The sequence below is a fragment of the Polyodon spathula genome, chromosome 5, assembly GCF_017654505.1.
Source record: "Polyodon spathula isolate WHYD16114869_AA chromosome 5, ASM1765450v1, whole genome shotgun sequence".
NCBI classification, from domain to species: Eukaryota; Metazoa; Chordata; class Actinopteri; order Acipenseriformes; family Polyodontidae; genus Polyodon; species Polyodon spathula.
Genome location: NC_054538.1, coordinates 37,622,409 through 37,766,587, shown reverse-complemented (window position 1 = coordinate 37,766,587; position 144,179 = coordinate 37,622,409). Strand labels below are relative to the sequence as shown.

The 144,179-nt window shown below is 37.4% G+C and overlaps 2 protein-coding genes and 1 long non-coding RNA gene across 3 annotated transcripts in view; all 3 read left to right on the top strand.

Moving 5' to 3' along the window:
* Window positions 1-18,761, top strand: part of LOC121315928 — a 32,763-nt gene extending 14,002 nt beyond the window's left edge. Inside the window, exons 2-3 of the long non-coding RNA XR_005950347.1 lie at window positions 4,167-4,233; window positions 17,749-18,761. This is a non-coding gene — a long non-coding RNA (uncharacterized LOC121315928). The remainder of the gene's footprint in view (window positions 1-4,166; window positions 4,234-17,748) is intronic.
* A 15,241-nt stretch (window positions 18,762-34,002) lies between these two features.
* On the top strand, window positions 34,003-118,364 carry LOC121315927 (1-phosphatidylinositol 4,5-bisphosphate phosphodiesterase beta-4-like). Its single transcript, XM_041250542.1, has 36 exons — window positions 34,003-34,093; window positions 42,181-42,261; window positions 42,576-42,635; window positions 42,805-42,948; window positions 45,845-45,924; window positions 46,022-46,075; window positions 46,694-46,775; window positions 50,788-50,888; window positions 51,546-51,603; window positions 52,601-52,709; window positions 53,066-53,276; window positions 54,199-54,292; window positions 54,803-54,882; window positions 55,013-55,097; window positions 58,645-58,735; window positions 59,780-59,875; window positions 61,826-61,926; window positions 63,464-63,605; window positions 65,956-66,040; window positions 67,066-67,190; window positions 67,664-67,715; window positions 69,034-69,136; window positions 70,006-70,170; window positions 73,856-74,060; window positions 89,512-89,600; window positions 90,603-90,753; window positions 92,754-92,806; window positions 94,244-94,309; window positions 98,074-98,189; window positions 98,313-98,388; window positions 102,810-102,985; window positions 107,144-107,245; window positions 108,534-108,591; window positions 109,334-109,420; window positions 111,677-111,713; window positions 113,932-118,364. Exons 1-36 carry the CDS (start codon window positions 34,010-34,012, stop codon window positions 114,021-114,023), a joined length of 3,591 nt encoding a protein of 1,196 aa, XP_041106476.1. The 5' UTR covers window positions 34,003-34,009; the 3' UTR covers window positions 114,024-118,364.
* Window positions 118,365-143,053: 24,689 nt separating this feature from the next.
* The window catches only part of LOC121315287 (lysosome-associated membrane glycoprotein 5-like), a 10,201-nt gene continuing 9,075 nt past the window's right edge, over window positions 143,054-144,179 (top strand). Inside the window, exons 1-2 of the mRNA XM_041249327.1 lie at window positions 143,054-143,582; window positions 143,906-144,078. Coding sequence (XP_041105261.1) covers window positions 143,525-143,582; window positions 143,906-144,078 — 231 coding nt within the window. The 5' untranslated portion in view covers window positions 143,054-143,524. The remainder of the gene's footprint in view (window positions 143,583-143,905; window positions 144,079-144,179) is intronic.

The window sequence follows — 144,179 nt, the reverse complement described above, 5'->3', positions numbered from 1 at the left end:
GGGCACGACTGAGGACCACTGGCCTAAACCAGTGCACCCTTACTGTGCAGTCTGGCATTAAGTCCCGTGATTTTTCCTTTCTAAGTTTATAATCAAGAAGTTATATTGCGTAAATACACACATATCCCGCCCACGGGTATGGTACATCAGCAATAAAATACATGTTTACATAATTGAGAATAAAATTTCAATTATACAGTCATTGAATTTCAGTTACATTTACTTCAAATGTCTGCAGTACATCGGTCACAATAAAAAAACAAAACAGGCCACATTTGGCTTCAACTTGGTTCCCTCAAGTTCAATGTACAAATAATGATCCTGGTACTTCAAGATTTAGGACTACACCACTGGCCATAACCCACTATTTACTTTAATGATGTTTTAACTTGTGTCACCTGATCTGAGACTGAGAGCTATATGGAACAAATTACCGTGATGAGTGACCTGAATGATCTCCTTGTGAAATAAAACCCACGTTGATTTAAATGCACTGTGTGTGTAACGCATATGAAATAGGCTGTGAAATAGTTACAAAAATATTTTAATAAAACAGCGGTTCCCAAATGATTCAACTTGTATTGGCACATTACAATAACATAAAATTTAATTTACTTAAGCTTGTTAAATATTGTTCAACAGCGTCTTGCACATGACTTGACAGTTGTAAAGTTATAAAAAGATGTATTTCTGTGCACCGATTTTTTTCTTTTTTTTAAAATCTCAGTATAATCTTTAAAATGCGTTTGAACAGACAAAGCAACAAAGCACAAAATTCTGCAACAGTCTGCTGTTACTATATATTACAGGTTTACTGCATAACTTTACGCCCTGAAAAATGATGTGTGCTGTTTACGGAGGTATGTTTGTATTCAGCAGCTGTGTGACCACCAAGAGTTGCGACAGAGTTCATAAAACATGTTCCTGTTATTAAATACTGTACAACAGTTACACTCAATACCGGATTTGTGTCTTTTATTTAAATAAGAACTGCACACTTTGGATGGATGTATTAAAATGTGTGGATGTAGGATTTGAATCTGAATCCTGGATTCTGTGCATCCCTAGTTATTATTATTATTATTATTATTATTATTATTATTATTATTATTATTATTATTATTATTATAATGCCAGTAAAACGCTAAACTTAATTTGTGGAGTAAAAATAGTGGGAATATTTACTACATTTACTTATTTTAACTAGCAACATTATATTTATGTTCACGTGTTATTTAATTATTAATACATTGATAAAAGGTAGAAACAAATGGAATTGGCCATTTTTTTAAAAACGGAATTGAGATTCCCAAGAATGGAACAATTAGTAGCCATAAAGATGGTTACAATTGAAGACAGCGCAGATGCCAGTGTTTTATGCAGTAGTACTGTATAAAGCAATTTTATGCAGGCCACCAGTTAAGCATGCAGTCTATACCTATGGTAACAACTGACAAGGCTGCATAGGATCAGAGGATGATTCAAAATCAGAGGCAGAGCCATAATAAATGTCTTGTTTAAATTTAAAGTAAGTAATTGTTGAGATACTTGTGTTGGAATATTGTTTCAAAGTTGTATAGTATAACAAAAATATATTAAAAGGGTTAATGCGTGGCAGAAGGTTTCTCACTGATAATGTACCCTCTCAGTCAAAACGGCAAGTTTCTCAGTATCTAAAAAGCTTAGAGGGTACGCTAATGTGGAACAATGACAAAAGTGAAATATTACTCCCTCTGCAATATCACTTTAAATATTTGTATTTTTTTTGTCTTTTTAATACTCATCTTTTCATTTTGTAGCTGGTCCATGTGTGGAATTTGAGATTTTAATAATTGGAATTGATTATGAATAGTGGTTCTGATTTTCAGTTTTAACAAATAAAAAACTATAAAATACCTGTTACAAAAACAGTGCAAAATCAGTCCACTAAACACCGGAAAAAACACTGAAAATGGTTCCTCAATTCATTGACTTGACCCCTTTCCCAATGAAAAATAAAAATAAAATACAGCAACCTACAAAAAAAAGTTGGCAATGTCCCGCCTTCCTGACTTTTCGCATTGATTCGTTCTGCATACTTTAAACCCACCCCAACTGCTGAGTGGCAGCAAATTCCTACATTTCAATTGGAGGATTGTAACACACGTGCAAGATTTAAAACGAGATTACAATTACTGGAGTGGAGGATTGTTCATGCTTGCTATTTAAAGCTATATTATAGTGCCACAGGGAGTGTTTACATGCTCGTGGAATTTACAGAAGCATTGCAATTTCTGGTGAAATGTTAAAAATTGCCTAAATACACAGAAATCCCAGAAGAATATGGCTGTGACATAAGGATTTTATTATGGATGAGCAAAGTAAAGAAGGTACATGAAGTGTGCAAATACTTTCGAGTTAATACATATTGTGACAAAAAAAATGGCCAAGATTTTTGGAAAGTAACTGAAAATAATAATTTCATACAGTATTTCTCGGGATGCAGCAATGCCCCTGAGGTAGTGTTTAAAGACATGAAGTTAGTAACATATAAAAAATGTATAGAAAGGGGATCTGCCTCTTCAAGACCCAGCATATAGAAGAGTGGTTCTGTCGTTGAGGAGACCTGACAAACAGGAAAGGGGTTGTCTTGAATGAGGTTCAGGTCACTGCAGCGGATACCTAGAGTAGGAAAGCCTGAAATAGAAGGAACTATATATTTCCATAGTTAAATCATCAAATGGAGAAAAGCAGCATTGGCGGAGAATAGTAATGAAGTTGCCAAGAATATCTAGTGATAGGCAGATGTGCAGGAGATTGATAGTATATTTGAAGAAGCGATGGACATCAAGCGAAATTGATATTTTAATTCCTGACAAATAGGATTTGATAGTAGCTGGTGCTAGATGTAGAGAGACCTTTGAAGAGAGCTATGAAAGCCATGATCCAATTTTGGTTAAAAGGAGTAGGATTAATCCTGCTTTGGGAACAGAAAGTTACATAACATGCCCAACCTGTAGAGGATGAGGCTCTGGTAGAAGGGGCAATTGCTGAAGCCATGTAATCTTGAGCTGAATTAAGTAGCTTGTTGATAGTTGGATTCAGTTGAAAATCAGCTGATTGAACTGTGGAGTTGGTGCTGGAAATGACAGAGTGGTAGGAACCAGACTGACATTTGTAACTCTGTAAATGAAAAAAGAGCATCGGCTGCATTATTATAAATGCCCGGTAGACAACAGGCTTCTATTAGGAAATTGTTGGAAACTGAAATCCATACTAGTCGCTGCAGTAATTGCATGATAAGATCCTTTATTTATAATGTGCACTGTAGCTATAGTAAAACAGTAGAATAATAATGATTTTTTTAGACCAGAGATGACCCCATAGTTGGACAGCTGCAACTACTGGGTATGTTTTGAGAAGAGCTGTGGATTTTAGATGTGGAGATAGATTTTTATAGCTTGCGGCCATATACTGGAAAACCATAGATTGTTTAAGAGACCTCCAAATCCCAAAGATGAGGCATGTGTAAACAAAGCCAGGTCGTGTGGTGCTGAAATGAAATCATCATAGAACATAGACAGGCCATTCCAGTGCTGAATAAGAGCAGATCACATTTTGATGTCTATCCTAGCTTCTGAGGCAATATTAATGTAAGACTCCAAGTTTTTTGCTGTTGATGTGAGCGCCAGTAGTCGAGATATAAACATCCTCCCTTGGGGAATAATGCAAACTGCAAAGTTGAAATGACATGTTTCCTAATTGTTTTACTGATCAGAAAGTTCAGAATAAGAAAATGAATATGCTTGAGTTTCTACTCGGTGACGCTGGCTTCAAACTTTTGTGTCTAGAATGATTCCAAGAAATTCCAGAGAATGCAAGAGGCCAATTGTTTTTTGTACTGAAAGCAGAACGCCGACTTCTGGAAATAAATGTTTAAGATTAGAAATTGCTTCTGCTGGCAGATCTGAAGGAGGAAAAATCAATAAAAAATCTGTGTAGTTAATGACTGTATTAGCTTTAACGCAGCCGTTGTGTTTAAATTTAAATTTTACCCTGCGTTCTATAATTGTAAATATACATTGTTGTAATAATTATTGGAACTGGTCTTTGAAAGAGACCAATATTCCCCAGATATTGCATTTTAAGGTGTGAGACTTTTATTGACTGTTGTTCTCCTCACACAGAAGGAAGAGGTCCATGCGGCAACTGTCTAATTAGGCCACATTCATTTGGATAGCCAAGATCTGTTAGGTAAGTCCTTTGTCTGTGGACAAAGATTAACATTAAAAAATAAATAAATATAGAAACGACAAATGATATATTCTGTGCTGCATACAATTATGTCCTGCGTATTACATTTTGTCTGCTGAATTCTGCATGCACAGAATCTTTAGAACTAAACAGGGGTGTACAATTAATATTGCCCGACACCCGGGACAACAAGATTTGCCCTTCGGACAAGTACTTTTATTTCTTAGTTTTTTCTGTGTTCGTTCTGTTGCTAAAGAGCTACACAAGTTTCTGAAAACTGAATTGTGGAAGTCCAGCACCTACTGTAGACACAAACATTTTGAAAAGTGTTACTTCCCACCCCTATCATTTGTGATTTGCAAGCTGTGGAACAAGCTGAGCTTCTGTTTCTTATAAAGAAACCCAAAACTGGCTGCCAAGCGAGCGTGGTAATGCACCGACTAATCTTTTAAACTTAAGGTATTATGTTTTTTTTTTAAATGAGGAAATAAGTGATAACTGCTTTTAATACATGACCCTGACATTTAAATGCAGCAAGCTAGTAAAATTACAAAAAAAAAAAAAAAAAAAACCCAAAAAACATCACAGTCGCTGAGGTATTAGCGGATTAGAAAAAAATGTTGGGTAATTTTATACAATTACAGTACACCCTTGCTATAATGCCCTACATTATAATGAACCATCGGCTATAACGAACATAGCTCTGGCCTCGAGACAAAAAACAATAAATATATATATATAATATTGTAACATATGTGAGGTCTGTGAAGTGCAGGAATGTTTGGAGTAGGAGGGGCTGGGTTTCACATCGGTCGAACAGCCTATGGGTCGACATGCATGAACCAAAGGAGCTGCTGGTGATTGGCCGTGGAGTAGGACAAGGCGGGACTCACTGCGCTAAAGACCACTGACAGGGGGAGTGTTTGTTGTTGTGAAGCAGAGAGAAGCGAATAAACAGAGACAGAATAGTTCCACCCTGAGATTCCTTTTGAAAATTAGTTAGTTTTAGCTGCGTAGGTCGTGGCCCATAGTGACGTGTTAATTGTTAGTTAACAATTGAGATTGTCTTTGGTCATTTGTTAATATAATAAATATCGAGTTTGGCCCTGAATCAAATGAAGGCTTATTCTTCAATTAGGGCGTCTGATTTTAGGACACTGTGTAACTGCCTCTGAAACGAAAACACTATGTAACACAATTTTTGTTCCTGGGTAGTAAGTGTTATTTCCTAATTGCTTATGCCTCAAAAGTATAGAAAATGGTTTTATTCCCCACAAACTTTGCTTTTGTGACCAGGACAGTGATATTTTTAAATTGACTATTTCCAATGAGAAAACGGGTGAATTTGTGTCTTTTCGTTTACAAAGTCAGAAAAAAACAACATATGAATCCAAATTAACATGTATTTATACTAAAGTAATACAAAAATGACTACAAAAGATTTAGAAGCGAGTAGTTTTTCGAGATTTACGATTATACTGTAAATCACTTTCACGAATCAGCCCCCAAATGTAGTCTCCCATCATGTTCTCGTTATACTGTCCTTGGTAATGGCGTTCAAAGTCCAGTATATCCTGGTGGAAGCGCTCGCCTTGCTCCTCCGAGTTCGCTCCCATGTTCTCCTTGAATTTATCAAGATGAGCATCAAGGATATGGACTTTGAGGGACATCCTACAGCCCATTGTGAAGAACTACGGCACCAGAGTCTCAATCAGCTCCACATAGTGTTCGGCCTTGTGATTGCCCTGGAAGCCCCAAACCACTGCGACAAAGCTGTTCCAAGCCGCTTTCTCCTTACTAGTGAGCTTCTTGGGGAATTCCTTGCACTCCAGGATCTTCTTTATCTGTGGTCCGACGAAGACACCGGCTTTGACCTTTGCCTCAGACAGCTTAGGGAAGAAGTCTTGAAGGTACTTGAAGGCTGCCGACTCCTTATCTAGAGCTCTGACAAATTGTTTCATAAGGCCCAATTTGATGTGCAGTGGTGGCATCAGCACCTTCCGGGGTCCACCAGTGGCTCCCACTTGTCATTGTTCCTCCCCACAGAGAACTCGGTCCGCTGTGGCCAGTCCCGCCTGTGGTAGTGCGCCTTGGTGTCCCTGTTGTCCCAAAGGCAAAGATAGCAGGGAAAAACTTGGTAAAACCGCCTTGGAGACCCATCAGGAATGCCACCATTTCTCCTATGGCGGATATGTGGCTCCTAAGTCTCCTATGACCTCCCAGCCGTACTCATCATACTTCAAGGCGTCCAGCAAGGTCTTGATGCTGTTGTAATCCTCTTTGAGGTGCATCGAGTGAGCCAGGAGAAGAGACAGGTACTTGTTACCATTATGGAGCATTACGGCTTTGAGGCTCCTGGAAGAGCTGTCAATGAAGAGGTGCCACTCATTCTGGTTACAGGCGATGCCTCGAACAGACTGGTCACATTGTGGCAGAAGCAGAGCCCATCTTGACGGGTGAAGAAGCTGGAAAAAGGTTGGTGACGCTTCCTCTGATCTGCGACTTGCACACTTTCATCCAACAAGTTCCACTGCTTGAGCCTAGACGTCAAAAGCTTGGCATTGGACTTGGTGAGACCAAGATCTCTAATCAAGTCGTTGAGGTCTTTTTGGTTGGGGTAGTATGGGTTTCTGTCCTCAGCTCCACCTCTGAAATTGTCATGTGGATCTACAACGTCTTCCTCGCTCTCTGACTTGCTGCTCTCTTCCAAAGACGGCTGCTCTCTCTCCGGAGGAGTGGGTACGGGGAGCTCATGGCAGTGTGGCACGGGGGCTATGGATGAAGGAAGGGCCGGATACGTGATAGCAGGTGCATTCTTGCCAGTCCGACGTTTGGAAGGGTCCACCATGCAGAAGTAGCAGTTGCTTGAGTGGTCAGTGGGTTCCCGCCAAATTTTTGGGATAGCGAACTTCATGGCTCTCTTTTCCCCTCTGTACCATCCTACAAAAATACATTTATTTCAACCATGACTAATGTGTAAGAGATTCTCGCAACATTTTTCAAATGATATATTTTTTCAATAACATTGAAAATTGTAAAACATTTTAAAATTAAAAACTTTTACAATTTTAAAAATTAACAAATTTTATAACATAAAATTCCGAGCAATAATTGTCCATCTAACCTTCCAGAGTTTTTTTGCAGTGCTCGCAGGTGAAATGAGGTGCCCTGGGTTTGTCTTGATCCCTGACAGGCATGCCGAAATATGCCTTGTAGGCCTCACACATCTTAGCAGGTGCTTCCACGGAGTACTTTTTCGCTCTTGTCTTGATAAATTGGCCGCAGACATAGCATAATGCGTCTGCCGGATGCTTGCAGCCTCTTGATGCCATCTCAGAAAAATGCAGATATGTATCCACTTAGGCAGCTGGAACTAAACTGAACTGGTGGGCTTAAGGCCCCTGTATTTATACTACTATTTATATTACTGGAAAGTTCTCGAAAGTTCTAGAAGTTACTCCAAGTTTACTCAGCACTGAATCTATCTGGAATGTTATGGAAAATAGGTAAATTTCAAAATTTCACTGTCCTGGTCACAAAAGCAAAGTTTGTGGGGAGTAATAGCCATTTTCTATACTTTTGAGGCATAAGCAATTAGGAAATAACACTTACTACCCAGGAACCAAAAAAAAAAAAAAAAATTGTTACACAGTGAAATCATTTTATGTTGCAACAATGCTGGAAACTATGTTGATCATTTGAATAAAGGAGTAATGCAGGCATATCTCTATCGTGAATATAGGTCGTCAAAAAGCACTGTTTTTTGGCTTTTTCAGCAACACGCGGCAAAGCAAAATTGATTAAAGAAAAAAGAAAAAAAACTTGAGGATCTAATTAACTCTTCTTTCATATCAAACTTTTTCATCTCAAACTTTTTTCATGTCGGGTTGATTTGGAAATAAAGCTTAGCTTGGGATTCTTGCATGTTAGATTAAGATTTGGTGCACTTTGACACGATTCGTGTCAGATTGATTTTGAATACAAGTTTAGCTTCAATTCTGGATTTTTGCTTTTCGTACTTTTAACAAATTGGATAAGGCAAAGACAAAATACTACATACATGAAAGTAGCAGGTATATTTAATTCTGCTTTTATTTACAATATCATCTCATTAACTTACTCCAACAGTTTATCATTCATTTTAATTGTCCTTTCGCTATAACAAACCTCTTGCTATAACAAACAAAAGGCTTGGACCCCAGCAGGTTCGTTATAATGAGGGTGTACTATATTTCTACTTTGTGGTCAAGCGTGTACTTGTTCGGATGTTTTAAAAAAAAAAAAAACTTAGTGTACTGTTTAAATGCATTTCAAGACAAACTTTCCCTGCAAAACAAAATGATTTTTTTTCTTTCCGTTTTAGTGTTGCTAACCTAGTTTGCCTTTTACCATATTTACATATTTTTTTTTTAGATTTAAAGATGATACTAGATTTGAACAGAAGCGATATTAATTTTTTATTGGATATGCACAATCCATCGATTTTGTGAAACTATTAAAACATGATGATTGACAAATATGTTTATAATGATAGAAAGGATATGCTTATATATGAAATTGTCTGTACAATGTTTTATTATTATTTAAAAATAAAGTACAGACTGTAAATCTCATGGCAAGTGTTAATTTATGTAGTGCATGGAAAGAATGCTGCTGCCCCCGACCCCCGCAAAAAAAAAAAAAAAAAAAAAAAAAGCCACCAGGGTATGAAACCAGGATCACCCTGCTGCAGCAGTGTTCCAGTTAGCCAGCATGGGATCATTTGTTAGATAAGGAAAAATAGCATAAAACATTGTTTTTATTTTTATTTTTTTAATGTCTGTAATAAAAATAAAGAAAAGAAACACTGTAAACTTTGCATGCAAAAGATGCAGAGAAAAAGGTTTTACACAAATCCTTTTATTAATTTCAGCAGTTACAAAACTGAAAAAGTGTCAAAGTCAGAACACCTGTATACCAGGAGTTGAATTCAGCTTATAGAGAAAGACTGGAAAAGAAAAAAAAAAACAGACAGAAGCTATTTTTATATTTGAATTACTCCATGTATTGCTTATTATATTTGAACTCTTATTATGTTACTTAAATTTACCAGAAAATGTGTTCCAAACTGCACTGAAAGGCACATTTCATTAAAGTACGGTATGTTATAAATTTGTTGAGGTGAGGTGGGTCACTGGGAACCTTTTTTTCATCTTGATGAATTTAGTCAACCAGTCAAGGTGCAAGGCTAGATCTGCCCCTGATAATCACTGATTGTTTGTGTTGTGATTGATTGTGTTCACTATTTGTTTGTGTTTTTTTTTTTTTTTTTTTGGGGGGGGGGGGGGTAGATATTTAAGAAGGACAAGTAGATTTTTTCTAGCATTTTGTCCCTTAGACAATAAGTTTTTCTCAAAACTTTCACACCCCTGTATAATATGTGCTAAAACCTACTTATTCTGTTTATAAACAGTACATTTGCATCAATACAGGTTTCACTTTAATTAAACCATGTCTGTTTTTTTTTTAAAGTTAGGAAAATAAATGACTGGTCTGTTAGTTTGTTTTTGTGAGACAGCTGAAAGTTAAGTGTCATGTTGCCAACTAACAGTTTACTCTCTCTTCATAGTCCCACTTCATGCACACATGCTCTGCACCTTTGGGGCTATTTTTTTCAAATGTTTATATAATTAATTCTTATTCTTTAATCAATTCTAGTAGGCTTGATTATTTTTAACAGGGAAGTGCATGTTTCTTTTTTAAAATACCTCATTATTTTTTTTTTTTCTCTTATACTTTTAAAGCTATTCAAGCTGCTTCTTGCTGTTGTACTTCCCCATCACCAATCTTTGGATTTCTGTCACATTAGTGTCATGCCATTCACTCTATATGACTTAATATTTTCATATTGGCAATTGGTTTCTCACTGTTGCAGTTATTGCCAGTATTGGCCAGGATGTTCAAGATATAGCCATGTCAAAGGTTGACAGAGAGATTTCAATTGATTTTGTGACTACTTGTACAACTGTGTAGGAATAGCATAGCAGAAAAAAAGTGTTGCACATTGAAACGGGTTTTTTTTTTTTTGTGAGTAGTTTGCTCTATGTATACAGCTGATATTGGTTAAGAAAGGCAATGCAATGAATATTCAGTATACCTTAAATAGTTGTAGCTTTTGTTATCCCCTTTCTCAAATTAGGAATAGTACTGGTTTGGATACCAGTACTAGTGGTTAGGTTCAAACTTGATTCCCATTGATTCAGGGAGATCATTTAATTGAATGTAGGTCATACCTGCCATCTTTCACAAGGCACAGTGCATATGGATATAATGTAAAGTAATGGCTGCAGATTCTAGATTACACAATTCTAGTGTTTGCAGTAGTATAAAACAAAACCAGTTAGACACAGTTTTTACAGCATTTTCTCAAAATAATAAAACATTCAAGAAACAGCTTGGCTGAGCAGTTAAATTATTGTTCTGAATAGTACATTTGCTTACATTTTATACTGTTTAAAGTATTTTAATCCTTTGCTTGTCTTTATTTTATTCTACATTACATGTGTTGCTATTTATAAAAATGCTGGCTGGCTATGAATTACTATCTACAATAATTTATGTACTCACATACACATGCGGTCTTCACTAAAGTCTCAATTTAAAGACAGTACGTTTCACTGTAGCCCTCAGGATGAAATTGTCAGCTAGGTGGCTATTTTTTATTTTTTTTTAATTAGCAATGGGAGAAAACTGCTTCAGCAAGTACAGTAGAATTTTCCAGAACTGACAGACGCTGTATCTACTAGGTTTAGATACTAATGAAAGCATAACAAATAGAAAAGAAGAACGAGGGAAGCACAGATATTCTCAAGAAAGCTGAGAGTCTTTGTATAAATGGATTTTATGTTTTTAAAATGCTGCAATAACAGTTCTGTTTGTAAAGCAGCCACAGTATAATTTGACAGAACAGGTGATTTATTTGAACTCTGCAGGACCTTATTTTCTCCCAATGGTGTTTAGCCTCGGAGCGCTCACAGAATCACCACCTGTGCACCTATTATCTGTGATTAAAGCCTGGTTTTCAAACAAACTGATTACCGCTCAGCAGTACTGTATTGGTATAAGAGAAGTGTGTTTTAAAGTAATTTCAGCTTTCAGTCACTTAAAATATGCTGACGATAATGTAAACAACACCAATCTACAGACACAGAGTCCCAATCTTTAAACATGTTACTGTTTATAGATAAGAACTCAACTTTATTATGAATGTGTTGAGTTATTATATTTTAAGCAACATGCTATGATAATGTTTGTTTATTAGTTTTCAAATGTTTAGTAAAACGTGACCTATTGTTTGACCTTGTTAGTACAACCGGCCCCCTTTGCTAATGACCTCTTCAGTTAGGGTCGTAACCAACTATAAATCTCCACATTTTTGTAAAATGACTTTACACTTCAAAAGATGCAAAGTGTTTAAGTAAATTCAAACGATAAACTTCTCAACCCAGTGCAGAGGGAGAACACAAACGTAAAACGTCTTTAAATGGGGTTGGCATTACAGGGGAAATGATGGGAGGTTTCAGTTCCAAGTGATTATTTGTGAATGCTTATTCACCACTGCTACACCCTGTTAGAAAATTGACCTCCCTGTGTTTTTTTTTTTTGAATGCAAGACTGAACGTGAGATTATATGTGTACATTTGTTTTAAGTACCCGCCCCAAACATTTTTTTCACATTTTGTTGTGTCAGTGCCTCAGGGTTTCATGCATTTAAATTAGATTTTTTTCCCCACTTATCTCACACCATACTCCACACTATTAAGGGGACACAGCTATCAGTGTACAGCTATCTTCTAGTCATGCCACAAAGTTTTGATTGCATTTAGGTCGGGGCTCTGACTAGGCCACTCAAGGACATTTACCTTTTTGTTCCTTAGCCACTCCAGTGTAGCTTTGGCTGTGTGCTTTGGGTCATTGACATGCTGTAAGGTGAACTTCTGTCCCAGTTTCAGGTTTCTTGCAGGGGGCAGCAGGTTTTCCTCAAGGACTTCGCTCCATTCATTTTCCCTTCTATCCTGACAAGTGCCCCAGTCCCTGCCGATGAGAAACATCCCCATAACATGATGCTGCCACCACCATGCTTCACAGTAGGGATGTGTTCTTTGGGTGATGCGTTGTTTTGGGTTTGCGCCAAACATAATGCTTTGCATTTAGGCCATAAAGTTCAATTTTGATTTCTTCAGACCACAAAACTTATCTAAGCAAGCTATTTCAGTTTTTATTAATTAATTTTCTACAAATTTCTAGAATTTGTGGGCTAAGATGCGTAGATAAATATAAAAAAAAAAAATAATGTATTAATGTATTTTAATTCCAGGCTATAAGGCAACAAAATGTGAACATTTTGAAAGGGGGTGTAGACTTTCTATAGGCACTGTACGTGGCTGCTTGTTTATTAACCAGTCCTTCTGCTTGTTTTTTTGTTTTTTTCATTATCAATTTAATTGCTAATGTTTGGGGAGAAAATACCCACAGGGCATGCTGCCTTCTAAATAAGCTGACAGCCTGGTCGACTAAGTGTACAGTACTGACTGCAGTAAAGTGCAGATAAAAAATGCACAATACAGGGTTTTCCTGCTCTTCTTTATCTGTAGGCAGCATGACTGCCTAGTAGAGACAAGCAGCCACGCTAAAAAATGTTGCTATGGAGATGCATGATGTCAGAGTGGAGCAACATCTGTGTCCTGTATGTAAAGAAAGGTCAGCCTGTTTTTCAATTAGGGGAAAACAAAAACAAAAAATATTATTTAACTGTCAAATAAAGAATAGAACCATGGCAGTTGTTTAATACAGGCATGATTCATACAGCTTTTTGTTTTGTTTTGTTTTTTAGTATTTGGGTTTTTGCTTTGTTGTTAATAATGTATCTGTTTTGCATTGCCTTTATCATATTCTGTAACTCTTACTAATTGATATTTACAGCATGGTTATATTCAGCATATTTTAATGCAAGGGAAAGCATCATATGCATTTCAAAAGGTTATAAACAAGAAATTGACTGAGTTAAATATAAAATTATGGGCGAGTGTGAGTATTCGAGGAGTCAGGTATTCTAAATACATTACTACTAGTTTTGAGTACTTAATTTCTAAAACAAATGGGGAAAAATGTGGCAACCAAATCAGAAAAAAAAAAAAAAACACTTGTCATGGCGGTATTTTTAAGAGGAGGAAGTTAAGTGATCAGCCACTGCAATTCTGATCACACTGATAATTGACAGGGAGGCAAATATGTCATTACCTAGCTCGGTACTGTATTAATATATGAAGAACTTTATTTCAGTATAATTCATTATACTTATCTGCTTATTAACTCTGGCAGTGTAAACGTTTAAAAGGCAAACCAGCATTAATTCAAGCTAGCATTAAATTTGTTTTCATAGCTTTCTTTCTGTTGTACACCATTGTTTTCTAAACCATTTTCTATCTCCCCTAACTTGGTTTCTAAAACCCATTCTTTATATGGTACTGTTTTATTTTTGCTTGACTGGAAAATATATTGACTTATGATTATAAATTAGCAGGCAAGGTTAAGGGATTGGATGTCATAATTTCCAAAATGCTCATTATAGGTACTTATTTGGGTAGTTGGAAGTTCTGTATTTTTTGTGGGATAATAATAAATCTGTAACTGAGTGATGTACTGCAGTAGAAGGACTATAATGAAAAAAGGCATTTTTTACTGTTATTATTAGAATAACATTTCTAGTTATAACTATTGGTAACAGTTTTTAAAGTGATGTGAAGAAACACCAGTCAAGATAAGACAGATGGGGTAATAAAGACTGAAAAGTGAATTTATTGGTTAACGTTTCGTAACTAACAGAGCTTAAACAATCGTCACAGCTTATTGCATTTTTTGACCATTTTCGGGCATGTCAACCATGCAGCATAATCTAGTAATCAGGTGTGAACTCTGGGTGCAATAAACCTTGCTTGTAATCTGAAACAAGTTAGACTTCTTGTATGTCTAAAAATAATTGAGCAACAGGATCTTTGACAGTTCTCAACAAGGAGCCAGAATGTACTGTGACAAGCTTTGTGCTTGGTTCTGCTGTTAGCAGTGAATCCGCAGAGAAGAGAGATAGGCTGACAGCTTTTTACACTAAAACTTTAAAGTCTATTTCAAAGCTCTTTTCAAAATGTCCACTCTAGTGCACTGTTAGCGTAAGGATTATTGACCACATTGTTAAACAGGTAACACAGCAATAACGATCCATGATGTGGTATGGAACTGAAAAGCCAGAACAATTTAGAGGACCGATCTCAAAGTGCAATAAGGCCACTTTGAAAAAAGCTTTGAAACAATAATAAACTGCAGCTCCCTGCATTCAATCACAATGTGCAGTACTTGGAGAGATGGTAGTTGGTGCTCGTTGCCTCCATGTCCTACATTTTAGAAATCTGTCATGTTTTGTCATAATGCCAATTGAGGTGTTGCGGTCATGGGACCCCAGCAGGCTATGCTGCAATACTGGCGGTCAAAACAACCATAGCTGCTAATGCAAAAACAGTATCTTCTGCACTAAAATATAATGTATTTGCAGCCACAGAGCACACTTCTCGCCTCTAGTCACAGGAATTAGAAAGATTTAATGATAAGTGCCAGATACTTGGAATTTCTGACCCCTACTGTGCACCCCTGGTGTTTTTTACTATCCTGAAAGACAGCGATAAACTAGTTTCTTTTTTTTTATTTTAAGAAAACCTTACTTACATGTTACCAATAAAGAAAATATAAATCTCTGACTCTGGGAGCGGCGGCTCCTCCCTCTCTGGCTCTGGGAGCGGTGGCTCCTCCTCCCTCTCTGGCTCTCGGAGCGGCGGCTCCTCCCTCTCTGGCTCTGGGAGCGGCGGCTCCTCCTCCCTCTCTGGCTCTGGGAGCGGCGGCTCCTCCTCCCTCTCTGGCTCTGGGAGCGGCGCGCTCCTCCTCCCTCTCTGGCTCTGGGAGCGGCGGCTCCTCCTCCCTCTCTGGCTCTGGGAGCGGCGGCTCTCCTCCCTCTCTGGCTCTGGGAGCGGCGGCTCCTCCTCTCTCTGGCTCTGGGAGCGGCGGCTCCTCCTCCCTCTCTGGCTCTGGGAAGGCGGCTCACCCCTCTCTGGCTCTCGGGAAGGCGGCTCACCCCTCTCTGGCTCTCGGGAAGGGGGCTCACCCCTCTCTGGCTCTCGGGAAGGTGGCTCACCCCTCTTTATTGGAGTGACCGGGGCATCTCCCATGTCTACCGCCAGGTAATTAACCACCATGAGGGCAACCTCTGGGAAGGACGCTGGGTGGTGGTGTTCCTCCCACTGTTCCCACCTCTCCCCATCTCAACGCCACAGCGTGTTGATAATTATGGGGAGATCGTGGACGAGGTCTGCTTCAGGGTGCATCAACCAGTCCTAGATCTCCGGGGATGGTGGTGAAGGTGGTGGTGCTGGAGGTAGTGGGGTGGCCCCTGATGCCCAAGGTGAACACTGCACCTCTTCCTGGGCCTGGTTGTAGGGGCATCCTGCCCAGTTGTGGCCATCCTCCTCACACCGGCCACACCAGTTTGCCGGTGGCACATCTGGGCAGGACCGCCAACGATGGTCCTCCTTCCCACACCAGGAACACCAGGGGAAGAGGCTGGCCGCGTCCTCCAGCGGTGGCTGCAGCAGTTTACATTTCTTTAGCTGCTGCTTGTCCTGCCTTTGCCGCTGTCTGCTCTTCTTTCCCATTTTTTTTTTTTTTTCAAAAAAAGAAATTATCCCGAAAATTCCCAAAAAATAAAAAAATACTGCTCTGAGCCTCTAGGTGGCACTATCCCACTTCTGACACCAAATGTGGCAGGCTGGCAAGAGGATAGAGGCCCAGAGACAGTCTGAAGTTCAAAAAAATAACTATTTTATTATAAATAACTCAAAATAAAAGTGCACAAGGGCAAAATAAAGGGATTTAAACACACACACAAAAAAAAACAGTATAAAAAACAAACTTACAAAAATAAAGGTTTCCAGGCTGGGCAATGCCTTCACTGGATGTAGAATTCACAAATCACAAAACCCACAAACACCAACCTGCTTTCTCAGCTCCCTCCCTCCAAATGAGAAGCAGAGGCCTCTTTTTATGTCAGGTGGCTGGGTGCTGATTGATCGTTAATTAAACTAATCAACTAATCAACCCCAGCCACCTGAACATAATAAACCCAGGCAGGTAGGGGAAATTAACCCCATCCCTGCCAATTTAAAAAGGGCAGAGCTTTGCTCTGCCACAAGGTTATACAATTAAGTGTGTTACACTAATAATAATAATAATAATAATAATAATAATAATAATAATAATAATAATAATAATGTAAGAACAGAACTAACTAGCAATATATTGCTGATACTAACCGTTATGAAGTGCTCACTACATAAACATGTGACTGAGATGGAGTCCTGTCTGTCTTCTTTGGCTTGGGTTACCGTAATCCATTTTTGCTGCCCTTCTAAGGCTGGAATCCACTTTTCCCTCCTGTCTGTCTCAGTTGTTGTCCTCTTCTGTTGGTGCACATAAGAGCATTGTGATTACCCGCCAATGCTTTTTGACCGCATTTTCCAAGCTACAGTTAAATCTGGATTCTATTGAACAATCACTACTGCTAAAAGGAACAGTAATAGCTTTTTCAAGGCAATATTGCCACATATGATTGGCCGGAAGAGTGGAATCATTCGCTTCCACAATGACTGCTTCTAAAATATAGTTACCTAAATGTTGTAAAAGTATGTGACCAAAAACATGGCCTCTGATTGCTGTTTTCTATGCAGCTCGTGGGCAAGAAAGGTGTCTTCATCTTAACTATGTTCCTGGAAGGTAAAGGGTAAAAATCATGATTCTGCCGTGCTATAAGTTAATGTAAAGCATATCTGGGGTTGAACTTTGGGGCTGATGTAAGGATAGGTGTAGTGCAACAACTGCGGCTGCAAAATCCAAATTGCCTAGCGGACAGGCAGTTATTTATACTACGTAAGCTTAAGAGCAATGCAAATTACTCAACACGCACAAATAATCAGCTGCATCAGGCTATTTAGCGGCCACGCTTCCAGACCAAAGGTGAGGTGAGTTAGGAGTACAGAGGGCAATAGGTGCTGCATGAGATTTGTGGAGCATGAAAATCAAACGAAACAGAAAAATTTGTCAGGTGAAGGGCAGCACGAAAATGAAAAGTTTTCTGAGGAGTAGCTGAAATCCTTATGGCTGAGGTCACTTAGCATGAAATTGAGCTATTTGAAAAAGCCTCAGCCATCATCAGTTATGCTACCAATGAGGCCATATGGTCCTCTGTAGTGGAGAAAGCTGTTGGTGTTACCAGGAAGACAGTCAACCAAGTGATGAAAAGGTGAAATTCAGCTATTAGGTCTAGAATGACCTTTAATGAGACAATAATGCCTTACCACCACATCCTCCGGCATCCCAAACAAAGTGACCCTGGGTTTGGGTATGCAGGGTCTTCTCTATCTTGCCCTTCTCTTCCAGAGCTTTTCTTGCCTGTCCTCAACAAGAGCCAAGCGTCTCCACATCAGGGAGTGTAACACAGCAGCCAACCTGAAGCCAATGACAGGTCTCTGAAGGTGTGTAATTTTATAAAGCTCTTAATTACTTGTTTCTACAATGGTTTACAAATAACATTAAAAACCTTTTGAATAACAGGTCTTCAGTTTTGTAGAATTTTATCCTGTTTTAACTTATTCAGTACAGTACAAGTACAGTTGCCACCGCTTAGATCGAGCACATTTGTGTTAACATGATACGCCCACAATACGCCATGGACGGTATAAGCATGGAGCACCTCATTCAAACTGTCCCCCGAGCACCAGTACAGTAAACAAAACAAACAAACAAGCGTGCATGCTGAGAGAATTCTTCCTCTGACATCCCATCTGGTGTTGTCAGAATATCAGTTTCTGTCATATTTTTGTCAGCACTGTCCTCCTCAATGACAGAAAACTCAGCTTTCTTGAAGCAACGGTGGATTGTTTGCTGACTGACAGAGTCCCAAGCTTGCTTCAGCAGGCGCACAGCAACTAACACAGACGTTTTTTTTACGCACTGCATTATATTCCAGTTCTTCAAGAACTCTGTCTCTCGACCATTCAAAATGTAAACCCAACATTGCATACAGGGAGTAAATAGCCAAGGTACAGTACACGGGTAATCGTTCAGTAACGAGGTGTGAACAGCTGATTGATCGATCTGTCAGAGCGTTTACTACAGTGTGAGCAGTGCATGTGTTATTTAAATCTGTGTGAACGGCATGTAACAAGATCCAAACAGATGAGTTTGCCCAAAATAGCCAGGGTGCTTAACACGGTATAAACAATGCCTTTGTTATTGAAATCAATGAGAAAGAAATGCTATTTGCCTGATATAAATGGTTGCTCATAATAACCCTGGACTGTGTAAGTGGTGGATACTGTATACTCTGTGTAATTGTTATCAATCTGGTCCACAGGCTCATTTTTGGTTCCTGTACCTTAAATTACTGTACCTTACTGCACCTTACATTTTGGTAGTAAACAACCAAATAAAGTGGAAGACAATCACATAGAATATGTATTCCTGAACATTAGAATGGAGTTGTGAAGCAAGTTGCAGTAGGCAAAGAATCAATGTCCTTTGATTTTTCTCTTCTGTCACTGCTTTCATTCTTTGTTCATTCCAAATCGCCAGTGTTTCACAGCTTTCAAACTGATAATGCATCTAAGTAACTGTCTTTAAAAAAAAATAAAAATAAAAATCGATATGCTGGTAATACTGTAACATTATTATTAATATTATTGAACTTTTCATGTGTAAAACTGAAGACAGACCTGTAAAAATATAGTCCAGTAGGTGGTAATAAGCTTCTGTCAATAAGCTTTGTACAGTCAACTTTTTTCTGTTTTTAATTAAGGGTTAAAAAAACAGCTAAACAATGAAACAAATTCTCCATTTAGTAATTGAAGTTACTGACATTTGGCAATAATTACCTTATTGTAACCCACTAACGACTGAATTACTGTTTTTGTTTCCCTTGTGTCTTACTATGTTCTACCTTAATTAAAGTTTTTAAAATCTCATTATAACGTACTGTAGTTCTTTTAAAAAGTACTGGTTTACACAGTCCCTTAGAGTCTGTAATAAATGAAATATACCTGTACTGTATCATTAAGGGCGCCAATGTACCGTCTAGCAGTTCTCTACTGAGGCACCCAATAGGTGAAGGGTGAAGGACCCAACATTCTAAAAATGTTCATTAGTTGGAATTACGCCTTGCTTAGTGCCCCTGCACTGTGCACCACATTTCTGGATATTAGTAGAACCTGTATTTTGCAATTTAAACCTTTTTTCATAGTCCGTATATTAGGGTGGTGTATTTTTTAAAAGGTCTTCATTAAAATATTCAATACAAATTGCTATGGTGATCCATCATTAAATAGCACTGAAACCTTTTCATCTGCCTTGGACTGAGCATGCTGTTACTCATAATAATTGGTTCATTGCTTCAGTAACTGTGATTAAATATGTGCTGTGTTTTATGAAAAGGAGTGCTATCCTTTTAAAATGTTACCGTAGTCAAACTATAAAATATAAGCATTGTGAAGCCCATGGAGGTATGGTGAAGCCCATTACAAAACATGGAAAACCACGGTAAACTATGTTAAATGCATAGTATAAGCACGGGAAAACCTTACCTGCAAAATTACTGGGGTAAACTTTTATAAGGGATAAGAGAGGTTTCCTTTCATGTACAAAATATAACCATCACCGAATAGGTATGTACCAAAACTGCTCTTTGAGCCTGTGATGCAGTCCTGACCCCACCTCTGAGGGATCAAAAGGACTGCGAGGACAATTTTACCTTTAAGACTATCCTGATCGGATTGCCTTGTTCAGATAAGTACTATTGTTGCTTATATCTGTATATATTAAGCATTTTATACATTTTGTATGTGATATTAAGCGAATTGCTGAAATAGAATTTCTATCTGTACAAAATAAACATTGATAAACTTTTTTTTAAATTTTGCGTCATTAAGAAAATGTTTTTATTTATATATAGCACTGTGTGTCTAAAGTCACTCAGACAACAGCAACATGTACTGTACTGAGGAAACATCAAGCATTTGAGGAAATACAGCCCTCTGAAATGTGGAAGTTCAAAAGACACAAAAGATTATAAATTGCCAAGTGGTGATGAACACTAATGTGGAAATGACAAGCAATCCCAATTGGTTTAAAACGTGTCTATGATTCTATAAATAGTCAGGGTATCTTAAATGTCATTATCTCCTGTGTGCGCTCCTAATTGGAATTAGATGAACATGTATAGAACAATTACATTTTTTTACATTTGGGGTTGTCACCTAACACATTTGACACACCCTGAAGGTCTTTTGAAGTAGAGATTAGGTTTTCAATAACAAAGGCAGGTTAGGGTTACAAAATATGATGGCACCGCTACTAGATTATGTAGTGGCAATCGATTAATCATATACTAAGTACGGTAAGCAGACAGGATAGACTGACAACGTTGTCTTATTTACAGTGGTGACCTGGTGAACAGAAAAGAATCAGGTTAGGAGGAATAGTCAGGCCAGAGTTCTATCTATCTGTAATGGGATTTAGCCAAGGCACAGATTAATTTGCCGAAACTCTTAGAAACAATTTAGTGAAAGCCCACAATGTAGATACGATCTTTGTTTTACATCTCATTCAAAGGACAGCACCCCCTATACTGTAGCGTAGGGTTCAGTATAGTTTTTGAGAATCTGTGCTGGGTTAGATATATTTACTACCACCTGAAAACTAGTATATCAAACCTTTTTGTGTTTTTCACTTAGTGATGCAAAAAGGTAGCACAATATATCAAAACTGCATAATAGAAGCCATATATTCAAAGTGATTACTACAGTCTGTAATTTACTCCTATGTTTTGAAAGAGAAAAACACCCGTTTACAAAATATAAAACCAATAAGTATAATTCTTAAGATTTTCTCATTTTGTAACATTAAATACTGTAGATGTATCAGCTTTCAAAAAATAGGAGTAACTTACTGTAATCAATAGAGTATGTTTATGAAAAAATGTCCCTAAAGAATGTTGAAATAATTCTGTGCAGATTGTTGTTTAAAACAAAACCAAAATAAACCAAAACAAAACTATGGAGGTAAACTGTGTACCCATGTAAACAGAACAAACATCAGGCCTCCTATATCTGACACTTCTGGCACCTCTCTGAAGACAGGTATGCATCTGACCATGTTTTGTGCCACCCGTCCTTCATGGGAAATAGGTTACAGTACACCACGTTCACAGGGCAACAGGGAACGTCAAATTGCCACTGCCTGTGCTCTTACTGTACTGCTCTGAGAGATCAGTCTCCAATGCTACTAACACACCACATAGTAAAAAAAATTAATAATATAAAGAACCTTCCATGTTACCTTAGTCTTGAGGCCTAATTTTGGAATTTGACATGCAGTGTTGATGCATGTTAATTTTGGTCCCATTTCAAAAGCAATTTGTCATAGAATGGCATGTTAATGTGTAGAGAAGCAGGGCATGTCTACACTTATCCAGTTCTCTCTCTTTGGAAATTAATCTTATTCTGGGCTTACAAAATGTAAGTGAATAGGTTATTTTAAAACTCGCTAGCAAATTCCATAGTCTGGCAATATGTTATTTAAATGACAATCGGTGATGTAGCCTTGTTCAATAAAAACAGTTTATGTTCAAGGCTTTGTATTCAAACGAGAACATTCCCTATTAAAGGAGTGATTGATTGCTTTTCTGATTTAAAGATATATAAATCTGTGCATCTGTGCAGCACACATGTACTTTTTAGATTGTTCATTAATCCTCACAGGCCCTTTACCATTTCTGTTCAAAAGCATTCGTTATTTTTCAGATTTGTGTGTGTGTGTGTGTGTGTGTGTGTGTGTGTGTGTGTGTGTGTGTGTGTGTGTGTGTGTGTATATATATATATATATATATATATATATATATATATATATATATATATATATATATAATAATGTGTGTGTGTAAGTTAAGTCAGGACTCATTCACTGTCTTTTTGTACTTAAAACATTAAATTTCCACCCAGGAATAGTTTAAACCAAGACAGTACCTGGGTATTTTAATATTTGCAGGGTTTTCACAAAATAAAAATGAACAAAAGACAAAACAAAACCTAGCTCATACTCAAGCCTAAACTAAACAACAGTTGTAGTTTCCTTAAATTAAATAATGGAGAGCTAGACTGCTTACCAGTGACAAAACATATAACACCCCACTTGCACTTTCAACTCAAACTTAATCAAAGTGTAAGCAATACCGTCTGATTCACAGAGTCTCAGTCCTTTCCACTATGAGGCCATAGCCTAACTAAGACCCTACCATCAAGGTTTCCCCTGCTTCATGGTACAGTGCATGCTGGTAAATGTAGTCCTGGTCTTTAAGTAGGTCCCCAGGACATTTTCCTCTGCCTCCAATTAACATGGAAAAATACCATCCCGGAATCTTGCACTAATGTATCTCCCCTCTACTACTTTACCACAATTATATATATATGTATTAGTAAGGAGCCATTGAAATGTTGGAAAGCCAAAACACCACATCGTATCTTAATAACACAGGTTATGTATAAAATCAGCATCACTGTATGGAGAGCTGATAACATTACAAGATAATGTGATACTGTATTTATTATGAAAATACTGAACATGCTCACTGTATTTTGAAATAGTAGAATTCTGAGTCTATGTGTAGTTACCAAAGATTAACATTTATTTTTTTCTGGCTATTGATGTAATTAAATTATACACTAACACAGTGAACATGTACAGTGCAATACATCTTATGGAAAAAAAAAAAATAGAAACTGAGGGTTTTTTAAATTATACTTTAATAAATGTATAAATAATTCAAAAAATGAAGTGTTACAGGGATGTCACCAGTGTTCAGTGAAGTAATGGAATATATGCAATGTTTTGTTTGGCATTGCTACAATGATACATTGCTGAAACAGGAGAAATTCCTGAAGCCTCTTGTATTGCCTGTTTTGTTACAAACATTTGTTGACCATATGTTATATTGATAATAAAATAAGCTGCAAAAAGCATTTATTTTTTGCATTGATTTTTCATGCTATAATTGAATGCATGTATGTATATGTGGTATATATGTTTGTCTAGAGGATGTTACATAGCCATCACAGAAATAATAATCAAATTATATGGTTGATGTTGTAAACTGATACAGCAGAGGACTTTTTTTCTCAGTATTAACAGCATTAAGACCAAGCATACATATAATGACCAGACCTAGCATAGATATACTGTATTCATTGATATACTGTTCTGTTTCTTTTTTTCTAATTAGGCTTCCAGGCCATAGGGCTGGGAAGCCTATTGTTATTGCTGGGATTCTTCTTCTTTCCACCAAAAGTTGCTCGGAAACTGACAAAGTTCAATAGGATGGTAGCTGCTTATGGGAAGTTGGTAGATGTTAATTTAATTATTGGTAGATGTTAATTGATATGTCATAGGTCACTTGTTTTGGCCGCCATATTGGATTGAAAAAAAAAAAGTTTGCCAAAATGTAAAAATTCATCTTTCAAAAACCATGTGTTGCAGAGTGCTGAAAGTTGGTAAACTTGTTGAGGGATATTCCAAGATTAACTGGTGTTCATAAGGTTGTGTTAGCTGCATGATGTCAAAATCGCACATATCAGGCGTAATCACAAATAATCACAAATTGCAAAGACCTTCATCTCCCAAATCGGTAGTCCGGTTGAACCAAAATTTGCCACACATGATCCTATTGTGGTTGTCTTTAAACGTTCTTCAAGGGAAGTTAATACAAAAAAAAAAAAAAATGGTGGACACATTGGATGATATCAGCTGCTTACAAAACTGGCTAATAACTCCAGATAGGGCCATGGTTACTATGGAACACTTATAGTAACCCATCTATGCTCTATAAAAATTGTCATTGCCTCTGACTTCTGACCTCTCCTAAAGGTCAAATGTAAAACTGACTTAAAACTCCTTACAGAGTGCACATAGGGCCATGGTTACTATGTAATAATGGCATTCTACACTATTTTCTAAAGTGTTTGGTACTGTTACTGGTATTGGTACTAGAAGCCGTAAAGTTTCTGGCAACTCCAGTTGGATGTTGGTGTTACACTAACATTATCTAAATATTTTGTTAACAGCTGTGTGATTTTTAAATACACCACTTTATAACGCTGTAGTAAGGAGTCATAGTGCTATTGGTGTTCCACCTTGTAACGAGAATACTAGTGTTAGTGTAATGGCATTATGGGGCAAACGGGAGCCATGACCACACTGTCTTATACCCTGTTCTGCAGTATAAAGGGACGCCTTATAAAGGGGGAGCACTGTATACGTATGCTGTAGGCCTACATCTTCTTCCATATGGGTACAAAAGTAATTCCAAGGCAAATTTATCTTAGGTTAGCCTACATGCAGTGTACTTTAAATTCTAAAAAGACTAATATTGTGTGAGATGACTGCAGTCCTGCCATACAGTACATAAAGAAATGGAATATCCAGGACCATATGTTCCAGCAGGACAATTAGTATAATTACTATTTGAGATTACTTAACACCTGCATATTTGGAGCCATATTATTTCTGTTTTGTTATTAGGTAGTTTTTTAAAATGTAGCCATAAGGGAAAAATGTGATCCTTGGGTTAGATACCTTCATTATAGCTAATCACCTATTTGATCAATGTTGCTCTATAACTGAGAAAAAGTACCTTACCATTTGTACAACTGGCATGTCATTGTAAAATCAGTATTGTTTTCATTAAATCAGACAAGAAAACTGCAGTGTTTGCAATTGACATTTAATTGTCCATTTTGAATTAAAAAGCCTGATGAACGGAGTATTTTAAAAGATTCATTCAGCTGCTGAATGTTGAATTTGTTTGTACAGTAATGATCAAAGCTGGATAGTCTTTGTTTGTTTTTTGTTTGTTTTTTGTTTTTTTTTCTCCAGCAGTAAGCTTCCTGTGTTCTTTGCATTCCATATAGAGCATTGAATGACCACATTAATTGATTTCCCATGTCTGTCAGGAAAGTAATGCCCTAGTGGTCTATAAATAACACCACATCAAACACTATTTTGACAAACTATTTTCAGCTCTGCTTTTGCCTGATTTACTAAGTTTACTGTATGAAGCAGTGCCAGATTTGCACTGGAGTACATACACACCATTTCCATTAACTGGTATTTACCCGTTAGAGGCGGTTTCAAAAGCTAATTGACGGGCAGAGACTGAAGCCAAATGTCAGTTTGACTGGCAGCAAAAGGTCTGTGACGGGCAGCTAGAAATATTGACTATCACTAACAAGTACGAAAGAGTGTGCCTCTAGACTTTAAAGGCTCAGGGAATTGAATGAGTGAGTGATTTGGCAGTTCCTGCTGTAGCTCATGCTTGATAACAAAGCAAGTCACCGACAGGCAGGTTCAATCGACACCATCTCCTTTCATTCCTCCTGGAGGAGGAGGATTTGTTTATTTCGTTTTCATCCATGATTTTGATTGACTCTGTCTTGTGTGTTTGTTGAAATTAAAGTATAAAGCAAGGGAAGTTTCTTTTTTATTTTTGTATTGTAAGTTATCACACCCTCTTATCTTTGATTCATGCTCGTATTAAGCCTATAGTTTTCAATTACGCTTAGAACTATTGTGTAAAATGTTTGAATTTTAAATTCTAAAGCAAAATATGAATGTTAAAAAATAATAAGAATGATGATGATGTTCTGGTAAAACATACAGGGTTGCAACAAACTAAAAGGAGTGTATTAACTGGGGATGATTCTGTGGTTAGTAAGGAGGGCGCTATTAAACTAAAGTTCATACCAATTGTAATGAACTTAAGCAGCTCAAGATAGTCCCCAGCTGCATATTAAAAATGTTCTCAATTGTAACGAACCCAAAGTAAATGCTGTTTCCCTCTAGGGCAGTGGTTCTCAAATTTTTTGGACCCCCTTCCTCTTGTCACAAAAACCACAAAAAAAAAAAACATGCCTGTTTTTTTTTTCTTTTGTATGAACCAGTCACCGATCCATCTTAACACTGCAAATTTATCAGATCAATTTATCAATTTATCAGACTAGCAAGCACTGGTAAAATCAGCTCAGTTTTAAATGGTGCAGAATTAATTAATTTTAACATGTTTTGTTTATGGACTTTGCGATACCTGCATGGTGGGAGTCTTCAGTAAGTTGCATCTACATCATATCGACAATAATAATCAACCATTCTGACACAGACAATTTTGGATGTTACTTAATTAAACCATTGTAAAAAAAAATAAAAATAACACAAAAATGCTTAACATAAAAAAGAGCAGTCCTACTAAAAGTAGCAGGCGCAGTTTACACTGTCTCTGGGTTTGTGATTGCATCATCAATACCATGTTTTTTTTAAATCCATTGATGGAAATGTCCGGTCTACTTTTAATGTGTTCAAGCAAATTGGCTTCATCACTGCCATTCTCATATCCACTTTGACATTTGACATAAAATAAATGTGTGCATTATACATAGTGTGTGTGTGTGTGTGTGTGTGTGTGTGTGTGTGTGTGTGTGTGTGTGTGTGTGTGTGTGTGTGTGTGTGTGTGTGTGTGTGTGTGTGTGTGTGTGTGTGTGTGTGTATTACTTCCATGTCTTTAACCTACCAAGGTGACCAGACACTTTTTATTCCCGGTTTACTGATCACTCTTATCAAACATGATAATGAGGATTTTGCCTGCTTCTACTGTAGCTACAGCTGTTGTAGGTTTACATGGGTTGTAATATGTTATAACTTACATGTTCTGTCGCAACTCATAAATGTTCACTAAGAGTATGTATCACTCTTCATGCAAAATAACTGAATCATAACTGTCTTGATCATTACATCTCTTTAGCCTTCATAACATCATAAAGTGTCATCTTCACTGTTAGATTTACTAGATTCAAGCCCATGTTAAGGGTGGATAATTAATTAATCCACACTTAGAAAACATACAAATAGTATCACTAATTAAAAAGGCAGTCAAAGATGCTGCACTCTGATTGGTCGTTAAACATTCTAAGTACATAATGTATACATTTAGAAACATTTTGTTCCTCATGTGTATACATAGCACCATTTAGTAATGCAGTATTTAGAACCGCTAAATTCATTGAATATTTTTTGCATATGTGATTGCAGTGTTTCTTTTTTCATAAACATACTTCCCGCCTTTTAGAGCATATTTGTATGTCACCAAAATTGCAGTTTGTGCCATTTTTTTCCTTCTCATGAAAAACGGGGGCCTCCAAATTAGAGACAGTCATGTGACCTTTAGGTGGGATCTGATTGACACCCCCAGTCATCTGCAAGAGGAAGCTGTCGTGACCAAACATCAGCAACCGACAACATTTTAGTACAAAATGCTTTGGTCTATTATGTTAGTTATAGAGACCACCTTTTAGTGTGCTGTATAAAATTCACCATGTGTAACAATAATTCAAAGATGGTAAGAGTGTGCTACAGTAAACCATAACAAGGTACAGTAGACTATAGTGCTGATGTAACGATACGTGCAAAGTGATTTGCGGCCGCAAAGGACCCATATTGTGGCTAATATTGTCGGTTTGCACGCAAAAAACGTGTTTAGCGGCCGTAAAGTGGAACTTCAGTGACAACTAAAAATGCGGTGTATGTAAAGAATGGTTTTCACCTGCTTTTCTGCACCTGCTATCAAATTAGCACTTTGCCATTGAAATGTATTCAAATGATGAAAAGACCATGGAATTGGGCGGGGATCTCGAATACTAAGTAGGCACAAACATTATAATGAGATGTAAAGATCCTGCCTTGTACTTAGGCAATTGCTGACCCTCCAAAAACTTTACACCTCCTCTTCAAGGTGCAAACCATTGTAGAAGCAAGTAATTAAGAGCTGTATAAAACCACACACCTTCCCTAGACCTGTCATTGGCCTCAGGGTGGCTGCTGTGGTACACTTCCTGATGCAGCGACAGTTGGCTCTTGTTGAGGAGAGGCAAGAAAACCTTTGGAGGAGAAGGGCAAGACAGAGAAGACCCCGCCTATTCAAACCCAGGGTCACTTTGTTTGGGATGCCAGAGGATGTGGTGGTAAGACATTATTGTCTCACTCTGCAGGTCATCCTCAATCTAATAGCTGAATTTCACCTTTTCATCACATGTTTGACTGTCCTCCTGGTAACACAGACTTCAATGACATAGAGGGCCATAACTAGTAGCATAACTGATGTTGGCTGAGGCATTTCTATGGCATTAAATAACTGTCAAAATAATTGTATAACTAAAATAAATTTGTGGAAAAAAAAAAAATTGTACCTGTAAAATACACTTGTAGACTCGTAAAAAAAGATTTGTACCTGTAAAATAAATGTGTACACTCATAAAATGTATACCTGTGAAAAGCATTCCGTGTAGTCGTAAAATAAATGTGTAAGTTTATAAAAAAAAAAAAAAAAAAAAGCTAACCAAATGCACGGGTACAACTCACAAATACAAGTACTCATTTTTGACAGTTATTTCACAATTACAAACTTGTATATGAACCTCAGACAGCCACAGCCGAATGTCGATTTGATCGACGAGTATTTAAACGCATGCGCAGGTTGCCACTTGCAGTGTAAGGAGAGCTGTATTTCAATTGCACTGTGCACATTTTCAGCTGGACATGTACTGTTCCACCGTTTGTCGTGCATATTTACGTTGTATATCTAGGATATATGTCACAATTGTGTCCTTGCCAATTACCAGAATTAAAGAAAATACCCATTATAGCTCATAATGTAATTATTAACCATAATAATTACAATACCTCAATAAGAACTAGCGATTCTGGCATATTTATTCCTAGATTCATGATGAAAAGAGATTAACAATTAATATTATGTATGTTTAAGTATTTCAAATCAATCACAAATGTGTATTTGTTAGAAGACAAAAAAAAAAAAATAACAATCCAAATTATTATTACATTTATTCATATTCTTAAAGGAAGAAGAATAAAGGTTAGGCTTCATAGTTAAAAACATGTATAAAGAAGAAACAAAACATTCAAGGAAAAGTAATGCATTGTTAAATGTTCATAATTGAATGCTTGATGTGCTCTTTGGTCATAGAGTTCTGCATTAGTGAAGCACTCTCTAGTAGTTCATCACACATTGTTCGGTTCAGTCACGCATTACGTATACATGCGCTAGCTTCCACGTGGCTAAGTACGCATGTACAATGTTCCAGCATCTAGTTGAATTGACGCACATTACATATTGTGACGATATCAATAGCATGGCCTCAGTTCATTTACTTGTAAACACACAATATAAGTTTGATACTTATTATGTTGGTGCAATGTTTAAAACAAAGTCTTCTTAACACGGTTGTCCTCTCTGTGGAAGTTAGTTGTGCAGCAGCACAACGCAACATCTCCGTGAAGGTTGTAGCCAAAGCTTTAGTCATTCCAGAGGGAGCCCATCTTCTCCGGGACAGCTTTGAAGATTACATCATTGCGTCAAAGTTGAAGAACTTCGGACTTTGAGTTGAGAGCAATGAGATGTTTTGAAGAAAGAGCGAATTCAGAGAGCGAATCCATAGAACTACGAAAATCCTTGTTTTGAGTTTAAATAACACGATGTGTAGACGTTCCCATGTACAGTAAGCAGGTCCTTGTCGATCCTTCCATTGATTCACAGTATTTGATAGACAGTTGCGTGTTACACAAAACGTGTGTTAGAAATGGAATGTATCCACCTATTTTGTTATCAAAGGATTTTACATTTATCATTTAAATATCCTATTCAATATAACTTTAGTTACATTAATTACAGAAGCATATAAATTTCAGTTTCATTCTGTATAAAAAAATGAGGATTACAAGCATATAAAACACACCATAATACAATCAAAGGATAATATTCAAAAATAGTTATTGGTTTATAATATTCATTTAAAACACAATATTCCCTTTAGTGTTATTGGGAAACTTACCTAAAATAACAATTAAACTTATTTCTACAAGTTATGTAATTTAAAATGATTCTTAAAGCATTAACTAAATTTTAACACAATAATGGTACAACTACATAGTCACTATAGCTTGATAAGTTTTATGATACCTTAGGAGACCAGACAATCACATAGCATTTTGGAAGGCGAGCTTCAAAGAGTTAACACCACGTTTGGCCTGTGCCTTGGTCTAATCAACAAGCTTTGAAGTAGATCTGGTTATAAATGTTCTGGAATCGGTGTTAACAACCCAATCATCACAGCAAGTCATGCAGACAATAGTCTGAATTAAATATCTGGGAAATGCTTATATTAAAATTAATTTAACTATGAATTTCCTTGACACATTTTAATAATGTATATTGTAATAAATGTTTATTTTTATATGCATGGTTTTCAACTGCCTCGTATGTGAAAACAAATAAGTAAAATAAAGCCAAATAGCTAAATTTCATGCTGAGTGACCTCAGCTGTAAGAAACTTGTATTTTCTTTTCCGTGTGTCAAAAGGACTTTTGACATTTTGTTTGGTTTGATTTTCATGCTCAACAAATCTCATACATCTCCTACTGCTGTCGGTATGCCTAATTCACTACACCTCTGGGCTGTAAGTGTGGCCGCTAAATAGCCTGATGCCCAGACGGTGTTCATTGTGACCCTCATTATCATGATTGCAGCATATTATTTGTGCTTGGTGAATAATTTGCATTGCTTTTAAGCTTACATAAGCCGCAGCACAAAATAATTGCCTGGTCACTAGGCAATTTGGACTTTGCAGTCGCAATTGTTGCACTACACCTATTCTTACATCAGCCCTTATGTTTTGTGTGGTGGTGCGGTATACAGGGTTTATTGATGAGTATCAAACCAAAAGCTGCAGGGATTAAAGGAATAGCAAGAAAAAATGTCAAATGAAAAAAATGTGGCCATAAATGAAACCAGTAATTAGCAGCTAAGGTGGTTTGATGGAAATAACTCTATTGGTCTGTAGTTGGCATGGTTTTGTCTTCATTCATTTTATGGTGTATGATTGAAATAATTGAATAACTTGTTAGATATTTATTTCACATTTTTTATCCCAGTTCTTGTATCAGACTATAAAATATCAGTCCATCATATCTTTTCATGTAGGCTTTCATAACAGTTCAAGAAGAAACATATTCAATAACAGAAGCAAACCACTATTGCAAATCATGTTAGCAAACTACTAAGAAACTGTGAGTGAATACTGAAAGGACTGTGGCCACGTGTCATAGGCATTTGCATCAATCAATCAGTCTTTATTTTATATAGCGCATTTCGTAGTGGAACACTTTCACAAAACGCTTTACAAGATGCAATAAATATAAGAACAGCCATAATACTTCAAATAGGATTAAAGTACATAATACATGATTGTAGCATAATACATAGTAACCCAAATATAGTGGAAAGTGCATAATACATTAAATAGTACAATAAATACAATGGAACGTGCGGAATACATGAAATAGTATAATAAATACAGTGGAAAGTGCAGAATATATGATAGTAACAATACGTGAAATAATAGCAGCAGCTAATAAGAGATATCAGGCTTAAGGAGCATGGAAAGCAAGAGAGAACAGGTGGGTTTTGAGAGTTGATTTAAAGTGAGCTACGGTCGGAGCATCATTTTTACTCTATGCATTGTTTTTACATAGAGTAAAAACAAACTGTCACCTCAGGCCACCATCATGAATGATTTCCCAGACCCTTCCTGTGGGGGTTCCCAGTGGTGTATCTGATAAAGGCACTACTGTGTAAGTTCAAGGTAATTCATGCGATCAGGTGCCTGCAGGTGCACATGCCTGTTGAACGATGTTGCAGCATTGGTCTATTAAAAAGAAGCTGTTATGCAAAATGAGTTTACCTCCAGGGTTCAGGAGCTTGGCAAAATTCAAATTTGGTGGAACAAAAAAGCTAAACAGGTACATTTAAAAAGAAGAAAGAAACAAACCAAACTACATAAATCTTTACATTGAGTCAACTTGGCAACCCAAGTGCAGCACATCCCCAGATCATCTATTGTTTGTAAAGTCCAATTCTACCAAGGTATTAATTCTATATTAGATGTATGCCCAATAATGTGTCTACAAAAGTTGCCAAGTTGGGAAACAAATAAGAGTACACTTATTATCAATTGAACTCTGTGTTACTCTAGAGTATTGTTTGTGTTTTCTTTCTTTTTTTGTTTAATGAGAACATAAGCTAAGAAGGTTCAAATTAGATTATTGAAGTTCAGCAGCTAAACACACAAAGAAACAGATACTTACAATAATTCTCATTCTTAACCATTTGCAAGGAACATAGCATTATTCCAAAGAACCCATGAAGCAAGGAGAAACCACAAGTTCAAGAGTATCAGTGAACACGTACCACGTGGTTGTGCAACTTAGTAGGTTTAATGGGGCATAATGAGAGTGATGATGTCAGGCTCAAGGTGACATAGCCCACACTCTTAGCGTATGTGGTGAAGAATTAAATGTTCAGTATGCCTAGTACTGAAATGTTAACAAATGTCAGTGGAGTGCCTCTATAGTGTATACTGACACCTAACCAGGTCTTTTTGTTTAAATACATTTAGTTTGAAATTAAAAAAAAAAAAAAAAAAAACTAAATCTTATTCTCTAATTTAGTTACTCTGAAAATAAATATTGATTTTAGTAAGAGTTTAAAGTTTACAAGTTAAAAAATACTACTCATTGCCAAAAATGAAAATTGTTTTTGGTTATTATGAACTATGTTCTGTTTTTTTCATTAGCAAATTCATGTTTTTTTTTTTTTTTTTTTTAAATGGTTATGATCATTTACAGTAATACTCCTTAAAAACATTACACATCGAATTTAATATGATCTTTAACCAAATGACCATTTTAAAAGGTATGCCGTCATTCAGTTTTACAGAACTAGATATGAGCTAACATAATGATCCCATGTATCAATATTGTCTTAGATCAGTAAGATTAATACATGAAAAGAATATACAGTTGTTAAATAGAGAATATTTATTGCTGGCTAACCACTGTGGTTTTCGGCTTGATATGAGAACCCTGTAAACTATTTACCAAAAAACGCATCAGATGCAGAAGCTGACAGACTAACAGCTGTGTCTTAGACCTTGCAATTAGCAAGTGTCTTCCTCAGGATGATTCAATTATCTCCACCCTAATCATGGGTGACTATATTGATTATATACAGCAGGTCTGTTCTAAAATCCATCTGGGAGTAAAACCAAATGGAAGGTTGGCCTTTCACCAAGTGCATTTTATTTTTTCCTGATAAAGTATGTTTAGGTCTGCTTGCATACATTCTAACCAAGGCTAAGCTCTTTAGCTCTTTAACAAGGTTATTGAATCCCAAGGTAAACACAAGGAAAACAGAAACACAAAGATTTGTTTGTGATTTCAGCCATAGCATTAAACACTATTAAGGCTGTTCTACCCCCCCTAGCTTGTTTAACATTATAATAAAGTAGGATTCCTGGGTAACTATTTGCTGTTTACCGGTAACTGGTTTTCCAGTTTGTTTAAATTCCTTAAAGTGTGTGTGTGCGTGTGTGTGTGTATATATATATATATATATATATATATATATATATATATATATATAAAATGTATTATTATTATTATTATTTTTTTTTTTTTCAGGTTTTTCTGAGTAACCATGGCAAAAGCTTACACATTTAATTGGCAGAAGCCTGTACCATCCTTTATGCAAGAAGGGGCTGTTTTCGACAGATATGAAGAGGTAAGAAGCACATTTTGTCACATTTATTGTATATTATGCAAATATTAGTTGCCGTAACATCTTTCAGGGGTCCCTGTGTGGTATGCAAAGTATTACATAGGAGAGCTCTGGTATGCGTCCTGGTTGAGAAAAGTTGACCATCTTTATTGATGATTCCACAGGGAGCGTTGCATTGGTTCTGGCACCAAGATACAGCAGTTCTTATTGGCCGGTGTAAAATGAAAGTTGTATGAACTGATTGGGGGTAAATGTCTAGATAAGTTTCACATTATGGCTATTACGATAACGATGTTGATGAAGGGCTTTTATGAACTCTGTATCTATATTGTACATGACTCATTGAAAAACACTTACAAATAAAATACAAATATGTTATGACAAGATCCTGAGATCATATATCTTGTTATCTTGACATTTTAATGTATTTATTTCCCCCGATATAGTAACGAGGTGGCAGGAGCTCATTCTTATTATGCAAAGAGATAAACCAACATGTACAATGTTAAATTATAACTTCTTTCTCTATATACTGCATGGGTGAAGGCTATATTTGCATTCTGAGCTATTCTAAAAATGTCTTCACAATATCCATGGAGAAAAACAAGGTATTGTTATATTGTTTTCCTATTCCATGCCATCGTCAGCCACCTCAAAACCAAAATATTTTCACGGAGCAGACTAGCCAATCCGGAAGTAATTAAATCTTCTCTGCATATAAGTGCACGACACATTTAAAAGTATAAAGCACGGTGTCATGCTGAATGTTGCATTATTATGAGATGTGTTTCGATGTTTTAAAAATACATCTCATTTATAATACAGAAAGTCACATTTTAAAAAGACATTAATAACAGTGTAAATAATCGCATGGAAATAAATGCAATGAGCCACGATGACGCATGCGCATATCTCACAGTAATCCCAATAGTGCTTAATGCAGCATGCAGTTAGGTACCTTGTGAGCACGTTCTGAACGGAAGAAGAAGAAAAAAAAAGATTATACAGTGTGTATGTGTATATATATATATATATATATATATATATATATATATATATATATATATATATATATATATATATATTTACGCCGATTTTCCTGCTTATTATGTTTTGTTTTTTTCCTGTTACGTTTGTTTTTAGGAGTGTATCCATTTAAAAAAGACGGTCCTGTTTCTTAATTAGTTGATGCGCGCACTTTTTGAAAACAGGATATAGTTTCCGGTAAGGGACTGGCTGATGAGAGTTAACATGTGAAGAAACACGAGTAGAGCATACGAGAGAGGGTACACAGGTTGTGGATTTGTTTTTCTTGATTTATAGCTATGAATGTTTGAGATACATTTGTTAATCGGGTTCTTAGAAAAAGAAAAACTCCAATCAGTGGAATAAAATGTAAATGATGCTTTGTGTGTGGTTTTTGCCTACATGACTAACAATGATTGGTATGTATAGGGTTTGTTGTAATAAATCTTAATATAAAATAAACTTGATTATACTACGTTTATATTTTTAGCAGTATTAGCAATAAAAAGTATGTCTCTGCCAGCCTACGTGATTTTTTTTATCCAACGACATCGTCATATGGAAATTACTCTCGATATCAAACGATATTGATATCATATTGAAATATCAATATTGGTGCCCACCCCTAATAATATATACAGCTCTGGGAAAAATTAAGAGACCACTGCAAAATTATCAGTTTCTCTGGTTTTACTATTTATAGGTATGTGTTTGGGTAAAATGAAAATTTTTGTTTTATTCTATAAACTATTGACAACATTTCTCCCAAATTCCAAATAAAAATATTGTCACTTAGACCATTTATTTGCAGAAAATGAAACTGGTCAAAATAACAAAAAAGATGCAGTGTTGTCAGACCTCGAATAATGCAAAGAAAAAAAGTTCATATTCATTTTTAAACAACACAATACTAATGTTTTAACTTAGGAAGAGTTCAGAAATCAATATTTGGTGGAATAACCCTGATTTTCAATCACCGCTTTCATGCGTCTTGGCATGCTCTCCACCATCTTTCACATTGATGTTCGGTGACTTTATGCCACTCCTGGCGCAAAAAGTCAAGCAGCTCGGCTTTGTTTGATGGCTTGTGACCATCCATCTTCCTCTTGATCACATTCCAGAGGTTTTCAATGGGGTTCAGGTCTGGAGATTGGGCTGGCCATGACAGGGTCTTGATCTGGTGGTCCTCCATCCACACCTTGATTGACCTGTCTGTGTGGCATGGAGCATTGTCCTGCTGGAAAAACCAATCCTCAGAGTTGGGGAACATTGTCAGAGCAGAAGGAAGCAAGTTTTCTTCCAGGACAACCTTGTACTTGGCTTGATTCATGCGTCCTTCACAAAGACAAATCTGCCCGATTCTAGCCTTGCTGAAGCACCCCCAGATCATCACCGATTCTCCACCACATTTCACAGTGGGTGCGAGACACTGTGGCTTGTAGGCCTCTCCAGGTCTCCATCTAACCATTAGACGACGAGGTGTTGGGCAAAGCTGAAAATTGGACTCATCAGAGAAGATGACCTTACTCCAGTCCTCTACGGTCCAATCCTTATGGTCTTTTGCAAACCTCAGCCTGGCTCTTCTTTGCTTCTCATTGATGAAGGGCTTTTTTCTAGCTTTGCACGACTTCAGCCCTGCCCCTAGGAGCCTGTTTCGAACCGTCCTCGCCTTGCACTTCACCCCAGCTGCCGTTTGCCATTCTTTTTGTAGGTCACTTAATGTCATCCTACGGTTGCTGAGTGACATTCGAATGAGTTGGTGGTCATCCCAGTCAGTGGAGAGTCATTTTCGCCCTCTGCCGGTCTGTAGCTTTGTTGTCTCCAATGTGTGCTGCTTTTCCTTGTTCTGATGAACCACCATCTTTTAAATTTTAAGGATGGAAGCAACCCGACGCTCACTGTATCCCTCTGCCAGTAAAGCCAGAATTGAACCCTTCTTTTCTTCACTCAAAACTTTCCTTTTCAACTCTTTGGGCACGGTCAATAGTTATTTTTTGATTCCAATTACTTTTGAGGTACTACTAGCACTGTTTTGCCATCCAGCTGGTCCTATTGCAAGAGGATAGTGATGACCACAGGATTGTTTTTTATACTTTTCCTCGTTAAATAAGATTTGGTTCAGGTGATCCCCTAATCAGTACCTCATTCAGTAGAATGAGGTGTGCCTGTGTTGGAATTCAACAGACACTGGAATGGAATGGCTGCCATACATGTAGAGATACTGATTTAAGAAATATTTGCAGTGGTCTCTTAATTTTTTCCAGAGCTGTATATATATATGGGCTTGAACCACGTTTCCATGGTTCAATTTCAGCATCATGGGACAGTTATGCATCTAATAATGTGGAGGTGGTAGAGTCCCATAGGGAACCTTTTCTTCAGCACTGGTATCATAAATATGTTAATAGTTGTATTTACTGTTCAAATTCTGAGATCTGTTGAGTCTTTTCTGGCTGTAGATTGTCATTTTAATTACATTTCATCTGCAGCATCTAAGCATAGCTCCTAGTCATACTCGTCCATTTCAGTGCACATTAAAATGATCCCTACATTAAAGCTAATGAAGAATAAAATGTTATTCCATGGGAATATATTTGCAGAGTTTGCAGACACTCACACACACACACACACACACACACACACACACACATAAACACACAGACACACACACATTCTTAGAACATTAAATCCGTATGGTGATTGTGGTATCGTGAATGTTCTCTAGCTCAGAAGTAGGGGTATAGCAGTACTTTAGAACAGGGGTCGGCAATTAAGCATGCTCAGTTGTTAGTAACATTATTAGCTGATTGCGTTACAAAATTTCTCTCTCTACCCTTAAACGTAAAGTTGATGTAGAAAACTGCAGCTTTAAGGATGATTGGAAGGACAAGTACTTGTGCATTTTAACATAATTTGCAAACGCTAAATCTGTGTGTCTGTTGTGCAACAAGAGTATCTAGATAATTAAGGACTATAACTTGAGGCGCCACTTTGAATCCAGGCACACAATGTTCAATGCATCATTTCCCCTACAGTCGGATGATCGGCCAAAGAAAATTGATGCTTTAGTCGCAAGCTACCATCATAGTTAGTTGTACTACCCAGCAGCAGAAAGCTACTGCTGCCTCACTTAAGGTTGCATGGATCTTGGCACGGAAAAACAAGCGATTCACTGATGCAGAAACCTTCAAAGAATGTATGGTGGCAGCCCTTGAAGAGGTGGTTTCAGACAACAAAGTAAAAGCTAGTATTCTGACCACGGTGAAGCAAATAACTTTGTCAGCAGGAACAACTACACATCGTGTTTGAGTTTTAGCAGAGGATGTCCAGCGCCTTGTCTTGGATGGGGTGAATTGTAGCCCAGCTATGTTTGTACATCAGGTACTTTGATGGCACAGATTTCCGAGAGGAGCTGTTAGTCTGATACCGCTGGAAAACTACACCACTGGTGACATCATTTTTGAAAGGTTGAACGCATTATTCAAACAGCGTGGACTATCACTCGAAAATGTGTGTCTTATTGTTACCGATCAAAGTGTGCTGTGTGCTAGTCTAAGCGGTGAACTTAAAGTAGTAATGGAGACAATGATGAAAATAATTAATTTCATCAGAGCAACATCAAGCTTGCAACACCGCCTCTTCCGAGAACTGGTCGCAGAATCTTCAGCGAGCTATGAGGATCTGCTCCTCCACAACGATATATGATGGTTGAGCAAGGGCAAATCACTTGAGCGGTTCTGTGGACTTCAGAACCAAGTGTGTGACGTTCTGCGAAGAAACAGTCTGAGTAGCTCGCCCTCCTTGGAAACCAACAGTTCATTGCGAAGGTTGCATTCTTAACAGACATCTTTTGCCACCTCAGTGCTCTCAATTTACAACTACAAGGACGAAACAAAACCATCGTCGACCTAGTCGAAAACCTGGATGCTTTTAGAAAGAAACTTGATATATTTCTGTCAGACTTAACATCACATAGGCTGCTGTATTTCAACTGGCTACTCAAACAACAAGAGGAAGCTGGTACTAACGATGTCGTTACTGACCTTATGACAGACCTGATTGTACAGATGAAAGACAACTTCAGTGCTCGCTTTGACAACTTCAGCATTGCCAGGGAGGTAATCTTGTTTGTCCGTGATCCGTTTTCAGTCAAACCCGATGGTGATTTCTCATCCTATGTGAAGCAGGTACTTCTCGCAATCGACGAAGCAGCTCTGCAATTAGAGCCAGTAGATTTCCAGGCATCGTCACTGTGAATTCAGCACAGCAAATCTGGAATCATTCTGGACCACCTACGTACATGCAGAGAACTACCCGACATTATTACATTTAAACCCACTAAGATAAGAAAGTCATTTTATAAAAGTCAATTTTTAGTCTTGACTTGAAAACTGTAACGGTCTCAGCTACATGACAAACGGAGGCAGAGCATTCCATAATTTAGGAGCTCTACAAGAAAAATCCCTACCTCCAGTGTTGCTTTTTTTGACCCTAGAAATAACCAGCAGCCCCGCATCCTGTGATCTCAAAGGGTGCAGTTTAGAAGATTCGGGATCCGTAACTCTTGCAAATAACTAGGTGCTAATTCATTCAGGGCCTTGTACATTAATATCAAAATCTTAAAATCAATTCTGTACAGCACAGAGAGCCAATGTAAAGAGGCCAAAACAGGGGTAATATGTTCACTTTTCCTGATTTTAGTCAGAATTCTAGCGCCAGTATTCTGAGCAAGCTGCAGACGGGATATCACATGTTTTGGGACACCAGAAAAAAGTGTATGCAATAATCATGAGTCTCTTGGTATCAGATACAGAAATAATTGGTCTAAGTTTGGCTATATAGATGCTATTCTAAATTGACTAATCTTTAGAAGGATTTGTTTTTTAAAGTTTAGTTTGTTAATTTACAATTTACTGTAACATTTGTAAGTGTATAGTGTATTTTAAAAGCAATTATATAAATGACGCTAATTATGTCATATAGAGTTTCCCAAAATGGGAGCATTGTTGTTGATTAATATATTAGCTGCGTAGCTTACCATGCAATATGTAAATAAGGTACAGTTTTAGACAGGTGCTGTTAGTTTTTATTGAAGCCCAGTGTGACAGATGCTGCTGCCAAGTGCCGACTGCTGTCTTTATTTGTTGTTTTTTCTTTGGCAGTTCACCACATGAGCTTTGTCAGACCAATTAACTAATTTGGCTTCTTCTATCATGATGTGTACATGAAGCTGAACCCTATCTTCATAAACTGGCTTTGAAAAGATAGCTAATAGATAGCTTTTTTTCTAGACTAGAAAAAAAGTTATATGTGCATGTAAGTCGAGCAATAATAATGTTGCTACACAATATACTCCACATGAAAAATATTTGTGCAGTGTTCCAGATAGTTTATTATAGATTTTCTTGCTCTGGAGGTTTTAAAGGTTTTTAAAGCTCTGTGTATACTTTTGCTTAAGTAGACTCTACACTGAGGGACCATACCAAGAACGTTAAATATGGATAATTTGGTTTAGATTGTAACAATTTGTGCCTAAAGGACGGTTGCTTAATTCAATGAATAGATCTAGCAGCTGTGATTGATTTCATAATTATCTCTGACCTATGGGAACTATTTTTTTTTTTTCTTTTACGATTTTCCTTATTAAGTCAATCTTTGGCTATAGTTTTCTAAACTAGCATAACAGGTTAAATTTACCAGAAGAAATGCAAACATATTTCTTAGTTCAATGTATTATCAGAAATGTTGAGATTCTTTTCACACATTTACTGAACCAGGTTCTTTTGTATTAGATGTTTAAGACTTGCTTTGTTTTTCAAGTAGGCTATATTAGATTGTGTGTATGTACAATCAAGAAAATAAGCAGCTGCTCTCAAACAGAAAGTTCAATGTCATGAGAGGATTTGAAGTCTTGGATTCTCTTTGCAACCTAGTTACAGACACTATCTATAGCAAGGAGAGTTTTGTGCTGCTTGGAAAGAGATTTTAAATTAGCCCATCACTCAGTAATTTTAGATTCCTTCTTTTAATGTACATGCCCAGGGAAAAGACTGCTATAGTTGCTTTGAGATACAAATTGTGTCTTTTATTTAATTTATGTTTTCATGGTCTTCTATAAACAGTGAATTATCAAAACTTGACTACTGACTTATTATCTACATCACTTAAAAAAACTGGTAGTGAAATTAGCTGCATTGTTCCTCTGTTACAGGACTATCTCTCTTACTAAACCTTTGAGTTATGTGTTCAAAAAGCAGAAGAAAAACATATCGGCCTCAGGCTGCAGATTATGTTTAAAATTAGCACATTAAAAAATGCACTTTGTTGAGCATTCAGGTCTATTCTAAATGGTTCCAAAAGATGTTTGCTTGTAAACATACCAGATGGTGAAACATATTTAATTACCTTAAAATAACATCAACGTGAGTACAAGTAACAACAGTTGCATTAAACGGACTGCATCAGAATTCCAGTAGTAAGCTTCTTGTGTTTCTAGCAAGTTCTCTGCTACTGCCTGGTTTACCTCCAGATGTGATCCACTGCTCCTCCATGTGACTTCAAGCTCAGTGAGGACAGATCTTTCAGATCAAATGGAAAAGCAAAAACACATCATCATTCACCAGTATCAAGGCAAAGTGATGCTAAGATGGTGTCTCTGTATCGTATAGCCCATCGACTGAGACTGTGGCGAACTGGTTATCTGACAGTCAACGCTTACAAAAAAGAAATGCCTGCACCATGCAATTAATCCAGGCAAAAAAGTCCAAGAAAATTACTCAGACCAAGACTGTCAGTTATAAGTGGTATATACCCCAAAATATTTCACCTGTTCAAAAAGAGCCATGTTAAATACAAGGAGGGAGGCAAGTTAAACAAGACATACCTTGCCTACGCAATCTGCCAAACACATGCGGTTGAGTAAATATTACATTATTTGGGCCTTATCTATAGTATTTAAAACACATTTTATAACTAGTAAAGTAGAAATAATAATAATAATAATAATAATAATAATAATAATAATAATAATAATAATAATAATAATATGCCCTTTTCTTTTGTAGGATCCCTTTGTCTTTGAACCTAACTGTCTCTTCAAAGTGGATGAGTTTGGTTTCTTTCTCACATGGAAAAGTGATGGAAAGGTAGTCTTAATATTTTAATTCCAAAATACTTAATCATGCTGACATATCCTACCCATTTTTATTTTAACTACTGACATCAGATGTGTTGTTAAATAATATTAGTTTAATTGAACTAATATAACAAATCAAGGACTTTTTTGTCCTGTCAAGATTTACTGTGCAGTTTACTGTGATACACCCACCTAAATATACAATGACAATTAACACTACTATGATATGGTGCAGAAACCTTCTACAATATACAAACAGTACAGGGTTTTTTTTTTTTTTTTTTTTTTAAGTATTTGAGTTTGCTTTTCTCTTTGTGATCTTAGGAAGGCCAGGTTTTAGAATGCTCTCTGATCAACAGTATCCGGAATGGAGCTGTCCCAAAGGTAAGCAGTTCAAAAGCATTCCAATCTTGAGGTACACATTGAGGTGAAAGCATAATTATTGTAAATTTTAATTTTTTTTAGAGTCAGTAGTTAATCCCTTAAAAAAAACAAAAAAAAAAACAGGGTTAAACAATGATAATGCTACATTATGTGTTTGTGTATACTATAGGACCCTAAAATAATTACTGCATTGGAATCAGTTGGGAAAACAGAGAATGACCTAGAGGGACGCATCGTTTGTGTCTGCTGTGGTACCGACTTGGTGAACCTGAACTTCATTTACATGGTTGCAAACAATGCAGAAACAGCAAAGGTATGTTGTATATGATAAGAGATGTACAGTAAGAACTTGTCGTTTTGGCAACAGGAAAAAAAAAAAGAAATATTGCACTTACTTGAACACTTCCATAGCCCACAGGCAATCGTCTGTCACTAAAGCCAAACGCTCTGTTTGTAGGGTTTCAGATATGCTTTTTTAATTGTTTTTTATATATGTTCAATTAATAACAAATATGTATGTGATAAATATATAGGACTGCATTAGTAAATTACATCCTGAATGGTTTGAATATCTGTATTATGTCTAGTGTGTGTGGGCATTGTAATACATTGAGTTGTAAGAAGTACCTAAAATATTATTATTAATAAGTGCTTTCAAATGTATACTGTATCTAGGATCTCACGGATATAGGCAATGTGAGTTCTAGCTTAATAAACCATCTGATCTGATACAAGACATTAAAGTAATGTGTAGTTTGCTGTCAGGGAGACAGGGAATTAACTGCTGCCCTCTAGTGCCTTTAAAATTACATTAACATTGAAAGTTGCACTTTTATGTTTTATAACAGCATTGACTGTAAATCACATTATGAGTCATTAAATTGTTGAATGACTTAAACGTAAACAGTGCTCATTGTAGGGTGGGAGTATATTGGGAGGACACACAGGAAGATCCCATGAATTATCACCATTCACACAGTTTTTTCATCAGCATCATTAAACATTTACAGATACTGCATGATGATCTTGAACTGTAATTACTCAATTAAAGTAGTGGTCAGCAACTTTTATATATTGGTAACATGAGATGCAGTGACCTTGGCCCTTCAAAATCTTTAACTTTGACCAAGACTGAAAAGATGATATTAGTTCAATGAACCTAATAGTATTAAATAATATTTTTATATATATATATATTAATATTATAAAACCACCACTACAAAGATCAGAGTAGTTTCACATTAATGTAATATTGTGAAATATTTTAAGTTTGGCACAATGTCACTCTGTCAATGTCTTCTTGTGATGTGCAAGTATTTCTTTTACATAAAGAATGTACATTGGTACGGTAATGCAGGGATTTGGCCTAACCTGTTGGTTTTAGGGCCAGTAGCTTTCAAAAATCAGTTTTTCCTCAGATGAAAATAGTTTTTTTGCTTCGCAATCAACAATTGAACTTCAATCCATCTAGGGCTGCAGCAGTCAAGTGACATTTAAATTGGGGAGAAAATGGGGGTAAACTAATTGGAGACGATAGAAGAAGAAGAAGAAGAAGAAGAAGAAGAAGAAGAAGAAGAAGAAGAAGAAGAAGAAGAAGAAGAAGAAGAAGAAGAAGAAGAAAGAAAAGCTGTGATTTATAGCAATTAGGCATCTGAAGTTAGTACGTATGTAGTCGACACACACACACATATGTAGTCTGTGCCATCCGATTTTTACCCACACACCAGATAATCATAAATCAGCATTTTATATGTGAAGTATTCGAAATAAATGTACATTCTGCATGACAAAATGCAATTTTAAATGAAGTTTACAAATTATACACAAAACATATTCCCATGATTTTCTTTTTTTTATTTCCATACTCTTAGTTTCCATAACAGTGAATTATGCTACCGTTCATTTTTCTTGATCTCGTTAACATGCATTTTGATTAACGAGTTCCTGTTATTTAGTTATTGAGTCAGGAAGTGATGTACGTGACCTGCAACATTTAAGAAATGTGTTCATTTAATTAACACATTTCATTTGAAAATCATTTGCTACTAAAGCTCTCATTACTATATGTTCGTTACAATAAAAAATTTTGAAAATCCTTTACGTAATGTCTACTATATATGAAAGCTGAATTTTAACATTAGCATAACTTTCAAATCCATGTAAGAAGTTCATTGCAACCAAGTTCATACAGTACATGAATTGGTTACATATTAAAAAATAAAAAATACATTTTAAAAGTGGTTAAAAATGACTGCAGTTTATAAATAACATCACTGCTGCTTTAGTAATGTTCAGATCTGTAAACAAATGTTATGTTCATCCAGAACAGTGAATTATATATTACTTCAGTATTTGTAAATTATCAATTTTGTTTTCTTAATGCTCCTTTACCTAATTGTTCACTGAATTTCTAATGTGAAAAAACAAGCTTGTTACATATAAACCATTCTATTACACCTGTCACAAAAAAGATGGAATTTTGGGAATGCATTTCGGATGTCTCATGACAAACAGGTGCCATTGAATAATTTACTACTGTAAGCTCTAACCTCATCACGAATGGGTCATTACAACCTTCCGTTGTCTCACCAAGGGTTTGGGCCCACCACAGTTAGACATCTTTCTTAGCTTCTCCAACTGTGTTAAACCTGTTTTAATATTTTACAAGACAAGCCTCTATCACCCTGTGACCTTTACATGCACCATGACTATAGTGTGTGTGTGTGTGTGTGTGTGTGTGTGTGTGTGCGTGTGTGCGCATGTTATACCAACATTTAGAATATACATTGTCATTGAGAATTTGTAGACAATTAAAAGAAAAACTTTCTACAGCACTACTTCTCAAACGCTTTGTCCAACAAACCTCATAATACATTATAATACCTGAATCAACACCACTAAAGGTTACAGGTGTGTTATTACTGCATTCCAGCTTAGTCTTTTGCTTCATTTCATTAGTGGTTTGGAGTCTGTTTACATAACAAAGTGACTTAAGATGACCCAGCAGATAAAAGAGAAGTCAAAGGGAGATTGATGCAAATAATTGCTCATATTTTGTAAATTCAGAATCACTTTGACTATTAAACATATTGAATGTTCCATTTAGGTTCTGAATGTTATACACATACAGTATACAGCACTGACTCATTTTATGCCTGTTCTTTTGCAATACAGTTGATGTCAATATAGTTTTGTCTATTTTTTCTTAGCAATGGATGGAAGGATTGAGATCAGTGATCCATAACTTCAGAGCTAATAATGTCTGTCCCATGACTTGCCTAAAAAAACAGTAAGTAAAGTACTGTCAGTAATGTAAATTTAACTGACTAGTGAACATGCTGGCTGATTTCAGCTGTAACTGTGATCTTGTTGTCTTTCATTTTCAGCTGGATGAGGCTATCATTTTTGACAAATACAAATGGAAAGATTCCAGTCAGAAGGTAAGGAGTATATACCAAAAAATTAAAGATGTATGAATATGAATATAAAAAAATCAGATAAGAATAACACCCTACTCCTTCTGAACTAGTGGATTCCCTTGGGTTACAACAGCTGGATCAGTAATGATGCACTTAGCTCATCACAGTCTTCATAATGTGTGTAACCTGTACCCTCAGGCACTGTTTGTGTTCTATCCAAGCAAACCCTATCTGAGGTTATTCAACTCTTCTTCACTGCTTTGTTTTTAAGGGCCTGATTTTCAAAACTTAGTAACTATGAATTAAAAAAAAAAAAAAACAGAAACCAACCATGCAAATTGCATATTTACTTCAACAACCTAATATGTACAAATATGATGTATTCTTTTGCAATTGATACAAGTGAGTACATTTACTTAAAATCTTAAAAGCTTTGAAAATCAGGCCACAAGAGAGAAGTACTTGGACCTGTGATGCTGCTTCAATACAGGTGACCATTTAAAGTATCTGCGTTAAAGCTAATTGTTAGTAACAAGAACATAGGAAACTTTTGCATATTTGCATAACACACTCTATTGTGGTAAATTCTAGAGTGATATTTTAAATCTTAACACAGTGTTTTGTATTTCAATCATTTAGCATAACCAGAACCTTTGCATCAGGGAAAACAGAAAAAGGGATCTTTCAAGCACTTAAGGAATTAGGTCTTCCCAGTGGAAAGGTATGCCTTTTTCATGTCTTTATACATTATTTAAATATATATTTGTGACCAGGATGCCTTACAGTGGTGACGTCAGACCAGAAATAGTCTCAGGAAGTATCGGGTGAAACTGAGGCACAGGGACGCTCAGTGTTTTATTAAATAATAATAAACAAAAGATTTAAACAAAAACAGCACACCAAAACAGGACACGGCACTTGAGGCCAAAATAAACAGACAAACAAAACGAATTAACACTAAATGAAACAGACACTAACACAGTGGATGAACAGACAAACACGGTGAGTGAAATCATGTATTTACTTTTAATTGTGTTTTTAATTCTCTCCTCTCCACACCCGTTATCCACTCACGGAACACACAACCCTGAGTGAGTGAAAACATGCTGCTTTTATGCAGCTGTACCGAGACTCAATTGCTAATCAGTCATTCAGTTGGAGTCTCGGTACAACTGCACATGAATTAATTAAAGTGCAATTCCTCATGCTCACATATTATTACATTTTACCTGCACGTGAAGTGCTGTGCAATCCTCGTGCCTAACTACAAATATTCATTTTTTAAACAGTTGTGTTACACAGACCCAATTATATCCCATGTACCAATGAATATACACCAAAATTAACACACTACTTGTAACATACAACACAAATAAATAGCCCAGGGGTGGGGCACTTTGCCACAATGTTGCAAAACATTTTTTTGGTTTGCAATAACTTGACCCCATACAGTACATACCTGTTGAGGGTCCTGGAAAAAGTCATTAAAGTATCAATCCAAAACACTTCACATGCACAAAACCAGCCGAGTTAGAATAAAGGATCAGCAATACTGTATGCATATGTGATATCTTCTGGTATACATTTCTACTCCCACTGCATAGCTTGGAATGGTTACAATTCCAGGAGTCTTGAATATTTGCCTATACTGTCTGAACAGAATAACCCCTCTGCCAAACCTGTATAATTATCATTCTTTAATGTCTCTGATACTAGTAACATTATTTGACTGCCAACATATCTCCAGTTTGACGTTATACCTGACTCCGGCATTCTTTACATTGGAAACTTAACAGGAGACACTTTGTTGGAGAAATGTATTTCTGCCGGCCTGCATTCCTAACATGCTGAGGAAGTACCTGATGGAAAGGGTTGGGAATGATTTCAAAGCAATCATTTCAGTTCTAGTGGCAGACAGAAACATGGCATTATTATATTCCAATGTGTCACTATCTTTTCCCTTTAGGTTCCTTCATCTTTTATAAGTTTTTGTTTTTTCCACTGCATATTTATTTTAAGTTTCCTTGGTAATACTGCTAGGCAGTAGAGTCTAGATAATACTGTTAGCATAGTACTACAATGCTTACAGTCAATAAAAAGATGAAATACATATCTAATAATTAGAAAATGTATAATAATGCCCTCTACGCTATTAAAATGATACAATTTGCCTTTTTAGACTAATTTCATTATGGTAAAAGAAAATTCAAATCTCTAATATATCCACTGGAAATGATTCAGTGAACCTTTAGAGAATTAGTTGGATGTGTTGTAAATGTTCACGGGTTATGCTGCAACAAAATATTATTTCTGTTTTAAAATGGATCATTTGCCTGCAAAACTTTTTCTTTTACTATAATATAAATATATAAAAAAGGTCTAGCATGCATGGGATTTGATTGAAACTATAATCTTCAGTTTGCAAGCGTGTTGTGTTATACTGTCAGTCCTACACGATTAGTTTAAAAAACAAGCAGTATTTTGAAAGATGAAGTCAGCCAGCTGAGAATTGTCAGGTCTGTTATTTTTTACAATTTGGATTTTTTTTTTTTTGAGTCATCTTATCATTCTGAGATTATGATCTTGAGCTCTGAAAAATGTTGGTTTCTTGTCAGTGTAACACTCATTGTGGTCCCTACTGTCGCAATGAAATACGGTTTCCTTTCGATACTGGTTGATGAGAGTAACGCTATTTGTTGTCCCCACTGGAGAAAATGATTAGCTATGCTGAAGGATAGCCAATATATTTGGTAAAAGTAAAACAGAAATAATTAAGTACATTACATAATATTGAAATAAATAAATACATAAATGAATACATAAACATGTATTTCTTTATCTGTCTTGTTATGTATGCATTTATTTTTCACTATCAGATATAAACACTGCCATTAATACTGTATGAAATGAAAATAAATACGCAACAGTTCTTGTTCAATTGTATATTAGTGAAGATTTTTGTACATAAAGGTTGTCATGCTTCATATATTTTTACTTTCAATTTAAAAAAAATATATCGTAATGACCCTTTGTTGCAGGACTTGTTGTCTGTCCGGTTTGTCTCGTCTGTCTTTTATGTTACATATATTGTAAAGGGAATGGGTCACGCCATTACTTAACTTGAATGAGTAAGTGTGGGTGCGACTGAGCGAGCGTGTGAGCTGTGACCGGAGACAATATGCAGTGAAAGTGCCAATATTAAAATGTAGGGTTATTATTTTGGTGCCGTGAATTCTGGCCCTTGACAGGAATTCTCTGTAGTTTCAAATAAAACAAACATTTTGAGAATTCAACACCGTCTCCCTGAGTACTACCCCTAAACATGAAGACAATATACCAAATGAATGTATCAAGCTTATTGTGATAGTTTGCAAAATCAGATTAAAGCTTTCAATATAATCAGGATAATACATTATTTACAGAATCTTGTGTGTCTCGTTACTTGTTAAACTGTAACTTTCTGCTATACTACTTGCAAATGTTGTAAAATGGAAGGGCAGACTCTGTGGGGTGAAAGCTAGGATGTCTGCATTGGAAGCATGTCTTGGCTTCGATTCCCACAAAGGGTTTATATTGCAAACCTAAAAACAAATTAAGTGTATTTTATTTATATGTAACGAACATGTCAGTTTGGATTGGAACCCTAACTAGTCATACATTCAGTCCATCTACATAACCACTATGCTAACCAGATTCACATCTTAACCCTTTCAACAGACTAGGCTACTGTTTACATTTACCCAATCCAAACGGCAGTACATTGCCTCAATATAGGTTGAACAATTTTGCTATTCCTGTCATGTGTGTGTTTGTTATAAGTGAAAAATAGTGCTATCTGAAACAAAAACACATGTGAAAAAACATCAAGTTATCAAAAGTGCCCATCCATTTAAAGTGGAGATATCAAAAACCCAAGCACAGTTTCAAGAAACCATTGGGGCAACCTTGACTCTCCCACCGCTTTTACAGTTGTGCCTATTTGCTTGGTGCTGTCCAAGGTTGCCCCAATGGTTTCTTGAAACTTGCTAAGTTAGAAGAAACAATTGAGGGAACCTTTGCCCCCACCAGTTTTACAGTTGTGCCTATTTGCTCTGTGCTGGGCAAGGTTGCCCTAATGGTTTCTTGAAACCTGGCTTGTGTTTTTGATATCTCCACTTTAAATGGATGGGCACTTTTGATAACTTGGCGTTTTTTCAAATTTCCAATGTGTTTTTGTTTCAGATCATGTTCACATTGTAGTGCTTTACAGAACCATATTTGGTAAACGGGGAATACCATGCTGTTTCCATGGTACTGTTGTGATTATGCAATGTGAGGCACTTTTTCATAGTTATAGTAAGGCCTTTATAACAAGTGTGACATTAACCAGCTGACAGCATTTTTTGTATTTAAATATCTTGTTGCATTGTAACTTTGCAATCATATGTATAATTATAGTGCAATTACTGTGTAGTTAGAGATATTCAAATATATAGATCTTACTGGCAACCCTGTATAGTAAATACATTAGCACCTGCATGGTATATCAGTGGCATATCAGTGTCATGCAAATTAAATATCTTCGTTTCAGTATTTAGATTTCAATTGGATTTTGTACAAATACACATCATTAATATAAATAAAGGACTTTACATTTAAGCACACATGCTAAGAGGCATACAAAATAGTAATATGTTAGCTGGAAATCTACATGTTTTTATTTATGTATCTCTTTTTTTTTTTTTTTTTAACAGAACGATGAAATTGAACATTCCGTCTTCACTTTTGATAAATTTTATGCACTTACTCAAAAAATCTGCCCCCGGACTGACATTGAGGAGCTGTTTAAAAAACTGTAAGTTTACAATGTTTTATTGGAACTATAATTTAATAAATTGTATGTATAAACAGCTTTGCCAAAAAAAAAAAAAAAAAACAGATTACAAAATATTTGTATACAAAATATTTAAAATCAGTGCAATCCTGCCAAAGTTCTGCAGATCCAGATTCTGAAGACACTGATGTAAAATATACAAAAAGGGGTATGGGTGGTATTTAAAATGTGATAACTACCCAACTTTAATCAAACACCTAAACCTAAAACACCTAAAAAGCTGTCAGTTATCACACTCACAGTTGCTAGTTTTGTTATTTGACCATTTATAAAAGTCATAAGGAAAGCAGCGACATAATTAAAAGTGCTTCTCTGTATTCTCTAAAGCATAGCCAAACAAGCACCTGGAAACAGTCTGCATCTGCTATACTAACTTCCTTTAAAAACCTAACCTGCTGATTTAGTTTTAGTATTAACCTGTTTGTTAAACTAACTAGGTATAGTTGTAATGATTGAATAGAGAGAGCTGAAAACATAATTTCAGAAAATATTCAAATGGCATACACACATCTTTTAGCAATAACCAAAAACAAAGAAAGACAAAAAAAGGATTTATAGTTTCATGATGTAACGTGGTGTAAAGTAACAGATACTTTTTTCTAATTAATTCTTTTTCAGCAATGGAGACAAAACTGATAATTTAACCGTAGACCAATTAGTCAGCTTTCTGAATGAAGTAAGCTTTTTTCATTCATTAACTTTCTGTACAGTAGCTTGCTTTTCCATATCTTCACAATGCACGCATCATGCTTTCATATTCTGTCCTCGTTGTTTGCTAATCTAGTCCATGTTGTAACCACGGCAACATCCAGGTGGCATAAACTCCCACTTCATATGCTATTGTGCTTTGTTTGTCCTTGGTGTAGTTTCCTTGCTGCTAAAATACACAAATTATGGGTGTCTTATCCAGCTTGTCCCCATTTTTTTCTGAAGAGAAAAGAAATGATAATGTACTTGTTTGTTTTCCTTCAGAAAATCTTTGAATATTGAACCAAATTATTACAGCTTTAATATATTCTCACTTCAATGTGCTTCAGACTTCAAATGTAATGGACAAGAGTTACAGGGATCAGAAGTTTTATTTTGGGGGTTTTAAAAAACATTTCTTACTCTGAATTAGCTTTAGCTCCCTTTTTGCTACCTGCAAACATTTAAACGTTCAAGGTGGTACACCATTAAAAAGCAGCCTTCCATATTTGTCCACAGGCATTAAACCCCCTAGTGCTTTCTGTGATGCACATAATGTTCCTTTGAAATATTATTTATGAATTTTGAAAAAAGCATTGCTATGTCTATCTCCTGCTCCACTGTTTCTGTAAAGGATGGCAGTGTTTGTTAAGTGTAGTTCTTATTCAAAAGGGATTCAATATTTTCTACAAAGAAAGCATAGGGGATCAACACGAAACAGAGCTCTGTTATTTAGGGAACTTTTCAAGGTGAATACAATGATTAGAAACTTCAGCAAAAATGGCAGTGATGCTAATAAAGGGTAAAATATTTTCATTAAAAAAATAAATGAAATCAGATCCCAATAATAGACTACAGGGTCACTGCAAGTTAGGTAAGTCTAATGACATTGAATACAGGTTTTTATTATTTACAAAGCCATTTGTAAAGCAATAAGCCCAAATAAAGGCAAGCCAAAAAAATATTTATCTAATTTTCTTTAACAGAATCAACGAGACCCCCGGTTGAATGAAATTCTGTTTCCATTCTACGATCAAAAAAGATCAATGCAGATAATTGAAACATATGAGCCAGATGAAGCACTAAAGAAACAAGGTAATCAAGAAAATGCCTAAGGAAAAGGCTTACATGTAAAGCATGAATAGTTAGTAATACCAGACTTACAATTTATTTTGCTGCGCTGCAAAGCTGTCAGAAACCAACAGTCTGTTTCCCTCTAGTGGTAATCAATAGAAATAGCATTAGGCTGAAATAAATAGTTTCCAATTTTTATAAAACAGATGTTATAAATAATTACTATAGTGCAGCAAATACAGAAGCAAAAGTAGGGCAGCATAAAGCAGCAGTAGTAGAGCAGCAGTATAAAAAGTCGAAACTTAAACACACTTGCAGTTACAGACACACCCACTGCACTGGATTGTAAGAATGTTCTTGCATTTGCTCGTTTGAAGGTCGGATATCCAGCGATGGGTTTTGTAGGTATCTGATGTCAGATGAAAATGCTCCAGTCTTCCTTGATCGTTTGGAGCTTTACCAAGAAATGGATCACCCTTTGGCGCACTACTTTATAAGTTCCTCCCATAACACATATCTTACTGGCAGACAGTTTGGAGGCAAGTCATCTGTTGAAATATATCGGCAGATCCTCCTGGCAGGATGCAGGTCAGTACTGGCAAGAGTTCTTAGAAGACAAAACAAAATGGCAAAATACGGAATGTAAAATTGAAAGGATACAACCAAAACCTAAAAATCTGTATGCAGTGAATGCAACCCTTCCTAGCTTATATAAAAGAGTTCTGTACTTTTACAAATACATGCAAGGCAATATTGAGACTGTTTAAACTTGTAAAAATGTCAATTTCTTTACCAACTGCAAACTCTTGGGTTTCTTATTAGTATTTTGTCATTTAAAGCTATATAACTACATATGGAATATGCCACATTTTATTGTATATTTCCAAAAGACATTGCAACACTACAGGGCCTTTTTGAAATTGTTGCATGCACAAATACTTCTATTGTTAAACTGTATTGTATTAATTCCTCTGTTACATTATGGGCCTCTTTATTATCATCTAACAGTAGAACATGGTAGAAAGAGGTTTGTGCTGCTCTCTAGGTCATTTAAATGCATGCCTATACAAAAAGCAAGAAACAACATGTGGGATCCCATTTTGATGGAGACTCCTGGGCCCTATGTGTGTAATTAACCTATTCTTATATGTTTTTATGATATGTAAAATAACAGTGAAAGAACATACAGGATGTTGGGAGAATTGTATCACTGAAGAAAAATATATTGATCAAATTAGGTGATTTTTGCTCCTATAGTCTGTGTTTCTTTCTAACTGAAAAAAAAAGTTGTGACAATTGGCAAAACTCAGTATCAAACATCTACAGTATATGAATATTAAATATCAGTTAATCATTATTTTAAGCAAATCATTAGTTAAGACTTTGTGAATAGGGCACTGCATTTTTATATAGTTTTTGTTTTCTGGTGAAGCCTAATACTGTATGTATTTTAAAAGAAGTGGAATAATAATAATAAAATGCTGGCTTTTCTATTGGTTATACTGTGTAGATGTGTAGAATTGGACATTTGGGATGGGAAAGGAGAAGACCAAGAACCAATAATAACCCATGGGAAAGCCATGTGCACAGATATTCTCTTCAAGGTAAATGAAAAGTCAAAGCCTTTTTCAAAAATGGAAATGTTACCTACCATGTTTTAGCATATTGCTGTGCACCATAGTTGTAGAAACTGTTTTAAAAATCATAAAACAAAAGTTCCACTGCCACACTTTCAACTCCTCGGAGAGCATTTGAGATACAGATTTCATATTTCTATATACAAAGTCTAAATTTGCTGTCATTTGCGGTCAAAATACTTTTGGGCTTTCTGGTGAAAAAGATATATCTCGTATATCTTTTTCTCGTATAAAAGATATAATATCGCGCAATGAAAATGAACAGTTAGAACAATAGTAAATTAACTTCAGAGGAAGTGTATCATACAGTAGGTGATACTATCATAGTCATGTGTCACAGTAAATAGACATTTAATGTATTGGAATGATTTGTGTAAAATGATGGTACTACCAGATAGTGCTTTTTCATTTACTGGTGTGTGTAATGTGACTGAGTCTTGAAATAAAAAATAAAAAAAGTGCTGTTTATTCTCTTAGGATGTAATTCAAGCCATTAAAGAAACCGCTTTTACCACATCTGAGTATCCAGTGATCCTTTCATTTGAAAACCACTGCAGGTGAGGTTATTTGTTGTTGTTAAAAATAAATTAAATAGAATGGTATACTATTATTTTTCAAACTACTTATATTTCCTTTAAGATGCATTCGTGAATGGGTTTACTCTACATGTATGTGTTGTTATTTTAGTAAACCACAGCAATTTAAGATGGCAAGGTACTGTGAAGAGATTTTTGGAGATCTGTTATTGAAGCAACCGCTTGACAGTCATTCGGTATGTACTTCTTAAATTGTGTGTGTGTGTGTGTGTGTGTGTGTGTGTGTGTGTGTGTGTGTGTGTGTGTGTGTGTGTGTGTGTGTGTGTATATATATATATATATATATATATATATATATATATATATATATATATATATATATATATATAGATATATATATATATATAGATATATATATATATATATATATATATATATATATATATATATATATACAGCTCTGGAAAAAATTAAGAGACCACTGCAAAATTATCAGTTTCTCTGGTTTTACTATTTATAGGTATGTGTTTGGGTAAAATGAACATTTTTGTTTTATTCTATAAACTACTGACAACATTTCTCCCAAATTCCAAATAAAAATATTGTCATTTAGAGCATTTATTTGCAGAAAATGACAACTGGTCAAAATAACAAAAAAGATGCAGTGTTGTCAGACCTCGGATAATGCAAAGAAAATAAGTTAATATTCATTTTTAAACAACACAATACTAATGTTTTAACTTAGGAAGAGTTCAGAAATCAATATTTGGTGGAATAACCCTGATTTTCAATCACAGCTTTCATGCCACTCCTGGCAAAAATTCAAGCAGCTCGGCTTTGTTTGTTGTGAACATCCATCTTCCTCTTGATCACATTCCAATTTTCCAAGGTTTTCAATGGGGTTCAGGTCTGAAGATTGGGCTGGCCATGACAGGGTCTTGATCTGATGGTCCTCCATCCACACCTTGATTGACCTGTCTGTGTGGCATGGAGCATTGTCCTGCTGGAAAAAACCAATCCTCAGAGTTGGGGAACATTTTCAGAGCAAAAGGAAGCAAGTTTTCTTCCAGGACAACCTTGCACTTGGCTTGATTCATGCGCCCTTCACAAAGACAAATCTGCCCGATTCCAGCCTTGCTGAAGCGCCCCCAGATGAGTCCAATTTTCAGCTTTGCCCAACAACTGGTCGTCTAATGGTTAGACAGAGACCTGGAGAGGCCTACAATCCACAATGTCTCGCACCCACTGTGAAATGTGGTGGAGGATCGGTGATCAGCAGATCAAGACCCTGTCATGGCCAGCCCAATCTCCAGACCTGAACCCCATTGAAAACCTCTGGAATGTGATCAAGAGGAAGATGGATGGTCACAAGCCATCAAACAAAGCCGAGCTGCTTGAATTTTTGCTCCAGGAGTGGCATAAAGTCACCCAACATCAATGTGAAAGACTGGTGGAGAGCATGCCAAGATGCATGAAAGCTGTGCTTGAAAATCAGGGTTATTCCACCAAATATTGATTTCTGAACTCTTCCTAAGTTAAAACATTAGTATTGTGTTGTTTAAAAATGAATATGAACTTATTTTCTTTGCATTATTCGAGGTCTGACAACACTGCATCTTTTTTTGTTATTTTGACCAGTTGTCATTTTCTGCAAATAAATGCTCTAAATGACAATATTTTTATTTGGAATTTGGGAGAAATTTTGTCAGTAGTTTATAGAATAAAACAAAAATGTGCATTTTACCCAAACACATACCTATAAAGAGTAAAACCAGAGAAAATGATAATTTTGCAGTGGTCTCTTAATTTTTTCCAGAGCTGTGTATATATATATATATATATATATATATATATATATATATATATATATATATATACACACACACACACACACACACACACACACACACACACACACACACACACACACACACACACACACAGTGCCTTGCAAAAGTATTCGGACCCCTGACCAATTCTCTCATATTACCGAATTACAAATGGTACATTGAGAGTTCGTTCTGTTCGATATTTTATTTTAAAACACTTAAACTTAAAATCAATTATTGTAAGGTGACATTTGTTTTATGTTGGGAAATATTTTTAAGAAAAATAAAAAAACTGAAATATCTTGCTTGCATAAGTATTCAACCCCCACACATTAATATTTGGTAGAGCCACCTTTCACTGCAATAACAGCTTTAAGCCTTTTGGGGTAAGTATGTACCAGCTTTGCACACAGTGTCTGAGTGATTTTGGCCCATTCTTCTTGGCAGATTTGCTCCAGGTTATTCAGGTTGGTTGGACAACGCTTGTGGACCATAATTTACAAATAGTGCCACATAGTCTCAATGGGATTGAGATCAGGACTTTGACTGGGCCACTGTAGCACATTCACCTTTTTGTTCTTGAGCCACTCCAATGTTGCTTTGGCCTTGTGCTTGGGATCATTGTCCTGCTGAAAGGTGAATTTCCTCCCAAGCTTCAGTTTTTTAGCGGACTGAAGCAGATTCTCTTGCAGTATTTTCCTGTATTTTGCTCCATCCATTCTTCCTTCAATTGTAACAAGATGCCCAGTCCCTGCTGATGAGAAGCATCCCCACAGCATGATGCTGCCACCACCATACTTCACTGTAGGGATGGTGTCTCTTGAGGCATGGGCAGCGTTAGGTTTGCGCCACACATAGCGCTTTGAATTTTGGCCAAAAAGCTCTATCTTGGTCTCATCTGACCACAAAACCTTTTCCCACATCGCAGCTGGGTCACTCTCATGCTTTCTGGCAAACTCCAGACGTGCTTTCAGATGGTACTTTTTGAGTAACAGCTTCTTTCTTGCCACCCTCCCATACAGTCCAGTTATGCAGAGCTCTTGATATGGTTGACTGGTGCACCATTACTCCACTGCCAGCCACTGAACTCTGTAGCTCCTTCAAAGTGATTGTTGGCCTCTCTGTGGCTTCTCTCACAAGTCTCCTTCTTGTTTGAGCGCTGAGTTTTGAGGGACGGCCTTTTCTTGGCAGTGCCTGGGTGGTGTGATGCAGCTTCCACTTCCTGATTATTGATCCAACTGTGCTCACTGGGATATCCAAACACTTGGATATTATTTTGTACCCTTTCCCTAATCTATGCATTTGTATTACTTTTATCTCTAACTTCTGTAGAATGCTCTTTGGTCTTCATTTTCCTTCAGATTCACAGCCTTACCAATGATCCTTCAACAGTGGGGTTTTTATCCAGAAAATGTGACAGCAACTTTAATGGTTCACAGGTGGAGGCCAATGGTAAGGTAATTGTGTCCTCGTTAGGGCAATTTCTTTCATCGGTGCAAACTGGGAGCTTCCACAGCACAGTGGTTGAATACTTATGCAAGCAAGATATTTCAGTTTTTTATTTTTCTTAAAAATATTTCCCAACATAAAACCAATGTCACCTTACAATAATTGATTCTGAGTTTCAGTGTTTAAAAATAAAATATCAAACAAAACAAAATTTCAATGTACCATTTGTAATTCGGTAATATGAGAGAATTGGTCAGGGGTCCGAATACTTTTGCAAGGCACTGTGTGTGTGTGTGTGTGTGTGTGTGTGTGTGTGTGTGTGTGTGTGTGTGTGTGTGTGTGTGTGTGTGTGTATATATGTGTGTGTGTGTGTGTGTGTGTGTGTGTGTGTGTGTGTGTGTGTGTGTGTGTGTGTGTGTGTGTGTGTGTGTTTTTCTTCTTATAATTAAAAAAAAGATATTAGAACAACATCAACTAAAAAATCTATTTGTTTGAAATTTTACAGCTTGAACCTGGACAACCTTTGCCTTCTCCCAATGACCTGAAAAGAAAAATACTCATTAAAAATAAAAGGCTTAAAGCTGAAGTTGAGAAGAGTAAGCCAACATTTACATAGCATACAGTTACAAATGCTGTTCATATACAAGGGGACCCCAACATTGATTTTAGAAACCTATGGACCCTCACTTTAGAATCCCTCCTTTCACTGATAGTTTTAAACATGTAGTGGGGAATAATGATACCAGGGGTTTATTCAAAATTCAAAACTATTATAAGTGAAAACCTTTGTACAGCATGTGTATTTAAAATTGCTTTAATGTAATATGAGATTGTGTGTCTGCTTATAACGGTAGTCAGTTTCTTAACCATACATGTTTTCTTTTTATTTTTTATGTCTGCCATTATGTTTTTTTTTTTATTTATTTGTTTGCAAAATTAGGTACATATAATCCTTGTGATCAAAATACAGACAAAATACAGACAACTTTGAAAATGTAGCCCAGTCCTTTTGGAGGGCATGTGTTTCAATTCAGAACATCAGAGTATGTGAGTAGTAAGCACATACACATACAGTACAGCTTTTTTGTGTGGCTGGAATGAGTAGTGGCTCTTCAAAGCAGTCCTATCCTTCTCTGGGTCAGGCATTGTTTGTGTACCTGTAGAGGAGGTCCAGCCAAACCCATGTTGTTGCAGGTGGTAATCAACAACTGCTGACAAATCTACCATGCTTACCGTTTGAATTTGCACTTCACAGCAGCCTACTGAACATATAATCGCTCACCTTTTAACAACAGTGATCTCGTGAGACCTGTGTGTACAGTAAATTGTATCAATGTGTGCGTCAGTTTTTACAGAAGATTTCATAAATAGACAACTAGCATCTCACTGAATCTTGTGTTTTACAGAATTCATGAGTTCAGAAGAAGGAAAGTAATCATTGTAGTCGCTAGATTATTAATATACATATAATCAGATATACACAGCGTGAAGGTTGTTTTACTTGTAGCAACATTTGCACAGTTTATACAGATAGAGAGTTACAATCTAGAAATGGTTTGAAATTACATATATTAGTAACTTTGTGTGCCTTTTTGATATTTTAGCTGACTCATTTGTTTATGTATTCATTTTGTCCTTAGAGCAACTTGAGGCATTTAAAAGGCTCATGGAAGCTGGAGAAACAACAGCTCCCGCTCACATTTTGGAAGATGAGAATGAAGAAGAAATAGAAAATGGTAAGTTATACTGTTGCAAATTTTATCAGCTTATATTGCCTGTCAGTTTCGACCAGGTCAGCTAGTGTACAGTATGCTGGCTTCTAAACAGTTTAAATATTTGAAATGCTGTGTTTCTGTTTGCTTGTATGTTAAATCACCCCAGATACTGAAATTCTAAAACACCTGCTGCCCTTCCTGTCATTTCAATATGTTCTCATTAAAGTTGTTCTGGATATACTCATCTTTACTTGTACCTGTACACAAGCGGACATACGTCAGATCATTTAGTCTTTGCATTGCTATAATCAGACTTATTGGTTTGTTCATTTTAATTTATTGGTCTAAATACAGCAGCTCATGTTTTACACCAAAGTGGGATGAAGGAACAGGGAGTTAAAATAAGTATCCCAATGTCCACTTTGTATATCAGTTTAGGTTTTCTGAATAGGGAATTCTATAATATTAGAAAATATGTCAGGTGTTTACCTACACCTATGGCAATAGTATAAAAAAACTGCAAGGTGGCAGTATATCCCAGTTAACTGTTTAAACAGAATGCACCACTAGCAATATATACCTTTTGAATTCTTAACTTTAGTTAGTAATATTAATAATATAAAAAGAAAAACATTTTACTTTCATTTAAGTTAATAAAATTATTTCAATGTATTAGTAAAACCAGGGAAAAAACAGATAATGTTGGCCTAAAGGAAAAATATATAAAAAAATTACTCTTGAAAACCTGGTGATTAAACAATTGTTTTATTGTCCTACATTTTAGCTTGCCCCAAACCAACAATTGGTAAGGATAACACTTGGTGACTGAAAGACCCTTCTCTATCTCTGATTTACTCTGCTCTTTCTAGTTTATCCCTGGGATTCTTTTATTTCATTGGTGATTATGTTGTTAGGGCATAATTCTTTCACTACACATTGAGATTAATAGGGCAGAAGTTCTTACAGGGTGGTTATAAAGTCTCTAAGCCTCATTCTTAAGCTTCTGTAGCAAAAAAAAAATAATAATTCACTTAATACCATCCATCTTTTTCATTTCTTATTTGTTTAATATCTTTATGTGCGTTTTGTTCGCTATTGATGCTTCTTCTTGGATCATTGTTTACCAGACTTACTGATGCATGTCTATGGCATCTGAAACTGTGATTTTGTATAGGGATCTTCCATTTGCCAACTCTTTACAGAAATTACAGGTGCTCAACTCTCGTGTTAATTTATTTTATAATTGTTTTTATTCCTATTTTTGAAAAAATAATAGACAGCCATCAGTGCCTGACACAACACAGACAAATGCTTCAGAAAATCTAAACTGGACATTAGTTAGTAATCCTAGTAAATAGCGATGTACTAATAAGACAAAGATCTCGTAATGAGGTAGCAAACACATTTATTTCTCCTCAGCAGAGTTACAGAGTTGTATACTGACTTATCTAATCGCCCTGTATATCTCTTAATCGCCACACAATAAGGGTCAAAATAGCATTTACTGTTGTTACAGTAGTTTCACAGATTTGATTTATTGTTTCCATAATGTTTAAAGGCTTTTAAATACTTTTGTATTTACAAAACAATGTACATTTCAAATTGTGGTATGTGGCAGGAACAGTTCTTTATGCACAGCACAGACAAAGTCAAATTGTTTGTGCAAAACATTAAATACACAAATTCAATTTTGCAGTTTAGAAAGGTTAATTATAATCTGAATGGTGGTGGTAATATTTTTTGAAGTGCTGTACTGTAGTGACATTTTAAATGTTACTGCTCTACTGGTGTTGGGTGAGTGCTGAACCACTTTGCAATTGAGCTTTAGACACAACAGCTTAGTTTGCATCCTTTCTCTAATTCTTACTTTCCCTTTTTATTTTGCCTGTTGGTTTACTTCACTTGCGTGGGTTCTGTGTTGTAGTATTGCTGTATATCGTTATTCAACAAATTTTACTTTTTTCTTAAAAGCCGATCCAGAAGAAGAAGCACATCCAGAATTAAAGTTTGACAGTGAAATATCCTCTGATGATTTGAGTCAGACAGAAGCACAGACAAATAACGTGAAGAAGGTGGGTTTTTCTTCGGATTGTGTACTGTGATTATAAAGTAACTTATGTAAAATGCTATCTTTACTCAAAAATGTAATTAGAATACTTTAAATTAGCATTAACATGTGATGGTGTTATTGGCTACAAAATAGAGCCTTGATTCCCTACCAAACTATATTCCCTCAAGGTCGAGAGTTCACCAGGTTTTATACTGTAGGTATCAATAAATAATTAACGGACTAAAACCTGAAAGAAGATACATTACTTTAGTTAACTAACTGAGGTTATACTGTAGGTGCAAGAGCAGTAGGTTTCCAGACCTTGAGGAATGAAATTGTGTGCCCATGATGTATTTCCTTTGAATTCCTGCACAGTTGTGTGCTTTGTGCAGACAGTCTATATACTATTAAAATGTATTAGAGTATACTATAGGTTGCAAGGGTGTTTATATATATATATATATATATATATATATATATATATATATATATATATATATATATATATATATATATATATATATATATATTACTGTAAACAATGGTCAAATTGTAACCAAATTGAATTCTTTGTAAAGGTGTTTAACATTGACTCCCTTATACAGCTCAGCTCATAACAAAAGCAAGATTTATGTACCCATTTATGACCAAAATAGAAATCCAATAACTTCTTCTCATTGACTTTATTGTTACATAGTCGTAAATTGTCTACATCGGACTTGACCTTTTTGATTTTTACATCCAGTTAATAATTCTATTTTTATCCATGACATCTTTCTATGTTGTACCTTAACAAAATAAATTGTTAAAGGGTTAAGACCTACACTTTAGTAAATTGTTTACATTTCACAGACTTTATCCTGTTTTAATGTTGCCATTTTGCCCTCTATTTCTGGGCTGTCTCATAATCTAATAATCCAAATGTTTTGCATCACCTAGAATTTTAGGATTGAGACATAGTTTTGTTTTTTTATTTTTTTTATTTATTTATTTATTTATTTGTTTATTTATTTATTTATTTATTTATTAACCAAAAAAAAAAAAAAAAAAAAAACTGTGTGTATATAATTTTGATGTTTTACGTAGCATCATGTAATTATAGAAACTACAAAATGATATTGCAAAAGTCTGCCGGAAGCCATAATAGTAGTACAGTATTTCATGTTAGATTTTGAAATGTCACAAAATGTGTTAGTTTTATAGGGTGATCCAAAGTTTTTGGGCATATCTGTATAAACAAAAGACCATAAGCAGCATTTTTTACAGTCAGACAAATTGATTGTTTCGAAACTGGAAATGAAAGAGTTATTTATCTGTTTTTTTTTTTTTTTTTAATATATACAGTATAATTAACTAAACTTGCAAAATTAAAGTCTGATGTTATACAGGGTAACTTTTAATCTGTTAGAGGTTTTTTAAAAAACATTTGTCATTTGGGATAAATGTTGTATAATTAAACAATTCATTTTAGTTGTAGAGCATTACTCTGTGTCACTCCAGCCAAACTGATAATATATGCAATCCACATGAGCCTCACAACCTTTGCGCTTTACTTGCAGGGTGGTATAACTGTAGAGGATGAACAGGCTTGGATCACCTCATATACGTATGTAGGTGCTACAACTAATATTCACCCTTACCTATCAGCGATGGTTAACTACGCTCAGCCTGTTAAGTTTCAAGGCTTTGATGTGGCAGAAGGCAAGTATAAAGCTAAATTAAATACTTTAAATATAATTGTTTATTTATGCCTTGATACTCCTTGATGTAAACCTTTATATTTATAAACCTTTATCAATTTAGAAACATTATTACTGCTAGGTGATAACATGTGGAATGATGCACAGGGAGGCAGTACAGGATAGGAGAGTATGTTATAACATCAGCACGGACACGCGGACACACACACACGCAATCTGAAGCTGGATTTTCTCTCTCACTCTATGGACACAAGTTTATATGTATTCTAATTCTGTAGCTACATTTTACTAGACTTTTGCACAAGTGCATGTTACAAAAGGTGTAAAAACAGCTTTGCACGTAGGAGCCCTGTCACAAAGATTGCCGGAGTGGGTGGTGTCAGACCAGAGCCAGGAAATAAGGAACAGAGAGGTGGAGTTTGGTGGAGTTAAGCGAATGCTTTCACTCAGCATTTAATAAATAAACAAACAGACAGAAAATACACGGTTGTAACAATACAAAAACAGGACACGGCACATTCGCCGAAATAAACAGACAAACAAAATGGACCAAACAAAACACGGTGAGCTTCTTTTACTTTACGTTATTATTAGTGTTATTCTCTTTACCTCCGTCTCCAATCCTGTTCTTCACTCACCGAACACACAACCCAGAGTGGGTGAAAACATGCTGCTTTTATGCAGCTGTACTGAGACTCGACTGCTACTCAATCATTCAATTGGAGTCGCGGTACAACTGCACAAGAATTAATAAAGTGCAATTCCCTGTGCTCACATATTACGTTTTACTTGCACGTGAAGTGCTGTGCAATCCTCGTGCCTAAATACAAATATACCTTTTAAACACTCATGTTACACAGACCCGTTTATATCCCGTGCACAAATGACTATACACCAACATGTAACACACCACACGCAACATATAACAGAAAATACACACAGGAGCGGGCACTTTGTCACAAGCCCTTATTAACATCTGACTTGCTTATTTTTTTTTTTTGTTTGTATTTTGAGGATTTGTATTTACAAAGTTGTTGACAGTGTAAAATATTATGAGATTGGCCCCTATTTGTGTAACTTGTGACAGCTAGCCAATTTCTATCAGTTCTGTAATGTATGGTTTGGTTTTTGACTTTAAAAAATATGTATTAAACCCGGGGTAAATATTGGTGTGGGGGGATGGATAAAATAAAGCCAAAAAATGTTTTAAATCGCAATAAGTATACAAACAAAACAGTAATTAATGTATTTATGTATATATAAAGCACCATTTAAAATGTAAGTAACTATTTAGCTAAGGGTTTAAAGAATAAGTACCAGGGTTCCGGAAAATATAGCGTTATACATCCCCACGTGTTGCTACAACTGTTTAAATAACGTACCTATAATTTTCTTAACATCCTGACAACTTTTTTACACTTATAACTTTAAAGTCTGTTTCAATGCTCTTTTCACTCAGTGCATTGGGGTTTGAGATCTCCTCTAAGTCACTGCAAGAAGAGCGATTAAAAAAAAAAAAAAGTGCTCTGGCTTTTCTGTTCTGTACCACATCATGGATCGTTATTGCTGTGTTAACTGTTTGACAATATGGTCAATAATCCTTACACTATCAGTGCACTAGAATGGACATTTTGAGAACAACTTTGAAACAGACTTTAAAGTTATGTGAAAAAGTTGTCAGGATGTTAACAATGAAAAGGAAAATGACCGATACATTATTTAAACAGTTGTAGCAACACGTGGGGACGTATAACGTTATATTTTTCGGAACCCCACTACTTACACTTTAAGGGTCCTGTTCACAAAGCTTTAAAAAAAGGTATTTCTTTCTATAAAAAAAATAGTTTGATATTTATGAAACTGTTCTGGACTGTTGTTGGCTTTTTTTTAACAAGCTAACAGTGACTTTCATCTCAGGTTACAGCTAAATAGTAATAATACAACCCTAGACTGCCAGCCTCATAAAAAAGTTAATCTCCGTGACCTAGGTCCACAGTATGCATTTATAGAAAATATAAGTCTGACATCCAGAACCCTTCATTATATACCCCTAGATTATAAACCTCTCAATAACTCGAGTTGAGGATTGTCCAAACCAAGTTTCATATCAATTAAGTGTTTCTCAAGATAAAAATGTCAATGTGACATACAGAGAACAGGCAGGGAGCCTCCATATACCCCAATTTTTAATAAACTGTAATAACTTGGGCTAAACAGTGACCTTAGCAGGTTTTATCAGAACTGGACAAGGGGTCCCCCAGAGCTTTGTGAACATGGCCATTAGCGACATGACAGTAAGGAACAACCCTAGTTCTCAAATTACTTTATGCTTTTTTTGTATGTTCTTTTAGAAAGGAACATCCATCACAATATGTCATCTTTCAACGAATCGGTTGGACTGGGATATTTGAAGACTAATGCCATAGAATTTGTAAAGTATCCTTTGATGCCAACTAAAGTTGTGCTGGCATAATGTAGATGTGTTTAAGTCAAGGCTTAAGCGGATCTGGTAAAAATAAATAAATAAAATCTGACCTACTGAGTGTTCAGCTTTCTCTGGTTTCACAACGTTGTATGAATATTGCAGTGTGCATTATATTCTGTGACATTACACTCTTAGTAAGATGTTAAAAAAGGGGTCCTTGGATAAAGGGCTTCAATGAAGCACTTGTCTGGGGGGGGGGGCAGGGGTGTTTAAATTGTTCACAATGCTGGAATTAATTGACCAACGTGTTTTTAACATAAGAAAGAATTGAGCATGAATTCAAGTAAACATCACATTATATTTAATTCTGGTGGGTTTGCTGATTCCAGCTGTAAAGATCAGATTACAATATAACTTTTCTAAATGGTTTACAATATTAAGAGTTAAAGCTGCAGGCACACAATCTTCCTATTTCTAAGCTCCAGGCTTCTTCTTCTTCCATCACTTGAAATGACACAACAATCCATACTTCATTCTGTTTCTGCCTGCAGCAGCAGAAGGAGGTGAGTGCCAGGTATAAGCTCTGTGTAATTTTTCAACATGGGCCTGAATGTAAAAAACCTGGTAGCGTGTTGTGCAGGGTGAGTCATACAGTCAGGGTAGTGCAGGTTTGCATCTGTGCTTTGCTTTTCCACTCCCGTGGGTTAGGGAGGCAAACTGACAAGGACTGTGTCACCTCATCATGCTACAGCAGCTCCTACTGGCCAGGTGCCTGGTGAGCTCAGGCAGATACCTTCAGGGCTGGCCTTTGTCCTACAGAGGCTGGTGGCTCACTGACAAAATAGTTTGTTGTTTTTTTGTTTATTTTGTTTCATGAATTATCTCATAACATTTGGAGGAACATATATTTTTTTGTTTTTTAGCTAAAATGGTATTGAATTACAAATAAATTATCTGAAATAATAAATATGTTGTAAATGAAAAAAAAAATGCTAGAAAAAAAGCTAATGCTTTTTTTCCTTAATGAGATGTACAGTTATAATAAACGACAAATGAGTCGAATCTACCCCAAAGGAGGCCGAGTGGATTCCAGTAATTACATGCCTCAGATCTTCTGGAACGCTGGCTGCCAGATGGTCTCACTGAACTACCAGACCTCAGGTAAAAGATGCTGTCCACTCAACCCAAATCCCAATGTAGGGACAGAGCAGTAACTCGCAAACAGATGCCACAATTTTGCTTATGGCATTTCTGGATACAGACATATGGCTTGATGTGAAATAATGTGTGGAGAATCACAAATGCATGAGAAATGAATAAGGTGAAAAAGTGAAAATGAAAGATTCCATTGTTTTCCCAATGTAACTTCCCATTTTTTTATGCACATGTGTTGTTTTTTGTGTGTGTGTGTGTGTGTGTTCAGTACAAAAGAGAAAACGAATCTGTAACAGCAACTTTTGTGTCGTTATATACATGAAACAAAAAAATAAACTTTCCTGACTAGAATTGTGTTTTTTGAAAATCCAATAAATCTTATATCCTTCTGGAGAATTACATGCAGTGCATACAAGCTTACTGTCAATTGGGGCTGTAATTTGCTAAGATCCTTTTCTGGATCCTTATATTTATTTCAGATTTGGCAATGCAGTTGAACCAGGGGAAATTTGAGTATAATGGATCATTCGGGTGAGTACTGTATTGTAATTTAAACCATTATCATCATGTGTAAGAACAAAACACCTCATAGTTAAGAAATAAATTTGACGCACTGTATTATGCATAACCAGAGGCAACATATAACTGCAAGTCGCATTAAAGGAAATGGAATAACAAAAGAGATTAATTTACATTTCAGTCCCGTATTCGAAGATGTCACTCACACTCACCACTCAATTAACTTAAGTGCAGCTGGAGGGGCTATTCACACGCATTGGGTTGAGTTATAATTATTTTATTATTATGTATTTCTTAGCAGACACCCTTACCCAATGCGTCTTACAGTTGTATACAAAAAAAAAAAAACATATCAATAATTACAGTACAATTAATACTATGGCTTCAGTCCTAATAAGAGCAATTGCAAAACACAGTACAATTTGATATTGGGGCAGTTCAAGAGCAGATAACAGTGTTGATAGTTACATCAGGGTTAGATACGAGTGCAAGTGAAATACAAAATACTACAGATTGGGTTCAGTGCAGAATTAAATACACTAAAATAGGGAGCAGATAAGTGCAAGTTAAAGTGCATTAAAGGCAGAATGCTATATTTTCCAGAAGGGAACAGTTGAGTTTGACAGGTGTTGTTTGAAGAGGTGTGGCGTGAGGAGCCGTCGGAAGATGGTCAGGGACTGGGCAGTCCTGACATCTGTAGGAAGGTCGTTCCACGACTGCGAGGCGAGATTGGTGAAGGAGCAGGCTCTGGAAGCAGGGGAGCATAGAGGGGTACAGCCAGTCTTCTAGTGTAGGCAGAGTGGAGAGGTAAAGTGGGGGTGTAGGGAAAGATGAGGGTCTGGAGGTAGCTGAGTGCAGTCTGGTCAAGGCATCGGTAGGCGAGTACAAGAGTCTTGAACTGGATGCGAGTGGTGATCGGGAGCCATTGGAGAGAGTGAAGCATTATTATTATTATTATTATTTTGCAAAGGGCTGCATTTTTTTTTTTTTTTTTTTACCTTGCAGTAACTTCAATATTTATTTTTATAAAACAACTCAGTTATATAGCAGTATTATTTTAGGAGTCATTTGCAAATGTCATTAATTTGAAACATTTAAAAAAAGGATACCCACCACTCACTTCAATCTAAGTGAGGTCTCTGAATGGAATTTAAGGTTAGCTCTTCACCATCTCCACTCAGGGAGTGCCATGTCCCCCTCAGTGAGTGACATTTCTGAATAGGACCATTGGCTTGGCCGTTATCTTGCACAAGTTATTGAAAGCATGTCATTTTGTACAGATGTGGCAGGGGATATGTGTCCCATACATACTTGTTCTTCTTCATTCCAGGTACTTGCTCAAGCCTGACTTCATGCGACGACCTGACCGAATGTTTGACCCTTTTTCAGAAACACCTGTAGATGGTGTTATTGCAGCTACTTGTTCTGTTCAGGTAAGTTTTTACATTTACATCTTTACATATTGGTAAGGACTGTCATTAACAGTTACCAGAGGAATATATAAATGGAGTATATATGTAGAAGCCTATCCATCCATTAATTAACTTTCATTAACATTGAATTTTGACCAAATCTCAATTTATAACACTGCGATATAGCTTAACTATAAATGCAAAATACCCTTGTTGAAAAGGTCTAAAAAATAAGGGTTGTTAATTGTTTATTTACTACTGTCTACTCTTTAGTTTTGTATGGATCTCAGAATTGATATCCCCTATGCTATATTTATGTGACCTCATGCATTAACCCGATATTCTACATTTCAAGTACATTTTTGTAAATGTATGTAAAAATACCAGTTTGGTTATAATCATGTTTTTCTTATATGTATTTTCATGTCATATAGCCATCCTATTTAAAATCCTATTTGATCTCTGGTCAGCCATTTTTGTGGAATTTTGTCTTTATATTTTGGGTCACTTACTCATGAAGTGTCAAGGATGATAATGCTATGTGATGATCATCCTGTGTGTTGTATCTGAAGTATATGTGTGAGTCAGATCTTACCCACTTGCTACATTCTATGGTAACCATTACTTTATTATACAACATCTAACTAGAGACATAGAAAGTTAGTCAGATCTATTTGTCAGAAAGTTAGTCAGCAGTACTTATTTATTCATTTTGACTAATATATTGTAACTATTCATTATAGCTATAAATCTGTAAATCAATAAATATTGGTTGAGTACCAAAGACAACAGAGCAAATCATTTTTCATTTGTACCGAGTTGGGCCTACTTTGGATAAAGTTCTGTGTTGGCTTCATATTGTTATTACATAATCAGTGTGTTTTGTATAGGTTTTTTCAGGTCAGTTTTTATCAGACAAGAAAATTGGCACATATGTAGAGGTGGACATGTATGGGTTACCCACAGACACCATACGCAAAGAGTTCCGGACCCGAATGATCATGAACAATGGTCTGAACCCTGTTTACAACGAGGAGCCTTTTGTTTTTAGAAAGGTACGTAACAGTAATTTTTCTGAATAGTTCTAATAGTAAATAGTGACCTAAGCAGAAAGAACAATATACAATGGCAAATAAGACACTCATTAAAACATAGAGTTGTAAGGAAATAATTTGAAAATTAAGATAATATTAATTGTCTTCATTTTCATATTACATTTCATTTATGTTTTGTATTATGTATGATACTGTACCACTTACTGTAACATATATATACATTATGGTATATATATATATATATATATATAATCATATATGATACTATATATAGATGATCTATATACTGGTCATCAACATTCAGGTCAACCTTCAACCTTCAACATCTTGTCTACAATTACACAAATAAAACAATTCTTATTTTTAATTGTTTACTTGTTGAATCGGTTTAATATTCTTTACCTAATGTGTTAGCATTATTATCAGAAATGTATAATTCATCACTCGTCTATCCAAACAACTAAACAAACTCATAATGACAAGGAACCTATTGTTTTTACAATTTCAAGTTTGTTCGTCTCTTGCCATGTTCGTATTTTACATCCTTGAAACGTATTTGGATTTGCCTTCCTCAGTGTAACTGAGATATATTACATTATACCTAAAAGCCCCAGGAGCAGTCACATTGACAGCCACACAGAAAATAATTGTTTTGTGATTATACAGAATGGTAGTCTACTTTATTATTTTTATTTACCAGTCTGCAATGTGTTTAGCTGTAATTAGGTTAGTCTATACTCTCTGCCTGAGTGGCTGACTGACTATTGTTTTTCTATCAGCCTTTTCAAAGGCTGGTGCCTGCTTGAACGCTGTGCTCTTTTGGTCAGTGAATTAGCATCGGGACTAGTGAAAATAAATACCAGAGACCATGGAGTTTTACAAAGCAAGAATGGAGTTGATGTTTTGGATCAGATGGCACAGAAGTATTCTGTGCAAACTGGCTCCCGACGGTGGCCTGTTCAGGTGTTTTATAATGTATTGGACCTAGCAGCCATCAACTCCTGGGTACTTAACAAAGAATGCATAGAGAATAATTTACCAAGGAGAGAATGTATTTTACAGTTAGCACAGGAAGTTTGCAAGAAGCATTTGGAACAGAGGGATATGGCCAGGCATGTACCCACAGCTTAAGCTGGCAACCGTGCTGAGAGCCACAAGAGATGCCAATGCTAGGTTGGCAAATGCAATAAAAATAAAACTTTGGGCAGCTGTACCCTGTGCAGAAAGGCAGCGTGGAGAAGCACATTATCTGTATTGATTGTGAACAGCCTTGCACTCAAAGTAAAGGAATACCATTTTGACAGATTTTTTTTTTTTTATATATAACTTCTTGTGCTGTGCGTTTCTGTAAAATGTTTTCTTCTAAGTTTCTTTATCTACGTTGTTCAGTTGCTTTTGCGCATCTGATAATAAACTGATTGTTGTTGCAATGTGCTTGCTATTGTTTCAGTTTTATAAATATGTATGTTGTAAACCGATGTCTGTTCAGATGGTTATTTATTTACATTTTCTTGCTTTGATTTGTAAATTGCATTTTCATATGCTTCAGTTGTTCATATGTTTATATAACGTACTCAATAAAAAAAAAAAATTACTTCGGACTGTTTCTGCTTTCATTATACTGTTCACTTGAGAACTCCCTTCATAGCCACACCTAAACAATGGACAGTTGGCTTTTTTCTGCATAAGGTGTAGTGTGAATAGTATTGTGTATCTGTTTACTGTTGTTTCCCAGATTCCACACAAGAAGGACAATCTGGTGAGGCAGAATGTATTGGTGCTTTTTTTTTTTTTTTTAAATATAACTCTCAGATGTCCTGTTTCCTAACATAGGGGTTTTAATGGCTTTTTTTTTCAATGATCACCATTCAGTTTGCAGTTATGTAAAACTGTTAGGTGTGTGTGTGTGTATATATATATATATATATATATATTATATATATCTTGTTGTTGTTTGACGTTAGAACATTTCGCGAATCACTACCACCCAGGTGATACTTTCCACGATATATGTTGTATAATGTCATATATATATATATTATATATATATATATATATACACACACACACACACACACACACTGAGTATACAAAACATTAGGAACACCTACTATTTCAATGAAATAGACTGACAAGGTGAATCCAGGTGAAAGCTATGATCCCTTATTGATGTAAACTGTTAAATACACTTCAATCTGTCTAGATGAAGGGGAAACAGGTTAAAGAAGGATTTTAAAGCCTTGACACAATTGAGACATGGATTTTGTTTGTGTACCATTCAGAGGTTAAATGAGCAAGACAAAATATTTAAGTGCTTTTGAACGGGGCATGATAGTAGGTGCCAGGCTCGCTGGTTTGAGTGTGTCAAGAACTGCAACGCTGCTCGGTTTTTCACGCTCAGCGGTTTCCCGTGTGTATCAAGGATGGTCCACCACCCGAAGGACATCCAGCCAGTGGCAGGCCAGTGGTCGAAAATGCTCGTTGATGAAAGAAGACAAAGGAGGCTGACACGAATTGTGCAGAGCAACAGACAGGCTACAGTTAGTCAACTGACAGTCCAGTACAACATTGGTGCCGAAAGACCCATAAAAGAATGCACAACTCCTCGTACCTTGACACGAGTGGGGTATGGTAGCTGACGACCTAACAGAGTTCCACTTCTTTCAGCAAAACACAAGAAACTGCAGTTGCAGTGGGCTAAGGAACGAAAACACTGGACACTGGAGGATTGGAAAAACATTGCCTGGTCTGATGAATCCCAGTTCCTGCTGTTTCAAGCTGTTGGGAGGACTAGGGTATGGAGAAAACCACATGAGCATCCATCATGCCGTGTGTCAGCATTGCAGGCTGGTGGTGGTGGTGGTGGTGTGATGGTGTGGGGTGTGTTTTCATGGCACACATTGGGCCCCTTGATAAAAGTGGTGCAATGTTTGAATGCCACAGGATATCTGAACATCATTGCCAATCAAGTGCATCCCTTCATGGCAGCAGTGTATCCATCTCTTAATGGAATTTTTCAGCAGGATAATGCCTCATGCCACAAGGCTAGGATTGTCCAGGAATGGTTCCACGAACATGACAGTGAATTCAGCTTACTGCAGTGGCCTGCCCAGTCACCAGATCTCAATCCAATTGAGCATCTGTGGGATGAGATGGAACGAGCTATTCGGAGTAGAGATCCACTACCAGCCAACTTGACACAACTGTGGGAAGCATTGGAGTCAACATGGGCCAGCATCCCTGTGGCATGCTTTTGACACCTTGTAGAGTCCATGCCCCGATGAATTGAGGCTGTTCTGTGGGCAAAAGGGGGTGCAACTCAATATTAGGAAGGTATTGTGATCGACCACAGTTCAGATGAATGTTTTGGTTCCTATTGTTTTGTACACTCAGTATATATATATATATATATATATATATATATATATATATATATATATATATATTATATATATATATAATGTGTGTGTGTGTGTGTGTTGTGTGTGTGTGTGTGTGTGTGTGTCAATCTTTATTCTGTTGTCATATTGCTTTGGTTTAACTAGATAATTAAAAACCCCAGTACAGTGAGGTCTGTTTAAATATTCTAAAGAGAGGCACCTCACCTGTAGCAGATAAAGGGTATTGTGATCGACCACAGTTCAGATGAATGTTTTGGTAAAACCAGTCTTTGCTTTATGTTTAGGTGATACTGCCTGACCTTGCTGTACTCAGAATTGCAGTTTATGATGACAGTAACAAGTTGATTGGTCAGAGAATTCTACCTCTGGATGGTCTTCAGGCTGGCTACAGACATATCTCCCTACGAAATGAATGCAACAAACCTTTATCACTGCCAACTATTTTCTGTAACATTGTTTTAAAAACATATGTTCCGGATGGATTTGGAGGTAAGGACAGTTCTGCATTCTTCTGCTTATGTCTCAGCTTTCTCAATAGGTCTGGGATGTTACCTTACTGTAGCTATATACTGTATGTTTCCAAAGTCTATGTGTGTGAAATGGGTGTGTATGTATGTATGTGCATTGCGGCTCATCTTGGTGACATATATGATGGTGATATATGTTTTTCTATATTGCTTTGGTTTAACTAGATAATTAAAAACCCCATTGTCAGATTGATAAGTCATATATTTCTAACCTTGTCGAACTGCATTATTAAACAATTGTTTCTTATGCTCACCCTTCCTCCAAGAAGCTGCTTGATGATTTTGGGATCAATAAGCTATAACAACCAAACGATAAGATGGGCCGAATATATATATATATCTATAATATATATATATATATATATATATATATATATATATAGTACTGTGCAAAAGTTTTAGGCAGGTGTGAAAAAATGCTGTAAAGTAAGAGTGCTTTCAAAAATAGACATGTTAATAGTTTATATTTATCAGTTAACAAAATGCAAAGTGAGTGAACAGAAAAAAAATCTAAATCAAATCCACATTTGGTGTGACCCCCCCTTGCCTTCAAAACAGCATCAATTCTTCTAGGTACACTTGCACACAGTTTTTGAAGGAACTTGGCAGGTAGGTTGGCCCAAACATCTTGGAGAACTAACCACAGTTCTTCTGTGGATTTAGGCAGCCTCAGTTGCTTCTCTCTCTTCATGTAATCCCAGACAGACTCGATGATGTTGAGATCAGGGCTCTGTGGGGGCCATGCCATCACTTCCAGGACTCCTTTTTCTTCTTTACGCTGAAGATAGTTCTTAATGACTTTCGCTGTATGTTTGGGGTCGTTGTCATGCTGCAGAATAAATTTGGGGCCAATCAGATGCCTCCCTGATGGTATTGCATGATGGAGAAGTATCTGCCTGTACTTCTCAGCATTGAGGAGACCATTAATTCTGACCAAATCCCCAACTCCATTTGCAGAAATGCAGCCCCAGACTTGTAAGGAACCTCCACCGTGCTTCACTGTTGCCTGCAGACACTCATTCGTGTACTGCTCTCTAGCCCTTCCGAGAACAAACTGTCTTCTGTATAGCCAAACATTTTAAATTTTGATTCATCAGTCCAGAGCACCTGCTGCCATTTTTCTGCCCCCCAGTTCCTGTGTTTTCATGCATAATTGAGTTGCTTGGCCTTGTTTCCACGTTGGAGGTAGGGCTTTTTGGCCGCAAGTCTTCCTTGAAGGCCCATTTTGACCATACTTCCCCGGACAGTAAATGGGTGTACCAGGGTCCCACTGTTTTCTGCCAATTCCGAGCTGATGGCACTGCTGGACATCTTCCGATTGCGAAGGGAAGTAAGCATGATGTGTCTTTCATCTGCTGCAGTAAGTTTCCTTGGCCGACCACTGCATCTACGGTCCTCAACGTTGCCCGTTTCTTTGTGCTTCTTCAAAAGAACTTGGACAGCACATCTGGAAATCCCTGTCTGCCTTGAAATTTCTGCCTGGGAGAGACCTTGCTGATGCAGTATAACTACCTTGTGTCTTGTTGCTGTGCTCAGTCTTGCCATGGTGTATGACTTTTGACAGTAAACTGTCTTCAGCAACCTCACCTTGTTAGCCGAGTTTGGCTGTTCCTCACCCAGTTTTATTCCTCCTACACAGCTGTTTCTGTTTCAGTTAATGATTGTGTTTCAACCTACATATTGAATTGATGATCATTAGCACCTGTTTGGTGTAATTGTTTAATCATACACCTGACTATATGCCTACAAAATCCCTGACTTTGTGTACCTAGAAGAATTGATGCTGTTTTGAAGGCAAAGGGTGGTTACACCAAATGTGGATTTGATTTAGATTTTTCTTCTGTTCACTCACTTTGCATTTTGTTAATTATAAATAAATATGTATTAATTATAGATAAATATAAACTATTAACATGTCTATTTTTGAAAGTATTCTTACTTTACAGCATTTTTTCACACCCGCCTAAAACTTTTGCACAGTACTGTATATATATATATATATATATATATATATATATATATAGAGAGAGAGAGAGAGAGAGAGAGAGAGAGAGAGAGAGAGAGATATGACATATTATTCCTCGAGGGCAAGCATGCCCTCAGTGACAGAGATATGATAAACTTGGTAAGGGCTGTTAAGAAAAATCTGATGATATATGGAGTTGCCTGCTAATTCTTCCATCTTTATATTTTGCCTCGTGTCTACTTTTACATGTACATACTGAGGAAGTATCTTTAAATAATAATTTCAGGTAACACTCACAAGTGAATTGATATGCAAGACTCTTGTCTATACTGTTGATGATGTAATGACTTAAATGAGATTGTTTCAATTACGAATGATATACAGAGATGAACATGTTTATTTGAATCAGTCAAAATATCACCAATGAGTGATTCAGGTTTGACCTGTTAAAGATATAAAAATAACAGGGAAGTCAGCCTTTGGCCCATTCCTCAGCTCATCATGTTTGGTATTCATTATTAGCATTTGTTTTACAATATTAGCACTTGAAAAGTGATTATCAGGTTAATTTAGCAACTGTCATTTTAATATTTGATCAATGATATTGCTATATATTCTATTTTTGTGTTTGTTTTTTTGTTTATGTATTGAATTAAACTACATAACATGCATTAAAAATATTCACAGTCGTAGAGTCAGGCTTTTTGCCCTTCCTTGGTAATAAACTTATGATTAATCTATGAGAATTTAGATCTGTATTTTTTATTTTTTTTATTTTATACTGTCAGCAAAAAAAAAAAAAAAAAAAAAAAAAAAAAAAAATCACTTTTAATTGTAGCCTCTGTGTGGTTAAAAGGGCAGAGCATGGGCTTTGTCCTCCTGAGGATACTACTGTCAGGACCCAGGAGGACCCTCGTACCAAACATCCATTATTGGATCTTAAAACAGTTGTGAATTACTTTACCCAGATATTTTTTTGGGGTAATGATAAAAATAAAAAAAAAACACATATATTAATGTTTTAAGTGCATGATACATATTTAAATACTATATATACTATAGTACACATACATTTATTCCCTTCAGATCTGTAGACTTATGTAGCCTTTTTCAGTACTGGAAACGTCGAAATAATAATAATAATAATAATAATAATAATAATAATAATAATAATAATAATAATAATAATAATCTGGAAACAAGTAGCCATCACACTGAAAAATCTGTGAAATTGGCAGGGTATGGGACTTGTAGTTTTTAATGAGCGATTAACGGTGGGCAGTTGACACCAATAAACTACATTCCCAGAGTACATTACGATTGAGCTATGAGAATTTAGATCTGTTTTTTTTTTTGTTGTTTTATTTTATATTGTCAGCAAAAAAAATACTTCACGTTTATTTTTTATAGTCAACCTGTAGGAATTTCTAGGGGCACAAGTTCGCCTAAATTAAAATGTATGTTCGCACAAGCAAATTAGATGCACTGTAGAGCCCTGTTGTTATGTTGTTTTGTTTCTGATTTAATTCTTCCTGAGAAGAATAGTCGCCGCAGTTATTATTATTGAGGTGTATTTGTTGCTCCTCGCTGTGTGTTATTGTTTTCTGTAAAATATTGATATCCTGTCAGTTAAGAAAAGGCTTAATGCAAAAGCTTGTTTTAATGTTGCCTTTAATATGCCGACCAGAGACCCTCATTTACAACTCTATTGTCATATTTTCTACATTTTCTTTAAATTCTCAAATTAATAAATTGAAAACCGGGTAGTAAAAAGAGACCCGAGTAGCATTGAGTAATTTTAAAACCCGGGTATTACCCGGGTTTTCAGGTACCCGTGCCGACCTCTAATAAATATATACACTACTGGTCAAAAGTTTTAGAGCACCCCCATTTTTCCAGCTTTTATTGAAATTTAAGCAGTTCAAGTCCAATGAATAACCTTTAATAGTACAAAGGTAAGCGGTAAACTGCCAGAGGTTTAGGTTGGTTAAAAAAAGTTTAGGTTACCAAAAACTGAAAAATAATGTACATTTCAGAGTTATACAAAAAGGCCTTTTTCAGGGAACAAGTAATGGGTTAACAACTTACAGCTGTTCTGCAGCAATGGAAGTAAATTAAGCCTTGAAAGTTGATGCTAACAATTCCTACAGGTGTCCCAACTTTTGTTGATTACTTACAAACCCTCTGTCTGTATAAAAGCAGTGTTGGAACAGACTGTGTTACTACACCCTCTTAAGCATTATTTGGACAGTATTGTACTGCATGAAGTAGTATATTGCTATCATAATGGCGAGAAAAAGGCAATTAACAAAGGAAGACAGACAGACCATTATAACCCTTAAAAGTGTAGGTCTTTCCTTTAGAGAAATTGCAAAGAAAGCAAAGGTGTCAGTGAGTACAGTTTCCTTCAGCATCAAAAGGCACTTGGAAAATGGAGGAAAGAGAGGAAGAGGTCTGGCAGACCCAAAGCCACAACAGAATCAGAAGACAAGTTTCTGAGAATCAACAGCTTGCATGATAGGCGGCTCACAGGACAACAGCTTCAAGCACAGCTTAACACTGGTCGAAGTAAGCAAGTCTCAGTTTCAACTGTGAAGAGAAGACTTCGAGCTGCAGGTTTGACAGGTCGAGTGGCAGTAAGAAAGCCATTGCTAAGATGACAAAATAAGAAAAAGAGGCTTGCCTGGGCCATGAAGCACCGCCAGTGGACTACTGAAGACTGGGAGTAGGTCTTGTGGACCGATGAATCAAAATTTGAAATCTTCGGTTCATCACGCAGGGTTTTTGTAAGCCATCGAGTTGGCAAAAGGATGGTTCCTCGGTGTGTGACACCAACTGTCAAACATGGAGGTGGAAGCGTGATGGTCTGGGGCTCTTTTGCTGGATCCAGAGTCGGCGACTTGCACAGAGTGAGTGGCACCCTGAACCAAAACGGCTACCACAGCATTTTGTAGCGCCATGCAATACTCTCTGGTATACGCCTAGTTGGTCAGGGGTTCATCCTACAGCAAGATAATGAACCAAAACATACTTCCAGGCTATGTCAGAACTACCTTAGAAGAAAAGAACAAGACGGTAGGCTTCAAATCATGCAATGGCCAGCACAGTCTCCAGACTTAAACCCCATCGAGCTGGTTTGGGATGAACTGGACAGAAGGGTGAAAGCAAAGCAACCTACAATTGGAACACGTTTGTGGGAACTTCTGCAACAGTGCTGGAAGGACTTTCCGAACAATATTTGATTTCCATAGTAGAAAGAATGCCATGAGTGTGTTCGGCAAAAGGTGGCTACTTTGAGTCAAAAATTTAGATTAAATTTTGTAAACAAAACGATTCCATGATTTCTTTTTTATCTCCAATTGTTTGTTTGTTCTATGCTTTAATTTCAGAGTACACTGAGACATTAAACTGCATAAATTTCAATAAAAACTGGAAAAATTGAGGTGTTCTAAAACTTTTGACTGGTAGCGTGTGTGTGTGTGTGTGTGTGTGTGTGTGTGTGTGTGTGTATATATATATATATATATATATATATAGTGCAGTAGCACCCCTGTAGTTAGGGTTTGACCATGGATTCAATGTTAAACTCACATTGTTACAGTCGCTTGTGCAATTTTTGAGATACAGATAGTGAATAAATGCCAACAATCGCTATTGTTTGCATTTTTTTTCCCTTGTAGCTAGGACAAGTTTAAACTAAATGTTTTATAGAACCTGCTAGGGTGACTGAGTATGACTGCATTTGTTTCGTGTAAAAATGTTATTCCGTCCATTTTCAATAAGTGTATTACACAATATAGATATATATAATATATTATATATGACTATTATATACAATATATATATTATATATATATATATATACAATTAAGATAATATAGTGCTGGGACAAATATCCGAATATTTAAACAGATATTTTTTTTACATTTATTTAGGTACAAATGACAAATATCTTGTAATTATTTACCGCCTCATCAGAATTTGCACGACAGGTTAAAAAAAATGGCAAATGAAAAAGAGCTCCATGTGATACGTGAGATTAATAAATATTTCACGAGACGGAAGCCAGGGCTGTGTAAGGGTTAGGTAGAGCCTTCACTTCGGGTGCATAGAGGTTGAGGATTGGCTTTGGGGATAAAAGTGCTTAGGAATATGTAGGGGAGAGATGCTGAAGGGGAGAGAAAAGGACAGGCCCTGAAACACCTGGGGGAGCCTTCTTGAAGGGTTTGAGGTCAGATGTTTTGGTCTACTGGGACCCTGAAATGACTCTGGAGAGCTGTTAATAGGCATTGCCCCACAGCTGGGTTCTCGAGAGAGCTGTTAATGAGCGTTGCCCTGTAGCTGGGTACTTGAGAGCTGTTAATAGGCGTTGCCTCGCAGCTTGTTCTCAAAAGCTGTTAATAGGTGTTGCCCCGCAGTTGGATTTCCCTCAGAGGATGGAATGGTTTCAGAACCTTGAAAGAAAAGAGAAAAGAGTCTAAAAACATAGAAGACTGTTAGTTGTGGGACTCGAGCACTAAGGTAAGAGGGCCATTTCCCAGGAGGATAGAGAAAGAGCCTTTTTGTCTTGAGGTAAGATATAGCACATGAGCTGTGAAAGGATAGTTTGACCGGTGGTCTCCTCTGTCCATTTGAAGAACATGCATTTTACCGACTCCCGACTGGGGAAGTGAGACTCACTATCCCCCGAGAAGAAGGACCACCGGATCCCCGCAGAACTCACACCTGTGAAGACAAAGACCATGTGCTAACGTGTAACTTAAAACAAGGAAGAAGGGACAAATAGAAATGGAAAGACTGGTTATGAGGAAAAGCTATGTGTAGGCCAGCCACTTGGCGGAGAGGAAAAAACCCTGTATTAGGGGGAAACCTCTGAGCATCTTAGTGATAGACTGTTGTGCTGCTGCAATGTCAGAAGGCAAAGAACGGATATATGAATTAACTGCTGAGTATCAGAAACCCATAGACTTTAATTATGTTTTGATTAAAGTTGTGATTTGATCCATTTGATTTTAATACATTTGATTTGTATGTGTGAGCTGCTGAGGAGGCTGCGCTGATTTAAGTGAATGATTGGTGTAAAATTGAGGAGGGAGACCTGCTTTGGAAATGAGATTTGAGAGATGGGAAAAAAACAATGCCTGCTGATGATATTTCTGGAGAAGAAACTGGATAGTGATGATAATGTGAGTTCTGCACATCTTAGCAAGCTGACAGGTACATAGCTTCCATGGCCAGGTCACCAAATGGATTGAAAAATCCTGCGCGCAAAATTGAAATCAATTGGGAAAGCAGGTCTGGATGGAGATGAAGGGGGAAGTTTCTTGAAAATTCCTTTCAGTGTGAGGTGCACTGTAGCATAGGAGGACTTGAAGAAGGATTGGAGCTGCTGAAGGAGTCAGACTGCGAAACTTAATCTTCAGTTATTTGACAGAGTAATTGAGGGGAAAGAGCGTGGCAGCGAATAGCTGTTGCAGACTGAGGAGAAGCTGAAGCAAGGTTGAATTCTGGAATATTGATGGTTGGAATTGAAATTGAAGCAGGGGCTGGCTGGGTTGCTATGACGGGGGGGGGGGGACTGCAATGCTTGAGGAGGACAGAGGGCAGATGCAGAAGAAGCTGCAGCAGAAGCTGATGTTCCTCCTGAAGCGAATCGGCTATGGTTCTAGTGTTGCAGCAAGGTGTACCACAGAGAGATGAGATGCCGACCATCTTATGTGTTAGTTAATACGGGATCGATCAGCGGTTTGCTACTATCATGTCTGAATGGAATGGAATGGATAAGATGAACTCACATTCAGAGATTTAGGTTTCACAACTCCAGTCATTCTCCTAATAGGAACTCCTTCACTCACAATCAAAACAGATTTCCAGTCTCATACCACTTCTCTCACCATGTATTAATGCTTTTAGTATTTGAGAGGATGAGCGGGCATATTAGATGGCGATTAGTGTTAGCCTTGACTGCGGAAATGGCTGCCACGATCCGGGCATTGAAGGAAAGCTTGAGCGCTGGAAGCTTTGGAGGAGGGTTTCTTGACAAAAAAAGACAAAAAAAGTCCATAATGACAAAGTGAAAAATAAAATCTACAAATTGTTCTAAATTAATTACAAATATAAAACAAAAAATAATTGATTGCATAAGTATTCACCCCCTTTGCTATGACACACCTAAATAAGCTCTGGTGCAACCAGTTGTCTTTATAAGTCATATAATTAGTTGAATGGAGTCCACATGTGTGCAATTAAGGTGTTTGACATGATTTCAGGTTAAATACAACTGTCTCTGGTAGGTACCACAGTTGGTTAGTACAATTCCTAACAAAAACAACATCATGAAGATGAAGGAACATTCAAAGAAAATCCAGAATAAGGTTCTTCAAAAGCACCAATCGGGTAAGATATAAGACATTTCCAAGGCATTGAATATCCCCCAGAGCACAGTAAAGTCCATTATTAAGAAATGGAGAGAATATGGCACAACTGTGAATCTGTCTAGAACAGGCCGTCCTCAAAAATTGAGTTCCCGGGCAAGAAGGGTCACCGAGAGGCCTATGGCAACTCTAAAGGAGTTACAGTCTTCCTCGGCGGAGCTGGGAGACACTGTGCATATGGCACAGGGTGCTTAACAAAACTGGCCTTTATAGGAGAGTGGCAAAAAGAAAGCCATTGTTGAAAAACACTCACATCAAATCTCGGCTAGAGTTTGCCAGAAGGCATGTGGGAGACTCTAAGACCAAGCGGGTGTGGAAGAAGATTCTATGGTCTGATGAGACCAAAATAAAGCTTTTTGGCCTCAATGCTAAGCGCTGTGTTTGGTGCAAGCCTAACAATGCACATCATCCTGAGAACACCATCCCTACCGTGAAGCATGGTGGTGGCAGCATCATGCTATGTGGATTCTTCTCTGCATCAGGTCCTGGAAAGCTTGTGAAGATAGAGGGCAAAATGGATGCAGCAAAGTACAGAGAAATCCTGGAGGAAAACCTGCTGAAGTCTGCAAGAGCTTTGGGACTTGGGAGAAGATTCATCTTCCAGCAGGACAATGACCCCAAACATACAGCCAAAGCCACACTGGAGTGAGTGGCTTAAAAACAAAAGGTCAATGTCCTGGAGTGGCCCTGTCCAATTGAGAATATGTGGAAATAGTTGAAAATTGCTGTTCACCAAAGGTCCCCATCCAACTTGATGGAGCTTGAGCAATTTTGCAAAGAAGAATGGGCAAAAATTGCAGTGTCCAGATGTGCAAAGCTGGTAGAGACTTATCCAAATAGACTCATGGCTGTAATTGCTGCCAAAGGTGCTTCTACCAAATATTGACTCAAGGGCAGACCATTGATATCCCTTATTCTGTTATTACTTTTTAGTTTACTTTAAAAATGTAGTGAAAAGGCAAGGTTCAAGCATACATACTTATGAACAAACCAGTTAGTATAACACGTTGCATGAATCTTTTATATCTAGCGATACTGTGGTGGAATTAGCTTTAATTTTCAAAACAGCTCAGTTGTGGTTGTAACGTTAAAATTTATAAGGTCATTCTGTGATATTGTGGCACATGTGCTGAACATTTAAGTGACAAGGGCAACAGCTGGTCTGCTAAGTGTGTACCAATTGCAGCTGCTGCAGGACCTGTCTGCCCAGCCTTCTCCTCATATTATTAATGAGCTGAAGCTGGTGAATGACCAGCTGCTCCTTATAGCTCAGCACAGTGGCCAAGCTATCAGACATAACCTGGGAGCCCTTCTGGTTGTGCGACGCCAGCTTTGGCTCTCCCAGGCCAGGGTCCTGGACGCAGACACGACACTGGAAGAGTCCCTGCTCAACGTGCCCATCTCCCTTGGCTACACCTTTGGGCCAGCCGTGGAAGACATGCTGCAGCTGTCTCGCCGTGCGAGGGAGTCACAGAGCTGCTTCCACAACCCACTCATACCTAGCAGCAGGGGCAACAGCGATGGAGACCCAGAGCTGCTGATCCACAGACCATTGTGCGCACTGTCCCCGTGGCTGCTCCACCTGGGCCACCCCGCAACCAACCTTCGGCAGCAGTGAGAAGTGCCCGGCAAGTTATTCACAAAGCGTCCAGTTTGCCTTGTAGAACCCCCATGTCAACAGGAGGGTTTTTACTCAAGGTATTTTCTGGTACCAAAGCGGAACTTATTCTTGAAGGAGAGGAAGTTGACGATGCTAACTACCCGTCACATTCTCCAGCCCGCCCAGCCGGGTGACTTACACGTTCCTGGCCACAGAAAATACCTCTGCTTTGCCTTTCGGGGCAGCATGTACGAGTTCTGTGTTAGGGTTATGGTTAGGGTTACGGTGCTTTGCTGTCTCTTATATTATGAACGAACACCTGGCTCTTATAATAAATGATTGCCACCGCCTGTGATTAGCAGGCAGGTATTTAAACCAGGAAAAATGTTTGTTCTGGGCAGTGTGCAGTCAGTATGGCTAGAGGCTGTCAGTAATGAAAAGGCACTGTGTAAACCTTTTGTGTATTGTTGTTATGTGTTATTGGTAAATATTGGTAAACAGCTTAGCTGTCCAGGTTGTTAATTAGGTTCCTGCAGTGTAGTTAGGGTTTTGTTTTTGTTCATTTGTCTTTGACTTTTGTAATTAATAAAATGGCATGAAAGTGCTATTCAAAACTTCAAATTCTTGTGTCTCTGTCTAATGTTAAGGGGTTACAAACCTTAAAATAAGTGTAATCTTTCAAGTTTATATATATTCACAGTGTGTTGTGTTACAACCTATCTTGATGCCTTTAAATAGGATATATTTTTATCTTTTGATTTAGACAACGTACACAACACTGGGAAGATGCAAGACAATATTTTATTGTGAAACAATAGTTAATGGAAAAAAAAAAAACCTGAAATGCACTTGGTTAGATAAGTATTCACCACCCTGAGTCAATACTTGGTAGAACCAACTTTGACAGCAATTACAGCTGTGAATCTTGGGATAAGCGTACTAATAGCCAGGTTTACACATCTGGATTGTGCAATATTTTTCTTCTTGGCAAAATTGTTTGGATGGGGACATTGGTGGACAGCAATCTTCAAGTCTTGCCAAAGATTCTCAATCTTCAAGTCCGGGCTTTGAAGAGGCACTCTAGAACATTCACTTTCTTGTTGTTAAGCAAAACGTGTCGCTGTGGGCTGGGCTGCGTCATGTTGTGAAGGATGAATCTCAGCCCCAGGTTCGGTCTTTTTGAGACCTAAAGCAGTTTTTTCCTCAGAATTTGCCGTTTTATTCTCGCTCTATTTTTCCCTTACTGATGCGCAACAGTGATAATGAAAAATAAAAAAGCAGAACGGTGAAATGTCTTGGGTTTACGCCAGACTAAGTATTCACCCCCCTGAGTCAATTTTTCTTGGTAGAACCACCTTTGACAGCAAATACAGCTGTGATGTCTTTTGGGGTAAGTCTCTACCAGGTTTGCACATCTGGAGTACCTGCAATACAGTTTCTCCCATCTCAGCCATGGAACGCTGTAGGTCTTTCAAGTTGTTCAAGCTCTGTGGCTTCTCTGAAATTGGATGGGGCTCAGTTTGGGTGGACAGCAATCTTCCGTAGTTCCACTTCTTAATGATCACAGATTCTCAATCGGATTCAAGTCTTTTTATACCCCTCCCCTGGTGCTTTGACTGGACCACTCTTACGCTTTCGTGGTCTTCATGACTAGGACATTCACTTTCTTGTTTTTAAGCCACTCCAGTGTCACAAATATGGACTTTGGCTTATTGTGTGAATTGGAAGGTCATTGTCCTGCTGAAAAGGGTGAATCTTATCGTCCAGACTTTTTTAGTCTTTATTTTTAATTGGTCTTTTGCAGACTGAAGTGTGCAGGTTTTCCTCAAGAATTTGCCTGTATTTATCTCTGTCTATTTTTCCCTGCTGCGTGGATAGAGGCCCAGTCAAAAAAATAACTATTTTTATTACAAAAACTGACAAGGACAAAAATAAGTTTAGCATGATGCTGGATTCAAAACATCAAAAATCACAAACACCACCATGCTTCCTCAGCTAATGGATGAGGCCTGTTACCTGGCTGGGCGTTGATGTGTTAATCAACCTGTGTTGGGTTTAACGCCATCACTGACATAACGTTTTGCCACCACACTCCCCCCATGTACAACGTACCGGCCGCAATCGGACCAACACTCCCTCCATTTAGGCCAAATAGTTCAATTTTGTGTTTCATTGGAGCCACATAGTCTTTTGCCACGTCCAATTCCAAGCGGGATTTTACATGGCGCTTTTTTTCAGAAATGGCGGAGGCGGCGACGGCGGCCCGGCTCCCTCTGGTGGCGGAGGCGGCGAACCGGCTTCTTGCGGAGGCGGCAGGCGGGACCGGCTCCTCGTGGTGGCGGAGGCGGCCGGCTCCTTGGTGGCGGAGGTGGAGGAGGCGGCAGGCGGCGTCCTGGCTCCCTCTGGTGGCGGACGGCGGCGGGAGGCAGATCGGAGGCTCCTCCCTCTCTGGCTCTGGGAGTGACGGCAGCCTCCTCCCTCTCTGGCTCTGGGAGCGACGGCAGCTTTCCCTCCCATCTCAGCCAGCAGACCCCCCCCCCCCTCTGGCTCTGGGAGCGACGGCAAGATCCCCCTCCCTCTCTGGCTCTGGGAGCGACAGCAGATCCCCCTCCCCCTCTCTCTCTGGGAGCGACAGCAGATCCTCCTCCCCCTCTGGCTCTGGGAGCGACAGCAGATCCTCCTGGGGAAGCGACAGCAGATGGCTTCTGGCTCTCACACCGACGGCGGCTCCTCTTCCCTCTCTGCCCTTGGCTCCTCATCCCTCTCTGGCTCTGGGAGCTCCTCCTCCCTCTCTGGAGGGAGCGACGGCAGATCCTCCTCCCTCTCTGGCTCTGGGAGTGACGGCAGCTCCTCCCCCTCTCTGCTCTGGGAGCGACGGCAGATCCTCCTCCCTCTCTGGGAGCGACGGCTCCTCTCTCCCGCTATGGCTCTGGGAGTGTGGCAGATCCTCCTCCCTCTCTGGCTCTGGGACCTTCTGGGGCACCTCACCCCTCTCTGGCTCCCGGGAAGGCTCACCCAATCGGGAATGATCTGCCATTGGAGTGACTGGTGGATCTCCAATGTCTACTGCCAGGTATTAACAACCATGAGGGCAACTTCTGGGAAAAGGCTGGGTGGTGCTGTTCCTCCCACTGTTCCCACCTCTCCCCATCTCGATCCACAGTGTGCCTTTCCGTGGACAAGGTCTGCCTCAGGGAGTTCAACCAGTCCCAGATCTTTTGAAAGTGGTGGTGCTGGTGGTAGTGGGGTGGCTTCTGATGCCCGTGAACACGTACCTCTTCCTGGGCCTGGTTGTAGGGCATCCTGCCCAGTTGTGGCCGTCCTCCTCACACCGGCCACACCAGTGCCGGTGGCACTTGGGCAGACCGACAGGCTGGTATCCTTCCCACACTGAAACCAAATGTGAAGAGGCTGGCCGGGTCCTCCAGTGGACTCCAGCAGCTTAACTTTTTGTGTGAATTCTGAAGGCAATTAGTTGCACCTGAGCCATTATTTAGGAGTGCAAAAAAAAAAAAAAAAAAATTATCCCAAACTTAAAGCAATACTTTATGACGAGAACTGGAGCTGCCACGCGATCGAGGTGACGACTTGTCTGGTTAGGTCCACCCCCCCGAAGTAGGGATTTATCAGTAGATAAGCAATTGAATCCACAGGCAAGAGACGTCCTCGAGCCAAACTCGAGTATTGGCCAAGATTCTGCGCTTCTGTTGGTCTTTTTGTGTCTTAACTGTGTAGATAGATCACAATACTCAAAACTAATTCACAACCCTCACGAGATGATGAACGCCGTCTGCGCGATCCCACTGCGAGCACCAAATGTGGCAGTCTGGCGAGTGGATAGAGGCTGGAGACAACTGCAGTTCAAAAAGATTTTTATTTTAACACAAAAACAAAGTGCAAATAACAGATTGCTCAAACACAAATAAAAAGAAAATGAGACTCACAAAAATAACTGTTTCCAGGCTGGCAATGCCTTCACTGGATCAAAATTCAAAAAAAAACAAACAAAACACCAATGCTTCCTGAGCTCCCTTCTCCCAAATTCCACTGGGCTGACATTAATACCCAGGCAGGCAGGGGAAGTTAACCCCATCCCTGCCAATTTAAAAGGGCAGAGCTTTGCTCTGCCACAGTTGTGTAAATCAAAGGAAAAAAAATCCTGTTTAAATGCGTCAAGATTTCAAGTTGTAACACAACAAACTGTGAAAACGTCCAAGGGGGGTGAATACTTCCTATAGACACTATATATTATAATAAAAGTAAAATAGATAACTTCAGAGAAAGTGTGCTACCAGGTTTTAACATACGATTTGTAAGTCTTCCATGTCAAACCTAAAATGGAAACGTCTACTATCTTAAATGATTGAAGCTGTTATTTGCATATCTCTATAAAGTATGTTTGCTGAGGTTTTTCCATAATAAAAATAAAGTTACATAATAAAGGCCTTCTATAAATCTGAATATGTTGGTTTTTAAATTCCTGACATCGGGTTTAAGGATATTTCTGAAGCAACATATGTTGTTACAAACCCTTAGTCTGAATGAACGACCAGTTGGATTTATTGGATATGAGTTAGATGCCTGACTTAAAAGGTACACCAGGTGATACTTTGGTTTTGGGATTATACATTTATGAACATTAACATTTGAATTTACTTGCAATAAAGTGAGCAGAGATTCTAATTTCAGTTGTTTGTTTTTTTTGTATATGAAACTTTTAATTTTGAGAGACCTCATTTTGTTTAATGTTATGCTTGGGAATGTTAAGGGGCTGATAAAGTACCTTCTAACCCTATACCACATTCATTTATTTGAGTATTCATGATAGTCTCTTAATATATTATTTACTTTGTAGTGTGTGTGTTTTTTTTACTGTAATAAACAAGGCCCTCACACTGAGATAATATAGACAGATTTAGCTAAAAAGCAATATTGGTATGATTTTTATTTTTTATTTCAAATAACTTCAAAATATAAAGCCTTAAAAACATCATAAAAAAAGCTTCATGCACCATTAACTGGCATCATATTCATAACACTATTGTAAACAACATTGGGATAAAATCCATGTATCTGTTTCCTACAGGCTGAAAACTGTTCTTCATTTATAGCTTCTTGTCTAACCTACTTTGAATGTCAAAAATACTTCATCTCTTCCTTTTACAGGCTATGCCTTTTCTGCTGTATATGAAAAATGTTGCATTTGTACGCAAATGAAGTGTATTATATTGTGTTGTACTGTTTGCCTTGAGGTCATATTTTAAACCAATTATTTTAGACTTCTGAATAAATTATTGAGATGTACTGCTGTCAGTCCAATTTCTGGAAACACCTCATAATAGATTTGTTAAATGTATTTTTTTTAAATTATAATAATTTTTTATTTACTTATTCATTATTGTTTTTTTTTTAGCTATTGTTGATGCTCTGTCTGATCCAAAGAAGTTTTTATCTATCACGGAAAAGAGGGCTGACCAAATGAGGGCTATGGGTATTGAAACTGTAAGTAAAATTTAGAGCTGCTGTTATACAGGGCCTAATTCATTAAAGCTGTGCTTGCAAACATATGTGTGCCCATGTTTGGTGCTGGTGTAACACCATTTTCATACCAAATACTGAGTCAGCTAAGGTCTTTAACAAGAGTAAAGTTTATAAGACCTTGACAAGTTATTTTGCATAGATTGTTGACGTTTAAAAAGAACAAACAAACCATTTAAAAACATACAAATCCTACTATCCCATCAGACTGTGGGACACAACATTAAGAAATGATTGTGATGTATTGTGGACCTGGTATCAATTTTCCCGGGCCAGTTCCATCTCATTAGCAAGGCCTTGCAAACTCATGTATGCACAGTGGAGCAGTGGAGCATCCAGTGTGCACAGCAGCAGGTTGATGTATTTGGCTGCAGGGGAATAATGGAAACATTTCAGCTTCCTTTTTTGTTATTAGTTTCATTTTAATGGGATTGTCCTTTTAACCCTGTTTTGTCTATACTGTTCTTATTTGTCTGTCATTTAATATATTGTGAGATTCTTAATTACCATTTTCATTAAAGAATGAGTAGAATTGCGTTTTTTGTTTTGTTTTACATTCCCACCAAGTCCACACACTACCCTGTAGATAAAGACCTTCTGCACTGGCTGTGGTCATTATGGTAGTTTGATATACATTATTGTGTGCAATATGCCTCATGTCTGTTTCAATATATCTAGTATGTATTGGGTAAAGATCATAGAATCTTTGGGGAATTTTTTTTTCTTTTTTTTTTTTTTAAACCAAAATAATAGTAGTTATCAGTAATAACTTTATTCCTTTATTCTGGGTTTTAATGGTAATGTGCATTTAATTCTAAACGTTTCATTATTTTTATTATTTTAACATAACTGTAAATGTAACACCTTAAAAAGAATGGAAAAAATCAACAGTTAAAACATTAAATAGCTTTAAATAATGCCACTATGTTGACCTAATATAGGATTTTTTTTTTGTTGCTTTTGTAGAGTGATATTGCAGATGTGCCAAATGACAGCTCTAAGAATGACAAAAAAGGGAAAGTTAACCAAGTCAAAGCAAGTGTGACACCCCAGAGCAGCTCTGAGTTGAGACAAAATTCAACATCTGGCCAGGGAATTGGTAACGATTCCAAGAAAGGTAAGTGATGCAGTAACATTATACAGTGGCTTGCGAAAGTATTCACCCTCTTGGCATTTTTCCTATTTTGTTGCCTTACAACCTGGAATTAAAATTGATTTTTTGGAGGTTTGTATCATTTGATTTACACAATATGCCTACCACTTTGAAGATGCAAAATATTTCTTATTGTGAAACAAACAAGAAATAAGACAAAAAAACAGAAAACTTGAGCGTGCATAACTATTCACCCCCCCAAAGTCAATACTTTGGAGCCACCTTTTGCAGCAATTACAGCTACAAGTCTCTTGGGGTATGTATCTATAAGCTTGGCACATCTAGCCACTGGGATTTTTGCCCATTCTTCAAGGCAAAACTGCTCCAGCTCCTTCAAGTTGGATGGGTTCTGCTGGTGTACAGCAATCTTTAAGTCATACCACATATTCTCAATTGGATTGAGGTCTGGGCTTTGACTAGGCCATTCCAAGACATTTAAATGTTTCCCCTTAAACCACTCGAGTATTGCTTTAGCAGTATGCTTAGGGTCATTGTCCTGCTGGAAGGTGAACCTCCGTCCTAGTCTCAAATCTCTGGAAGACTGAAACAGGTTTCCCTCAAGAATTTCCCTGTATTTAGCTCCATCCATCATTCCTTCAATTCTGACCAGTTTCCCAGTCCCTGTTGATGAAAAACATCCCCACAGCATGATGCTGCCACCACCATGCTTCACTGTGGGGATGGTGTTCTTGGGGTGATGAGAGGTGCTGGGTTTGCGCCAGACATAGCGTTTTCCTTGATGGCCAAAAAGCTCAATTTTAGTCTCATCTGACCACAGTACCTTCTTCCATATGTTTGGGGAGTCTCCCACATGCCTTTTGGTGAACACCAAACGTGTTTGCTTATTTCTTTCTTTAAGGAATGGCTTTGTTCTGGCAACTCTTCCGTAAACCCCAGCTCTGTGGAGTGTACGGCTTTAAGTGGTCCTTTGGACAGATACTCCAATCTCCGCTGTGGAGCTTTGCAGCTCCTTCAGGGTTATCTTTGGTCTCTTTGTTGCCTCTCTGATTAATGCCTTCCTTGCCTGGTCTGTGAGTTTTTGTGGGCGGCCCTCTCTTGCCAGGTTTGTTGTGGTGCCATATTCTTTCCATTTTTTAATAATGGCTTTAATGGTGCTCTGTGGGATGTTCAAAGTTTCGAATATTTTTTTATAACCCAGCCCTGATCTGTACTTCTCCACAACTTTGTCCCTGACCTGTTTGGAGAGCTCCTTGGTCTTCATGGTGCCGCTTGCTTGGTGGTGCCCCTTGCTTAGTGGTGTTGCAGACTCTGGGGCCTTTCAGAACAGGTGTATATATACTGAGATCATGTGACACTTAGATTGCACACAGGTGGACTTTATTTAACTAATTATGTGACTTCTGAAGGTAATTGGTTGCACCAGATCTTATTTAGAGGCTTAATAGCAAAGGGGGTGAATACATATGCACGCACCACTTTTCCATTATTTATTTTTTAGAATTTTTTTTAAAAAGTTATTTTTTTCATTTCACTTCACCAATTTGGACTATTTTGTGTATGTCCATTACATGAAATCCAAATAAAAATCAATTTTAATTCCAGGTTGTAAGGCAACAAAATAGGAAAAATGCCAAGGGGGGTGAATACTTTCGCAAACCACTGTATGATAAAGTTTGCAAAAGTAATGATGCTTAAACTTAGATCATATTTAATGCATTGCATTTACATCACCTTTCATTTTCTAAGTATGGGCATGTAATAGAATAGGGTGAATAATACAATCTGTTAAGCTAACAAGTATATTAAATCAAACAATAAAAGTACTTGTCCTTGCATCACAAGGTTCTCAATTCATACCCCAGTACCACATACAAATTGAGTACTGTTCTCTCTATCCTAGACTGCATTTGCATTGTCAGCATCTAGATAGTTGGAGTTACTCTTAATAGTGGAAAAATAAAAACTAATCGACTGTAACGTTTACTTCTGTGCTTTATTTCTAGACACAGCAGCACTTGTGCCTCAGGTGAATATTGATGACTTGAAACAGATGAAGGTAAATTCAGCAGTTTGCAATTAATCAGGTTTAAAAACTGATTGTTCTGCAAGTTTTACTACTGACTGATTTCTAGTCACTTTGTATATTGTAGATAATAAGCTTGAGATCAAAACACCCGGGGCTAAAAATGTTTTCACATTAAATGCATTATTTTCATCAACCATTCCTCTGACATGCATGACAGCAATTTATGTTCATCCTCCTCTTCGTATTTTCTACTTCATATTGTGTTTTTCCTGTAATGGGGGAAGGGTGGGTGAGAATCTGAGAGATTCAGAGAGACAAGAAGGTTGCTGTTGACATACATCCCAGGCACACAGGATTTTCTTTTTACAAATACAAACAAATCACATGACGCTAGGGCAGCTCACGGAGAACGTACGCTGAAGCATACAAAAGGCAGCATAAAACACTGTATGAAAGAAAAATTACAAACAAGATGTGACCACTACTCCAGTATACAGAAGTTCCTGCTTACATACCATGCTCCTATACTTTCGGGATGTAAAATCCCAAATCTGATCTCTGTTCCTACACAAGTTAACCAAACCCTGACCCAGGATATACACACGGCCGTCTGTGGTTTTGGCTTCTTTCCTCTTGAACTCTGATCCCGGGTAGACACAGGGTAATCGGAGTTTAGCTTTTAAATATTACTAAGTAGCGCAGACTGTCTGAGTCCTGTGGCCTTGCAGCAGCCCGAGGTGTATCAGATGGACCATTTTATAGTGCAAGACCCTCCTTTAGCTGCCCAATCACTTGCTGCTTTTTCCTGCAACCACACACATCAGGTAGGATGTCCCGAGAAGAGGGTCTGGTTCTCCAATAATTATTTACACAAAATGATTTACAATGCTATTTACAAAAATAAACACAAAACCCCTGCAAAGAGAATGTACAAGGATGCGTCCTTTATTACCATAGGTATGAATGCATTAATATCTGACTGTGCTCCATAGCAAAAACAGGCTGGGATCAATTCAAAATAGTACATTTTCTCTGTACTCTGTTTTCTTTGTTGGTTCATCCATTCCCTCCCTGTTCCTGTGCTGGTGAAATGTGCAGTAATTGAATTGAGACTGAGTTCTTCACACATTAAATGCAGCACAGGCAGCAGCAATGTACGCTTTCCCACACTTCCTCAACCCTGCCCAGGGAGAAGACCAACCTTTTAGGGTTGAGTAGGTGATGTGCCCTGGGACACTTTGATGGGCTAAATGGCCTTGACCTTATTCTTATCTTTTATTGTATTTATGTTATGACGAGCTCTAAATAAACACTTGTCCACCCCCACTAAGGAACCATGAAGTTTCACCTGCTCACGACCAGTGTATCCTGGAAGCCTGAAGAAATCTTCAGTAGCATTATGCTTGGTGTTGGTACAGTATGCTTTGAAACAATTTACATAGCAGCACTTGTCTTTTGTTTTTACAGACCTATATTAAGCTGATGAAGAAACAGCAAAAAGATCTAAATGTCTTAAAGAAAAAACATGCAAAGGTATGACATATGCTATTTGGCCCAATCTGCTTGTCTAATAACTTAATTCAGGTTGCATTAAAATCAGCTTATTTGAGGTGTAACACTGCTTTGTGATTCAGGAATGAGTTTTATGAAGTATTGTTTCAGTTGGAAAGGAAATGGCTGATTATTTGACAGAAATGAAACCTTGTGCCAATAAAAACATTGTTGCTTAGCAACTGTTTAATAACTGTCAGAATTAGAATTTCTATGCAGTAGGCAAACTAAGTATTAAACAGACAAGACAATTAGTGCTTATATATGCAGCTCAAAGTAGGCAGGTTAGAGAGTGCACTGGCCAGTGAATTGTAATTCATAGAGTAAAGTAGTAATTATACTGATACTGATTGTCCTGATCAAAAGGATTATGGTCTATTACAGGCATCCACAGCTGTTTTTCTTTTATTGTGAGTCATGTAAACCACAGGTGTCCCAGTTTTTTTATATTAATCTAGGTGTATGTCACAGCTGATTAAATTAGGGTCAGCATTTATAATTTTTTATCCTTTAATACTTAATAAGACAAATTAATAAATCTTACCTGTTGTGGACCTCCATTTAATATATAGTTGTCATATGTTCTTTTGAAAGATAGCAAATGTGTTTTTTTTTTTTTTTTTTTTTTTTAAATCCAAAAGCCCGGTTTAAATTACCCAGCACCACCCGGGTCTATTTTTACTACCCGAGTTTCGATTTATTAATTTGAGAATTTAAAGAAAATGTAGAAAATATTAACAATACAGTTGTAAGTGAGGGTCTCCGGCTGAAGTAATAAAGACAACATTAAAACTAGCTTTTGCATTAAGCCTTTTCTTAGCTGACAGGATATGAATGTTTTACAGAAAACAATAATACACAGCGAGGAGCAAGTACACCTCAGTAATAATAACTGCAGCGACTATTCTCAGGAATTAAATTGGAAACAAAGCAACATACTGTAACTATACAGTTAGGGATCTGCAGTGTAACTAATTTGGTCGCATATGCGACTAAAAATATGGTTGTGTTAACGTAAATTTTAATTTTAAACTGGAACCGGCGACCTCCAGGCTATAGGGTGCATCCTGCACTCCATGCGGAGTGCCTTTACCGGATGCGCCACTCGGAAGCCCCTACTGAGTGTTTTTTTAGTTATGGAGTTACACAAAGGGTCCAAAGATTAATTCGTTGAACTGCTTTTCACGACTATTTTCATTAATATTGCTGTTTGTTCCTGTTTGGCAGAGCAAAGAGAATATAAAAGGGTGCGTCCGGAGCAAAACCAGTCAGGGATCAATTGAAAATAGTTAATTTTTGCAAGAGAGCAAGTGAGGAGCATAATAGGAGCAGAGCAAAATCTTTGAAAGTCGACTCGTCTATGTTCTGTACTTACTAGGTTAAAGACAGTTCTCAGTTGGCATGCCTTATTTCAAGGTAGTATTTTACACTTGGACTGCCTAAGTTATTTCACCTCAGCAAGGACTTTGGAATCAAGGAATGTCATTCAAACTCTACTTCCAGGTGAAATGACCTAGGAAGAGCAAGACTACGTGAAATCAAGAAATGCAAATTAAGCTTTCTTAAACCTGATATGTCGACTGTCACCTTGCAGCACTCTGCCCATGCTGGATGCAAGAAGTACCGCAGAGAACAAATGTGGTATTTCTTACTCCCACTAGGGGCAGAGTGTTTCAGGGAAGCATATTAATGGATACAGTCTGCTATACCAGCTAAACTTAAAGAGAAGACATGTTTTAGTAAAGAAAGTCATATTTCATTCAGGTAAGTACTGTTATGCAGTGGAATATATTATATTAATTTATATGCAACCAAACACTGTGGGTTATGTATATGTGGTAATATAACAAGACTGGACTGTTTACTGAATGAATTGAACTAGTGATCTCACTACCATAAAGAAACTACTAGTAAATATGAATTTTGCCCCTGTGACTTTAAATCTGGTTCTTTTTCTATTTCTTATTAAGTGTTCTTAGCTTTGTGCTGAGCATTTTAAAGTGTACTGAGTGAAAATCGTAAGACAACAAAGATGGCATGCAATTGGAATAATACTAACATAATAGTAACATCATTTTCTTTCCCTATAAAATATGACACAATTTCACAGGAGCAAATGTAGCCTTATTAATTAGACCAAATGGATATTTATTAAGCTGTTAGTAAGTGCTCATATTAGTGCGTCATTACTTTCACTCTTTGTAGTTGCTCTTATGATGACGATAAAGCCAGTACATGTATTTCCTGTAGAAACTGACGTCTGTCTGATGCAGAAGGGAGTTGTTTTTCTTTGATCCCCTTGAGAGCTCAGATCTCTTATTGCATTCACTTTCATCGTTAAAATGTCACTTTTTGTTTCTGTGTGGAATAAGGTGGGCAGCAGGAACTAGACTTGAATGTCAGTGTGGTAATGTACTTCTTGAAACCAGCCATATGCTACTCCTTCAGGGAAAGTGCATTGGCAAGTTCATTTGCATCTCATTATCTTCCCAGCTTAATGTGTAATCTTATGAAACCACTCACCTGTTAACAATCGTTGGCAGCTTAAAGACATGCTACACGTAAAACATCAATATGAGGTTTTTAAGGTCGTTTGCTATAGTTGTTGCATAGACCTACATACATACTATCACATACATTTCTGAAGTTAGCTTGCATACCCCCATTTTTTAAAATATATATCTATTTTCTACTGCATTTTGTAGAAAATTTGGATTTTTTTATACGTATTTGACGGGATGAATCAAAAGTAGATATTTCCATATATATCGTACACTGTAGAGAATCATCTTCATTGTTATACAAATGCTCAATAGTTTACGTCACATAGTATATCAAGCCAGGATATTTTATATATTTTACTTGCTATTTTTTTTCTCAGCTCTTAACGTATTCTGCACACATTCAACAGTACTTGGGTTTTAAGTGCTGATTGAGGAAAGCAAGGAAATATATAGAGATGTGCTCTGCATTGTAACAAGAAGGCCAGTTACTATTCAAAATGCTGTGCATGGTTTACTTGGTCAAGCAAGTGAGAAAAATAAAAGATTAAAATGTTCCAAGAAATGTGGAAACTGCTGGGATACGTGTAAAAGTTCAATGTTGTAACATAACATAATCAGTGCAATTATCATTTAAAGTTGCCATTGTGTTTTAAAACTTGCAAGGACAGAACTAATGCCAAATACAAAATGAGACCCATTAATGCTACATTGGTTTTAGAAAGATCTTGAGAGATGTCGGGTGTAGTATAGTGTATTTGACGGTCTGTTATTTAAACATAAAGGAAAATAGAGAAGAAAAAAAAAACACCAATAATTCAGTAATTGGTTCCTTGAAGATATATTTAATACAGTAGTTTTGGTACTTCATAGTGGAATCCAATTAATTATCTGCATCTTTGGTTCACTTTTTAAAATATATTATCTCCCTTATTTTGGCCGATTAGCTGCAGAAAGCAATAAGCTACAGAGACAAGATATTACCAGTAAACCAGTACCAAAAAGGATCGTCATTATTTGCTAGGGAACATCTGCTTGGACACAAGCAAAAGCTCTCTAACAGCAAGGGCACAGTGAAAGGATGTGGCTATGTATAGGTTTCCTAGAAGCCATGCAGGTTGCTAAATTTTCAGAAATGTAAATAAAAAATCAGTTTAGGGAATATTGAACACTTGATAAATATTAACCATTAACATTAATTTGTGTCTAGGTTCAAATAACAGTTTGTGTACATTTTTATTTCAGGATCACTGTGCCATGCAGAAGTCACATTGTACACATGTTGACAAAATAGTGGCACAGCATGATAAAGAAAAGCTGTCTTACGAAAAGCTTCTGGATAAAGCTATCAAGAAAAAAGGGTATTTTTTTTTTTTTTTGTATATTAATATATCAAATGTATTTACTTCTGTTAGGCGATTAATGTGCAGTATTTTTTGAACTACTGAAACACTGTCTAAGCTTTTAGTTTATTTTCATTTTAGAGAAAACAGCTGTCTTGAAATGAAGAAAGAAACTGAAATTAAACTCCAAGCATTATCATCAGAGCACAAAATAAAGGTAACCACATTTGTGATATAGGTGTTTTTTTTTTTTTTTTTTTTTTTTTTTTTTTTGTTTGTTTGTTTTTTAATTACCTCTTCCTATTTACATATTTACACATTCTTCTCCACTTGGGTAAAACGGAAAATGCAGGGCTCTACGCTAAGTTAAACAAAAGAAAAATTGTATATTGTTGAATTTTTACAAATCCATCCTCAATTCTTTTTTAATTCTTCTTTACCAAAACACAGGCACAAATTTATAAAGGAAAAGCCGACCACAAAAAGCCATGTAATGTGCGTGTTCAGTACGGCCGCACTCATCGACAAAATAACGACCTGTTTTATAAGACTAATTAGGTAAAGCAGTCGATTCCGCAATCAACCAATTTAAATACCCCTCACCGCAATTAGCGGAGGAGAATTACACACCTCTCACAATAAATAGTGAGTTTGGGTCAACCCTGCGTGTGTAGGCTACACATTCCAAAAGAAAATGAATGGCACATAAAGACCTCAGCCTGGTACTAGCCATGGTGATGAGGATGCTCAGAAGCGAAAACTGAAATATACCAAAATGGAATTGGAGATTTTGGTACAAGCAGTACTTGTAACACATGAAAATGTGTTACAAGCTTGAAATCCATCACCAGGACAAATTAATAAAATATGGAATGTGCGGTGGCTTCTTAATAAACAAATCTACCACTTCAGAGTTTGTAGTCTAGGTTGCTTATACATTATGACACATCATCCAGTTACTGTGCTTCACATATTATTTCATCTTATTTCTTATAGAATAATTCCAGGCTTACAGACTTTTCAAACTTCAGAAACAATAAGTTTTATTTACTTACATCCAGGGCAGTCAAACGAGTGGATAGTTGTACAGCAATATGTTCATCATAGTTGTAAAGCAATGTGTTCAGCAACAATAACTCCATACAGCTGCATACGAACAGTCTTTATTTTAACTACAACTTATATCTTAGTCTTATGCAGTTACAACTCTCCTATGTCTTATGTTGTCTTACTCTATGTATGATTTTAAAGCCTATCTGAATGGTATATATGGTCGAAAAACTGTAATGGCTGTAGCTACAAACTTAACTGCCTCATCTGTCCCTCTGTCCTTTTTTTTCATTTTAATTCCAACTCGAATTTAATAATACTGCCTGAGCCAGTATTGTTAAGTATCAGAATGTCATATTACAAAAAATACATTCTGTAGGCATTACTAAAATAAAGGTGGAGGATGAGCCCTTATCGTAGATGAGACTTTTTCTTTTGTGCATCTCAGAATATTGTTCCATCTTTTCTTAATCTCCTCCACCGCTCTTTTGCCTACACTCTAAGAAGTAAAGGCTCTCATTAGAACCTTGCCTTGCCATTATGGGGATACCTTTTTAGGTGCTTCTAAGAACCTTTTTTTACATGGATTCTATATTTTCTCTTTGTAGACTTCCTACTTTTGGTCATGTAAGCTATAAAACATGTATCGAAAATTGGAGTTTGCAAAACAATACGGTCCCTGTATTATAAACCGTAATTTACAAACTGACTTGATCAGAAAGGGTAAAAAATGAGCTCTTTGCAAAATGTTATTAAATGTTTCTTTGTCCTTAAAAACAATGTCTCCTCCTTGCTGCAGTCAAGTCTCCTACATCACTTTGCCTTTTATATAGCCTACTGTCTCTCTGCGGCAAATTAACGCCTGCTTTTCAGAGTTCTTAAAATAATCGCGCAAAAACAAAGGACCAATATTTAATAGACTTTATTTGCAAAATCCTCTCTCAATTTTAGCAGTTTTGTTCAGAAACGCCCCAGAATTACATATGCATATACAGAATTACATATGCATCAAGGGCTAAAGCACACAGAGACATTGCCTCCACAAATCATGTTTTAATTGCATGTGTGTACCATTGCGTGTTTTATAAATCCCATCCAAGAATAAAACATGTGCAATCCTTTCATAAATCTGGGCCAGAATATTTTAAAAATAAAGATTTGCTAAAATAAGTAGGCTATTACCAACATTTCTATACTGTTGAGCATCTACAAATCTTGTCCTCATTTTTTTTACATAGCACTTACGCAGTTTTAAAACAGCTTTATACATTTTAACATCAACAAAATAAATACAGTGGACAATAGTGAGTTTTAATTATTTTCTGTTTTTCTTTCAGAAATCCAGAGTGCACACAGGCTGTTTCCCTATACTAGGTTTGCCTCTGTACACAGACGGTATCCTGCGCTATCTGTTTTTTCCAGCTAGCTTTTCGCACCACAGAGACACTGCCATTGTTAAGGGCTTTTGAGCTACATTGTGCTGTTGATTTGGCAGGAGCCATTTTGACCAGAATTTATTCAGTGTCTTTTGCTGTTGCTTTGCCTGCTTTAGCATCACTGCCAACAAAGGCTACTACATTATTCTAGTTAGCAGGTGATCTGCAGCCCCTGTCTGTTTAACAGTGCATGCTTGCAGTTGCCAGTGGCTCTTTCAGGTCTTCACCTGCACAACACTTTTCATGGTACCAGAGCCGGTACCAGTGACCTGGTTCGCTAACCAGCATCTTTCTTGGCACCGAGGTCAGTACCAATCATCTGGTTGATACCAGAACCGGTATCAGTGGCTCGGTTTGGAAAGAAGACCGCTACCAATGCTCCATTCTTGTGCACGTGCATAACTGCTGTAAACCTTCCAATCAGTGCTGCTATTCTGTTTTTTGTGTACACACATTGCACGGCTGAACTGTTTATTTCAGCCTTGCACCAGGCCTGAGTTTCTCCCTTCTGCTGCTTCTGCTGGTGCATCTACTGTTTGGGAAGGGAACATGCAAAGGGAGCAATTAAAGACCGGAGTTGTTGGAAAACAGGCTGGCCCACTGTTCAAGGAACTACCGGGAGCTAGGAAGCTACCCTCTAGGGGTAGGAGCAGGACCTGTAGCAGGCTTGTGGGAAACCCCATGGGAGTGTCTCCACATAAATGTTTTGGAGCTGCGTCAGTTCATTTGGCCCTGCAGCACTTTTCCCAGGAGATACAAGGGAGACACTTGTTGATCTCTACGGACAATACCACAGTGGTGACTTACATCAACCACCAGGGTAGCGTCAGGTCTCTTGGTCTCAATCGTGTTTCCCGGAAGATTTTGCTATGGGCGGTGGCAGCCGTTCATCTGCCAGGGGTGAGGAACTGGGTAGCGGAGTCTCTCTCTCTCTCTCTCTCTCTCTCTCTCTCTCTGACAGTTTTTGAAGAATGTTAGGACCTTGTTACTCAGTGGTGGCTCAATGTAGTGCTTAACGCACTTACTAGACCGCCATTCCAGCCCCTACATTCAGCAGAGCTGAAATTCCTGTGTTTAAAGACTTATTTCCTGCTTGCTATTACCTCCGCCAAGCAGGTAGGTGAATTGCAAGCAATTTCTGCTTTCCATATGAACCAGTCAGTGGAATTAAAGGTCTTCCATCCACCTCCTTTCCAGTTTGACAGGGTGAGAAAGCTCCATATGCTCTGTCCCGTTAGAGCACTGGGGTATTACGTTGCCCACACCCAGAGTTGGTGGCAATCCGAGCAATTGTTTGTTCGCTTCGGGTCTGTTCCATGGACAAGCCCTGTCTAAACAGTGGCTGTCGAGGTGGATTGTAGACACAGTCAGGATTGCTATGATCTAGCCAGCCTGCCCCCACCAGAGAAGGCCTTGCAGTCTCTTTGGCATTATTCCAGGGCACATCTGTATCAGGCAATTGCAACGCTGCAGTATGGGCCGTGCATCATACTTTGACCAGATTCTACCAACTCAATGTCGTTGATCAGCCGAACCATGGTTTTGGGACCAGAGTGTTAAGGGCTGTTCGTTGTGTTCCGCTTTAAGTCCTGGGGTAGTTAGCCACACACCTTAATTTGACTTCTGGTGTTTAGATGCGAAGGTTACTCAGTGTATCATTGCAGCAAATACACTGGATGAGGGCCCTCCGTCACTGTACTGTGGACCCCATGCCTGACGCAGAAGGGTCTGTCCGAGCAGCTCTGACGTACTTGCTCAGGTAAATTGGGCTACACAGAGGTATATCCCAATTGGTAATGGATACCATTTTATTTCAGGGAACCAGGGTTGTGATATATAACTAATATTTCCTTTACTGAAAGGTGAGACCCACATTTGTGGAAATTCCATGCAGTTTAGAAACAAATTATTATTATAAATTATCTCTCCATTGTCATGATAATGTGACATTTGGTTATTTGTATTTGGAAGGAGAATTTCTCTCTAAAAGAAAACTTAATGAAAACCCAATTTACCCGAAATGTACTACCAAAATAGTGTGAAAAGGTGAGATTTTCTTTTTTTTTCTCAATGAAAATCCCACCATTGTGTCACAAAATGATGTCACCAGTACCCTGTAATTCACTGCAGCCCATCTGTTTGTTGATGACAGGTAAAAGAGATTGTGGCCCAACAGACCAAGGAGTGGTCAGAGATGATCAACTCCCACAGTGTGGAGGAGCAGGAGATTCGGGATCAGCATTTGGTCCAGCAGTGTGAACACCTGAAAAAACTCCTAGTTGCTGTTCAAGAGCAGCAAACCCAGCATCTTAAGCTTATTCATGACAGGTGAGTACAATCATCCATTACCATGCTAATACTGATGGTACTGTATACCTCTCTAATTGTAATACTGTATGTGTTCATAATGTTGTTTAATTTTGTAACCTGGTTTAATTGCTGGTTCTTTTTAAAAAGAGTATTATAATTGTATCAGAGTGAGGACAGATAATATTTGATGAAAACATCGGCATCAGCATTGGATATATCAGAAAATGTAAGTGGAAACTCAATATAAAACTTATTTACTGTACTGTAATTTATATATTTTTTACATTGCTGTAGTGCATACTGTTTTACTATTTATGTGGTTGCTAGGGTCTACCTAAGGGATGCATTGGAACAGTAACCCAAGTAGTTTGGCTGGAAATTGTATTGCACCTGTTTTAAGAGCTATTAGTGGTATAAAGTAAAGTAAAATCTGTGGAAATGTACAGCAAATGTACAATTACATTGGCACCAGAATCTGTAATCATCTGATAATTGTACACTGATTTTATTATCACACCCTTTTGTAAGTATCACACTCTAACCCAGCTATGTTATTTTTGTTGACTTTGCATGAAATGTGTGGGTTTTGTGCCCTTCATAACAGCAAGTTACAAACCAAACAGAACACATATATATATATATATATATATATATATATATATATATATATATATATATATATATATATTATATATGTCAAGATCTTATTTTAAAAATTTTGGTGAAGTCAAGGACATATATCCACCTTGTTGCATGTTTAAATCATAAACTGTAGGCTTGTTAAAGTTGTATCCAAAAATGCGTGATGCTTTCTAGGACACAGTACCAAAATCTTGCCGTTTATGATTTATAATGATAATGATAACATGTAGTTTTAAATTAACACCGGGACTGAGGAGGATAAAAAAAAAAAAAATGTATTAGAAAACTTGATTAAATATTAAACTTGTATTTTTAACACACACAAAAAAAACAGTTTTGTTGTTTTTTCACATATAATATGCCTGTCTAATTGAGTATGCAGCATATTGGGTAAAATGTGTTTTTTTTTACAGTGCTGCTAGGAGACCAACATTATGTATAGTCAGGGATATTTTAAGGCACACTTAACACAACAAAGCAGCAAGAGAATATGCTGTATCTCAGCAACACATTCTTTGTACAGAAACTGATGGCTCCTAAAGACTGTCATGCTAAGGTAGATTGTATTTATTGAACAATCCCTATGCATGTAATAAATATAGAAAGTACCTTGCTATTTCTTTACCAATTACTGAACAGGCAGCCAGGAGACCTTAATAAACAAAAAGTGAAATGTATATTTTGCAATGCCACAAAATATGTTTTAAAAAAAAAAAATTGTGTTCCTCTTTGGTTCATAATATGTTATTATGAAGGGCGATCAATAAACCCATGCACTTCATGCAAAGGCAACAAAATGAATGGCTGAGTTAGAGTGCACTAATCTCCAAGTATTACACTCAGATTGTTGTGATAAGAAAATCAGTGCATAAAATGAAAAGGTACCTGGACAGAAATACTTACATTTGGAACTCGGGATGCAACGGTTAAGATTTTCCCAAACCAGCATTTTCGTAAATGTCCAACCCGAACAATACTGACAAAACATAAAACCGAACTGAACCTGAAATGTTTGTACAATGAAAAGGCATTGGCAGTCTCAGCACTAAGGGAGCTCACTACGCACTTTTCTACATGTAGACTGTTCATATTAATATCTGCTAACAATTTTGACATTGTGACATAAATCAAAAGTTATAACAAGACTTACCTGATTGATTCTGTCAGCCCTCAGTCAGGACAACCGTGGCTTATGAGTGTTCAGATGTCAAGGGCTATTTTCTTTTTAGGTTTTTTGATGAAAGGTGCTGGTGGTGCTAGTACTAGCAGGCATACACAACCTAAGAAGTGAAAAGCTGAGGTTGGAAGCTAAAGAAAAAGGTTTTGAATCTGTTGTGGCTGTTAAAGTACTCTGTTTAAACCTAATTTTTAGTTAATAGAAAATTAAATAATCATACTGAACTGACTAAAACAGCCAAATGCAAAAGTATTGAAAATATTTAATAAAGTGTTAATGTTAGTTGAGGCCCCAATCTGTTGTGGCTGCTTAACAAGCAAAATGGATGCTTGATAGTAATTTCAGTAAGACCCTGATTACTACTAAGCATCAGGATTCAAAGGGGCTATTGCATCCTACCGCTTGGAATCTTGGTGCAAATATCTGAAAGATGCTTTAAATTAGATTCCTGAATGAGCAGGTGTAACAGGGTGATGTTACAAACATGGGTCCTCATTGAATAACACTGAATCAGACATAGCAGTGGGTGCTGACACACTGCACAGGCGCGCAGATTTAATTAACACAGGCCCCGACGCTAGGGTACCAACAATGGTAATCCTAGCGCTGGGTTTAATAAAGAAAAAATTAAAACAGAGCTAAAAATACAAGTTTGCCCACAAATGGCGAGCGCTAGTCCCACTAAAAGGAACGTCCCGCTATAGGAACCTACTATAGTACTAACCATCACTATACTTGGGTTTGGGATTAATTCCCCTAAACTGACCTACTTCTGGGCTCCCGGAGTCCCAGCATCCTCATGGCAACTCTGGCTTCTTTCTGACAGTCTCTGCTGGGCATGCCTTTACGAGTACCGTCTTGGAGTGGAAGGGTTTTGTGTAGTTCTCTCCATAGAGTGGACACTCTCCTCCTCGATTTCAACACAGCAAGCTTTCGCTCCGCACCTGTTTGTATGGCTATGGCCGTGCAGTTTCCTCAAGCTGTGGTGCAGGCGTTTTTTTGAGCTGCAAGCCGCCTCCCAGGGCAAGACCCCCGGCCAAGTTGGACCTCCTGATCAGCTCAGCGCCGGGCGAGCCTAACTGATCAATTGGTTGACCAGCAATGCGTCTCCTGTTGCGAGTCCCAGCTGCACACATTTGTGCAGGAACCAGCGACAGGGCTGTCCCTGTCACATATCCTCCCCCTTAGAACGACACCACCGGTCCGTTCGAAATCTCTGGCTGGTTCCTCTTCTGTTTGGGGGTGGGGTCAACGGGTGATGGGAAGTCCAGACTTTGTGGTGGGGTGTCTGGAAGTATGAGTCGAGGGAGCTGACCCATACAGTAGGCGCAGGATTGGAGTGTAGGTTTCTCTCCTTCCTTGCTCTCAGGGACAGCAGTTCCTCCCCCTCTGGCTTTTCTCCCACATCTCTGCCTGTGTATCCTGGCAGCCAGCTGCTCTTTGTCTATCCTGCCTTAACTTAGCAGGACCAGTGACAACCCAGCACTAACACCATATGTAACAGGGTGATGTTACAAACATGGGTCGTCGCTGAATAGTGCTGAACCAGACACAGAAAACTGGGTGTTGACACGCCATGCAGGAGCACAGATTTAATTAACCCAGACCCTGACGCTAGGGTAATAACAGCGGTAATCTGGCGTCTTACTTGTCTACATTGTTACATTGTTACATTGTCTCTAATTGCATACTATATTAGTACAAGTGATGCAATAGCACTGTATTCAGCTTATTTGTCACAGTTAAAAAACAGATGTTTAATAATTGTGTAACCCATCCTCTTGCCTGCACAAATTCAGTGTGTGTTTTCGGTTTTAACTGAAAACAGATTGGACATCAAAAACAGAGTTAAAAATTAATTAATTAATTAATTAATTAATTAATTAATTAATTATCATAACCAGCTTGCATCCCTACTTGGAACTGTAGGAGCACCAAAACAAGTTAAATGCTGTTATGTAATTGAAGTGAAATGTTGTTGTGAAACCTTTCTTTGTTTATTGGTTTATGGACCTCATTAGCAGGAAAGGAGCATCAATATACTGTATGCATTTCTCTTGCTTACTAGTATTGATTTTAAAATGTAAAGCAGCTATTTTACTTACAGTAATCTTTAACAAATAATGTTGTGTCCTGCTATTAAATGTGCCTAAGATGAAGGTGAACACTAACACAAAGGAATACTCCTAATAATAATTTTTTTTTTTGTTGTTTTTTTAACCAAATGAACAGTGGGGCATCAAATCATCACAAAAAATTGCTGTACATGTGAATGTTTTGAGCAAATCAAAGCTTGTTCTAAAAAAATGTTTTGTTTTAGTTCTAAATTACATTCATTCTGCTTCACTGTTTTAAAGGCAGAGCAAAGAAATGCGTGCTAACCAGGCTAAGACCTCCATGGAAAACAGCAAAGCCATCAGCCAAGATAAATCAATCAAAAATAAAGCTGAAAGGGAGAGGTAAGTTGAAACAGACCAGCTGTACTAAATAACATGAGACACAAACATTGATCTCCTGTGCTTTACAAAAAGGAGTCTGGAGTTTGATGTGCATAAATTATGTTTTGAACTGTGTGCCAGTGACTATATACTTTACTGGGTGTTTTGGTTAAGGGTTTTAAACATGCCGTTTAAGTATAGTTTTTAATCAAACCTTTTGTAGTATGACAACAATTGCAACCAACATCCATTATTGCATTTTCATAAATAAATTACCACTATTACTCCCAGTTCTTGAGTTTTACTGTACTGGTATGTATCACAGCTATACACTTTACCACCTTTTAAAAATAAGTGTGCTTTCCATTAGAAAGATTATTATTATTATTATTATTATTATTATTATTATTATTATTATTATTATTATTATTATTATTTTATAGTGTAAAGCGCATAGTTTAAACGTGTTAAAAAAAAAAATAACAATGATAATCAAATGAGCTAAATTCTATTATTAAGAGTTATTTTATCTTTTCCGATCCAAACTCTCTACTGTATTTTGGCTAGTTTATTTACCATAGCCCAAAGTTGCATATTGTTTAAAGAGGCTATGTTACACTGAAGATAACCAGCAAAATATATATTTTTTTTTTTCGGAGCAGAAAAATATAAGTTAAATGGTATGCAACTAGCAGTAAAGTTTAAATCATTTAAGTTGTTTCTTGCTAGTTTGTACTGTTACAATTGTTTTTTTGCACTTCAAAATGAGTTTTGAGAAAACTCACATACAGTGGCTCGCAAAAGTATTCACCCCCCCTTGGACTTTTTCACATTTTATTGTGTTACAACATGGAATCAAAATGGATTTAATTAGGAGTTTTTGCCACTGATCAACACAAAAAAAGTCCATAATGTCAAAGTGCAAAATAAAATCTACAAATTGTTCTAAAATGAATGGGTGAATACTTTGAGAGCCACTGTATGCATTAATGCTTACGGTATCGCCACACATATTAATCACCAGTAACTTTACATGCTGAAACATAATACAAAAGTAAAATAAACTTAGTTAGACAAACATTTTGAGAAGTGTCTTTGTATCTGTGTTCTTCATTGAAATGTTAAGTCCATTATTAGTAGTCGTACTAGTATATTTATTACCAATTATACCAATTCCAATTCTAAAATTAATAAACTACCTTACATGTTTGAGTTGTACATCTCTTTGTTGAGTTTTAACTTTCTAAAAAATAATAATGCTATTGCTAATTCAATTTACAGTTTGATTGTTTTGTATTCCTTTTCCAAGGAGAGTGAGGGAATTGAACAGCAGCAACACTAAAAAGTTTCTAGAAGAAAGAAAAAGGGTATTTGTCTTTTTCACTGTTTCTTGGATTACTTTGTCATTTGGTATAAGAGCATCTTTATGTTTTAGGTGAAGGTTATATTGAATCTTTTGCCATGAGACCCATTTTGTTAGCCCCATTGTATTTTTAAATGTTTAATTGTAATATGACTTGGGAACTACCATTATGGACCTGTAAAAAGTACTGGAGCATATTTAACATTTAACGCACTGTATCACACCAAGTGTTGCTGGCAGCAGATATAAAAGTCGAGCCACAACTGTCTGAACGAGGTGGGATTGTCGGGTGCCATAATAATGTGAAGAACAATAGAGAGAAACAGGAGGACAGTATGAAGAGTGAAGACAAAATCTGCTGAGACTTCCCACAATCATGAAGAGGTTATGGGTGATAAAATACACAATATGTATAGTTAGACAGTTTAAACACCTTTACCAGGACGGTGTGCATTACTACATTATGATTACTTTCTCTTATACTAATTTACATTTATAGATGTCCTCTTAACCCTAAAAGTGTCAAATTACAAATACCACCCCAATGGATGAGATGCATAACTCATGGAGCATTTGGGGATTTAGCCTCTGGTATAGTAATACGTTTCCAACAGAAAGTGATTAGACATTGAAAGCTTATGTAATAAATACAGTAGAATGCTTTGCAGGTATTATTGACATTATACAATGTTATGATTCACTTCATATGCTTTAACTGCATTGTTTGTTTATTTATTTTTTGGCAGCTTGCAATGAAGCAGTCTAAGGAAATGGATCAGCTGAAGAAAGCGCAGCATGTGCAGATAGAAAACCTAGAAAAACAGAATGAGCAGGTATTTTTAATGAGTCAGTTTGAAACTTTCTCCCTCCCAAGGAAACTACTGTTGCAATGATGTCGTATATATAGTGATATGTATGTTTTAACTAAAATAATTTATTTTGACTAATAAACACAAGGTCTTAATGTCTTTATCATCATGCCAAATAAGATTGCAGATAGTTAGTGCTGGGACGGACACAGGATTTTCACGTTCAGGTATTCGCTCTTAATTTAAATATTCATTCGGATATTCGTTTGTTTTTTCAAAAAGTAATAAAAGCCATGATATTGTTCTGAATGCAGGCAGAGCTAGCAGGGGTAGGGCGTATCCGTGGCTCTGTGTGTGTGCCTTTATTTTACAGCAAGAACTTACAGTATGTAACACCTTAAAATAGAATATTATCACAGGAGTAAAGAATAGGTTGTGAAGGACTTACTTTACCCAGCGAATTAACCACAAAAAAGATGCAAATAACAGTTCAAGTTAAACGTCGTTTTGTTTATTCCCGAAATAAATAGTACATAAAGTTGACACCGCATTTTATTTGTTTAAAAAAATAAATCGTTCCTTGCCATTGCCGTTTCTTCACAGTAAACAGTGGCCATAGACACATTTTCATAAAGTAATAACAGGTTTACTTGTGCGTTTTTGTAGCGGAACAAGCAAACGAAAACTGAAATTTAACTTTAAACACTTGAAATAAAACAAACATGGCAACGCCATTGTAAAGTGAAGCAGGGAAAAAAATCACCCTTTTGGTTCTCGTTTATTCCACATAACAGAAAAATCGCAATATATATATATATATATATATATATATATATATATATATATATATATATATATATATATATATAATCTATATAAAAATCACTACGCACATTTCCAGGAAGTTGAGTACTGTTTAAGTGAGGCATTTCAGAATGACGTGCTTGCCTTTTTTCTGTCCCATGAGATTCTGGCTTGCTCTAAAGCAGCACAAGTGTGCATAACTTGGTTTGTTTACTTTTTGCTGTCTAAAACTTTTAAACAGAGTTTCAAGAGCTGCTGTGTTGATCCTGTTTTTTGTTGTTGTTTTAATATATATACTCAATCTCACATATCACACGGAGGTCTTTCATTTGCCATTTTTTTTTTAAACATGTTATTTTTTTGTCTAGCAAACGTTGAAATGTTTGCAATCCATTACTAAACATGTACTGCTATGGCACCTGACAGAAAAGTTACGCTAATAAAAAATATTTTCATTGCAGAACTAAATTAAATTCATAACAGAAGACAGAGAAACGTAAAACTGCTTAACGTGCCACAACGTTTATTTGCCTGGGTGTGATATGATCAGGTTCAACTATTCCTTTGCTTCTGTGCTGATGATTATGTATGACTACATGTTTTATGAACCACTGTACACACACACACACACACACACACACACACACACACACACAGTAATCCCTCGCTATACGAGCTACCGATATACGAGATTTCAGTTATACGAGACGCAGACACTTGCCTGTGTAACTGTTGTCAGTTGCTTCTGCTATCTCTTCTTAATTTATTAAGTGTTTGTTTTTATTTCTGTTTTATATTTAATATTCTCTTTTAATTTTAATTTTCATAACTGTGCATTATTTCTTGTTAGCGTTTTTACAACTTCATTAATATTTACTATAACGTACGTTTTCAAAAACTATGATAAGCTTATGAAAGAAAACTGTGTGTCAGCTCCGGTATTTATTTGTGGGGGACTCATGCATACAGCAAGAGATTGTTTATTTGTCATTTACTGAACAACTTTAGGCTAATTTCTGTAATAATTGATACAGAATTTCAGTGATTTCATATTTAGATAGCGTTCTGTCGTTTATTAAGGGGAATTTGGGGTGTTGAAGAGGAATTTGTTTGGGCTCTGCAACCAATCAAATATTATAACATGAGAACCAATGGGGATTTCATTTCTGTTATACGAGATTTCGCCTAACGAGCAGTTTTCAAGTAACGAATTACGCTCGGATAACGAGGGATTACTGAATATATATATATATATATATATATATATATATATATATATATATATATATATATATATATACACACACACACACACACACACACACACACACACACACACAGTATATGTTAATGCCATCTACAATTATATTTTTTCATTGCTGTCTTTCATTGTTCATAAAGCCACATTTTTTGTTCTTAAGTTCAAATTGCTCTTTTTTTTAATTTCGGTTACTTTAATGTGTTTTTTTTGTACAGCTTTTGAAATCACATCATGCAGAGTCTCACAGTCAAGGTAGGCCTAGTCATTACTAACCATAAACTCATGTTCCAGACAAACCTTTTTAGTGCCAATTATAAAATTATTGAGTGCTGTGTGGAAGTGTAACAGCGCAGTATCTTGCTAGTTGGTATGAGCAATCAATACAACTGGTAAACAACAGTGACATTTTAAAACTATGCTGTGAGATGTTTTAGCAACTAAATCAAGAATCAATTATAAAAAGCCTTCAGGAAATTGAGACTATCAGCAGCGTTCTTACTATACTGTAACTTCAGTCTGTGTACAGTATCAACAATAATTTATATTGCAGTTTCAGAGAACAAAACTACGGAACCCCTAAAGGGACATAGTGTGAATTAAAAAAAAAAAAGGTTAGTATCTTGTATGTATGAGTTAGTGCTTAATACTTGTAAGAGGCTGTGGTAGCCTCATTTGATTTTCTTTTCTTTTGTAATTTCTCTCGGTCTTTGCAATACTGCCATGTTCGTAGATGAGCTACATATTGCTTTGTAGTTACTCCCATTTTCTGAGAACAAAAGCAGGATCAGGCTCGATCATCAATTTGTTGGTCCCAATAATAACTCCCAAATCCCTGAGGCTCAATTTACTCCTTGTCATGAAGACTTTCATGGGGTAAAATAACTTTCTCTTGCAAGTTAGTTTTCACATATATGCCCTGTACATTCTGTATAATGTAAAGGGCATATATGTGCATATTTTTCTTCATGATAAATCAAGATAAACAAGTCGCAAATCCTGAATTATGACGGAAATTTCTCCATTCGCATTTGCTTTTGTAACCAGGTAAAACTCCAGACAGTAAGAGAATACAAATCGATGCAACAAATGTATTTCCATTAAAATAGCATGAGTCTAAAAGCACACCAGTTTTGCATAGTTATGCCATGAGGAAAATGCAGTGATTGTCTCCTAACCTATCCACCGAGAACACCCGGTATCTGCTGCAGTCAGCGAAATGTTAACTTGTGCTCACAAAATACTAACCTTCTTTTTTAAGTCCCACCAGTCCCTTTAGGGGATCCGCACAAAACCTATTTTTACAAAGAAAATATTTTATGTCTCTGAACATCTGTATCATTACATATTCTATTGTGTTGTCATGACATTGTAATTTCCACCAAGAATATTTGCTCTAATTATCCCTATTCTGTTTGCTTGAAACTGCAGTTCTTTTTAGATGCTGAGATACATGAAAGAAAATTTATTTGATATGTGCCAAGTTGATTTATCTCTCATAAAATGAATTCTGGAAACCCAAATTGTAATTACAAGGTTTAGCTTTTTTTCCAGTGAAAGGGAAGCTAACACAATGTGGAATTCATTGAAAATCATCATTCAAAGTAGACATAATAAGCAGTTTTCCTTTCTTGTCATCTAAAACATAATTTATCTGGTAAGTATGTATTAATATATGTACATGTTGACCCTGAAAATTATTTTATGACAATTATGTTAATGATCTTAGATCTTTTTAAAATTAATGAAGCCATTGTTAGTGTTCTGGAAAATAGATACATTTGCATTAATTGTTATACATTTGCATTAATTGTTATACACAAATCTACTCTTTAGTTGTATTCTTTAATATGTATTGTGTGTAGCCTAAAAACGAACAGCTGGGTACAGACATGGTACATCTTCGACTTCTAAAGAAACTAGTTAGCAAAATATCACATAAACTATGAATGATGTAAAAGCATAATTGTCTGAAAAATTAAGAACTGTATACAGCACTAACAAGAGAACACCTAGTCTGATTGTGTTCTTTGCTGCCAGTTTAATAGGGTTAATCAAGGGCAATATTCATAAAGCATTAGGCTACTTATGCAGATAAAACATTATTATTATTATTATTATTATTATTATTATTATTATTATTATTATTATTATTATTATTATTATACTACATAAAAAAACTCCTTTTTAATTAATTTATGCGTAATATAATTACAATCTTCCAGAACAAATGGCGTTGCTACATAATCAATGAATGCGGGCTGCCCCGTTACATCTTTATTTATTTCCACAGAATCTTTTTTTTTTTAATATTGACCACATTAAACCATGGAATAATATGTATGTTAGACCATCAGAGCTTAGTTTTAAGCAAAAAGGCAAATTATCTGAAAGGAATAAAACAAGAGCAGTCTAACACAGTCTAGTGGTCTTAGTATACACGTTTTTGTACTGTGCTACCTCTATCTTGTAGGCAAAGGAGATGCAGCAGATGGTGAAGCTGGAAGCAGAGATGGGCCGCAGACCAGCAACAGTTGTGTGAAGCAACCCCAAACAAACAACTAGCTGAGAACCCAATGGCACACATACTGCGAAATGAACATTCTGCTCAGATTTTATTCTTCTTAGTCTCTAAGATTTCTTCCAAGTCTTGGAGATAACTGTTACCAGTCAGAAAATATTGTGGCATTCTACTTCAGCTCTTCAGTATAGAGTTTCCTATGTAGTGCTGACTGTTATACAAGCGATTACAAAATGTAACCGGATGTGAAAACCCATTAATGCCATTATGACAGTTTTTATAAATGCATTCCACCCAAAACCATTTTTAAACATATTAGATTATTTTATTCTTTAAATTTTTGGGTTTTTTTTATGTTTGTTTTTTTATAAGGTTATTTTTTAAAGTGCTTGACATGAGCTTTTAATTCCAGTTCTGTCTTCACACCGAAATTTTTGGGATGCTTGTAAATCAGTCAGTATACCTGAAAAGTACTCAAGAGTTATGTACTATGTCATAAGCACTTTATGAATATGAATATTTGGCTGTGAGAAGCATGTGAATCCATACTAACTTGTTGTACAAATCCAGACAGAGCTGTGTAATTGTGCAGTGGGTAAGGTGTCTCAAGAACGTTAAGTGGTGGAATGTCTGATAGAGGTGCATCATTTTGGGCTGGGGATATAGGAAATGTTTATATAAATCTAAAACAAAGAAAAAAAAAATCCTTTGCTTAGAAAATTTGTATTACTTATTTTAAAGTGACTATTAATAGGTTGCTGTATTTGTTACCTCATCCGAAGAATCGAATACATAAATGAATCTGCAATATAAAGTGCACATTCGTTACATGTAACTGTAGGTAAAGGAGATGTTTTGTAATCCATCTTTGCCGTCAACGCACATACAATTCCCCTAACTGCCTGGACTAAATGTAATCAAATTAAACAGGTTTTCAAAACAAAAGAAAAACAGCAAGAAGCACAAGGAAGGTTGCTGTACATTATGCTCATGGTACAGTGACTTACTGTGCTAATTACAGGTTTTCAAGGTTGTAACAGTCTAATTAAATTTGAAAGAATGAAAGAAGCATATGTTAGTCTCAGTCCAACAGAATACAACTTTGCTTATCAATCTCACAGGCTTGAAATGGCTTTATGGTAATACTAACATACATATGAGTATTAAAATAATTGATCTTGTTGTAACCCAGACTACAATCTGTTGTGTGCAAATAGTGTATTTCATGGACAAGTACACAAGCCTGTTTCACTTTTTAAATTGCAGAGTAAAGACTGTAAAGGTTTTAAAATTATGTATCTAGCTTCAAACTTGTATTTTATGATTATTTTCATAATCTCAGCATATACGACATGGGCCTTAAGACACGGCACATTCTAACTGAGAAAAGTGATCACTAAGAAAACCGTAGCTCTGTGAATACAGTTTAACTATAATAAAAATGGAACCCAGATCTTGCTCTTAAGCGCTGCACAAATAATCATGATAAGATGATAAACAATCAAAAAACAAACACATTGTTATACAGTGAATGAATAGTTTTGCTAGAAGAGTTTCAAGCCATGGAGTGGAAAAGGGCAAACTGTGGACAGGTTTCCATGCCGTTTAGAAAGTCTGCTCTCTCATGTATGTAATGTAGCCCGCACATTATACACGCTATAGAAAGTGGCAGTCTAAAACATTGTACGACTTTAAGGAGTGGGTAAATCACCATCTCACGCTAAAAAGACATAAAATCGACCAAGAACTAGGTTTTGTTTCCTCCTTTGAAAAAGTTCCTAAAGTCGTACCTTCTGTGTACGAGACTTCAGCAGTGAAAATCCTGTTTGTGACGTAACCTCACTCAACTTTCTACTACAGTAAAGGCCGAACCAAGCTATCCTTTATTATCTGAGCAAGGTTATTAAAAAAAATATTAAAGCTACTGCAAATTAAAAAAATGCAGCCCTTTGCAATGCATAAATAAATAATGAAGCCCTTGTTTGTTCTTTTACATTTTTAATATCTTTGTGTTTGGTGATCAGATTCCTTAAGCTTCGACTTTTCTGCCCTTTAGTTATAAGATGCAATACATTGTACGCTAGCCTTAAATAACATCTATCATCTATACCTAACCAAGGACAAAAAAAAGGCAAGTTTGTACCCCAATGTATTAAATTAGCATATCTGGGAATTGCTGCCGGTGGCTTTCTTATTGGTGCAGGCTACCGACAACACCAGACTTGAGTGTTCACCTGGAGTTGAAGTAAAATCTCTTAAACTTAATTCATTGAGTGAGATTTGTTCTAGAAGAACGAAAACTCAAAAAAGAAAAACAAAACTGATGGTTCCAAAAAGACAAATACGAAGCTTAACAAATACAAAGACATAACGTAGTGCCAAAATGTCCTGGTGGATTAGCATCTACCCAATAACAATAAAATATAACCACATTCTACTGGCGAGATTCAGGTATTTATTATTATTATTATTATTATTATTATTATTATTATTATTATTATTATTATTATTTTTAGGCCTAGTAGTCATAGTAGTCGTAGTACTAGTATAAGAATATTATGTAGCAGGAAATGTGGGCGAGTAGTGTAGCCTATTGTAGATTTACTACCAGTATTTAAAAATATATACTGTACTAAGCATTTTGACTGGATCATTTTGATATCATGAAGTGCTGGTATTTTAGTTCTTCATAGACTATAAGGTTCAGAATTGCTGAAGATACAGTTTCATAAAACAACTTGTATATATTATATATGTACATGTATAATATGGTTATAATATATATGGTGTCAAAAAATGTTTAGCAAATAATACAAGGATAGTACCCAGCGCTTTCTTGTGATTTTTTTTTTTTTATGGTGGTTGTTTTCTTTCCCGTAGTTTTTTAATTATTTTTTTGGGATGGCCAAATGAGGCAGGCTACACTTGCAATGCTTCAACACAAAGTAAAAACTTTGTGGAAATCCAGTTTAAAACATGATTCGCACAGGACTAAAAGCGGAGGATGTCTAGTAACCTCCCAGACGTCGGTAAATTCAAAGTCAAGCGGGACATGTATCAAGTGTTAGTGACAGCATTAAGAGAGTGTCGCGTTTACGCCGGCCTTAAAATTGTGCCGTATGTATCATGACATTTTTGGGAAGTTAAGACCACCAAAATGCGCTCCGCCGTCCATTAGCAATGCATTATAAGGCGTGTCTAGCCTTAATAATATGCATGGGCAAATTGTAGGTGGGGCTCATTTGTAAATTAAGTCTGATATTAAAATGTGATTTATGAAACGGCAGAACAGCAGTGCCGGCCCTAAAAGGGTCCACAAATAAGACTGATTTCAAATTGGCCATATTTGGGAGCAAAGAAAAAGTCAGAATGCAGCTGTTAGGAAAGGGCATTATGGCAGCAGTCATATAGGGGCCCGGAAAATTCACTGTGTGTTTAAAGAAATTAATGAATGATAATTAAAAAACAGAATTTCACGGAGTGTCACGAAACCGACATTTTGAAACACTAATTTTCTATTTACATTATATTCTACTGATGTAAGTTGCCAAAATGTTTTATCATTGATAGTTCATCAAAAACATCACCGAAAACCCAAGACTGACACGTTTTAACATTTAGCCTAGCTACTGAGTCAACTTTTTAAAAATGTGCATTGTAACTCGATTCACTATTGAATTAAAAACAACAAAATTATGCTGGAAACGAGACGTTTAAAATGGTATGTTGGCTGCAAAAAAAAGTAACAAGCAGAGAAATGTTAACTGCAAACCTCAAATTACAAAACCAAAGCTTTTGTGTTTTTCTTTATACACACTACATGTCTCGTAGTATGTAGAAATGTCATTGTACAGCATGAGTAATTCACCAATCGAAGCCGGTATTGGTGTGACCCTGTTGCATTAGTAACCAAATGCATGGCATTGAGCCAGATCGTGTACAGCTACTGTAGCACTGCTTCTACCTGATAAAAGTATGACATCAACAGGGAAGGTGAAGAGTAATGTAAAATACTGTAAGCAAAATAAGATGCATATTTTTCAGAGTGGGCAGTCAAAAACATGATTTCCGTGAAATTCGTGATATCGTGAGTTTTCAGGGGCATTTCTTACGACAGAGAGTGCAGGATCCTAACCTTCCAGAACAACCCAGGAACAGAGGGAGAGAACTGAGAAGAAGGAAGAGTACTTAGGGTCTGCATTAACCTCTGTGATCTCCCTGAGGATTAAATTATAGCTTGATACCGGCTATTTCATTATGTACAATTATTTGTATTGGTCGTATAATAAACGTGGTTCATTATATCTTTCTCATTGGGTATATTTGGTTTTATCAGTCATGTAATAATAACATAATATAAAGTCAACACGGGTCATTGCCTCTCCAAATGACCTACCTATTGTTTAATTGAGGTAGCCCATTTGGAGGGGAGGTGCTATTTTTCTTAGATTAGTCTGTTAATCTGTGCTACCGGTAAACCACTTTGAGGGTTTCAGAACACCAGCGCAGCGGAATTTTTGCATAAATGTGCCAGTGTACGCCGTGCCTCATTAATTTTGGGCTAGTTATACCTTGGCGATGGTGTAAAATTTGCATCGCGGCAGAGCGCTACTTTACACTCTGCCAATTTAGCGCTGTGTCGGTCCATCTTGATACATGTCCCCCGCAATGTGATGTTGTGGCTGGCCAGAGAAGGCACTTTTGTGAAACAGAAACATTTAAATATACCTGTATTTTAATATTAATTAGGTTATTTGCATTTGGAAGTAGAATTTCTCTGGCTAAAAGAAAACTACACAGAAACACATACTACACTAACGTGACTACCAAATTAGAGTCAGAAAAACAGACTTATTTTTCTTTTTCCATGGAAACTGCCCCATTGATAATTGAATGATTGTACTACAAGGAAGTAACTTATTTGGCAAAATTAACTCTTCTGATTCTTAATAGTGTTGACATAAGCACTCAGCATTTTTGTGAAAAGGCATGTTATACAAATTAAAACATTCCACCACAGGTACGGACTTATGCTAATACATGTTTCAGACATTTTTTTTTTTTTTTTTAATCTATGAAACTGCCTTTATATGTTACTGGTAAATGTAAAAGAATCAGTTTAATGCAACATGTATGTGCATGTTATTTCTGTTAGTTTTCTGCCGAACAGTGCATGTTTGTGTTGCTTTCGAAAAAACTCTGTACATGACTGCATGATAATCTGTTGCTAAATACATGCTATCCATCAACAGACTAATGATTTCCCATGCTTAGGGTAGCTACTGTACACAGAAACATGGAATTTAATATTGTAGTCAAAGCTATACTTTGAACAGCGTTTTACAGTGTTTCTTTATATATATATAACTTTAAATACTACACCTACTGTGCGTAATTGTCTACATTATAACCATATGCATGAAAAAAGATTTCTCAGTCAATCTGATTTAAAGGAACATCGCAAATTCTTTGAGAATCATTTGATTATAGTTAATTTTCAAATAACTGTTTAGCTAGGAAATTGTGAAGTTTATTCAATAAACACAAGTTGTGGGGTAATATTTATTTGGATTGCTTTAATACGTAATTAGAGATATACTATTTAAACCAACATACACATTTCTCCAAGATTGATTTACTGTCTTTTTTTTACGATTTCATAATTAGTTTTTTTCATAACTAAAAAGTTTAATGAATTACATATATTACAGGTTAACTGTAAAAGAAAACCAATGTCAACCTAGCCAATGTGCAGTATTTATACAACAGGCTTGTTAACATTTCTATTCCAATCGGTTAAAAGTGTGTAGTTTATGGTACTGTAAGAAGGATATTGATGACAGAACACCATGTCATCACCATTGTGTTGTTATTCCTGTATGCTATCCTGTATAAGTTATTGTTCATTGTTATGCAACCAACAAAGGTGTAGTCAAGGAGGGGTGATTATTGCGTTGAAAAAAGACATTGCTTTATTTGCTGAAAACAATTTTCGGCAGCTTGAAACTGTATACATAGGAACGGCTATAGTATATACAGTAGTGGGCTTTTAGATTATAAATATGTTTATTAAAAAGACTTACCCACAAATATTAAACAACAAAAGTTACCAATTTCTTCAAGATTATAAAATAAAATAAAACACTCTACATAGGCTTTTATTACATTTTTATTATTTTTTACACTTCTGTTATTGTAGTACACAAAAATAAATGATAGAGCAAAACGCTTTATTGTAAATATGTATGTAGCTGATCATTTTAGACTAAACGTGTTTTAAGGCATATCAGATATTGTAAGGGCTCTGTGGTTGTGTTAAACTTGGCAAATAAGGATATGTTTGTTACTAGGAAAACAAATTATCAGTCATTTGAGTATATATTTTTCTCCAGTAATTCATTTTACCCAATGTGATGACAGCTTTTACAACATATCTATTATGGTATTGTGAATAAAGTGCTTTTAAAATGTATTGAATTGTTGTTTTTAAAATGTGCCACTGATATATGTAAGTCAAGCCTGGGCTTAGAAAGTGAAAATAAAATGCCAAAAAATGTGGGTTTTATATATATATATATATATATATATATATATATATATATATATATATATATATATATATATATATATATATATGGGCTTCAGTGAGTTACAGGAAAATAATTTCAACTAGGGTTTCTGTGACATCATACATTACGAGACCAAAGGTCGAGTAATTTATAAACTGTCACAGAAATCTGGGATGGAATTGTTTTTCTGTAACTCACTGAAGAGGCCCATCTATTATTTTTATAATATATGGATACCCTTGTGATGCTAATATTAAAGAAGACGAGGTTCAGCAGTACAGTTCCGTTTTTTTAAACGTAGTGTTTCAGTGCTGTACAGACGTTCTATATCCAGTTTCTCAGATCTGAATGTACCAGCTTTACATCTTTTTCTTTTTAACGTATTCTTATTTTGTTGAGCATCAATTAACATTTCTGTACTGTGGGTGTTGTCAAGTGATTGAAAACGAGACTTGTTGTGTTTCAATTGAAAGTGATGGTCTTGAGGAGTCGAATGGGTCAAAGTTCAAGTATATTTTCCTCTAGAGGAATTATCACTTTTTGATGTCACTACTGTGGTATCATGCCTTTTTTTTCTCTTCGAGTGGCTCAAATGCCAATATAGCTTTCATCCAGGTGTGTGTGTGTGTGTGTGTGTGTGTGTGTGTGTGTGTGTGTGTGTGTGTGTGTGTGTATATATATATATATATATATATATATATATATATATATATATATATATTATATATTAGTTTTTTTTTTTTTGTTGATATATATATACAGTGCCTATAGAAAGTCTACACCCCCTTGAACTTTTTTTACATTTTGTTGTGTCAGTGCCTCAGAGTTTCATGCATGTAAATTAGTTTTTTTTTTTTCCACTTATCTACACACCATACTCCACATTGTTAAAAAAAGTTTTTATTGAGAAAAAAATAATATATTAAGTGTAAAATTGAAAGATCAGAATTGGATAAGTCTCCACCCCCCTGAGTGAATACTTGATGGAAGCACCTTTGGTAGCAATTATAGCTGTAAGTCTGTTGGGATAGGTCTCTACCAACTTTGCACACCTAGATTTGACAATATTTGACCATTCTTCTTTACAAAACTGTTCAAGCTTCTTCAAGTCATGCCACAAATTTTCAGTTGGATTTAGGTCAGAGCGCTGACTGGGCCACTCAAGGACATTTACCTTTTTGTTCCTTAGTCACTCCAGTGTAGCTTTGGCTGTGTTCTTTGGGTCAAACTTCTGTCCCAGTTTCAGCTTTCTTGCAGAGGGCGGCAAGTTTTCCTCAAGGACGTCTCTGTACTTTGCTCCAATCATTTTCCCTTCTATCCTGACAAGTGCCCCAGTCCCTGCTGATGAGAAACATCCCCATAACATGATGCTGCCACCACCATGCTTCACAGTAGAGATGGTGTTCTTTGGGTGATGCACTGTGTTGGGTTTGCACCAAACGTAACGTTTTGCATTTAGGCCACAAAACTTTTTTTTGCCAAATGGCTACAGAATCTCCGGAGTGTTTTTTTAGCATACTTCAAACGGGATTCAAGGTGGGCTTTCTTGAGTAATGGCTTCCTTCTTGCCACCATACCATACAGGCCAGATTTGTGGAGTGCTTGGGATATTGTTGTCACATGCATACTTTGACCAGTCTTGGCCATAAAAGCCTGTAGTTGCCAATGGCCTCTTGGTAGCCTCTCTGATCAGTCTCCTTCATGCTTGGTCATCCAATTTAGAGGGACTGCCTGATCTAGGCAGGGTCTTGGTGGTGCCATACACCTTCCACTTCTTATTCAAGGCCTTTGATATTTTTTTTATACCCATCCCCTGATCTGTGCCTTTCAACAACTTTGTCCTAGAGTTCTTTTGAAAGCACCTTGGTGCTCATGGTGCTCTTTGCTTTGAAATGCATTACCCAACAGAGGGAACCTACAGGAACTGCTGAATTTATCCTGAAACCACGTGAATCACTATAATGTAACGCAGGTGTAACGCACTCATCCAACCAAGTATTTCAGTTTTTATTTTTTATTAATGTTCAACAAATTTCTAGATTTTTTTTTGTGGTGTAGGATGTGTAGATAAATAAAAAAAAAAAAACTTTTAATACATTTTAATTCCAGGCTATAAGGCAACAAAAGGTGAAAATTTTGAAAGGGGGTGTAGACTTTCTATAGCCACTGTGTGTGTGTGTGTGTGTGTGTGTGTGTGTGTGTGTCTGTCTATATATATATATATATATATATATATATATATATATATATATATATATATATATATATATATATATATATATATATATATATATAATTATAATTATATATAAAGTTGGCTCTTAGATGCCTTTTATCACTGCTTGTATATTTTATGTTGAGTATCTATCCTCCTACATGAACCCTATGCTTTGTAGGTTTGTTGTAAAAGCAGGTTGTTTTACAAATATCATTGCACTTACTATGTGTGTGTGTTTTTTTTTTAAACATACCTTGATGAAGGAACATTATTTGGGTGCGTAGTTGGTACTTGTTAAACTACTAGCAAGGAACATATCTGTGCTCCTGCTGCTTTAATACAGTTTTATAGTAGATGTATCCATAAATAAACAAAGATTAAAACTGGACTTTGGCAACATAGCTTGTGGTTTGATTTTACTTTGACATACCAGAAATATAGAAATGCCATGACGAATCATCATGATTAAATTAATAGGTAGACATATCAACAATGTCACTTTGAGTTTGTAGCTCAGAATTGCATACAGCAGGATTTGAAGTCCATATGTGTCAAATAAGGAACCCAATAGCTCTTAAAATCTAAATATAGTTTTGTGGGGCGAGAGCTCTTTTTATGAGCTAGACATTAAATTTAAAAAAGCATAGTAGATCTTACTGATTTAAAGGGTTATTTTCTTAGCTTTAAACACTTAAGTGATTTTAACAGCAATGATTTGTTTTGCATAACCTTAGTACACACTAGAGCCACGTGTCTTTAGCAGGGTGTTTAAACTATTCTGGCAGGAATCTTTTAAAAGTCAGAGAGCTTAGAAACCTAATATACACTGAGAAAATACAAATGGGAAATGGAGAATTTGGAACATCTATTAACCGTAATTTCTAAAGAACGAGATGAGAGTGATTCAGCCTTTCCCCAGAGGACAGAGAATAGCTTTGAGGTGACAAATGACAACATGAAGGTAAGTGCCACAGATACATTGTAGTTTGGGTTAGATACATTCAATTGTAGACTTGTGAGATATTTTGAGATGAAAATAGAATTAGAAGATTTTGTTTAGTTCCTAAATCAAGAATAATCCTTTAAATAAAATGTAAGGGAAGGGAGTGCTCTCCTATTTATGATGCTTAAAACCAGTCCGGATGTTTGTTTGTTTTTTCTTCTCAATTTTGCATGGGCTTGCTTGAAACACAACAGAAACCCTGGTTTTGAATATTCAAAAGCATCTGTAATATGTTTACTTCATGATTATCTCCATTCTTTTAACAATTTAACCAGCCTGATCATGCAAACAAGACAATGCAATCGTATTGTATTTGTGGCCAAATACATCCCCATCTATAAAACCCTAAAACAAAAGAGAAACAGCATTTACCAGTTATCATAAAGTCTTATTTATATGATCTTAGGGAAGCCTCAGCCCTCTGCAGTATTTAGAATACATATATAAAGCTATCAATATTATGTTATTGATTGCATTTACCTTCAACATACTATTGCTCATTTATTACAATTTAGATGCTTAAAACTTCTTCTAAACCTTCTAAATTGGTAAAGTCATGAGAGAAACTGAGGAGTGATAAAAATGAAGAAAAAAGAAACATTTACTCTGGTTTTCTGCCAGAGTAAAATGCCTATAGTGTTAAGCCTAAAATGGATTACTTTAAAGGTCAAATAACATTTTTTTTTTGGTTCTGTGGAGTATATGGAGGCATCTTTGTCTAAAAACTTACTACAGCCCCAATATTGAATGAAATGTAGAACAATAAATTCTGTTTACATGAGTGAGTTGGTCTATCAACATAAAAATACACATTCCAATATAGTTTTCGTAGTATTTCTGCAATTGTACCATGCATAACATATTTTAAACAAACATTTTATTTTTACCTAAATCACTACATTATTACATACATACAATAAAAAATGTCACTGTTATTTTACGATTAAAAGACTGGCAGCCGAGCTGCACCGTCATTTTCAGTAAAATGAAGTTCAGACCTGTAAATGTTAGGTTACTTACCGTAAGCCTGGTTCCCTGAAAGAGAAGACGACCACCACTACATTAGGTATGGGATATTCCTGCCCTTCGGATAGGTATTGCTGAGCTCGCTATACCAGAGCTGCCGACAGGCCCCTTCCTGGGATGACGCACTCGGTCCCGCTCACCAAGGGAATAAAACCGTCACCCAAAGGTAAGACCTCTGTGTTGATCTGTGTGTTGATAGAAAAGAGCTTCTCGAGTCAATTTGAGTCAGTTCTATTTCCCTTGCATTCGTGCTGAAAGCCAGCTTGCCGCTTTTCTGGAATCAATTTGTGAGGGCGACTGATGCGACCTCACGGTGTGGTTGTCTTCTCTTTCAGGGAACCAGGGTTACATTAAGTAACTTAACGTTCCCTTTCAATTTGAAGATGACCACCACTACATTAGGGATGGGATAATGTATACCAAAGTCGTCGTGAGGGAGAATAAACGGCAGCATATGAGGGACGTACAACACCGGTGGTGCGCAGCGACACCCTGCTGCCATCCTCCCAAATACGCCTGCAGGAGCTGTGCACAGATAGTGCCAGCTTAGCGGAGGTGATAGCCAAGAGGAAGGCTGTTATCATAAACAGGTACTTCACCTCTGTGGAGTGTAAGGGCTCAAATGGGACATTGTGAGAGCCTCTAGTACAATATTAAGGCTCCATTCGGGGAGAACAGAACTCCTAGGAGGGCATAATCGCTGCGCACCTTTAAGGAAATGGGTAGCCAAAAATGTGCACCTGGAGACATAGAATCTAGGGGGGTATGGCAAGGAGAGATAGCCACTAAATACACCTTCAAGGTGGAAGGTGACCTTCCAGCATCAAGCAGTTCTTGCAGAAACTGCAAGATGACTGGCATAGAGCAAGAGGTGGGGCCAAGGTTCCCAGCCAGATATAAAGACCTTTATAGCTATATAAAGACCTAGTGGAGTCCACCCTAACGCTCTGCATCGTACACACAGCCGCGTCCAATAGCCCTAGGGCTAGCCAGCGGTCCTTTTCAGGGGCCAGACGCATAGCTGGAACCTGCCCAGTTCCGGGTGCCAAAGAGACCCTTTTGCCTGACTGAGGAGATCCAAACAAAGTGGAATTTCCCAGGGCTGGCCGTGGAACAGCTGGCACAGGGTCGAAAACCATATTCTCCTAGGCCACTAGAATATTCTCACTAGGAGAACTGACGCTTTCTCTAACTGGACTTTTTCGAGAAAATCCGGGAGCAGCACTACAAAAACACTTTGGGCTATTCGTGTATGCCGTGGACTGTCTAAACGGTGGAGAGAGTACCACAGACGGCAATGTGTCGTCTCTGCCGATGAGAAGAGATCAACATGTGCCTTCCCGAACCGTTCCAAAAGCGCTCCACTGTCTGAGGGTGGGGTTGCCACTACGACTGATGCGGGCCGCTCCTGCAGAAAAGGTCCGCTGCCCAGTTCACTGCTCTGGGAATGAGCGTCACTTGTAGGGACAGCAGGTTTCTCTGAGCCCATATCAACAGCTTGAAAGCTATGCGATGCACCCCTGGGGACCATAAGCTTCCCTGATGGTTGACATATGCCACCACTGTTGTGCTGTCTGTCCATATCAGCACAGGTGTACCACTGGAGAGCAAGGGATACCGCTTGCAACTCCAGCATGTTTATGTGCAGGGATGTCCAGCGGTCCGACCAGGATCTGTATACTCCTCTGCATTCCCAGACCACTCCCCAACTCAGGTTGGAAGCATCTGTCGTCACCATTTGGCGGTTCGGTACTACTCCCATTTGCACACCTTTGGCCAAGTGAGAGGGAACTCCACCAGTGTAGGGCTGCTGAGCATGTGTAAGACACAGTTAGCCGACGGTGTCTGTCGTGTTTGGCATTGAGGTGAAACCCACTGAGCAGCACTTGTAGTGGGCATATGCAAAGCAGACCTAGCTGAATGGACGAGATAGCTGCGGCCATCAGATCGAGTAGTTTTTGACACAATCTAAGGGTGACCTGCGATCCCTGTCGAAACAGGCAGAAGCAACCTGGATAGCTGCAACTCCGTTATCTGACAGGTATGTGTGCACTGCACTGATGTAAGCCGACTCTTTGCATCATTTATGGTGAGGCCCAGTCTGACCAGATGCTCTGTCACAACCGCTGTGTGGGCCAGTGCTCCCTGTCATGACTAGGAACAGATCAACCAGTCGTCGAGATAGTTTATTACTCTGATTCCCTGCAGCTACAGGGGAGCCAGGATAGCATCCACGCACTTTGAAAATGTACATGGAGCCAAGGAGAGGCCAAATGACAGCACAGCAAACTCGTACACGTTTCCTTGAAAGGACACTTTCTGTGCTCTGGATGAATGAGAATATGAAAGTATGCGTCCCGTAAATCCACGGTGGTGAACCAGTCGCCCAGCCGGGTGGACTGGAGGATGTGATGGTGCGTCAGCATTCGGAACCTCCTTTCTCTTAAGAACCCATTAGGAGCCTCGGTCTAAGATGGGGCAAAAGCTGCCGTCTTTCTTGGGTAACAAAAAGTACCTTGAGTAGTATCCCTCTCCGTGGGAGATGGGGTCTATGAGATGAATCGCTCGCTTGCACAGCAAGCAGCCACTTCTTTCTGAAGTACCGAAGCATTTGTGACACCTCAAAAGGGAGGAGGTCCCAACTGACATTGAAGCACAAAGGCATTTTGAGAACCCAGGAGTCTGAGGTGCAAGTGCGACGTTACTGCAGCTGTTGTTCCGAAAAGGGGGTCTGAGGCCACCGGCCTTCAGGGACCCTGTTCGGGCTGCTGAGGCTGGGGCTGGGCAGTTTGGGGTGAGTGTTTAGGGCACTGGCCCTGAAAACACCTGCTGTGATGCTGGTGTGTGGACTGAACACAACATGCATTCCCTCTGCCTGCCGGTTGGGCTCGGTGACCTGCTGATGTGCCCTGTAGGCGATGCCTTAGGTCACCCAACAGAGCTATGGGGACTGGAATTGTTCTGGTGACAGTTCAAGTCTGGTGAGCTCACCAGCCGCTCAACCTACCCCATACATAGGCAGGGGCAGGGAGCAACACGTTCCCAGTGGGATTTTTGTAATATCTCTTCCACAGCTGGCTTAAAAGTATGTCCTGGAGATATGGATGCGTCAAGCAGGGTGGCCTTATCCGCATCAGGGACTCTGGCTTATGTCAGCCACAGCTGTCTAAGAGCCACAATTAAGCTAGCTAGGCTTTGGCCAAGAGCTTGCCCTTGGAGACAGGAAAACTGCCAAAGTCTACTGGACAGGAGATGCAACTCTGTGGCCACTGGCTCAGGGAGTGGGGCCTCGTGCAGTACACCATACAAATATGTGGTAAGCACACTTGCTGTATTAGCTAAATGAGTTGCCTGCGCTTCTGCTGCATAAGCTCGCTTTAAATGTGTTTCCTTCACCCTGCATTGAGGGTTTGGGCCTCTGCTGCTGGCGCCTGTTTAGCCAGGAGTTCTAGGACCTGAGCCACTGGGCCTGGAGGTCCATAGTGTTCCTTGTCTCTTAGAACGCTTCATCTGTCTCGCTTGCAGAGATGGGGAGCGACTGCGGGCGGCCTGCGCATTAGGAATGTACAGCAGGGTCCTGAGACAGGTCGTCTGGGTCACCCAGAGCCGCTGACACTCCAGCCGTGGAGGAGAAGGATCTCGCCCTCATGGCTCTTTCTAAACTAGCCTCTTTCACTCTGAGTTGAAAAGCCTCATAGATACTACATGCCATGTCCCTCTCGAGGACCATGGTGGCATGTTGAACACCCAAGCCCTGCACGCAGAGGGTATGCTTGTGCTCCTGCGGGATGTTGGCGTTGCAGGCTGTACAGGGTTGGAACCCCGACTTTCCCGACATGGGCCTGATGTTGTTTATTAGCACTGAGGCACTGCTCGCACTGGTAAGTGCTAACATAGTGTGTACACTCACTAGCATTGCAGCAAGGGTATTAACACTGCACACCATGCACCGAGTACCATGGGCAGTTTGTGCACTGCATACCATGCAGTACAGTATGAGCATTAGTGTAGTACCAATCTACATGTGCACCGTGTATCCTGTTTTTCACTGGGTACCATGCATCACCGTGAGCTATATGCTAGGTTGAGCAGTGATTACGTAACAAGTGCAAAGTGCACCGCTTGCACCATGCGTCCCAAGTGCCGTGCACACCGAATACCGTGCACTGTGTGCACCGTGCATTACCGCACTAGCATAGTAGAGGTACTAAGCACTGCGTACACCGAGTACCATTCAGCACTATTATGCAGTACCACTGAGGCGCTGGGTAACTTGTGCCGCTTAAACTGAGCATCTGTGCACCGAGATAAAAATATCACTGGGGTGGTTGCTATGCAATGTGCCTACCCTACCGCGTGGTCAACACACACCTGGTCAGCGTGTAGCGTGTACCAGGGGGGACGCAGGGCTGAAGCCGTGGTGGGTAAGTTTAAGCAGACAGCAAAACACGGTAGAAAGATAGTAAAGGGAGAGAGAGTACACCATTTGTTTACAGGGTCCACTCGACAGCGGGGATGCAGCAAGGTCTAGCCCTGTGGAGGAGAGCGTGTCACTCGACAGTGGGGTTATGGCAAACCCTAGCCCCGAGGAGGAAATGTGTACTCTCAGGAAGAATAGACAATCCTTCGCGGATGACTGCACAAGCAGTTGCTCACATAAGACAGACAGATATAAAGAGCGGCCTGCCACGCAAGCAGGGGGGCCACTGAAAGACAGAAAGTCAAAAAATGGCTCTGTCTTTTTTTAAGTCGTTCATTCCAGGAAAGCGGCAAGCCGGCTTTCAGCTTGAATGCAAGGTAAATACAACTGACTCGAATCGACTCGAGAAGCTCTTTTCTATCAACATGCTCAGCTCAACACAGAGGTCTTACCCTACCGTCTTGAGAAGGAAAAAAGGAGGATCTTCCTTTGGGTGATGGTTTTATTCCCTGGTGGGCGGGACCGAGTGCGTCATCCCAGAAAGGGGCCTGTCGGCAGCTCCGGTATAGAAAGCTCAGCAATACCTATCCGAAAGGCAGAAATATCCCATATCTAATGTGGTGGTCGTCTTCAAATTGAAAGGGAATAATTTACAGTCTCATCAGTAAAAATAACTGCATTTTTTTTTTTTTTTAAATCTGCAAGATTTTACCATAAAATAAAATAATTGTTTTAATCTTAATATTATGTTTTCCACTGTCATTGTATGGAGAAATGCATTTCAAGTAATGTCAAACCAACCTAAAATAACTGTTATGCTCTGTTGAGTTTACAGTTTAGAACTGTAAAAGGAATGCTTAAATTATGAGATCCCGTTAGGGACATAATTCAAACTGACACCTCTTACACTGGAATTGCCTAGGTTACACAGCGAAATTGCATACACTACTCTACATTCTGAAATTTCATACACTGCATACTGAAAACCACATACGTCACTGTGGCGGAGTGTCCCACCTCTTTGTATTATTATTATTATTATTATTATTATGATTTATTGTATTATTGTTGCGGCATGCACGAAATCTGCCACAATTATGTATTATTGTTTTGTGTGTTTTTCGAACCTCATGAAGATGCGTGACTGATGAGCTACTGAGCTTAATTAGCTGACAGTCGCAGATCATTATTAAACTCGTGCAGACTCTGGCCAAGGGGTAATGATAATAATTAGCTAGTTAAACCCTCGGCCAGAATATAAAAGACCTGCAGTTTGGCTGCATGGGGAGGAGAGTGTTAGAGGAGAGACGTGAGACATGAGTTTGTGAGGAGAAGTAAACAATTGTTTCATTTTAAATATGTATTTTTTTAAATAGAGACACTCAAGCACAGATGCATTGTGGCTAGATGTCTTCCTCAGTGTGTATTCAAACAAAATTAATTATATTTGTATTTGGTTATTGGTGATTATTACACTTAGTTAAGTCAATAATTCTTAAAGGGAAAGATTCAACAAAAACAATAAAAAGCTTCTCAATATCTTTTTTTTACAGTTAATTATTTTGCAACAACACAATTACAGAAATGGAACCGATAAAAGTTCAAAGCATACTTAACAATTTAGCTTTTTTTGTACCAGAATTTGTGAGTACCCCTCCTTGGATTCTTAACCATTTCAATACCCAATAATATAAATGAGCAGAAGGCATCTCCCATTAGATTAAACTCTCTTGCTACAGATGATTTAAAGTCAAATTCCTTCTAGCATTTTTGTGTTCACAAATTCTGTTTTTTAATTCTATTTTTTGTTTTACCCATGTAACACAATCCACATGGGCATTTCAATAAGTGCACCACATATTTCATTTGACAGGTTATTCTATCTATAACTCTCAATCGTTTGCCAATAGTATGAAAAAAAAGTATCACCTTTGTACACAATTATGATGAGGAAAATTCCCAGGTGGTATCTTAAAAGGACATTGTGTAGGTGGTTGATAGACATCTTTCTGTGGCTAAATGCTCCCCTAGATTCTTAGCCCTATAGGCAAACCTAGAAGTATCGTGAAAGACATTACCCAGTCTTAAATTGCCAGACAAAATGTGCAAATAAGAATTAACAATGGATTTCATTCTTCGTGAGATGGGCGAAAAAAGTTGAAACGTTAGGTTATTATCATAACCCTGGTTCCCTGATATAGAAATGTAACCACTACTTCATGGGTATTTATTGCTTAAAAACACTGAAACCTGAATAATATATATATCATAGCTACACGTCAGAGCCTGTGACACAGTCATGCCCGACCCAAGGGCATAACGGGACTTTATACACAGATCTCATTCCTTCAAGACTGCTGCAATCATGGACGCAGTCACCTTGACGCAGTGTCCTTGGGCAGAGTGAGCGTATGGAGCTGAAGCTCCCTGTCAAACTGGAAGGTGGAAGAAGCCCCCAAATCCACAGAATGGTTGACAGGGAATGCCAAGATAGTGTTCGGTAAAGGGGAGGATCAATACAAAGCATAACCCTTGTCCTGGCCTCTGTAAAAATTAAGCAGGTTCTCACTAAGAAGAAACCTTGCATCTCACTCATCTGCTTTGCGAAGGTGATAACAAAAATGAATGTGTGCGCTCAAGAAGGCTTCAAGAGTGCGTGTGCATTCTTTTTAACCTCCAGCGAGGAACAGTCGGAAGCCGGCAAACCACTTTTACTTTTTTGCTCCGGCTGGAAACTGAGATCCTGGAATTGACCGAGTCATTTTATATGGCAAACCAAATGGCTGCCAGATAGACCTTTAATGTAGAGGGAAAGTTCTCTCATCAACAGGTCCTGCAAAACGCAGTATTACTGCCATGGGACAGGTCATGGGGTAAAACCCATAAGGCAGACACCATATGAACCTAGATGGACATTGCTGTGGCATTTTGCACGGTGTCGGTAACCCTCTTGGACAGACCCAGATGGCTCAGTGCAGCCATCAAGTCCCCTGTGCCTGACTGATCAGGTCACAGCCCTTGAGCAGTCTCCATGGCTGGCCACTCAGGAGCTTCATCAGGCTTTAAACCAGTCTCTTGGGCCAATAAGGGGCTACTAGGAGAACGTTGCCCAAGTGTTTGATTTTCTCCACACACAGCAGGAGCAAGGCGAGCGGTGGGAAGGCATACAACAGATGGAGGCTGAGCAACCTGAGGCTGCCTTTGTGGTTGACGTAAGTAACCACTGGTGCGTTGTCTGCCCGGAGAAGAACATGCCTCCCTTGAACATTTCTGCAACAAATGCTGCAAGGCTACTTAAACTGCCTGCAGTTCAAAACCATTATGTGGAGTGCCATTCTACACAGTGCCCCAGTCCAGGCTGGACGCATTTGTGGTGACGACTTCGCTTTTGGTGACACTGCCCAGTGCTACGCAGAGGTGCAGATAGGCAGGCTGTTTGCACCAAGAGAGTGCCTTTAGGCAGTGATGAAACACTGTCAATAGGCAGCTGTGATTCATTGCGGGCTGAAAAAGCCAGTCATCCAAATAATAAAGTACTCTGATACCTTTGAGTCTCAATGGGGCCAGTATAAATTCCCGGTGTTTCAATAAGGTATGGGAACTAGACAGAGGACAAATGGCAAGACCCTGAACACGTACACTGTTCCCTGAAAAGTGAACCACAGATACTTAGTGCCGGTTTTTATAGGGATATGGAAATAGGCGTTTTTGAGGTCCACTATGGTGAACCAGTCGCCTGGTCTGAATGACTCCAACAGCTGTTGCATTGTCATCATTTTGAACCTCCTTCCTTTGGCTCAGATACAGGTTGACCTGCCTGAAGTCTATGAGAGGATGATATATTTTTCTGGTGTACACTTCGAGAATACACACAAAACTCACAGAAAATGAGGTTTACCAGTACCGCCTTTGCGTGCAGGAAGAGCATCTGCTAGTCTAAAGGCAGGCTGACCTTGTATGTGTCACGGATAAAACCCAGGCATTATGCAAATAGCAAGCAATGTACAGTTGCTGCCTCACCCTACTACCAGCAACTGGTCTGCAACTGGACTATCAACAAGGCCTGCTTGGTACAGGACTGGGGATGTAACACTGGTCATTAGCAGGTGGAAACCCGGACGGTACCGCAATGGTACAAGGTTGGTTTGGTACTGGTTCGGTGCCTATACTGTAGCACCGGGTAGGTACATTAGTGCACAATAGGGGTTACACATAAGACGATAATATGAACCTAGCTGAACAGATCAGTTCAGCAGCCTCACAGTGCCTGAGCAATAGTGCAGTACTGTACAGTATCCTCGGTAGTGTACGGTTCAGTGGTACACATTTATATGATACACCTGGTACGGTACCTTTGGTACGGTACTGTTCTGTGGTACACTCACTGGTAGTACATCCAATATGGTACCTTCAGTGTGGTCTGGTTCTGTGGCACACTTGGTATGGTACGGTTCTGTGGTAACCCGGTGCAGTAACCTTTGCTGTTCGGTACGTTTACCGGGTCAGAAACTGGGTAGTTCTGCGACCCACAGTTACTGCAGAAGCAATACATAGGGGTGCCCACCTTTAAAACTTTAAGACAGCCCTGACAGCCTTCACAATGCTACTGCAAGCAGGGTTCAAGGCGGCAACGAAACACTGCGGGAAGAATGCAAGCAATCAGACCCGACACAAACCTGAGCCCAACAACTGTGTAGTGAATCAGAATGGTAACTTAATTCGTTGCACAGTACTTGTACCGGCAGTAACAGGGTAGGTCTGAACCTATATTTACCACATAAGCAGTCTATAAGGATGCCCATCTACAGTGATTCTGGCAAGCTGGCACTGCCCAAGGTTTTTTCCTCCTATGCTCCTAAGCTGTGGAACACACTTCCTTCTGAAATCCGTGATTAAGAGTTTCTGTCTATTTTTAAATCTCACCTCAAAACTCATTTATTTAAACTGCCATTCTTATGACTTTTACTGTCATTGCATTTTTAATTCTAACTGTTTTATTATATTTTGTATGTTTGTTTTATTTTTTTCTGTTTTCACTTTTGTTAAGTGCTTTGCAATATTAATTTATGAAAGGCGCTATATAAAATAAAGATTATTATTATTATATTATTAATATAGTCCCAAATTGAATTGTATTTAATTAATTGTTCGCTTATTAAAAATAAATTGCACATGTTCGTTTATTGTGAATTTCTGCATTGAAAGTGCCATCTCATTAGAAACTAAAGGACTGAGCACAAGCTGTGATGATGGGTGGAGTTTCAGATGACACTAAGGAAGTAAGGGTAGCAGCTGCGATGGAGACTGAAGCCGGATCTTGAAGTGAGTTTGTGAACTCATTATATGTGAGGCACACATATTCTAGTACATTTTCATCCTTTTGGATCTCAAAATATGTTTTTGTTAGTTGTCGGACGGTAATTGGGGGGGTGGTGTCTGGCCTTGTCTTTATCTGCTTTTCTAACAGTTTTCATGACTGACAGGAATACATTATCGATGGTTTTAAACTTGCTATCAACAGAGATGTTAAAACCTGTACAGTTAAAATATGTATTTAGTCCAGTTCAACGTCAAACTGAATACTGGTCCCCAGTTAAACTTCTTTCACTGACATAAAATTCCCTTAATGTTGTTGAGATTTTTTGGAATTATTTCCATAAAACAAATGGCCATATTTTTACATTACATTAACCAACCCATGCTGTAGTTTTTTCTTTGGTGTGTTTTTTCAACCTTTGTTTTCTTCTATTTCATTTAGCTGTTCCTTGTCTACTGTTATGTGTCTACTCTTGCTGGTGCACTTATTTATTTATTTTTTTCAGATGGACTGCTGTCTTCACACAGAACGTTGGTGTTGTACCAGTTATGTGGAGTTTCACCCCCAAATATATTAAAGGAAATAGGTGAAATGCCACTCATTTTTGGCTGTGGTTTTGAAACTAATAACAAATAAAATGACAGTTTTTGTCATGGAATTTACAATGTAGAGGTGCGTAGTGATTTATTCAGTGTGAAGTAGCTCATTAGTATGCCAGCTGTGCTATACACTATATATATGCACGGTCAAGTGATACTGTTTAACCAATCAGAGGTTGTCATTTTTCCAAGCCGTGTTATATATAAAGTGCCTATAGAAAGTCTACACCCCCTTGAACTTTTTTTCACATTTTGTTGTGTCAGTGCCTCAAAGTTTCATGAATCTGAATGAGGATTTTTTTTTTTACTAATATACACACCATACTCCACACTGATAAGGGGAAAAAAGTTTGTATTAAGAAAAAAATATATATATATTAAAAAGTCTTCACCCCCCTGAGTTAATACTTGGTGGAAACACCTTTGGCAGCAATTACAGCTGTGAGTCTGTTGGGATAGGTCTCTACCAACTATGCACACCTAGATTTGACAATATTTGACCATTCTTCTTTACAAAACTGTTCAAGCTCTGTCAAGTTCCTTGGGGAGCGTTGATGGACAGCAATCTTCAAGTCATGCCACAAATTTTCGATTGGATTTTGGGGTCAGAGCGCTGACTGGGCCACTCAAGGAGATTCACCTTTTTGTTCCTTAGCCACTCCAGTGTAGCTTTGGCTGTGTGCTTTGGGTTAAACTTCTGCCCCAGTTTCAGCTTTCTTGCAGAGGGCAGCAGGTTTTCCTCAAGGACTTCTGTGTACTTTGCTCCATTCACTTTCCTTTCTATCCTGAAAAGTGCCCTAGTCCCTGCCAATGAGAAACTTCCCCATAACATGATGCTGCCACCACCATGCTTCACAGTAGGGGTGGTGTTCTTTGGGTGATGCGCTGTGTTGGGTTTGCACCAAACATAATGCTTTGCATTTAGGCCAAAAAGTTCCATTTTAGTTTCGTCAGACCAGAAAACTTTTTGCCACATGGTTACAGAATCTCCTGAGTGTTTTTTGCACACTTCAAACAAGATTCAAGGTTTGGGCTTTCTTGAGTAATGGCTTCCTTCTTGCCACCCTACCACACAGACCAGATTTGTGGAGTGCTTCAGATATTGTTGTCACATGCACACTTTGACTAATCTTGCCATAAAAAAACTGTAGCTCTTGCAAAGTTGCCATTGGTAGATTCACTGATCAGTCTTCTTCTTGCTCGGTCATCCAGTTTGGAGGGATGTCCTGATCTAGGCAGGGTCTTGGTGATGCCATACACCTTTCACTTCTTAATAATCATCTTGAACATGCTCCAAGGGTTATTCAAGGCCTTTGATTTTTTTTTCTACCCATCCACTGATCTGTGCCTTTCAACAACTTTGTCCCGGAGTTCTTTTGAAAACGCTTTGGTGCTCATGGTTGAGTCTTTGCTTTGAAATGTACTACACAGCAGAGGGAACCCACAGGAACTGCTGAATGTATCCTGAAATCATGTGAATCACTACAATTTAGCACAGGTGGAGGCCACTTAACCTGGTGTGTGATTTTGAAGGTGAGTTATGTATAGATTATTTTGTTTTAACGTGCACAGTATTCAGGTCTGTAGCACTAGTTTTTTTTTTTTTTTTCAACTTTGTAATTGGAGACAGTATTGCAAGTTAAATGTGTCATAGTTTACTATGAGAATGTTCATGTGGAATGGAATGATTAGGTCCCTATTTAAAATTCAAAGCCCAGATCAGGGTCACACAATGGCTGAGCTGGGATTTGAACCATTTACCTACTGGTTTCGAGGCTGTTTTTTAACCACTATACCACACCGCATCCTGATGCTAGATTCTAAACTGGAGAAGGATCATAGGGATGTTTATACAGGTACATATACAGAAAGTAACAGGCTAAAATAATAAAGCATATATCAAAAATGCCAGTAATATCAAACAATCAAAAGATCAAAGGATGACATCTCAGAAATGTTTGAATTAACTGCCTGTCTGGAGGGTAGCTGACATTGGACTGCCATTATGTCTGCTTTATTATTATTATTATTATTATTATTATTATTATTATTATTATTATTATTATTATTATTATTACTTAAATTGCCTATGAGGGGTGCAAAGATTGTAAATCTTCCTTGTCTTGCATTGCTAGAACGATTAGCTGTCTTCAGCACCACAAATGATAATTGTTATTGTTTTTGTCTGGAAGCATAAACATTTATTTAGAAAAAAAAAAAAAAACGCCATAATGATAATTCGTGGTGATATGTAATATACGGGGAGGGAGTAATACACTGTATATGATTTAAAACAATCTGAGCAGTTTTACTGCCTCGTCCCGGTACTTTTGTCTCTGTTCGGCTTTTACCCACTCCCAGATAGAAAGTAATCTGTATTAATTAAGTGGTACATGCAATTTCATTATGTAGGGTATGAGGTTTCACTATATAAGTTTTACTATGGAGTATGCGGTTTTAATTCGAATTATGTTCCTAACGGCGCCTAATACTCAATCCCAACTGTAGCTTTACAGCACCTTTGTTTGGAATTGGCAGAGAGACAGGCAACAGCAGAATTAATGCAAGTCCCTTTTATTAAAACAGTAAACCACCAGCCAGCCGAGTAGTTAAAAACCACCCACGCTCTCACTCACTCAACGTCCCCACCCATGAGCGCCACACAGGCTTTTAGGGTGACACAACAAATAACAACGATGAACATGAATACCCCAAAACCCCGCTGTCCCAGCGTCATTGCGACACTATATATTCCGCACACAAGTTCACCTTCAATGTAGAAACGTTTAATTAATTGTACATGTCCTTAACAGTTAATTTAAAAAACAGATTTTTTTTTTTTTTTTTAGAATCAATGCATGTTTTAAAATGTTAAACATTCAATGTTAATGTTTCTTACAATGCTCACTGTTTTAAACCGTAAAACACTTTACACTTTAAAATTATGGTTAAATTGCACACACATTTACAGATTTTTTTTTTTATAGTGCATTTACAGAACATTAATTTAGAGTGTGCTTGAAAATCAGTGTGGAGTATGTTCCTGCTTTTCTGTTTTTTTTTTTTTTTTAAAGGAAGAGGTGGCTAGATCTTTCTTCAAGGATTATGGAGCCTATGCATTTATTGATTAATGTGGTGTTGCGAAACTTCTAATCGTAAACTAGATAGGTAATTATTTGTCATAGAATGCACCTGGATTTACTTCTGAAAGATTGTCAGACTGGTCGGAATTTATTTGTAATTAAAATAATAATGTTTAGGCCACTTGGTGTTTTTTAATTGGATGATGATTGTGTCTAAGTGGCGGGTAAAATAAACTACGCTTTTACTTCCGATCTGAAACCTCGATGTCATGCATGACAACTTTTATAATGATTCAGAACTTTTCAGTTTGAGATTTGGAAAGTAAATAACTCGGTGTTTAGTACTTATTGAATACTTTCCCCACATTTGCTATTTTGCACTTCAAAACGTTCTTGCTTGTGGCCCTTCATAATTATAGTCTTGACAGTAACACACAAATATCCCTGATTTTAATACGAATTATACTATACTATTATAACTTTAAGATATTAAACGTACCAATGCAAGATAGAGATGAATGTATCTCTCAGGCACATGCAAATGATCTCTGACACTGTTCACATCTGAAACACTAGACAAATTATGAAAAGAGGGTTGTCTTGGTTACAGTGTTTTTTGCAGTATAATACCCGTTGATGCACATCCCCCCTCCGTTGAGCACCAGGTTGAGAAGGAGAGAGGCTAACAACCAGACCTGCTCCACGTCTTGAGAAACATGTCTGCTCTTTTCCTTCTCCTGGAAAACTGAGTAAGTATTAATACCAGTTTAGAACTGTCACCAGTCATGTTGAAACTTTCTGAGAAGTCAAGTGAGCAGACGGGGACCCAAATTCTCCTTGATGCGATGTCAAAGGACAAGATCCATTTGGCGCGTTTCATTTTGGATGCTCTAGACGGGAAAATCGTCAATGACAGGACAGAAAGGGCACAGACCCCGTTAATTCTGTCGGTTTTATTACCTGACCCTCATACGAGGTCTAAATTTATGAAGCTCTTATTGCAGAGAGGCGCAGGGGTGAACTGCCAGGACGAGACGGGGCGCACTGCTTTGAGTTATGCATGTGAAAGTGGACACCTGGAGGCAGTAAAAATGTTAGTTCAAAATAATGCTGACCCAGAGCTGGTAGATGCATGGGGAAATACAGCTCTGATGTATGCGGCAGTGGCAGGACATACACCAGTAGTGCAATTTTTGGTGAGAGCGTTTAAAAGATTAGGAGTTGAGATTGACCGACCAAATCGGTTTGGGAATTCTGCTGTCCAGGTTGCTAACCACCTTGGGTACAGAGGTTGCGTCCTAGCGCTTACAAACAACGGCAGGAAAACACAGCATAATGAAATATATAATCGGCATGTTCTCGGCACATGTCACAATAGCAGTCATGCATTGGATGAAAAGTTTGGGAGAAAGTTTGCAGACGTTTTACAAGAAAAAACAAACTATAGCTATGCGTGCCCGCCTCTAGATAGGAACGAGTCTTTGGGTTTTAGAAATAGGCTACGATCTATGGATTCTATAGATGAAGAAGCAGTGAGGGAAAGCGACAGCTGTCTTCAATCACTGGGGCTCGCTTTTTCTAATGTTCTTACTCCAAAACCTTGTCTGCGATCTTGGAGTGTCAAGTCTGTAAATAATAACCACACACTTTTGGAGAAAACAGATAATGGCCATGGCTATCTACCACCATTAACCCAAATCTCGGATCTTCACAATTCCACCATATATTCACCAAATAAAAACGCCTCCTGCAGCAGTTCTGCGCCACCTTGCATCAGTATTTCTGAGTCAGGCTCTAAGACTTTCCCTAGTCCTCTTGGCATTCTTTTAACACCGATTGTTCACAACAGCGGCTGCAAAGAAGAAACCGACAACGAAAAGCAAAACAAATCACCAATAGACTCCGGAATAAGACGATTTAACGAAAGTTATTACCAAAAAAGATGTAGTTTGCCAACATGTAAGCTGAGCCCTGCGCCTCCTGCTCGGCTACTGTTACCTTTGACTAAAAACAACAGTGCAATGAAAAACGCACAAGCGAACTTCCCAGCATCTTCAAGTACTGCAGCAGCATCTCCAGCTTCTACTACTTGTACAAACTTGGGCAACAAGCTGTTTAGACGATTCACGTTTCCAGAGTTCAAGAAGACTGGCAAAGATCTGCTAGAGGGTGACTGCAGTGATTCTTCGGTCAGAAATCCTGCGTCTAGCACAAGGGGAATGTCAAGATCAGAGACTTTTCCAATGAGCAGAAATCACCCTCAGGTGGGCAGCAAACCCAGCATCGATAGTATCAGCGCAGTGAAGTGCGAATTTGACTTTCAGTTAAAAAAGTTCTCATCTTAATTCATATATAAGCCAAAGGTAATACCAATGTGCACTTTGCTTGGGAAATGGCCGTGCTGTTATAGCTAAATAAATATTTGAAGAAATTGTTTATAAAAAAAAAAATTATAATGATACCCCCCCCCCCCCCAAAAAAAAACAAAAAACAAAAACGATTAATTAGCCAAATGGTTGTACATAATGCATCGTGGCCAATGCTGTGTTTTTTTTACTGTATGATGTTTAGGAAAGCCAAATTATTGTGTATTTAGGTAAAACTAATTGATAGACGTATTCACAAAGCATTTTCCCTAGTGCAAAATTTTCTAAAGTTGTGTGTGTGTGTGTGTGTATATATATATATATATATATATATATATATATATATATATATATATATATATATATATATATATATATATATATGTTGTTAAATAACTGGTGTAAATGCTTTATAAATAATATGGCATTAAACGGTTTGATCAGTGCCTTGACACGTGGTAATTTTTTCCATATTGATGAAAGCAACAGCCGAAACCTTTGACTAATGGACTGTTTGTTTGTTTTTAACAGCAGTGGACGACCAGAGTATACACATTTTAAAATGCAATAACTGCACAAATAATTAAACATCGTATGCAACAGATTTAAACACACATTAGGGTTTATTTGAATTGTTTGAGATTCTTCAGACACACAGAAAAAAATAAATGTTCAATGTAAAGTATGTAAATATTATGATGCTTTTAAAATATGCGTAAGATTTGTTTAATTCTTAAACAATATTTAATGTGTATGATGTAGTTGTGCCTAATTTAATAAATCTATCCTTGTATTATACTGTAAATGCATTACAGCCTTACTTATATTCATACAATACTGATGTGAATGACACAATATTTTGTATATGTAAAATTAATTTAGTTAATTTCCTATCGAACTGTCCTCAGAATTGGCTTAATACTCTGCTCGGGATAATGCAGAACATACGTGTTTGGTTTTATTTCACTACTAATTGCCATTCTTAATACATAATACACGTTATGTGAAATATATATCAACTTTATTGTTTTATTTATATATTTACTATTTTGTTGATCATTAATGTGTTTGTTTCTCAGTCCAGTAAGCTATCTATATATTGCTTGTGTAACTGATTGTTGCAAATCGTATGTCAGTTATTTACATAGACATTTGATTGTGAGCGTGCCCTTTTCCATAAATAAAATAAAAACAAATGTTGTGTTTTCCTGAGTATTTTCATCTTTGCTTGACTACATACGATTCACATGACCAAGTCTGAAAACAAGGCCGTTAATCTTTGTCACTAGGAAATCAATACAGATTTGCTGCTGAATGTCCTGAACTGATGCTAATGGAAAATGAGCCTGCTCCAAAGTGACTTGTCCCAGTTAATCTTAGGTCGATTCTCTGAGCTACCTATAGGATGGTGTTTTGCTTTTTTGAAGTGAACTCTATGTAAAGAATATATATTACAGAAACATGGTCAGTTTTGTTAACCAGTTCATGAAGGTCATAAATGAACATTCTGACCATGTACCCCTTTCTGACCATGTACCACATTCTGACCATGTACCACTTTCTGACCACGTACCACATTCTGACCATGTACCACTTTCTGGTCCTACACCAGTACACATTGGCTGAGATCACAATTTACAATATTTTGTTTATTGCCATACTTATTTTTGACAAATTTGCTCTTGATGTTAGCAGTTTATAATAAATGTGCTTATGTGCTCTTACAAATGTACAAATGTGCCAAATTGACAAAAGGCAGCATTTACTACCATGTTTTATTAAAACACTATTTAACCTTTTCTGAGCTTGGGTATTTAACTACACCAGGTGGGCCTTACCAGACGGTGAAGCTTCTTTGGGTATTGCTTAAATAACCACCTGACTAAAGATTTAAAATGATGATGCATTTACAACCCTTGGTGCTCTGAACCGGGATACACTGTACTTCAAATAACACCACTCACACATAAAGTAATGGGCTTCAAAGTGAGAAGAGTAAAAGGTCACCACTAAGATGAATGTCACATACAGTCGCTGTAAATTATGAAAGATTAATGTGTGATTTATGACATTCTTTATATTGCATTGGTATACAGTATAATGGACAAGTGCTTTAAAAATGTTTTCTCCCAAAAACGCTTTTAAGTCGGAATTAAACATGCTAACGATTAGGCAAATATGCGTACAGACACGCAAGTAAAATGAGAACTACATTATCGTTCAATGCGTGTATTTAATCTTCACGGATCCTAAAAATAACTTTAAAACAACTGTTATAATTCATTGCAATGTAGCTATGCAACGGAATAGCGTACACCTATTATACAGTACAGTAAAAAAAAAAAAAAAAAAAAAAAAAAAGTACAGTATATCTGTCTGGTTGTAGCTTAATGTTTTAAGTGACAACTTGGGGCAGGGTTATTATAGGGGCTCAGCTTTAGCTTTACACGGTTCAGTTCACACATTCTAACACTACATCAGGAACACATCTCGAAATTAAAACCCAGCCATACAGCTGCCGAGTCGTTTCAGAGACAGGCGGTATCACCAACCTGAGCTGCAAGCACAGAGCTTGGAATACAGCTTTTAAAGAATAGCTATTCAGGGATCTTTATCATGGAGCAGGTTGCAATAACTCCCTTTACTACACCGCTTTCTCAAGACAAGGCGTAGTTAGCTAGCAGCATACTATTGGTAATATCAAACAGCTTCAGCTTCAATTTAGTTGGTTTACAAAAAAAATAAATAAATAAATTCTCCATAGCGCTACAGTATATCACTGCCGCTGCAAGTTACAAGTTATCATTACAGATACAATACGTATACTGGAATATGAACTGAACAGACAAACACTGCAGTGCGCGGAGTCCACATTTATCACAGACTTTCGTCTTAGATTGTAACCGTTACACAGGTATTTGAAGTTTGAACTCCCCGGGACAGTATGGACTTCGCCAGATTCAAGCCCATGGACCCCACTCGCGTATTGTTCTGTGTTTTAAGTAAGTATTGCATCACTTAATACAAATAGCTTGTACTTACACAGCACTTCACGTTGCTGTTGTTCTTTACAGTAGATGCCATTGATCTTCAATTATGCCTACCTGAGAGGTTTATTGGAGTGGCTGTATGACGGTATTTCTAAAACATGATTACAACTTTTAACTTCATAAACTAGCATGCTATTTTATGTGATTAAGGGATGTAGTTGTTTTGCACAGGACAAAATATTGATATACAACTATGTCCATATAAATAATGACCGCATTGGTATCAGCGATTAAAGAATATAGTCTATTCATTAACCTGGCTTTATTTTCCACAGATATTTTGGCTCGTATTTTGGCAGAGCAAGAAGTGGAGAACCTGTCAGGTTTATCAACCAGCCCCGACAAAGATATATTTGTGGTTCGAGAGAATGGGACAACGTGTCTAATGGCAGAGTTTGCGGTCAGGATAGTTGTACCGTTTGATGTCTTAGCGCTCAATGGTATAGATGTAAGGAAAATATTTCTTACTTATGTATATGTTAATTTTATAGTTTATGCGCTATATACCACATGTTAAAAGGTTTACAAATCAGAATATTTAGAAGTATG

Coding starts and splice junctions, on each gene's coding strand:
- LOC121315927 (XM_041250542.1), top strand. CDS start 34,010: ATGGCAAAAGCTTACACATTTAATTGGCAGAAGCCTGTACCATCCTTT. Junction 42,636..42,804: donor GGAATGGAGCTGTCCCAAAG/GTAAGCAGTTCA, acceptor TGTATACTATAG/GACCCTAAAATAATTACTGC. Junction 89,601..90,602: donor GGGCTATGGGTATTGAAACT/GTAAGTAAAATT, acceptor TTGCTTTTGTAG/AGTGATATTGCAGATGTGCC.